This window comes from Colius striatus, chromosome 1 (assembly GCF_028858725.1).
Source record: "Colius striatus isolate bColStr4 chromosome 1, bColStr4.1.hap1, whole genome shotgun sequence".
In the NCBI taxonomy this organism is placed as follows: domain Eukaryota; kingdom Metazoa; phylum Chordata; class Aves; order Coliiformes; family Coliidae; genus Colius; species Colius striatus.
In genome coordinates, this window is record NC_084759.1 from 127,184,578 (window position 1) to 127,328,756 (window position 144,179).

The following is a 144,179-nucleotide window of genomic DNA, read 5'->3' on the forward strand; positions in this document are numbered from 1 at the left end:
CACATCAGATGGTAGCAATATTTCAAGACGATACAAGAAAGCACTCTGGGAAGAATATGGTTTCCAACTCCCATGAATTGGAACAACAACAAAGTGACATAAAGCAGAGATGACTCAATTTATGGTAGAAGTTATTTAGAAATAGTTTTGTAATTTTGTGTAATTGTTTTATTGTACTACAAGGTAATTACAAACCAGGCAAAATGTGTTCATAAATGATTGTTAAAAGCTGACTAGAGACATCAGATGTCTTGTTTTGGGCCAGGACACTATTTCTGTCACTATTCCAGTGCTCGGGGTAAGAGAATTTGGGATCCAGCAAAGGACTTGCACAAAACTATTCCTGAAAATGTAGTCAAAATTACTGATTTAAATGAACAGAAAAATACACATTTATACAACTGTGCCAAAATATCAGCTCTTCTTTTCCAAGTTTACTTCAGCTCCAGTTGATGCTTCAATCTTTAAAAAAAAGTAAAGTCTAACTTTAGCACAGCATAACTTGTTCCCCTGTGACCTATGGTGCAGCCCATGGGGAGGCAGGCCCTGCCTCTGCAGCCCAATAAAGGCCTATGGACGAGCAATGATCCACCTGCAGGGCATAGAGAATCCTACGCCAGAGCAGGAAGGTGCCCAAAGGAGGTTGTGAACCTGTGGAAAACCCACGCTGGAGCAGGCTTCTGGCAGGAGCTGGGAACTTGTGGAGAGAGGAGCCCACACTAGAGCTGGTTTGCTGTCAGGACCCTTGTGACCCTGTGGGGGATCCAGTTCATTCCCAAAGGACTGTTTCCCCCATGGATGAGATCCATGATGCGGTAGTTAATGAAGAACTGTAGCCCCTGGGAAAGACACACGTTGAGTAAGTTCATTGAGAGAGGGACCCCACACTGCAGCAGTGGGAAGTGTGAAGAGGCCTCCCCCTGAGAGGAAGCAGCAGTAAAGACCATTTGTGATGAAATGACCATAACCTCCATTCCCCTGTGCCACTGGTGGGCAGGAGGTAGAGACCTGGGAAGAAGGGAGGGGTGGGGTGAGGTCTTTTAATGTTCAGTTTTTAATTCTCATTTCCCTACTCTGTTTGTACTGTTTATTAATAAACCAAACAGTTTCTCTCAAGTTGAGTCTGTTTTGCCCGTGACAGTAATTTCTAAGTGATCTCTCTGTCCTTATCTTGACTTGTGGACCCTTTGTTATATTTCACTCATCCCTGTCTAGTTTAGGAGGGGGGGTGATAGAATAACTTTGGTGGGCACCTGGCACCAAGCCAGGGATAAACCACCAGTCATTAACCTGTAATTAAAAAGGTCTAATGATGAATATCTAGCAACTTTTCCTTGGTAGCCTGTACTGACTATTTAACTGTTCTTACAGAAATTTGTTACGTCAATTTCTACTAACCCAAGGAAGAACGGGGCTCCTCTGTGTGGCAGGCACTACTCAACAAATACAAACCCTACAAAGCTTTGCAAGAAGTGTGCTTGAGAAATGAGATATAAATGGGATATAAAGCAAAGGAAAAGTGAAAAAGCAAAACAGGTTCATATGGAGGGAGAGGACAAGACAATCAAGAAAAAAAAGTAGTGACTATATGGGAGGGCATGGCACAGGAAAAAGTAAAGGGACAAAAGTTAAAGGAAACTGAGCTGAAGACAATACGAAATAAGGAACAGGGAAGAGACTTCATACGAAGCCTGGACAGAGGAAGCCTAGTTAAAACTGCAGAATTCTGAGAATACCTGAGGCTTTTTGCTTTTATAAACTAGTACTTAGGACAGGATATGAGTACTACAGCTTTGGGGCTACTCTGGCTGCCTTCATTTTTACTGTTACCTTTCTAAGGCAGTACACAATGCAAAAAGGGTTGGAGTCACTGTTTTCAACCAGAAACTATAGCAGAGGCCATCACTTTCTCTCGTAGCCGCCTCACACTAGCACTAATCCCACACACCACTATAACGCAGGGAGAAAAGGCCACGAGGGAAGGAGACACTAAGCAAGCCGAGGCTTTATTGGCCAGTGGCAAGCAACCACCCACCACCCTCCGCCGGCAGGGGGAGCGCGGCCAACCGCGGGCGCCGGCCACGTGACGAAGCATTCGAACAGCCGGCGCGAGACCCGCTGCCTTCCGGAGGGAGCATGCGCGGCCCGACCGGCCGTTGGCAAGACAGACCCTCCCATTGGGCCGCGGCAGACACGTGACCTCCCTCTTAGAGGCCGCCGCCGGTGCCGTGGCTTGCTCTCTCCCCCCCCTTCCCCGGCGCTGGCCGCGGGAGAACAGTGGCGCATGCGCGGTGCCGGCGGCCGGAGGGGACGCAGCCGGACGGTACTGCTGCTTGTTTAAAACAATTTCTTCCCCGTCTTTTGGAAGGGACGAGAGGGCGGCCCCTGACGTCGGGTTGAGCGACGTCGGCGGGCGGCAGACGGACAGAGGACCCGGCCGGGGATGGTGAGCGGGGCTCTGGGCCCGGGAAGCCTGCGAAGAGACTCCGCCTCCTGCCCGCCGCAGCCCCGGCCTTGCAGCCCGGCGCCGCAGGGAAGAGCTGCCCGGACGACCCCGCAGCTCCGCGCCCAGGAGGAGACACCCCGCGAGGGTAAGTGCTGGCTCCCTTCTCTACTCCCCCGCCTCTGCTCCCCCATTCGCTCCCTTTTCTGTGCGCGGCGGCCGGGGGGGGTGGGGACGGGACGAGACGCAGCGCGGGGCAGCGGTGAGGCCGGCAGTCGGCCCCAGTGGGGTGCTTAGCGACGTACCGGCGCCCGCGGAGAGAGATTGTCCGTGTTCCTGGCGAGCTGCTACCTTCCCTAACGCGCCAGGCCGCCTGCGCGTCCCACGAGGGGCGGGCGGGCGCGCGTCTCGCCGCGGGGGTGCCCGCTCGGGCGCGGGCAGGGCGCTGCCGTCGCCTTCCCTCAAGGAAGCGCGTGGATTTCAAACAGGGATGAGGAGAGGCGACGAATCGGCCGCAAATGTCACCCGGGGGGCCTCCAACAGGAGAACCGCGAGCCGGAGGGATGTTGAGGAGGAAGGGAGTTCGCCCTCGGAGGCAACCGGCTCTCTAGGGCCTGGCTCGCAGTGCCGCGGGGCGATGGCATTTTGGCGAGCCGCACTGGGGCGGGGGCAGAAGTGCATCCAGTCGCTTAAGAGGCGCAGAACTGCTCAGTAATATGTGGGGTAGGAGCGAGGAAAGAAAGAACTTGGAATGTAACAGAGGACTGATTGCAGCTAGGCCTTTGGAAAAGGAGGCGAGCGGCACCTCACGTGTTAAGCCGAAAGAGCCAACGCGGAAACCGAAAGTCTCAGGAGAGGAGGAAGGCGGGTGGGCTCCTAGCTCGGCTGTTGCGCACGCCGAAATGCCGCGGGCTTCTTGTGCCCCGCACCAGCGCGGCGCCTCGCGCTTCCCCGCACCGCACACCTTCGGCCTTCCTTGAAAGTGGGAGGAGATAGGAGTGACGGCTTCTGCCCCCTAGTTTTAGGTTGGCCGCTCCAACAGTGCAAGTTTTTTAGCACTCTGATAGGTGATATTGTGGGATGCAGAGTAAAGTGAGTTTTCTTCTCAAAAGTGCTGCATTACGTAGGGCAGCTGTAGTTACTGAAACAGATTTTAATAGTTCAACATTTTTTTTTTAAGAGGCGTTTCTCAAACTACGCTTTTCTCAACCTGTTGAGAACATTTGCTGCTACAACTTTTTGCAGGTTGTGACTATCAGATAGAGGTGGTTTTGTGTTGCTTCTTGTTTTATAGGTTAGAAAAAAATGTCTAGGATTCTCCTGCTAGTCCTATCTTTATATGTTTGGTTTTGTTTTCAGTATTGTTGTAGGGAAATCACAGAAGTGCAGGTAGGTGCTAAGTCAAGGCAGACAAGTTTTCCCCTCTGCTATTAGTGGAGGACAGGGTTGCTAGTGTGTGCTTGTCATGCTTCAGTGGCTGGGTTAAGAGTGGTAGTTTGACCTTTTGTGGAATCCGATGGTTTAATTCTTGGTTTTACTAGTCTTTGAGCTCTGGCTGCTGCCAAAGAGATGCAGTCTTGTCTTTCTCTAGTTGCATGTGTTTGTATTGTAGACCCTTGTGAGAAACTCAACTAGGGAACCAGTTTGACTTTGAAATAAATTGTGGTAGTTTATTTTTGTGTGATGTGTGTGTTTTCTTTTTTTCCCCATGGCTGTATTTTAGAAGTTTCCAAGTCTGCAGAGAATCAAGCAGGGTATGGTAGGACTTCTGCTTTGAGGATTTTATGGATTAGGGCTTTTTAAAGTTTTTACACAAAACAGTCTTTTGTCATGGTACTTCTGAAAGATCCTAATAACCTCGACCTTATTTGTGAAGTGTGTCAGACCAAAATTCCTGACTTTGTGTGATGACTGTAAGACTGCTCTGCAACTGGATTTACTGTTTGGTTTAAAAATATTTAATTGGCTAAACAAGATGTTGTGTAAGCACATATTACTGTCATTTTCAGCTATCAAATTCAACTATTTGTGGAATTTTCTTTTTATCTGCACAGGTCTTAAGAGGGCTTTGTGAAGAATTGTAATGTTTTGCTCTCTTGAGTCTTAAATTGCTGCAAAACTACGTCTTTGTTTTGAAAAGTTTTCATATTTAGTGCCAGACGATATAGTAAATTTTTTTCATCTAAAATGCTTGCCAGGTCTTTCAGTTAAAAAATACCATACCTAGATTATTTTTGTGATTTTGTACACAGCTGATAACTTGTACATTAATAAAATGGAAATCAAAACTATTACAGACCTTCTTCCTCTGAAGCTGATTTTTCTTTACATTGCAGAGATAACTAGCAAAGTGATGATTTGCTGCTTACAGGAATTGCTCTAACTGCTTTATGTGTCCTTTAGGGGAAAAGTAATCCAATTTATTTGTAGTAGAGTTTTTCAAAATTCCAATTAGTAATATTCCACCAATACCAAACTTTGTAGGAAAGTCTTCCACCGTCCAGTTGCTTCAGTAGCTCTTCATCGATGTTTATTTTAGATGCTGTGAAGTAACTTAGTTTTCTCTTGCTGCTTATATGAGTATCCTGAGGCAAGATAGAGGGGAATATGGAATATCTAAACCTGATTTTTTTTTTCCATATTTTTGGATTTTGCAGTTCTTCAGTGTAATTGGTGACCAGGTACATGGGTTATGGGAGTGAAAGGAAATTCTGTAGCCAGCGTTGCTGCTAAAGAAGAGTACAATTGACTTGCATGTTCCTATTGTTTCTTAAATTCAAGAGCAAACATGATTTATTGCCGCAGCTTTAATCTCAAGTGCTGTTGATTGTTGTTGCCACAGCAGTAGTTGGAAACACTTGGTTTTAAACTGTTATTCCAGTTTTGACCTTCTTTTATATTAACTTATTCCCATTATTTGTTCTAAGTATTGAAAATTGAGGATCATTGATACTTAGAATTTAATTTCTTATTTTATTTATGATTTTAAATGTATTTCTTCCACACAGGTGTGGAAAAATGGCAAAGCGAATTGCAGAAAAGGAACTGACCGACAGAAACTGGGATCAGGAGGATGAAGCTGAGGAGGTAAGATAGTTATTCACAGAATCACAGACTGGTAGGGGTTGGAAGGGACCTCTAAAGGTCATCTAGTTGAAGCCCTCTGCTAAAGCAGGTCCACCTAGATCAGGTCACTCAGGAATGCATCCAGACAGGTTTGGAAACCTCCAGAGAAGGAGACTTCACACCCTCGCTGGACATCTTGTGCCAGGGCTCCCTCACAGGAAGGAAGTTTTTCCTTAAGTGGAACTTCTTGGGTTTATGTCTATTACCCCATGTCCCATCACTGAGAAAAGCATCACCCCATCCTCAAATATTTCTCACTTGCCTGCAGGTAATAAGGTAGTTATTTAGATGTGCTATTTGTTTTATGGGTGAAATCTACCTAAAGTTGGTTGGAAGTGTAGTTTTTTTCCCCCTCAAGATCCCAATATAAGCAGGCCATATGGCAAAGCAGCTTTTAACAATTAGAATTACATCAGCAGCTCAAGGGGAAGGAACTTTACATTTCTAAAGGGAATCCCAGGCTTGTTAAAATGCATAATGCTTTTGAACTTCTTAAATGTGTGATGGATGAGTTCACAGGAAAAGAAGTTTTGGTTTTCTGAGAGAAATTTTCTTCACATTTTGTGTCTTTATTTTTTTAAAAAGGTCAATAATAATGAATTTCAGAAATAGGTTAAGTTGGTGTGCTTACCTGAATGTCCCTACACAGCCAGAGGAATTAAGCAAACAGTGAAATGATACATTTAATCTGATTGTACAAAAAGATTTTTTCCGTGTTTGATATCTCACATTTACTCGTGGCTCATATACTATCTCTCAAGAAACTGCTAGCTTCTTTGCTACTGAAAGTATTAAATGTTTAGGCCTATAAAGTGTGAGAAAGAAAACTGAAAGTATCGTTCTGGAAATTTTAATGTAATTTCCTTATGTATTACAGGGTAGTAATTAGCTATTAGCTGCCTTTGCTGATACTTGAGCTACAGCAGACTGGTTGTGATTTACTTACATCATACATCTCTATACCTTCTCCAAACTGAAGATTGCAATAAGCAAAGATATCTTACAGCTGTCTTTAAAAAAACTCTATTAATTATTTGTCATAATAAAATTGAGATTTCACAAAGGGAAATGGAATGCAGAACAAAAATGACAGAGTTTTGAAAGTAGCAACTATTTTCCAAGTAGCTGGCAAGCTGTGCACGCTGCTGTATTTTCTGAGTGTTCATTTACTTCTTCCCTTTTTTATTAGGGAGCAGTGTTAACATTTGGGTTTAAAAACTGATCTCAGACATCTCTTTATACTATGACTTTATGCATTCTAAGAATTTAAATAACTTTTCACTAATGATTCCTTAACCTCCTCTTAAAGGTGGGAACATTCTCAGTAGCCAGTGAAGAAGTCTTGAAGAACAGAGCTATTAAAAAGGCAAAGCGCCGAAATGTTGGATCAGAGGTAACGTAATCACTGAGTATTGGTGTTGGAGTTTGACTCGGTTGCAAAGTATGACATCTGTGACCAGGTTTTTGTGCTTGTAATAAAGCTGCTATTTAGAAGGTACAGGCAACTAGTCAGCTCATACCTGCAAATTCTTTCTTACCGTTCCACAGCAAGAATAAGGCTGGAATAAAAAATGGGTATCACTAGTATTGACTGGGTGAAGAGAGATATGTGTTTTTGGAGTATAAACGTGGAATGTTTCAGACATGTTCTCGGCTCCATTTTTGGCAGGGATGGAAGCTTGAGAAGTTACTAGGTATCCATGCTTGGAGGGCTGGGCAGTATCTCAGGCAGGTGCTCCCTAAAGCCATAATATTAAGGTGATCTGAGAATGGAAAAGATAGCTTTTATTAAGAATGCTGCTACTTTTTTTTTTTTTCTTTTTTCTCCTCTGTGAAGAGCTTTAGTGCCACCTACTCTTTGCAGTAACAAATTGAAAACTGAAAGGAAGGTGGCCTTCATTTTGGGTTTAGTCCCTGTGAAGGGCATTAAACAAGTCCAGTAAAACTAGTCCTTTCAGAAATCTTTGACAGATGCTTTGTTGTATCTGCCTTCTGAGGAAACATTCTTTCAACAGGACATGTGCCCTATCAAAAATAAGACAGAAACTTTACCTGTCACTCAGATTGTGTTTGGACTGGGACTAGGCACGGGCTTCCAATTTTCTTTCTGATACCCAAGCAACATGAATGAGGAAGTTGTCCTATCCCATTTTGGCCTGTAGTAGTTTTTACTACAAATGTGGTAGAGGGTGCGGTTAATGAAAGAATTGTACTGGGAAGAGGTGTTACAAGAAATAAACCACAATTTGAACAGGAGGCATTCAGGGGCAATTGCAATGTGAAAAACAATTGGCTGGGAAAGGGGACCAGATGATTGTAGAATAGTCAGGAGGCTGGGAGATAGCTGTTGGAGATCAAAGGTGGAAAGAGCTAGGATAGACTAGACAAAGTTAAAAAGCAGAAGAGATGGCAGGACAGCTGAGGTTGCATAAGAAACCTGTGAAATATTTACAAAAAGGTAAACTTGAATTTTGATGATGTTCCTAAAAGGAACAAGCAGAATGCTGCAATGACAAAGACTGCAGTTTAACTTGAATGTCCAGAGAGAAAGGTAGGTAGGTCTGACCAAAGAGAGAGAGAATAAAAATGAGAATAGGATAAATAGAAATGAGAAATGGAGGACTACACTGGAAATGGTAAAACATAAAGGGAAACCATTAAAAGGGAGCCCGTACCCAGAAAGCCGGATAGTAGAATGGAACTTAAAATTGATAAATTTTGCCATTTCTTTAGTGGAAAAAGGAGTTGAAATTCTGAAGCAAGTCTCCTTTTCCTCTGGCTGTCCATAAGCATTGAAGTTTCACTTCTAGTAGTAAGTGCTCATTACCCCAAAAGACATTTTATGTAATACCTAAAAGTGGCAGCACCTATTTGCATGTTAATCACATTGTATCTTTTAAAAACATGGAAGGAACCATGTCATAAAATAATATGGTTGTAAAGATAGTGTCCAGAACTAGGGAACAAAAAGGCTGCAGAAAGCAGACATGCTGTGTTATCAAGTACAGCCTACCTTTTTTTTTTTTTTTTCCTATCAGTTGGATTGGAATATTTTTGGTAAATGTTACACAGGTAGCTATAAAGTACGTTGCTTTGGTGAGTGGCCTGAAGTGTTCATCTGTACTTGGTGGCAGTAAAAGTTCAAAGTTGCTGAAAATAAACCTGCATTTGTATATTGCTATGTCATTACTGAAAGAAAACAAGATGCTGTGAATGTCCAAATAGGCAAACACATCCGCTGCTCTGAACGACTTTTATGTATCCACTTCCTAGATCTAGTTTATTTTCAATACCAAACATCTGAGTCCCTTAAAAATAGCAGCAAGATGTGTCATGAGGAAGCTATTAACTTTGTTTACATAGCTATAATGCCTGAAATGACACACTGAACCAGGGCAAAATCAAGTATCAAGTGACAACAGGATTTTTATGGAGATGTATGTAGCTCATTGTCTCTCTTTTTTGTTTTTCCTTCCCTAGTCTGAAAGTGGGGGAGCTTTTAAAGGGTTTAAAGGCTTTATATTGCCTTCTGGAAAAGGAGGAGGTGGTTTCAGCGGATTTGGTAATGGTGCAGCAATAAAGCCTTTAGAAGGGCTGTCTAATGGAAGCAGTAGCATCTCTAGCACTCCTACTTTCAGCAGTTTAACGACCACCTCTGAAACACAATCAGCATTTGGTAAGTTTTAAATAACCATACGTATTTATCAACAAATTTAGACATAAAATTCAAGGCATAAATTATGAAATGCACGCAGTTTTAAGAGGTGGAAACTAAATTGATATTTCATCTAATACTGAAAGTAAAAGCTTTATAGGCAGAAATGAGAATGGAAGACATTGGCGTAAGATACTTGCTGAATAGTACAAAACAGCTGATAACATGTTCCAGTTAAATGTTCCAATTCTCAGAATTTAATTTTTTTTAAAAAAAGATAATTTAAAATGCCCATTTAGTAGGTCTGCAGTTTCCTCGTGTAACTTCTGTTTTTTTAAGGTCTTGTTTCTGTATTTTTTGCATTTCTTTGGTAAATATACACTGCGTAGCTACTCTTGACTTGTTTTTTCCCTGTACATCTTATATTGCAAACAGTCTTGCTAGAATTTTATCTGTTACGTTTATACCTGTGTTTGAAATCACTTGAAATATTTCAAGTCTAACTTTGATAGTCCATGAGGAATTAGAACTATCCCTTCGTGTTGGAGACGTGGAAATGTTAACCACGCCACAGTGTTTCACAGTCAGCATGCCTCAGAACAGTAGTGGGGGAATTTTAAGTTTAGAATAACTTTAGTTTACAGTGAGCTTGACTAAATTAGGAGAAACTTAAATTTAATGAGGAATTTCTGAATTTGTTTGTTACTGTTTTTATATGGAAACTACTCAAAAAACGTGTGAAATCACAGGCTAGTGTGTAAAGCACAAGTAGCAGGAGATAATGCAATACTTCATTTTAATAACTGTTACAACTTTGTAAAGCTTGAATTAAGATTTTGGAGGTTCTGGTAGAATACGAAACTCTTGTTTTAATGTTATTCTATACAACATTTCTTTGAATTTTGGGTTTTATTTGACTGTATGGTTGTGGGGATTTTAACAGTATTGTGCTCTTTGTATTTTTGTCTACCCCTGAACTAATTAATTTTTCTAAACATAGCAAGCTTATATCTGTTTAACAGCACGTTTTCTTGTACCACAGTGTCTGGTACACAGTGTTGTGATACAAGAGAAGGTACATAACTGAGCAAGAATGAATGATTTGATAATGAAATATTGAGAAAATTAGTTAGGCTTTTATGGGAACTCTTGCTTTCCAGGAAAAAAGTGCTAAACCATGTTTTTCTCCTAATAGGATCCACGGTGTCAAATGGTCCTACTACTACTGCATTTACTGAGAAAAAGGCTGCAAGCCCAAAAGCTAATGGGGGAAGTCAACCATCCTCATCTGGCTATGCGCAGAGTAAAGTTTGTAGCTCTAGTGTTTACCACAAACAGTTAGCAGCTTTAAACTGTTCAGTGCGTGACTGGATAGTTAAGCATGTAAACACAAACCCACTATGTGACCTGACACCCATCTTCAGAGACTATGAGAAGTATTTAGCAAATATTGAGCAGCAACACGGAAGCAGTAGCGATAGTGGCTCTGAAAACGATGGCAACAAGACACCAGGCTCTCAATCTGTTTCTGCGTTTGGGAGCTCAAAGCTACAGCAAGGCTCAATGTTTTTGTTTAACACCAAAACTGAGGATACCTCGGACAAGAAATCTGAAACTGCGTTGGAAAAAAAAGACCATTCATTAGGAGCTACATCAACCGTCTCATTTAATTTTGGCAAGAGCGTCGACAGTTCTGTTTTGGGTTCCCTTGGTTCAGGAACACTTAGTAGTTTCTCCTTTTCTCCTGGGAATTCAGGTCTGTTTGGAAAAGACACAAACCAGGCTAAATCTGTCACTGCAGCGTCCACCAATATATTGGAAGCTCAGACAGAAAGCGTCAGTAATGACGATAAAGGTAAACTCTATTTAAAATTATGATTTTAATGGTAAGCTATGAGTGTATGTGAGATTTTAATAGTAAGCTGTGAATATATGTGACTTAATACTGCAGAGATAATAACTAATTTGAACTAGATTGTAATTGGTCTTGAATTTGAAAGTGCAAAACTGTACCACTAATCTGGAAATCATCTCAGTCTTGTATACTGCTCAACACCAGAGGTATATAGAAACATATGTATTTCTGCCAGAATTACACATTCTGCAATAGAATACTATTCTGTACCTGAATACAAGACGTGATGAAATTTAAAGCAATTAGTATGTTCACCTTGGAGCCTTGAGGACACTTCAGAACTGCTCCTTTTCCCAGCAAGTTTATCAAGAGATCCCCTCAGTAAAATGGGTAACATACGGAACAATTTCATACATTTTAATATAACTAAGATGAATAAAGCTACATACTACCCTACATACTCTGCCATTTACCTAAGCTGGGAACGGTAAGCTGATGGAAATCCTAGCAGTTGAGGGACTGGAAAGGTATAATTCTGCTGCTGTCTCTCTGCTTTCCATTCTGCAATGAATTCAGTTCCCCCCTAAATTAAACCTGTCTGTTGGAAGTATTTATTATGCTTTACTAGGACTCCGTTATGGAGACTATTATTTGAAATGGTATAACTGACAGAAAGTTTTGACTTCAGTTTGACTTGTTCAGCTTTATATTTTTTTGTTTTGTTTGTGTGGGAGGGTAGGTATTTTCAGCCCCTTCAAATTGAAGATAAGCATAAAGTTCCTTGAGGGATGTGGCTGGATGACAGGAAAGTAAGACTTTTTCTTTTCTGTTGCTGAAGCTGCTTCAGAGCCCACATTGACATAAACGTAGTTTGTCAATTGTTGACGGGCCACATGTATCAAATAGGGCATGTATAAGCTAGTTCTCATAGAATGCCAAACAGACCTTCCAGATTATGTGTTCACAATGTTAATGTATGACAACTTGTTATTTAAAGGAGGAGAAGAGGAAGATGAAGAGCCACCAAAAGTCATTGTTAATGAAATAAAAGAGGAAGATGCTTTCTACTCAAAGAAGTAAGTGACTTTAACTTGGAGTAGTAAATAGAATTCTAACTTGGAGAATGAAATTTCTACCTGCATGTTGCTATTATTCACCACTGCAGTGCACAACTAATGACGTACGTGTTCTCGGCTTCCTAGTTAATAAAGCTTGTTTGGAAACTGTAAAGAATATGAAGTTCCACTTGTAAAAAAAGTTAATTGCAGCAGAGAATGTGTAAGGCTGTACTGAAATTCTTGCATATCTTAGACACGGCACTGATGGCTAGTTTGTGTTCTACTTCTGAGAATTTTTTTTTACAAATGAAGATGATGCCTCTGCCTTCAGGTTTTGTAAGTTTAAATTTTAGGGCGACATGGTCTTGTCCTGGTTTAGGCCCATCAAGGGACCAAAGACCATGATTAGCCTCAAGTACCAAAGGCTTGAGAATTGCCAAAGGGCTTAATTGCCGCTTATGGTCCAGGACAAAACACACCAGACTACTCAGCTTGGGCAAGAAAACAGAAAATAATTTAATGCAACACCAACTAAACCATAACCATAAAACCCCAAAACATAACCAACACAAAACACAGAGTGGTACAACAATGAAGAGCACAACCAGCCCTTTAAGACCACCTTCTCCCCCACTCTTCCCCTTTGCCTGGGCTCAGAGCCCTGATCCTAGTGTCTTTATCTCCTCCACCGCTGAAGAGCTCAGGGGGCCATGGAGTGGGGGTTTCAGTCAGTCTATTCCTGATGGCTTCTGTTGTTTGTCTCTCCTTAGGGCAGGTGGGCTCTGTGTCAGGCCTCCCTGCTCCTCCGTGAGGTACCTCACACACACAGCAGCCCTGGATGGGCCACTCCAATGTGCATTCATTCCAGAGGCTGCAGCTCCTTTCTGCCTCTCATGGGTCTGCTCTGTGACTCTCAGGCTTTCCAGCACAGTCTGTACCATGGCCACCTCCTCACCCAGTCTCCTGCCCATCTGGACACACTCACACAGAGCTGCTGGTGGCTCTCAGGCCTGCCATGGCCCTCCAATGGGTTGCAGGGGCACAGCCCGTGTTCTCACCGTGGTTTGCAGAGGGGTTTGTGGTCTGGTGCTCCCCCTTCCTTCCTCCTTCTCTGACTGTGGGGTCTGTGTGGTCTCCTCCATCTTGTACCACTCTTAGACCTCCTCCCAAGCACTTCAAATTCCTGTCTCTAAATAGTGATGGCAGAGGCGCCAGATTGGCCCAGCAGGCCAGAGGTGGGTCTGAACCCAGGAGCTGGGGGAAAGTCCAAGAACTCTTTACCGGGTCTTCACTGCAACCCCCTCCTCCTGTTACCAAGCAAAAGTGGCTCCTTGCTAAACCATGACAAGGGCTTGTTCCCACCATATGTGAGAAGAATAGGTCAGGTGCTCAGCTATTTGCACAGCCTAAAATAAGACTCTTCAGTTGGAAAATGCTGATTGTTGTACAAAGGAGTGAACAAGTTGTACTCCTAAGTTCAAAATGAGACTGGCTCTAGTAGAAGCAATTTTTCAAAGCGTGTTCAGTCATCCAGGTAATTGCATTGTGTGCTTAACAGTTACAACAGAACTTGTCCTAAAAAAAGTCATTTGCTTTGTCTGAGAGAAGGTACATGCTAATTTATGAAGAATGCCATTAGGTGCATTAGAGCTTCACTTTAAAAATGTTATAAGTTTTATGTAAAAGTTGTATTATAACTTCAGAATGATACAGCAAGTTTTTATGGTTTGGTAATTAGTGTTTTTAAACAGTAGCTTACAATTATTCCTCCTTATATACCCTAGGTACAGGTAGCTGTGCATTTTACCTTTCCCTGAAAGTAATAAGATTTTCATTTCAATACTGAGGAAATAATTAACTTTCTGAACTGGAAGTTCTATCTGTTAGCACATGAAACAAAGTCACAGAATGTTAAGGACTGGAAGGGACCTCGAAAGATCATCTCCAAACCTCTTGCCAGAGCAGGGGCACCTAGAGTAGGTCATACAGGAACTTGTCCACGTGGGTTTCCCTTAATCAACTTTATGGCCCTGCGCTGAACTCATGCTGCTCCCTGTCATCCTTGACCTGAGGGGCCCAGAACAGGACAAAGTCAGGAAGAAGAAAGATTTATGCTAGTCCCAGCATGTTGACTGCTGATTATTGAACTATTGGCTTAGTGCAAGTCTGGTGTATACATACATGTGTATTTGGGAGATATCTTTATATTCAATCAGATACATCTCATCACAAACAAGGTTATTTTTTTGTTTTGTTTTCCACAGGTGTAAACTGTTCTACAAAAAGGATAATGAATTTAAAGAAAAAGGTGTAGGAACTTTACACTTAAAACCCGCAGGAAATGAAAAAACTCAACTCCTAGTCCGAGCGGATACCAATTTAGGTCAGTAAATTTCTTCTAATAGCAAGACTTGATGTGAAATTCTTTGCTATGCGTTAGGATTTTTTTTTATTACACAGAAGAACAGACAGAATTAGTGAAAGCCTTGTTTTGTTTCGAGTAATTTCCAGTATTGAACAAGGAATTGACTGCCTCTAATGAGTATTACAAAACAGTGCACATGAAGCAGTGCAGGGAAGTAAAAGGTTATGGTGTATGTTTGGGTATTCTTCCCCCATCTCTTTTAACTCGCTTTTCTCTGTCCCATACCTGTTGAGTGGTTTTGAAGCGTGGCTAAAAATCCACAGTGAAGTATACATGTATGAGGTGTGGTGAATAAAGAGGGACAACTTTTACGCTTGAGATTGAGGCCAGCTGTTGTTTGCATGCAGTTCCTTCTGCATCCTAGGGGCAAAGGTGAGCATTCCAAAGGTCAGGCAGGCAGGAGTCTGCTGCATTCAGTGCTCTAGCAGTGTCTGCTGAAGCACAGCTGGGGAACCTGGGTCAAGCTCTTGTCAGTTGGATTGCAAAACAGTAGGATTAGAGTAACGTAGTGTGGTAGTTCTCAGACTATCTTCTGAGATGAACATTAACACATACAGCTAATTTGAGAGGAAAAAAAACAACCGATACTTTGCATTTAGAAGTCAGGAGGACTTGATGTATTACAGTTTTCAAGGTGCAGTGTTCTGACTGAAGTGTTTACACACTCAAATTGTGCAATTCAGTGGTTTGGGTATTCATTCTTGAGAAACTTTGCTACGCTTCGGTACCCAATTTCAACAGACTTGCTTGTGGGTTTCACATGTGCCTGGCAACTTCCCCAAGACACAATAAAGGGTGGTTTTTAGTGATAAAACTGAAGGCAGATGTATGGTCAGTGCTTTCAGCATTTCCTTGGGGATTTTAATGTGTTGAAGAGAGCAGATGAAAACTTGGTTTCTCCAAGTTACCTGTTCTTTAACACAAGTCTCGATCTTCACTCAGCTGATGCTAATTTTTGCGATGTTGATTTATGTTCCCTCTACCTTCATCTGAGGTGATGTATAGAAAATCTTTCCTGTTTCTTCAGCTTATACACTAAGACATTTCGGCTTGATGTTTCCAAGCATTGGTTTCCAGAAGCTGCTGCAGTCATAGTGATGCACACTTTCCTTTTTGCTATCTTCACACAGTGCTATAGTCCTTTTCCTAAAATCTCACTGTGTTGAAAAACTGAACTGGAAAGGAAGGCGAAGACTGACTTTTCCCTAAATACTACTACCGTGTTCTGAACTGTTTACCAGGTTTACAAAATGTGTGCCTCTTCCGTGGAAGCAGATTTGAGTTTGTTTGCAACTGTTTTAATAGACCACTAATTCCGAAGCTGTCGAATCTCACTACACAATAATTTAACAAGCTGATGTAGAGCTGCTGTTAGTAACCCAGTGGTAGACCACATCAGATGTGTTGGACGATGTGAGGATACAAAGAACTTACCCTACAGTAGCTTGTCCAGTTTTAGATTAACGTGTCTGTGTGTGTGTGTGTGTTAAGGCTAACATTTTGCTTCTGCTTACGAACTGTGCCTGCTGGTCAGAATGAGTAATTTGCGTAAGCCTAAACTAAGCACTGTGACTCAAGTCCTCATTTGCTGCCACTCCTTTGCCCCCTTTTTCCTGCCTGTCCTACTGTCATTTGATATTCTTCAGCCTCCTCCCTTTTTAAAAAAAAAAGAGGGGATGTTTTTTCAGAGATTTTCCTCGTTCCTAATGAGGAGTGAAATCTGTGAGAACAGTGCCCATGAGCAGATGCTTAGGGAAGAATAAGAGAAGTATAGATGACATTTGTGAATTGCCTTCCTTCCAAACATAAAATTAAATCCCTCTTTAGTAATTCTACTAACATCTGTATTGCAGTGACAGCTGAAAAATTGCTAATTGTTAATTGTTTTTCCTCCTCCCATGCAGGAAACATACTGTTGAATGTTCTAATTCCACCTAAGATGCCATGCACAAGAACCGGAAAAAACAATGTTCTTATAGTTTGTGTTCCTAACCCACCGATCGATGACAAGAATCCCACTGTTCCTGTCACTATGTTAATAAGGGTGAAAACGAGCGAGGATGCAGATGAGTTGCACAAGATTTTACTGGAGAAAAAGGAGGCTTAAATAAATTGCAGTCGGTGATTTGAGGAATTATTGCCAAACTGCTGCTGCTCTTTTTTTTTCTTCCATAACTTCACTTGAATGCTTAACTCTTTACTCTGTTAAGAACTGTTGTAGGAATTATGGAGAAATTCTGTGAGGCAAAGCTAAAATAGGTAATAAAAGCTTTAACAGAACACAGATGTTGCACCATGCTCCCTCAGTTTTCAATATCCTAAACACGGGACCTCTTCTGGATTAAGCACATTGATTTAAATCAAAGCATATGTTTTTAACGCCAGTCAATGCGACTGAAGGGACTGAAACCAGACAACAAAAATGTGGTGTACCAGAGCTTCCTCACAGACTGCAGTGCAATGCAAGAACCTCTTGTTTCGAGCAAGTGGGATGTTGAAGTTTTAACTATTGGAAATGTTTCTAGATTGCAGATTTTAAATTGGCCTGTCATATTCTGGACAGACTTTAATTTTTCAGACTCGTTGACAACAATCTGCCCCAGCAACAACAATATTCTGTATTGTACTGTGTTTGAACTCTTACAGACTCCTGTGCTTTTGGGACTTGGAGACTACATCTCCTATAAGAAAACTTGCTTGCATAGTCTTGTTGACAATAGTGTTTCTTAAAGAAGAACTATCAGTCCTGTTCTTACTGTAGCATCAAGCTAATGACGTGCAATAGTACAAGCAGACAACTGGAAGACTGTTCATCTTGGACCACAGCCACAGCTGAGTCGCTGACTTGTACCAAGTCAGAGGCAAAGGGTTGAGCTTCCACTATGGTGCCTCTGAGGTATCTTCCCCAAGCCCTTGGGCTAAAACTGAAACTCAGCAGAGGCAGAGTTGTAAATGTTGTACTTGTCTTGCTACTAGTACATTTTTGAAGATGTCTCTCTTCACAAAGAACTGTCGGGATTTTTATAGAACTTCATATTACCATTACCAAGAATCCATGTGTAAGCATGTTGTGTGTGTGTGTGTGAGTAATTATTTTTCCCATGTGCTGAAACTATCATGCTTCACTGCATTACATGAAGTGAAGCAGGAATGTGCAGCCCTAGGACAAGCTTTTTATTGCAAGCAGGGAGCACTGGATTAATCTAGAACTTAGTTTTCAGCTGTGTTAATTTTAACCCTGTGGCAATAATTGGTGGATCAGGATATCATTCTGTTCTCAATTTCTATCTCAACTTTATCAGACCTTCTTTAGTTGTTTAACCCTTTTTTGGATCTTGTTTGCTGGAAATCCTGTATCAGTTGTTCTGCTTTGCTTCCAGCTCTGGAAACTACCCTAGAGCTAGATGCTAATGCTAAACTTGAACGGCTCTGATCTGTCACACGGGCTACTTTTAGGGAGGTGGAAGAAACGTGCCAACCTGCCTCTGACTAATACAGCACAGGCAGAGAAAAAAACCCAGTTGTTTGAAAAAGCAGCATGATCCAAGGGGGCCTGGAAGTCCCCAGTAGTGGCATCCTATGGGTAAGGAAAAAGGAGCAGCACCATTTGATTGGGTGCAGCACATCTTGCCTTCTCCCTGCCTTGAGTCCTCATTCACTGCACAAATCAGGTTATCGCCTTTCTTTTCCCCTCTTAACTAAAAGGAGGAAAAAACTTCACAGGATCTGTAGCCCCCTTGACTAAAAACAGAAGCCTTTACTCACATTTCAGCTACACTGAGGTTACAGGAATCACATTTGTAACGTTCAGGTATAAAGGGAGCTCAGATAAGATTTAAATCTATTTTAAATACAAACTGGTGCCTTTTTTTTTTTCTTTGCATGTGGTTCAGTACTTGACTATAAGGAGTAAGTGACATTACTTTCCTCACAATGCTGTGCTGCTTAAACAAAATCCTGCCGCTGTCTACTGGAGGCCAAAAGCTGCAGGCTTCCATATTAATTTTGTACAAGGGGAAAGCAGAACATGGCCTGAAGCTTTATTACAGGCTCAGGTTTCGTGTCCAAGGGCTCACTGAATTTTGCATTTGTCTTTTGGCTGTAGTGTCTTAAGCAGGTCTCAGCGCAGGAAGGTTTGTTTATAGGTGATAAGTAGCGCTGGGTGCCACAGGCACCTTCCTTATGTGGCCCTTGCCACCAGCAGCTCTCTACAGAGCCTAGGGGTAGTCTGGGGCTGGCATTTGGTTACCTCCAAAAACTCATGGATGAAATATGGACCAATTAACTGAGACACAAACTGAACTCCCTCTGCATCCTTATGATTTGCCTCTGAAATGAGGCAGCCTTAGGGTTTGGCTTGCAAGCACGCATTTGTCCCACGTGTAAAGCTGGGAAACAGAATGGTTCCTGTCATGCTCTCAAGGGTGAGCAGAGAGTAAAGAAAAAAAATAGCAGAATAATAATTAAATGAGCTGGAAAATTAAAACTTAAAATATCCATGGTAGCAAGTCATACCTTCTGTTAGCTGTGGGAAAGATTCACTGAGATGAGACAACTTGATTCTCTAGCAATGTCTGGGTTTATCGGTAAAGCCAGGGGAAGGTATAAGTTTGGAATATCGTGTGAATTAGAACATAAAATGCTTACAACTGTATGTTTATGCATACTTTTAATGTGGGAAAAGTTGCCACTAAAAGAATAAGGAAGATTGTTACTGCAAATTAGAGATTTAAATAATTTATCATTCAGAGTGACCGTGCAAGTATCTGAACTACGAAGCGGGAAAAGTCAGTTATATGCTTTTCACTTGGTGTTCAGTTATAAAGCACAACCCTTCTCTTGGTACTGTTATTAAACTTTTGATGATGTTTCAGTTTCTAGGTAAGAGATACTAAGATACATAAATACTGTAAAAAGATTATGTAGAAACAAAGGCATAAAATGACTTAAAAGTTAGTGGAGAGCTTAGAAATCAAAATAGTAATGCTTTATAACAAAGTGGCACGTGCTGCTACTCAAGGAAGGAATTTTGATCAGAATCCCATTTCTAATGAGGCATTCCTCTATCTTGATAGATACTTAATATACTGAACAGCTGGATATCAGATACCTGATGTTAAAGATGCAAGCTTCTTCCCTAATTAGAGTTAATGCCATCACCGTTTCAGCTGTACATAGGTGTTGGAATGTCTTATGGATCACACATTCTTCCTTCTGCTGTAATTTTGAAGTTTCAGCTGCTTAGAAATTGTTCTCTCTCACTTCCCCAAAATAGAAAATCAAAACTCCTTCTTTAAGTTATCACAATCATCTGTAAAGGGAGATTATTGCAGTTGGTTTGAATTCTGTTTTACAATACTAAACTGCTACATGCAGAGTTTTGCTTTCTATTTGGTAATCAAGTTCTGTATTTGGGAGCATAACAGCATGTTCCTGCAATCCCTTTTGGCTGATGGATGTGAATGTTTTAAGTTTACAGTTTGAATGAACATGTTATAGAAATTAAATCAATTAGAAGGTACACTTTAGTGTTAAGAACTTCAGCTCCCTTTGCAGCACAGTAACATTTAAAATGTCCTTAACGACTTTATTTCTGATGCCTTAACTTATTTGCATTTGCTAAAATTTTGTAGCTGGTGCCTGTGTGCAGAAATTAACTGACATTAAAAGAATTTCAAGTGGCATGAGCTAGTACAATGAAAATGCTGAATGTGATGATTTGTTAATAGATTTCAAACTGTGCTGAATTTTTCAGTGGAAACGGAAGTTTCGCATAATTTGTCATGTAACAATGTTTTCAGTAGTTCTAATACATTGAGGAAGTGTACAAAAATCCATGGAAAATGTGAATAAATTAATGGGGAGAGAAGCATCTCGTCTGTATCCCTTTCACTTTGTGTAACACTGTACTAATAAAATGGATTTTACAATTAGTTGCATTCGGGTGAACTCTGGCCCAGAAAATGCTGCGCATGGCCTTACTGCTGCTAAAAGCAGTCCCGTTCCTCCCCTGCCCCTTCCTCAAAGCAGCTTTGAAACCTGTCTCATTGCTAAGAGCCAGGTCAGCAATAATGCTTCCTTCTTGCAAGGTGAATGAGCTGAATCAGCTCAGAGGGGGAAGCTAGGGCTGCCTTTGCCTAGAGAGGGAAAAACTAATTCTTAACATGTTAAGAGAACGACTACAGTGATTGACCTCTGAACGTCCTTTCACTTGAATATCAAAAGATTTAAGAGCAGAAGTAATCTCTGTTTGCCTGGTGATTTGCCAAACTTATTTTTAGATATAGCCTTAAAACACTATCCTAAAGCCAGGCCAATTCTTCTCTTCATTGGTTGGTGACAGACTAGCAAACAGAAGGGAAAAAAAGGAGAATAAAATCAAGACAGGCTTGTCAAGACAACTGTAGGTCATCTTTCCGATGGACCAGCAACTGCTGAGGCGATGAGGGCACCTGTCATGCAGCTGTGCCTCCTGCTGTTGGCTACTATTGTGCGGCTTAGCTCTACCTAGATTCCATTTATAGTTCTGGAGCTATCCACTTTGTCCCCACACATGGGAAGAACTTCTTGCATGAGGACACAATGATTATCAAACATTATCTTGACATCACCTCTGAAATAAAATGATTGAGAAAAACATGAACCTATGTTCCCATTTTTAAGGATGCAGTTGCTACCACCAGAGTGCCACTTTTCCACCTAAATTGCCCAGGACTACATTTTTTTCTTTTAAACCAACGAACCCACAACTTCATGCACTTAGGATGTTGGCATTATTCCATATTTTGGACGTCTCTCACTTCCTTCTACTTAAAAAGCCAGCACTGCATACAGAATCTCCCTGTCTTTCAGTAGCCATACAGAAAAGAAAATGAAGTAACAGTTCTCAAGAGTATAAAAGAGCTCACTACTAGTTTCAGGCTTTGTCAATCTAGAACATCCAATGCTTAATGCTTTGCTAATCACCAAAGACTGGCACAACAGGAAAGGGTGAAAGTAACAGTGCAGAAGACAGCAAGTTCTGAACATCCAGACTAAGAAAACGCAACAGTCCAAGAACAGTCTATGTTAATCAAAGTCAGCCTCTTTCCTCATCCATCAGGAAAATAACTTGCAGCAACTGAATCATACAGAAGTTAGAACTGATTCATCTGAAATACACATCAAGAATAAGCTACAGGTTCTGTACACACCAACAGCTACATCTGGCAACAGGACTACAATCAGCCATTAGTAGCAAGGGCCTTTGGAACATCCTAAAGACAGGGAGGGCTCACTCTCCACTTACGGTCCCAGGCAAAACAGACCAGGCTACTCAGCTTGGGGAAGAAAACAGAAATTAATTTAATTCCCCACCAACCAAAAATGTAAACCCCAAAACATAGCAAACAGGAAACAACACAGTGGGATGATGATCAAGAGCACAACCAGCCCTTTAAGACCATCTCCCCACCCCTCCCCTCTTGCTGGGCTCCCAGAGCCCTGATCCTGGTATCTTTATCTCCTCCCACCATGAACGGCTCAGGGGGCAGGGAATGGGGGTCAGTCCTTTCTTGGTGGCTTCTGCTGTTTGTCTCTCCTCAGGGCAGATGAGCTCCTCGCCAGTCCTCCCTGCTCCAGCACAGAGTCCCTCACACACCCAGCAGTCCTGCATGGGCCGCTCCTATGTGTGTTCATCTTGAGGGCTGCAGCTCCTCTCCACTCCTGTGTGGGTCTCTAGGGCCTGCAGGCTCTCCAGCACAGCCTGCACCATGGCTGCCTCCTCACAATCTCTCGCCTGTCTGGGCACAATCACCCGGAGCTGCTGGTGGCTCTCAGGCCTGCCATTGCCCTGCAATGGGTTCCAGGGGCACAGCTGTGTTCTCACCACGGGCTGCAGAGGAATCTCAGGTCTGTTGCTCTTTTTCTGAATTCCTTCTCCTCTCCTTCTCTATGGGGTCCACATGATTGCCTTAATTTTGTCCCACTCTTCACCTCCTCTTCTGGCCCAGATTTCTCTTAAATAGTGATGGTGGAGGCACCAGATTGATCCGGCCAAGCTGGAGGTGGGCTTACCTCAGAGCTGGGGGACGTTTTGAGAACTGCTTACTGGGACCAGCACTGCAGCTCCCTCCGTTACCAAGCAAAAAGCGTCTCCACACAAACCCATGACACAAGGAAATGTTAATTGTGATCCAAATGGTGCACTGATAGACAGGTGACCTGCTGTAATCAATCTCCTGCAAGAGACAAAACTGAACACCAGGTGGAGAGCAACAGCCAGCCAAGTAATTTTGAGTAATGCACCCTTACATGTGCGTTACTCAAGACACACATGTATGACATTTGAAGCTGTGTATGAGTTCAGACTCAAAGTTTGGTAAACGCTTCACAGGAAGGTCAGAAAACAGACAAGACAACTGAAGTTTAAGTGGAGAAGAGAAACAAACTGGATTTTCTGTAGATGATCATGGCTGGATGTGTGTAATCTGAACTACTGCAGTAGTCACAGCATGTGTCCGTGTGACCACTGCAGGAAACACAGGAGGAGCAACACACAAGAACCAAAGGCTGAATAAGATGAGGCAGAAGCAGCATTTACCTTGTCTGAAGGAGTCATTGATATGCTTACCCAATTTTCTGTGAGGGTAGTATACTGCTAATATTTTTTAAAGGCACTGTACTCATTTAGAAATTCTTACTTGTATCTGAGCATCCTGAATTAGTACTATGATATAAACAAATTAATCAGTTGAGTGGGTGTTACTATTACAAACATCACAACCTTTACAGAGAGGTAGAACAGAAATGGATCATCTCTGGAAGTCTGCAGAGGCTTCAAAGCCAAGAACAGAATTTGCCTGCTCAGGCAAATTTACTCTTTACTGAGTAAAGAGTCTCTGACTTTCGTTTACTCCTTTGTATCATAGATGAGACAATACAGTACAATTTTTTTGGTCTAAATTACAGTCAATGCTAGTTTTGGAGCCCTATCAGAAATGGTGGGCACTTGAGGCACTCTTCTTCTTACCTGCAAATGACGATTCTGTCAGCTGCAGACACAAGGAAAACTCACATAGAAGCGAAATCACATACCAAAGGGAACTACTTTGTCAGTTTATAAGTGTTTTCTTACCTTTACAATGAAGTCAGAAATGAGTACTGTGAACAACCACCTATGCTTCTCCTTAGGTGCTGGGTAGGTTAACCATAGAGGCACTTACCAAAGAGCACGTAACTCTCCTTGTTCTTTGATGCTACATTTATCAACCTCATGTTCAAAGCAAAATCTAGTCTGACACTTCCAGTCATGAGTACAGATGGAAGAGTGGGTTCTTCCAATTTTCTTGTCCTTCAGAACAATGGGATGCCTCTAGACTTGGAGCAGACTTAAGGCGTTCTCTACTTCTGACTTTGATGAGCACGGTATTTCCACCTGAAAGTTGACTTTGAAGACTCTGTAGACTAGTGAACTGCTTTTGATGGAATTCCCCAGCAATATTGCTCTAGCAGGAAAAGCAGAAACACAAACACCCTTTTGGTAAACAGGGGGAGACAGAAGGCAGAAGAGCACGGATTGAGTAATGACACATTGTGAAACATTAAGTTACGTATGACCAGAATCAACTGAATGTTGGCATAAACCAGTAACAGGGAAAACTTTAAAGCAGTTGGTACTAACACTGAAGACAAAGCTTTTCTAAATATAAGTGGTCTCCACTAATCTGTGCAGGGTAGCTTGGTTTTTCTGAAAATTATCAGCCAGCTCCATTAATTTCAATATAAGGTTTTTAAACCTTATTCCCACCTTCCTTTAACTATTTCTTTGAAGTGAATTCAGCACCATGTGAGTTAACTTCTTGCATACTCACTATTTACAAACTTACGTTACTGCCTGAAGTTCATCCATGTAACAAGCAGCATCATCTCCAGCAGCACACTCACACTTCCACAGGCAGCAGTTGCCCCAGTCTGCTTTGCTTAAAAGGAGGCCTCCTCTTCCACCCTCACATCCATCCTATGCTTCCGACAAGGATGTTTTGCCAAGAGATGGTTCTTTTTGTGTAGGTGCCATACACAGGGTGTATACAAAGTAAAGGCAGAGTGACAGCTATGTGACTGGCCTATTTTATCTTTCTGCAGTGCAAGCGCAATAGATGGAAGAAGTGTGTGCTCCTCACCCAGAAGTAAATCCAATTTGTACACACAAACACTTGTCTCAACTGAACAGGAAAATGGTCATCTACCTTGTTTTTCACACCACCATTTCAATTAACACTAATGTTATTAGGAAAAGCCAACTAGCTTGTCTCAGGGAAGACTTTTCTGGCTTAACCAATCACAAATGACTTAGTTTGCACGATGAGATCACTAGATCCCATCCTTACCCTCGTGAGGAACCAAGCTGGGAGCAGAACTTGTAGAACTGATATTTTCCTTGATGTATTTTAATCTTTTCTTTACTGATTACCTTCTGCTACTCCCAGATTCTGATCTACACTCTTAATGGAAAATCAGACTCGGGTTCTTCCTGCATTTCACTCCTTTGCTTTCTGCAAACTTCTAGTTACAAGTTAGGAATGACGTTTCTGACAGAAATTTGCTAGCAAAGATGCCTATTTTTTGTTCAATCTCCAAATTGTGGTTTCACTTTACAAAATCAGACCTTGATGGTAATCTTTTGTGCCAAGCTATATTACGGTATTTCTCGGGAGCATCTCTCTAGATGAGGACAAGTAAGACACGTAACACTTCAGGACAAAAAGACATCAGTTAATTTGGCTTCCCAAAGCAGGGACTCTATTGAACAAGACACACTGCCACTGTTGAAACAGTATTTTTCTTTTAGCATGCTGAGAAATCATTAAACTTGTGAAAGCTTTTCAAAGACGTATGTGGCAATTTTCCATCCCTCCAGTATTTGGATTAAGAACCAAAACCAAACCAATCACACTTTTTCCTGTTGCTAACCCTTGAAAGACTAAAGAGGTGAGGTTTATTACCATTATTCACAAGCTCCTGCTGCTCTATGCCTTTTGTACTGTTTTAAATAATGCTTTCTACACTGTGGCTGCTTTCAGAAGCTCTCAATTTAAAACATTCAAGGAAAATCACGCTGTTTGTTTCTAAGGCATACCTTAGTATTTCCCAACCAGTTAAGATTCCTGTCCAGTTGCCTGTGCACACACAGAACAACACTGCCAACAATCTGCTCAAATATCCAGTTCTCTTTCCCAAGCTCTGTGTTTTAATTTTGCCTAACACACAACACATCTCCGAGAGGTCATGCATACTTTAGCATAAATGATGTTACACCACACACGGGATTGTAAAACAGTCCCGGTCCGGAATTCTTTGAAATGGAATCATCAGGATGTTAACTCCTGTCCATAGCAGGTAACGTTTGTTTGACAAGTGTTTCATTTTAACTCAGACTAAAAAAAAAATAACTCTCCTGAAGAAGCCTACTGTGAATTGTTAGCTACGAAAACGAGGTGGAGAGGGAAGATGCAGTGCCTCGTAGGTCTTCAAACCAAAACAGATTCAATGTCAGTACACACAATTTAAGGCAGAGTAAGAAGTTAAGAGCTGAAGGGCCATCTCATTTTACAATGTTGCACAAACCCATACTGAGGTTCCTCTTGAATTTATCGGGAAGAAATATTACAGCCATCAGCCTCTCAATATTGTACACTGCACAAATCTAAATATTAATGACTATACAATTAAAACAAGGCACAGATCAGTTCAAGAGGGATGGGTTTTTTGAGGATTTGTTTTTTTAAATGCTAGCATCTAAAGGAAAAAAAAGCTTTTAAAAACAAAGTCAGGAGCACATTGATGTTTACTTTCTTCCCCCTTACACAATGTTAAGTTGCCAGAGGCTGATCACTGAAAGACTCCTCAAGCAGAGTCAGAAGCTGGGCTTCACTCAAAGCAGAACAAGAACAAAGAGTAAAGAGGCTACTTTGTCTTATGAGTGTCTATTGCGCAATGCTTACCATAAGCACCACAGAGCCTTATTCCACCATTTACGTTTGCCACTTGTAAGGAATACATTCAAACTCAAACACCGCTAGGCACAACAGAGAGAAAACACTATTAAACAGAATTCATGGTTGTTTAAGAGGTCTGTTTATTGGCTGCAGGGTCCAACACTTTCTTCACTGCTGCCATATGCAAAGTCAACTCCGTTTCTGGTGCACAAAGGTTCTCCTTGCTCTTTGTTCAAAGGGCTCGGGACAGGATGATTTTTAACCCATCATCTTTTACTCAACACTGATGATCAATGAGGCAAAAAAACAACCCCAAACCATGCAACATGTGTTAGTTTGATAAAATTAGGCTGTATATTTATATATTTACACAGAGAACGTTCAACATTGTAACTTGCATGCAGCCTCGCATTATCTGGACCAAGCATCCAAACAGCTACATTCTGGTGTAAAACACCCTTTCATTTAAGGTTTGGTGTAATGACTACTTATTTCACAATACCTTGAACTGAATTCTACCGTGCCTGTTTTTGACACAGAATTTCTACACACCAGTGCCACACACTTTCCAGTCACACCTCACAAAACAAGATAAGGCATTCACAGATATCTAACTGCCTTAATCACATATCTTTTCTCCAGAGCTTTCAGCCACAACCTTTGGAGACCATGAGAGCCTTTCACACACAATGGGCGAGTCTGTAGGAGATGTCCAGTTCTTCCAAGAACTACAAGCCTGTCATTTCTTGCCACTGATACACACAACACAGATAGAATTTAAGGTTACTTTATCCATTTCTTAAATAAAAAATTGTTCTTAAACCCCACTGGATAGCAACAGGGATTAGGCACTTTGAAAATTTTCTCTTAGATCTGTCTCTAATAAAGGGAAGTTTCAGACTACAAAATACTGGGCAAGCAATCATCTGGAAAGGGAAAAAAACTGACGATTGGCAAAAAGCAGGTCAATAGTCTAAAAGTGTAGACTATCTATGCTGACTCCACATCCATACAGAACTTCAGTAACCAGATGGGATTCTGTACACAAGAGTCTGCTGCAAGAAATCTGCCTGCAGAGTGAAGCACTTCACTGCCCAAATTAAAACTTGGTGTGAGCATACACTTTGGGGAAACTATTTTACTTCAAGACGTCATCTGTGCAGGCCATTCTCTTTTCTGGGAAGCATACCGTGCTCAGAAATGGGAAACACTGAGTAACAGTGATCCAGAGCTCAACATGCTCAATGAAGTTCCAAAGAATAAAAAGAGAAGAAACATGAACTCACACAAACTGGATTACCCAAGACAGCTGAAAGACTTGTGATGTTTCCAAAAACGGCTGCTTTTTTTCAAAGGAGACTTGGAATTCACCCTGTGCTGGCTGGCAATAAGAGAAAGTGATTTCACATGTGCGGTGGTCTCTAAGGCAGAGCAATAATCTCATAATATAAAATAGCTGATTTAAGAGCTTCCTTTAAAAAGACAAAGGCTTTTAACTCATTAAATTGATAGCAGTGAAAAACCCATTAAGGGTGAAATGACTTACATCCTTGCAGTTGACATCTATCGATATCTATGAAGAGTTCAAAGGGTAAGTCTGAATCTCCGAAGAGAGAGAATGGACAGAAGGATGGAAGAAGTTAACTGGGTAATGAGGTACGGTGGGATTCTGTAAATAAATAAAGCTATTCTGCAAAGCTTCACAAATTTGCCAGCCGTACTGCATTCTCAAACATCAGCATAACTAATGAAAACCACTATGCTCCAACAGTTACGATATCGACGGCCACACAGCCTTTATGGCACGTAGAACACGTAAGTTCATTCCTCAGCAATTATTTAAATGGCCAACAGAGGCTTCGTAGGGTCTTACTGCTTAGGAGCTACAACATTAAAACCCCCTCCAAATTTAAAAGGGTGAGAGGTTCCTATTAACATTCCCTTTTCTTTTTTTTGGGTATACTGCGATAGCATGTTAAGGGTCCAGCTGTGCCGTCTTGACCCAAGCAAAACTTTGTTCATCTCCCTTGTCAATATACAGACAATGCATTTTACTTTTCAGGGTTTGTTTAAAAGCAGAACAAAATGCAGAATTTGCTTACCCCCACTTAAAGACAGAAACTTGGAACCAGGAACACATAAGAAGTCTAAGCCAGTTGTTTAGAGAAGGAACAAATGAGAATGTGGCACATCTGCTTGTTTCTGAAAAGCACTTACTGACATTTGGTAGACTTTCTGACCTCTGTTTTCTATGGATGTCCATTTGGGCATACCTGTAGCCCTTCTCTACTAAAAGAAGGTGAGTTTTCAACATACCCATAAGCATTTCCTCTAGAAAGAGACACGAAATAAATTGACTTTAAGGACATTTACATTGCAGCCCTTCAAAAACTAGACATCAAAATCCACCCACGTACATGTAACGAAGCAGACAATACTTTCTGCATAACAGATGTGGGACCTGAACTATACTTTTTGTAATACTGCCTATATACTAATGTACTAGTTCAGAATTATTCCTCATTTCCTCTGAAATCTTAATGCAGCAAGATTTGGTCGGCCTTTCAGATCACAGAAAATTAAGTCACCTAAACGTAATACAGAACACCAAGAAAGCATTACAAAACACTCTTGACTGAGAAGTGTTCAGACATCTACCACTCAGGTTCCAGTTTGGACACGTTTCATTTTCATGTGTGTTATTCTTCTGGCCATTTGACTGAACGGTATCAATTGTCACTAGTCGTACCAATATTAACCCTCTTTTCTTTCCTTCCCCAAGGAATATTTAAAGGAAAACTCAGCATTGATTTGCCCAGCCCGGCAGTATGAAAGTGCAGAATAAACATCATCTTGATTGAGAGGCTTCAGAACAGGACTAGTCTTCTAGCTGAAGAGTGATTTAATTCCCAGCACGGGCACAGGGAAAATATTTGTACTTACTGACATCAGGATCACTACCTAGGGATCCCAGTGAAGCACCTAGGCTGCCTACTAAGTTCCTTTAGAAGACATTTCAGCTGCTGATTTAGGACTCCACCTCTTCCCCCAGCTCAGGAAGAGTGTCTAGGCACCCAAGTTCACGCCTCAGGCTAGACCATGTGAACACCCTCACATAAACATATGCACACCACACGCTCCCACGGAGCAAGGTTCAAAGGCTGCAATGTGAAAAGTGGCTGTGCTGGTAATGGCAAAGTGAACGTTTTTCTAACATTACTGCAACACATTTGAAGCAAACTAAGTGGTGGTGACGCGTCCCCATCATGCACTCATGCTGCCACTGTTGGAGATGCCATTGCTTTGCGCTACAGTGACTGCTTTCAGACCTTAGCCTCAAACAAAACAAAAGGCCTCCTTACCATGCTGGATTGATCATGTTGGGCTGAATGACAGAAGTTAATCTACCTTTATGCTGAAGTGGAGATATTCCCATGGAACCTGGTCTGAGGGGAAAAAAAAAGAGTAGAAAGTCCTGTTTGAGAGGTTAAGTCATCAGATGCCGTTGAGAGAATAACAACAAATCACTCTGAAAAAAGGCTGGGTATGAGGGAGTCAAAGGTCCAGGCTCAGAGCACGTGACATTCGGTAACTGTGGAAACAGTGTTAAGTTTAGGTGCTAAGAGTCTGAAAAGTGACAAAAATGGCCCCTTTGCTCTCCCTCTGTGCGTGTACTGGATTCCTGTGTGCCCTCAGTGACGTGTCATCCCTCCCGCTGCCATGTCAGTTGTGCAGTCGGAAGCAGACTGAAGCGCTGACTGGCTCCCGGATCACGACCGTGAGCCAGGCCGCAGTAGTCTCAGTATCCAAGCACTTAGCTTTCAAATGTCAAAGACAGCAGAGCTTTGCTAGTTAGAGAAAGCTGCATTTTACCTGTAAACATTAGGCTTTTTTTCCTGAGAGCTGCCGACACATCACTTTCAGGTCTCCCACTGTGCAATTTTTAGTCACTTTTCAGAGCAGAATTCCATTTCTGTCTTTAGCCTTTCAAGAAAATTCCCTGTGCTTTGGCATGTAACAGCACAGTGAACACCACCAGGAGATGAAGAACCTGGGGCAAACTGCCCAGCCACGGAATCAGCTTCCATGCCCTTCTGGGCTACAAACGCTACCAGAAGGATGGCTCTGCATACTCTGAGGTCCAGCGCATGCAGGACGATGTTGGTTATTGATAAGGTTCTTAGGTTTTGGACTCTGATTACAGCCTCCTTTTTTTTTCTGCTCTAGACTCAAACTTGTGCCATCTCAGCTAACAGAGTTAAGCAGCATTAGTACTGGATATGAACCTCGTCTTTACTATAGCAGCACATTTTAGCCTTCTTTTCACTGGCTCACTTTCTTAGCCAGCTCTTGAGGATGAAAATGTGTCTGTTCTTTGGTAGATACGGAAATCTGTCAGCAGAGTTCACCTGTCCTAACACTGACACACAAACGACAGGGAACACTTTCAGCCTCTTTTAAGCTGTGATCTGACCCTGCTGCAAGTACCAAAATGGCAATGTATCTTTGTAGCATCTTCTTCCTTTTCCCCTCTTGATAGGAAATTGTTCTCTCATCCCTTCAGTCTACCCTCCCACACATACACACTCTCACACACACATTAAGTCAAACTAACAAGAAGAGTGTATGGGCGAGAGTCTATGGAACGACGTTCATTAGTACATCATTATGAAATTCTCAGGTTGTTTCTCTGAAAGAGTATAAAGTTTAACACATTCTGTACATGTTGTTGGTTTCTTAGTTATAAAGTAAACACAGTAACAAACCGTCCGTAAAGCGTTGACTTGTTTTTAAACATTGCCCCTTCTCGTTTTATCTTGCTGAAAGTCCTCTTCCAATCAGAAACACTCAAGTGATGTATTTCAAGTGGGCATACGGTGTATGACAGCAGAGGAAGGAAGAAAGAGGCACTTTTGATCGGCTGGTATTCTCGGACTTCCCTTTTTCCTGCGGAGGTTTATGTTCCTGACACTAGATGGTAGTGTTAGCACAGAAAACCGCTGTGGTTAGGCACTTGGCAACAAGGCTCCAAGGCAGTGCCCGTTCTCTGCTATGTCATCAGAATTGGTTTCTGCCGCACTTCTAGGATATCTGGGCAAGGGAGAGAAACAGAGAGATACAGCAAAATTAGGAGGCTCCTGAAAGTAGCCACGGTACCAGAAAACATGAAGAACTGTGGGTGCAATTCTGGACTGGAACTGCAGCTCAGTCCACACGAAGAATTTAAAACACAACAAGCACGTGACTTTTCCTGTTAAAGGTCCAATTTAATTCCTCCCCAGCTGCATCCCAGTGGAGAGATGGCAAGCAAATGCACTCCATCACATAGAGACAATGGCTGATCTACTCAGTATCATTTATAGTGGGATGAAGCAATGTGTGTCTGTCAGAGTGGCGTAATCTTTCAGAGAAACAAGTGGAATGCCATTACAGGACCCAGCAAGGGTTCTCCCCTTCTTGAAGGGAGAAACATACCATCCCCAAGACCCTTAAAGAGACTTCTAGCTCTGAAGATGTGGGTACAAATAATTACTGTTTCATTCACTGTACAGACTGAAGCCTATGTTTCCTACACTCAGAAAGCTGCCAGAAAACCCAATCCTTTTGTTGGCTCCTCAGCAAAATGTTGTCCAAATGTGGCAGAATATGAACCTGTAAAATATGTCACAAGCATGGGCATCTTTCCAAACGTAGACAGTAAACCCAGCGTGCTGGCACGGCAGTACGTAGAATATTTAGAAACCGGGCTGCTATGTCCTCTCTAAGGCTACGTGGAGAATATACAACAAGGAAAAAAGGAACACACACTTAATTAAGAGTCTGATCACATAGAGATGATGTGGGTAAAAATTGATCCAAGGCTCCAGAGGACTCCAGTTGCATTTTTAAAGATTGAAACACAGAGGACTGAGTCCAGCAAAGGGCCACAAAGATGATTAAGGGATTGGAGCTTCTGACATATAAGGAGAGGCTGAGAGAACTGGGATTTATTTAGCACGGAAAGAAGGCTCAGAGCAAAGGAAGCCTTATCAATATGTATAAACTCCAGGCATTTTAAAATGTACTTTGATCACTATCACTGGGATTTTAATTTCTTAGTACAGTCTTCCTAAACTGCCCATGGGAGATGACTATCTTTCCCACTTCACCCTGCCCCATGTGTAATGCTCCCACTTGCTGGAAAGCTGCCACTAGCACAATTACAATCCTTACAAAGAGGCACTGGGAACAGGCTGCGCCCCATGTGCAAAGCTAAAGGAAACATGGATGGTGAAAAACTGCAGATCCAAACTCTGTCTTACAGCCCAGACATTTCACATCCTGTTTCTGTGCATCTCAATTTATGCACTGACTTCCGCAATCTTACATTAAACAAATCCAAGCTTCATAAAGGATGTTCAGGCTCAAAGCAAATATTGGAGCAGGGAGGCATTTATGCCACCCACTTGAGCAAGCATTAAATGCCAGAAGGAACAATGCGTCTTCTGTGAACTCCAAAATGTCTGTGGTGAGAGAGAGAGGGAGCTTGATAACTTCAGCTAACTAGTTGTAAGATTATCAACACAACTATCATAAGGAATTATTATGTATTTTGAAACATTGTTCAAAATCCCCCTTAATTTAATTTGATCTGCTTTAGAAGATCAATTTTTACTAGAACCTGTGCTGCTTAGCTGAAATAAATCGTTACATACAGTGAAAGGGCAAATGTAGAAATAGCTCCTTGCCAAGTGTAATTTCCATTTCTGCCTTATCAGCTACATTTTCCTTCTCTGTAGAGTACGAGCCATCTACTTTTGCAATAGGCTCTGAGATCTCAGCCTGCAAATGAGGGTAAGACTGCAGCTATTACTATGACATTAGCATAATACAGCCAACAGCATCAATGCCCATACTATCTTCTCATCTCTTTCAGCAGCAGATGAACCTGTTTAAAAACAGCTTTCCTAACTCCTTTCCTTTCAGCCACTTTTCAGGAACAGTCTGGAAATAATCACTGTGCAATACATTGGGTTTACTTTCAGGTGTGTGCACTTTTTACACCCAGACAAGAAAAAGCAGACACTTATCAAAAGCCTACAAACCAGACAAAGCTATTCAGAAGTCATCTCACCTGCCTGACAGGAAGAGAAGGAAAGAGATTAAGTTCTTAGATCAAGTAACAGTTATCAGAATCTAAGAGACAGGACTCTATATTGCACTGGGATCATAGCTTCATTCTACTCTAGATTTTGGAGTTGGGCAATAGTTTTGCCTAAGATACTGGTGTGCAGCTGCATCAAACTTTTTTTTCTGTCCATGATGGTCAACGAGAAGGCATTTCAGGGCTTCACTTCACAAGAATAAAAAGAAGAGATAGAAACACTAGTAGTAGCTATATGAAAGAAATTGCCACTGCATTTAGACAGAGAAGAAAATCCTTAACCACTGCTGCTTTCTCACTTTCAGACTTATCTCAGGAGTCCCATGGGCACCCTCATACTGCAAGCTGCATTCCTGAAAGGCTATCAGGCTTGCTGATGGATAGAGTTCAAATAGACCAGTTGTTTTCTGTACTCCACCTGTATTTTGTAGGCAGACAAGAGTTACTTTGATAAAAAGCAAAACTTCAGTACTGTCTGCAGATTGTAAAACCCAACTTGTTCTATCCTAGCCCAGCTGAGCAAATACAGTGTTGTCTGTCATCAATGCATCAATGTAGTAATTTGCATACTGAGACCAACAACACGAAGACTCTTGATTGTTCATGGTGGAACACACAAACAACATTATTTTGTAAAGACACTGGACATCTGAAGATTTATGGGCATCAGTGTGGGCACTTTGATCAGCCCAAGCAATTTACATGGAAACTGAGAGGCAAAATTGGCAAAAAAAGTCACTCCAAGTACCAGAGCTGCCTCTCAGTCACAGGTATTTGCTATAACCATTGCTGTCAGTGGACGGGCTCACAATGGGTTGCCTTGCACTCACAAGATGGATGAAGTTCAAATTCCAGTTTAAAGCAAACTCTGCTCTCTTGGAAGTTTGTTAGAACAATCTATCAAGTCGTTTGAGTCATCACCAGCTGGCCCAAAGCCAGAGAACAGGCTGACACCATTCCACTTGTTTGCACTGATTTGCTGCTACAATATTTCCCTTACAGAGAAATACTTGTCTCTGTCTTAACAGTTAAAATCCCCCAACAGAAAAGGCTATCTTGGAATCAAAGGATTCTCTGTTTGTGCATAATGCACGTTAAAATTCACCTGTTAAAATTCGATGCAATGGCAAAGTGATGTAAGTTAAGTGTGCATAGAGTAGAAAGTTTTCATCTGTTCTGTTCAGCTTCAGCCACGAACCCACCAGGGACCGTCCCGTTCCAGATAAGGATCGTGACCTCAGGTTTGTCGCGTTGTGCAGATCTGTAAAGGCAGAAGACAACAAGCTTAAAGTCACTGTACTCTTGCTGTTATTGGAAGACTTCTGAAGGTTAAAATAAAAAAGGAAAGCCTATTATTCATTGTCTATAAGCCACATACAGGACACTATTATTACTATTTTTGTGCTTTTAATGAGTCAGATCTTGCCTAGCATAGAATTCACCATTTAAATTGAAGCTAATAAGTGATATCAGCAGCTGACAGCAGCAGTAAACAATCACCTGCTAAAAGACCGGCCAAGAGTGGGAATGAAGCCTTTGCTACCACACTGCACAAGCAGACTCCTAACCCAGTTTTCCCTCATATACAAAATAATAAAATATCTCTAAAATTAAGTAGTTATTCATGCAGAAATCCACCAGTATAACAGAAGAAAAATTGTTTACTATGAAGAAAACTGGTATCTACCAGACTGGGAGAGAGTCAGCAATAACAAGACAGTTTACTGCAGATCTCCATGCACACCTGCAGCCAAACTTGAGACCTTTCAGCAGTGCCATCCTTCTGACAGTTAGTTTAGAGGTCCACAAATAACTTTTAAAACAAAAGAATACTGAGTCCACTGTAAGCCAGAGAATGTTTCATAGCTGTAGGTCGCTTCCACAACCAGGAATGCATACACTGCATTTTCTGAATGTTTCTAAACTTTCTCTCCTTTCCCCTGCAAAACACAGCCCAGTACCACAGTGCTAAAAGGGGGTGCTGAAGTGAACATAACAATTCTGGCCTAGAGTGATCCAGGCTCTGTGACTCGTTTATTTAAAAACAGGTCCTGATCCAAAAAACGACATCCTAGAAAAGGAAAAATATATAGTGGCAGCTACTCTAGCAAGAGGTGGAGAAAAAAATATATATATGGATCTTGTTTTCCCTCCTTGCTTATAAATGTGTACAGCTAAGCAGTCTGTTCCCTCTCTCCATGCATTACCACTATGCCAAGAGCATTGTGGTAGTCAGGTTAGAAGAACCTGACACCAGCAGCTGTACTAAGTACAATTCTTCTTCTGTGTCACATCTGCACACAGCTAAAGGAAGTGAAGTGGGTCACTCATGGGCCACAAAAGGTATGGTCTTGGTGGCAGGTCTGCAGTAGCACTGGCCAAACCAAGGACACTGTTTATCTTTAAACAAGTAAGCTATCCTTCACTCACGAGGCCAAGATGTCTCTGCAAAACCCCATCACTGGGTGAACTAAAGTCACCTCTGAAATGAGAATTTCACCACTGCAGCTCCTGAGCAAAACACTGGCAGGACACTCAGGTTTCCAAAATTTGTAAAGAAATCTCATTTAGTTACTTCTTGTAAAATATAATCTCTGAATAAATTAAACTTCCTAGCTTAAGCTCTTAAAATATTCCTCTGTTTATTTTTAGGAACAGGAACAATACGGTGAAAACATTTATAACTAGGTGAAGCCACATTTCTTGGTAGTTGATATGCACATTATACAATGTCTGGAAACTCTGGAATTTGTTTACCTCTATATCAGAAAGAAAAGAAAATGAAGATAAGAAGAATGTTCATCATTATGATTAGGTACGCTGAATCAGACCCTGCAAAACAATACTAAGCAGACACTACCACCACCCATTAGGGATGATGGATAAATGCCTTAACTCCAGTCTATCCTGTGCAACCTCCAGGAAGACATCTCGAGCAGGACTTGGAAAACTGCCCTTCTCCCCCCAGTACATAGTAATCGAACCAAGCCCTACCCTTTGCCCAGTAAAACATGCTAAAACCACATCTCATTTGAAATAACAGACATTTTGACCAGGCAAATTAATGAGAAAGAGATGAGGAAAGGCTTCCATTGATGGAATCCTGAATTAGTAACAACCAGCTTAATTTGCACAGAATTTAATTAAATCCTGGCACAGGCTGCCCAGGGAGGGTGTGGAGTCTCCTTCTCTGGAGGGTTTCAAAATCCATCTGGATGCGTTCCTGGGTGACTTGATCTAGGTGGACCTGCTTGAGCATAGTGATTGGACTGGATGATCTTTAGAGATCCCTTCCAACCCCTACCATTCTGTGATTCTGATTCTATGATTCTACACATTATCACTTATACCTTTGTGTTCATCTATTTGCATGCCAACAGATAGATTTTTTGGCTTTTCCACCATATTGTCGTTAAACATTTGCAAAGCAGTTTGAACTTTGACATTTGTGAACTTCCCGCCAAAACTGTGTGATATGGTTGGATTTATACACTACATTCTGAATCAGACTCAATTTTTCATCTTGTTGGTTTTTTTGTTGTGAGTCACTAGAATTCCAAGGGAGGGTTTCACATGGAGTTAAAGCATTATATAAACAAATTCATTAGGTTTTCTCTTTAGAGAGTTCAGAACTGATCCAAAGCCAGTTGAAGTAAATGTCTTTTCACCAACTTTAACCAACTCTGGATCAAAATCGGGGAATTCAGAGACTTGTCCATGAGACCATGCTCTACCCCACTATACTGTGATATCTGGAAGAGGGCCACTTGAAAGTGTGGTATGTGGAAAAAGGGGAGGATCTTTCCTGATCAAGTTTCTCTCAAGTATCTATATAAAAGGAGGAGATAAATTTTAAACATATGCAGGAATTGTTGGTCGCCAGGTTTCAAAAAAGATATTAAACCTGTGAATAACCCATTTTCGGAGAAGCACTGGTGTTGGACTTCCTGTGGAGCCAAGTTTTTCCTGCTGCAAACCTTTTGGAAAATCTAGCATTGGCGTCCCTTTCCAGACAAGCCAGTTTAGCTGATATTGCTCCTCTCACCTCCGCCTTCATCATCTCTGAAGAACTCCTCACTGTCATTTGCAGAGTGGGATTTTTTCATCTCAGCAATTCGATTTCGGGGCACTTTTCTCTTGAGGGATGGGGAGAAAAATGATGGGCGATTGTTGCGTTCCGGGGTTGGCGGTGTGCTGAAAGATGTGACCTGAAAGGGTAACAGAAGAAATGCTAGAGAAAGTTCTGTTTAAAAAGTTCTGTGCTTGACATCTGTAAGAAACAATCAGTCTCAAATACGTCCCACAGAGCACTCACATGTGTAAAAATCAGAATCACAACTAATGTCTACCTGTAGGTTTTATCAGGGTGTTAAGAGAATGTCAACCGAACAGTCATCTCGGCTTCAAAATGCTCATCAAGACAAAGATTTTGGTGTATCATCACCCTCAACTATTATGTGAATAATGAAAAAGCTCTTTCAGATGCTCACTTTTAACAAAAATGTACAGTAATAAAGAAACAAAATTAATAATTTAGGCACCAACAAAGTCAACCTTATTTTTTCATGTTGGAATTCAGAACACTTAACAGGCTAAGAATATACTGTATTGGACACACTAAAAATATGCATCTTCATTACTTTGGCTCAGGAAAATGTCCCATGAGATCACTGTGAAAGGTCACGGTGTCTCTGTGAAGCTGGGTCACAAGGCAATTACTTAACCCAAGATGCTGACACAAAAGTTGAGTCAATGTACAATTATATGTGTATCATATTTCAATACAGGATGGAGAAAACCAAGCTGAGATGGCCCATATGATTTGGTTTCTCTAAGTGATGACAAATACAAGGACGTAATTGTCTATAGTGAAACACAGGTTAGAGTCAGAACTACAGAGACATCTTTCCTTCAGAGTGGTATCTGCTTGAGTAAACCACAATTACAGTCAACCACACCTGTTTCAGACAGAATCAAAATGTAGTGCTTATACACTGGTTTTGATAGTAATATTTTAATAGTTTCATTAAATATCAAAAAAGGTGATAATTATTTTGCTAATAGAAGTAACTTCTCTCTCATCCTTCCTTCTTCACAGAGTTAAATTAAATTAACAATCCCGTAACTGTCCCTGAGATGACACCTGATATTGCTCATATCTGTCTACACAAATAAGAGGGAAGGCAACGTGAATGAGGATGACAGCTAAGCCACGCTGCTGTTGCACTTCAGAAACATTCTATGTTATGCGTCTGTTGCTTATGTTAAAATAACCCCAAAACAGTAGAAGCATTCTACCACTCGACTGATCCTCTCTTTATTGCACTCAATCTCTAATTTGTGCTTGTCTCTATTTTTAATTCTGCAGCCATTTTCTATTATACCTGGAGGTGAAACCAAAACCAGACAAATCACCATTAAAGCCATTAGCTAAAAACAATGATAATACATTATCAAATCTATTTTGACATTTTCCAGTTGACACTGAAAGTGTTGTGAGTCAAAAGTTCAGCAAGTCCCTCTAGGCCTGATTTCTCCAGGCTGTATTTCTACAGCAGAGAGTAAGCATATCCAGTTAACAAGCTCTGCACTGCCATCTCATTTTGCTTTTTCAGAAGACAGAAACAAAACTCACACATTTTACATGCAGACATTTAGAGGCAGTCCTTCAGACCTTTAAACTACACAGGTTAACTATATTACACAGGAAACCAGACTAGAATGCATCAGCAACTACCCAGCCCAGCTCAGGACGCATCTGTGCAGGTACTTTGAAGACACATTGCCTAATCCACATTAACTAGGTAAAATGCCTTAATAGAAAACGAGGCTCAGGACTGAATAAAGGTCAAATCACCATCTGTGGACTGATTCTATTGATATTCTACTGCACTTGCATTAAAATTTAGCATAAATGTGGTACTGCATCTAGATCTGTAATCTTTGCTTTACTATTATACAGGCTTCACACTGGCACCATTCATCAGTGGCAAAACCTTCTAACAGTATCATTTCCTGTGAGGTTTAGCAAGGAATCTACATAACATAAAAATTCCACATTTCTGGGTAAATCCCATCTTGTACAGAAATAGAATCTATTGATTTTCATAGAAAACAGACAGAATCATAATTTTCCCTGGCATCAACATTGCTGTTGTTTCAACAAAAGACTCTGCCAGAAGTATGAATCATCCAGTTATCTCTGTGTTCGGTATTTGCTCAAGGGAAACTGCAAAAAATCCATCTGCATATACTGAGTATGTTCAAAATAGACACAGGCAAACCTAAGTTCAGAACCATGTTGTGAGTTAATCCAAACTTCAGTCTGTTTACTGGCTTCAGAACAAAATACATTTATGTTTAACCTTGAGTCAGTGTTTCTGTCTGCTACTTACTCTCTCATGCACTGGGGAATCTGGATTTGAATCTTCTTCTGTCCCATAAGGTGAAGTGTCACCAGTAGAAACTCTACTCACTGCCATCTCTGCATGTCCTTTCCCTTGTGGTCCCTTCATTCGGACAAATTCCATGTTGTTGTATTTATAAAAGCCAAAAGACATTCTTTGAGCCATCTTAGCTGCAACACTCACCTACAGTGCATCAAGATAGGAGAAAAAAACCATGTAAAATCATCTCCATGCTACAAAAAAAAATTAAAAAGTGTTCTCTGAGAGCAGTTATGTAAGTCAAAAACATTATGGATAATGATTGCTATCTTGATTCTTGAGAAACACTTTAAGCCACAATCTAAAGTGATGTCCAAAAGGGAAGCAAATTTACAGGTTCAAAAACAGAGGTGCAGAGAAAAATCAACCCATTTAGCTATTCAAAAGTGAAGTTACCCAATGCTACACTGAGATAAAGTGAAGAGTTTTTATCTGGACCCACACACTGTGACACACCAGAGCACAAGCAGGCACATGCACAGCCCAACACAGCCTGTGCAGGGACACTCGTTCTACTCCAAAAAGCAATAGACACACACGAGATACTTCCAACTAGCACAGCGCACTGCATAGTTGTGGAAAGTCAACTGGAACATGTGTGTGTCCACACTGTCAAGGTCAAAGCACAAAGAACCAGCCCCCACGCACAATTAACCTGCACCGCATTGCTCACCGCAAAACCCTGACAGCTTTTGAACCCTCTCAACAGACAGAAGGGCTCAATTTCCACTTAACACAACTGGACTGAAAATTGAACTGAGAACTGAAAAAAGGATATGAAAAAGATATGAAAAAAGTCGAGGTTTTGCCAAGTGAAAAAGGTAGGACTTAACCCTAAGTCTTAAGAGGTTTGTCACAACTTTACGCAGTTTATCACCTAAAAGGGCCACAATGCTCATCACATAACACAACTCGTATTGTACTAAGAATGAATACAGATACAACTGACATCTAGTAACCTTCAGAAGCATAGAGAGATCACTCCTATTCTATCAAATTTCAAGTTTTGCCTTTGGCCAAAATGGAGTATTTAAAGAGCCAACAATTTAATTTCATCTAACAAACCAATGTTAAGTAGCTGTGAGGTCAAACAGGATGTTCCTAGGCTACGAGGTGACTTTACCACATCAAATCTTGTCTTTCATCTGCATGGCTTTCTCCTTACGTTGTCTGCAGTGAACCTTCACTCCTATGTATTTTAATAACCCATCTGCTGATTGTGAGGCCATAAGATGATGGTGTGAGAGAGAAAAAAATTTCAGTTTCCTGTACTCTTGAAAAATTGCTGGAAGTGTATAACTGCTCATATGTAAAACAGAGAGAAGGGAAATTATTCAGGATCAATACTGACAAGGGTAGGAACAAATGGAAATTATGTTTACCATCACAGTAGATGTTGTGGGGATTTATTTTGTTCACTTTTTAACATTTCTCAGGACTGTCTTCATAACTAACTGAGAAGTTTGCTGGCACTTGCACACCCCTGACTTCATCACTAAGTACTGAATTTGAAGCTGAAAGTGCTGGCATTTCATGTTTCTGTGGGAAAGCAAATAAAGCTTCTTTCTGTGGCCGTGAAACTACGGTGATCTTTTGAAAATAGCCATAAGTACAAAACACACTAAACACATTTTACATATAGCAAGGTAGTTATCAGAGTTTAAGATTTCCCTGCACAACATGCCTCCTCTGAAGTAACTAGAAAAAACTATGACCTTTCAAGAATATTAAAGGGCTCCCAGAACTTTGTTATTCAGATCCATTTGTGTGTCACATTCTTGACTACTTATCAGTTTCATTCCCTTTGGCAAACACCAGAGTAATATATCCTTATCTGAAAAAATCTCAGTTGTCTGAGATTAGCTTCCAGTTAACTTTCAAAGAAAAAAAAAAGGCAGACTGCGATGCAGATGATCTGATAGGACTAAAAGCTAACAGCCTCAGCAACAAGGAAAAATTGTGGTGAGAGTATCATTGTTGCAATGTATCATTCCTGGCTTTCAGAAGTACCTTACCCTGTTGTCATAGACCTTCTTGAGTGCTTCATAGCGGATGGACCCCTGAAAAATCACGCCTTGGAAAGTGTTGCTTTTGTCACTGGCCACCAGCTCTACACAGACCATTTCCCCTTCTCCCACAGTCATGTCACTGAAAACCTGCCACAGATGCAAGATGAAACACTTCAAGACAAACTGCAGCTGTTAAAGTTCAAATATATTCATATTCCCACAATCCTCCTTAAGCCCAAGGCAGTTCCGGTGTAAATGGTAGCAAGTTAGCTGTATGCTCCACCCTAGCCTTTCAAAAAAACCAGACTTTAGGCAGTGCACACTGCAAAATATCTGTTGAGATAAGCAGTTCTCACATCAGCCTGTCTTGCTTTAGTCCATCGAAAAGACAGATGCCAAAATCCAGCTTTAAGCTCGGATTTCAAACATTAAAGAAAGAGGAAGGTCAAATAAAACAAAACAAAAACTACTGGATGATAATCCTCAATTAGCCAAGAACATTCATTCACAAGGCACAAGAAAACAGCTGATCAGGACGTAAGATGAGAATACAACAAAACTCTGCAGCTGCAAGAAGGAACTCACCTCTTCAAAACTGTCAATCATGAAGAATATGTTGGGGTAGCTGATCTTTGACTCTTCTCCTTTACTGTCCATTGGGTGTTTGCTAGGAGATGCAAACACTTGCTGAGAAAGACATGGAAAAAAAACCCCAACATTTTCTCAGTTAAATGAGCTCAGGAATGGACGCTCTGAATACAAGGCAAACAATACCAAAACACCACAGTCCAACACTGCTCAGTCAGCCAACATTTCCACTTACACTAGAGATGCTGGATATCCTGCAGGCAAAGCTGAGCTGGTTTCTGACTATAGCCCGTTTTACAATAACAACATCATGTGGGAAATCCTTGAATTTTCACATGCAAGTTACAAATTCTAGTTGCTCCATGGTAAATGTCCCTTTGTGTACCTGACCTCTTACCATCCTATCGTACAGCTAAGGTATCCTCCTTTTCATTAACAGAGAAGTCCACCTTGAGCTGCCTTGTTACAGCAATGTGCTGCAAAGCAGAAGCACATACAGTGTGAAAATTAGTGTAGAGTAGCTGACTCAACACTATTTGCTTGTACAGGTAATTTCATCGTTATTGTTTGCTTAGTATCACAATAAGATCAACATCACTCTATGGGAAACATGGCCCTCAGGAGGACAAGCATTTGATTTCGCATTGTCTGTTTCTGCCTCTATTTCTTTCTCTGTCCACTGTTCTTCCTCTTGCATGTTCCTCCCTCTGAAGCAGTTCCTGAACTCCTTTGGTCACTTCACTCCACAAAACAACTTATGTTGAAATAGCTAAAGGCTTTAGATTTTATCATTCCAACAAGATTAACAAGCAGGTAAAGGGGGAGGAGAATTAATACCAAGCAGCTTGCTTTGCTTCTACTTCTGATTACAAACAAAGCTTTGAATTAAAGAAGCCCATTAAATCTTAGCCCACTGCTACAAACCATTCAATACAAAACATGACTAAGGCTAGGATATTAGATATTCAACAGAGGGCTGATTTTCCTTATCTGTACTTATGAAGCCTAGGTGCACATTTAAATACAGATGATCAAAAAGAAAGGTTGCTTCATAACAACAAACAGCATTAGAAAGTAACAAGACTCCTCAAAAATGACACTTGAACCAATGCCTGAAACAAGGACATCTTCCAGGCATCCTTATCATGCCATTCAATGTAAAGCAAAAAGAACCAACCCCAAACTCATCTCTAGTAACACACACCTGAGGAAAATACAGTTTGTAGAGATCCTATTGTCAAGTCAGCAGAGAATCAATGTAGTCTGCAAAATAATTTAGGGGAAAATCAGCCTTTTTTACACTAATTTTGTGCTTTAAGTACTCTACTGGTATGAACACCGTAGCTTTGTAATAGGTTTGGAGTAGCACAGCAAGTCCTATGCCTCAACAGGGTTTCGACTTATTCAACATGTGGATGCACACTGTCAGGACAATAATGCCTTCTAAAGCAAGAACTATCAGGATGGTAATATTAAAAGTTGACTTGTGCTCACTTAAAACTAAGAGCCTTCATGGCGCATGTTACGATGAAATACCTGACTGCAAATATGCCTTCTACAGTTTGTAGAATTGCCTTTTCTCTCTCCATAGATCAACTTCACGATGTTGAAATGTTACTATTATATACTGCTAAGTTTTAATGTGAATTGAATTTCTCCTAGGAAAGGGGAGAGACAGAAATATTTATAAGCAGTTTCACAATATGAGCCTCCAGCAATGAGGAACAGAAAATCCACTCCTTACTCTGAACACTGCTCACATGCAGTGAAGGCAGGTTTCTCATCCTCATCTTCCTCGTTTTCAGATCTGCATGCCACATTTACAAATTTTTCTCAGAAGAATTTAGCAGAAGTTAACTCAGGGTGAAATTCAGACTAGGAAGCAGTGGAAAAAGCAATGAGAAATAAAAGGCTTACATCAGTGTCTTAACTTGGTGTCTCAACAGCACCAGAAGAAGGGAATTATGTGTCTAACCAATGCAAACTACAATAAAATAATGAGCATTGCTATTTTTGTTTGTAGGTAAAGCAACAATTATTTTAAAATGGAAAAAAAAATATAAAGGATTAAAAAGCACTGGTTTATTTTACATAAAGCCACACAAGCAGATGAATGAATAAAAGGAATGGAAATGCCTGGGAAAAAGAGTCTTTTAAAGTTAAACAGGAACCTTTTACAGAATTTCTGCCAACTAGAAGAAGGTGTTGCAAGATCTCCTGGAAACTGAGTGAAGAAGCCGGGGGTTTCTTGTTTCTCTCCCTTCCATTATTTAGTCTCCTCCACTGTGCTAAACTCCTACTTAACTGTGTGCTGCACAGAAGCAATGCTAAAATCCTTTGGTGTGGAGATGGAGGGAACGAGCAGTTTGAGAGAGGAAACAAGAATCTCATAAATCAATAAAAAAGATAAATTGGTAATCAAGTAAATTGTCCATCATTTAATAGTCCTACGTTACAGGGTTACCCTGAAGGCTTCTTGTAACTCAAGTCTCACACAATTTTAGGTTTACCCTCACATTAGTTAACAGCTGGGCATACTCTCCCTCCTGTGCCATCCAGTAGGTGAAGATATAAACCTTGAAAGCATGCAGAGATACTTAAAATATTTTGAGAGGGGCTATAAAGAACATTTAGCTCTCACATTTAGATGATGGGCAGGAAATGTCACCAGAAAAAAACTTGAGGTACTTCACAAGGATGCACCTGTCAAAACACAGCCTGAGAAGCACTGCCCTGGTTTTGATACATTTTTGAGGATTAGATAATACTGGATGCCAGCCTCCTATCGACAGTGGTAAAAGGGTAATCTCACCTGAGATTTCTTTTTGTGAATGTGAATATCTCCTCCATCAGAGCGTGTGCATACAGCACATGTCACCACATAATCCAGCTAAAACAGGGCACCAGAGTGAGAAATAAAGGTTTAGAGTTAGAAAAACAAAGCATTAATGTGCATGATGCAGAATATGTTCTGCCTTAATGTCTATCTTTAGCTATCTGGCAAAAAAGTAAGATGTTTTGATATTGCTGTTTTCTTTATTCTCTTAACTCCTACAATTTTCAAGCCTGTGTTTATCAACCCAGTGATACTGAAATCTTTTTGACAGATGCTTGCTGAGGTGCGCAATCTATGAGTAAATCAATTTCTGTCAATATTGTTTAACATTAGCTTACTGGTCGGCTGGGGGGAATAAACATGATGCATATACATAAGCACACTTTAAGGTTGCAATGGTAAAGAGACCCTCTTTTCAAAAATGGAAAAGCAGAAACACTAATGAACACAAGCAACACATTAGAGAGGTCAGAAACCATTAACATAGCCTGACAAACAACCTGAAAAAAGACTCGTAAGGAGTAAGTACAATAGCTCTGGACAAGCAATGCCCAGCTGTAATGGCACCTCTGAATTCTGACTGTAGCAAATGGATTCTGGTTTTATTCAGCATCAAATAAAGGCAGAAACTGCTCTCTGCAGAGTAGTTCCACAACGAGACTTTTGGGAGGAAGGAGAGAGAATGAAAACAATTTATTTTCTGGTATTTGTGCAATGAGCCAGCACTCTTTCATTCCAAGATCATAATCAACAAAACTTTTAAGGGATCTCAAACGACTATAGTAATGTTCAGCTTCCCTAAGAGCCAATCTAATGTATGCAATAACAGAACAACCTATGAGTTAATTAAAGAAATAATTTGTCCTAGCTTTATGTTTCCACCACCACCAAAACCAATAAAAAATTCTGGTGTCAAGAACAGCAAACTCCCAGTGCAATATGTAACACCTTTACTGCATTGTCACTTAGCAGTTCCCTCTCTTAGGTGCACCAGAACTGTGAACTGTAACAGAAATGTTTGTCAAACAGTTTCCTTCAACTCTCAAAAGCTATTAAACTTGACAAAGCCTTCCATTTTGCAAAATTTTGTTGCAGAGCATAAAATTCAGCCCAGTTCTACTGAACATATTTAAAGTTGTTTGAGGAAGGCCAATAGGACTCTACAGAAAAACAATAAACATCTCAGTTTATGTTAATTTAGATTCTAAAAGGCAAAATTAAAGCCATGTTTTCTTTCAGTCCTCCAGAAGTGTTTGAATTCCCCAAGTTTGGAAGGAACAGAGAGAGATGAAAGGCTACCTTGAAGCCTCTCTAACATAAATAGTCCATGCAAATTAGATGAGCATCACTGTTACCTTCTGTAGGATGAGGTTCAAGTAGACACTCTCTTCCCAGTCAATGTCAGGGTCTCCCAGGCCAGGAAGTTTCTTAGAATCTCTCCGGTACACTTCAACTTCAACCTGCTAAGAAAATAATCACATGTCCTTTAAAAATATTACTATTTTTATTTTTAAAGGTACCTACATACAAACATAAAATTGACACCAGAAACTGCATGTTGCATAGTTTCCTGCTATATTTTTTTCTCTCAGGATAGGATTTTGCAAACCATGGGAGGCTTTGCATGGAAGTGAAGCTAGGCAGACAGGGTATATGAAGGGGGGGACAGGTGAGAAAGGCAGGTCTGTGCAGGGGAATCTCAGTTTTGGAAAACAGCTTCATTTATTCCTTATAACAGGTATATTTTAGCAAAAGTGAAATTAATAAATTTGAGGATACACACACATATTTTCAACATAATCCCTCAGAACCAAACATGTCACTAGACTAATGTTAATATCGTCTAGCATGTAGCTGTTGCTTGTTCCCTGTTGGATGGGACTCTCCTGGATGACAAAATCCACTAAATTAATGCCTCACAGGGGACATTTCAGTAACCCTTCTTCTAAAGGTTTCATACTGGTAGTACTGATTGATCCAACTACATGTGATATTTTCAGCTATACTAAAAAACAAAAGCAAATTATAAAAAATCTTAATCTCAGAAAACAGAAACAGTTCTTCCAGTGCAAACAAATTAAAGCAACTGAGATAAATATAAAACTTGACTTGATGTGTTGCAGATACACAATTATTTAACAACTTATCATCACAATAAGTAGTCAAGCACTTTTTAAGCACTTGTTAATCACCTAGTAATAGTTGAATCAATTAGCTAAGCATTTGTAAATAACTCAAATACCTATTGATTAAGTAAGTATTCATTTGAATCACATAGGGATCAAACTGCAAGAGTTACATACTACACCTGATAGGGACCTTAGCCAGGAGACCCCGGTAAATGTATTTGTTAGGTTACCTTAGCCACAAGACCCTGGTATATGTATTTGTTAGGTTACCTTAGCTGTTACTAAAACAAAGAGACCGATAAGTGCATAAAAGCCCTGAAAATGGTTAACTAACAACGAAGCACATATGGAGGAGCTATCCTCCCGTGTTTTCCCAGCGCTGCATAATAAAGAAGTGCCTGCTTATCTGCATTCCCGTGTAGATAAGTTTTTCCGTGATTGCGGATCTATCAACAGATGCAGTATACAAATTGAACAGTACTTTGACACTTAAAAAAAAAAGACATCTGCAGCACGGTTTAATCTCTAAACTGGTGTGTAATACAAAAATAGGGTGACAAGTAGCACAATTAACAGATATCAAAGATATGCACCATCTTGACAGACTACCTGGAAAAGTGTTTGTTTTTCTTCATCAAGTCTTGTAATATACTCTAATGGATGTTTAGGAAATATCTTGTATATTGTGACCAGTTGACACGGCTGTTAGCATGGCAATCCATCAACCTTTTTTTGCTTTGCTTGGGGTAGAGAGAGAAGGGTATAGCTGATTTGATAGAAAACAGATTGTCATAAAAATCAGAGTATATGAATGAAATAAAATGGAGGAAGATTAAGCCCTATAGTAACTCAAAACAAGATTAAGCCTTATAGTAACTGTGCATTTATTTCAACTCCTCTAGGAAGGATAAAGCTACAAGACTGAAATATAGCGAAGAAAAGCAAAAGAGTACAATATTTCAGGACTGATACAATCATTAGATAGTGTGAAAGCCAAATGCACTGTTATTTATCTTTTTTTTTTTACTTAAAAAGATCTCTTTAAAATGCCTATAGACTCACACATCATCATTCCTCTGTTTCATTTTTATTTCTTCTAAATCTCCATGAATTTTTATATTGGCAATATAATCACAGAAACTAATGAGAGTTACTGTAAAAAACTAAGACATGAGCATCTGAGGTAAACAAACTAATTTAAGTTAATGTCCAAATAAACAAAGGTGATATTTGTACTTTTGTGCCTAAAAGCACAGGAACACCACACTCACAACATTCAGGAAATACCCTGCAAAACAAAAGCCATCCTGTCTCTGAAGGAAAGACACATCGAAATGGGAAAGGACTGGGTGAAGGCAGGACTGAGTAACTGCAGTGTAAAACTCCACCTCTAATTAATGCTAGGTTAAGCAAGACTAAGAGCTCAGCAATCACCTGACAGCTGAGCAGTCACTCAGACTCACCTCAGTCTCTTCTGCCTCCATATCTGTGGAGCCTTAATTTTTATCCAAGCAGAGTTTAACAGCTTCTTAACGACAGAATTTAAACTTCCCTTTGCAGAAGTCAGACACTATTTTTTTTTCTGCTGGTGCAATTAATTCAGGTGGTGAAGTAATCTCCCCAGCAATTACAAAACACTGCTCAACGGGTCTTTCACAGAATGCCCTTCCAACAGATAATGACAGAAAAAGGGCTTTTCTTTAATCACATTTTCCCTGTGCACCAATTTAGGGTAGGATTCCTGGAAAGGCACAACCTGTGGGATAGGGCATGATGGATTACCATGAATCACTGCCACCACTGTTCCCCAAACCACAAGTGCTTAAGCCACATTGTATTTCAAGCAAAACTAGTTTAGGGAATTTAAGGAATAAACTTTTTTTTCTTTTTTTTTCTTTTTTTTTTTTTTTTTGGCCAGGCAATAAACTGCACAGGGCATGGATCTCTATTCAACAAGTCAAACAAGGCAGGACAGGAATGACATCTTCCAAGAGAGAAAGGAGCCATCAGCAGCCAGATGGGACAGAGGCAGCTATACATCTGACCTTAGAAGGATAGAAAATGAGCTTTCAAATGCTTTTTTCACTGGCATCTGCTGGATGTGTTACACAGCTCCTTCCTGCAGCCAGGCAAGTGTCCTTGGCGAGAGTCAGGGGAACAAACCAGCACTACTCTACCCAGCACTACTCTACCCAGCACTAGGGCAGCAGCTACACCACGAAGCCAGCGTTTGCTACAGCAGCCAGGAATTCTGGATGCCTTAATTTCTGTACCACCAAAAGATCTGCTTTATAAGATGCAATGATTCCTGACCAGGATGTGATAACAAGCAGCACCACTGCTCCCCATCTGACTGGTACTAAGCTTCACAGGGCAGGCAACCAAATCACAAGGTAATTTTGAAGAAAAAAAAAATCTCACCCCTTATCTCACAAACACCCTTACCTGCAATGTCTCTTTTACTCTTTTCTAAACAATTCTTCCAGACAACTAAAAAGGCATCACTAAGGCTTTTTAGTATAAAGCAAAGTGCTACATCTGGGATGGCCAAAACAAACAGCGCTTTCCAAGTGCTCAATTTTTCCCATGGAAGTGTTGTAGTTCAAATTAATTTCAGCTACCCACCACTGCCACAGTGCTGGGCAGGTGAAGGTGGCCATGCAGTACTATGTGAAATGAATCAACAGGCTAGTTCCACTTGTAGCAAATGGTCCCGCTGCTGCTGGCACACTGCAGAGTTTCAGGCAGGGCCAAGGATGTAGGAAGGACCGGGGCTGACTCCATTCAGACCGTTTGTTCAGCATTAGGCAACAGAGGAGGCATCTGAAGAAGGAATTTTTTAAATTGAAAATTTAAAACCCCTCATATAAAGAATTTTAAACACAAATTTTCACCGTTCCACACATCTTAACCACTATTGTTTAAAATCAGTCATCTCGGCAGGCTGATGTAATCCATCCATGTCCCAAGGAAGCTTGCTCAGTATGCTTATCTTCCTGGTACTATGTACAAATAACATTTTTGCCAAGAACATAAAATCAAACCCCGAAGCCTCAGAAAGCCCTTTTACTCAGACTCCTTATGTGCAGAAGAACTGCAGCTTTAAGGTCACATAAATCTCATAGAAGTAGCCACCTCAGCTGTTACCATGAGATTTGCTTTATTTAAGTCCCAATCCAAAAATCCAGGGATAAGTACTAACCTTTTATAGTAAGTGAATCATTTCAAGTTAATGTAGGCATTCGGGATTGACATCATGGGAAACAGAAGACTGACATGTTCACTGTTCTGACCTCTAAGAGCATCAACAAATAGGAGTGCTGTCAAAATCAAATTGAGTTCCCAGTAACAGAAACTATTGTGTGTGCTTAGTCAGTATCAGTATTGCTTAATACAGCGCTTCCTAAATGAAGATAAATACCTACCTTACAGAAGTGGTGCCTTACATTTAAGGAATCACATGGCAAATGTGAGCCTAATTTTTAATATAGACTATATATATATATTACTTTTTAATATTAAAAAATCTATAAACCCATAAAAATTATAAAATTCTTTAAAAAATCTTAGTATATCTCATGCTTTTCACCAGAACACCATTTTGTAATTTTCTAGGCTTAATTCATGTTGTCATGGTTGGACTTCCAAAGCTGAGAAATGATATGGACTGGAGAATAGGCTAAATTTCAGAGAGTCTTCCCAAGAAAATAAGTCTGTCTCAGTCAGGGATCCAGGAGACACTGGGTCTTTTTCCAGGTCTGCTGCTGATTTACTTGGCCATGACTCACCTCTGTGCTTGCTTATCTGGCTGTAGATTTAATGTGCCTTCCTGTAAGTGTGAAAAATTATTAATAGAAAATTTATGTAAATACTAATTATTTATTCCCAGTGAAATCCAAAAGCCAAACTGGATATTTCCTCATTCAAGCCAATATGATGACAATCCCACAGTTTCAAGTTTAAGTTTATTATGCCACCTTTACAAAGTTTTCATGGGGTTACTGAGCTAAGGCTGTAAAGAAGAATTACATCAGCTAGACTGACCTCCTACATGTCACTGACATCTTACTCTGTTACTTCTTCACAAAACCCAGTTAATCACATTTGACTAGATAGTGCCTGGGAAAGTACTTATTTTGAGAACTTGTTCCAATGATTAATCATTCTCTTGGCTGAAAGTGTGTAACTTGTTTTAATTCAGCTGCTTTCCTTTTGCTGGCCTCTGTTTCTTGTCATGTCTACTTCCACTACATTATTTAATACTTGGTTTTGGTTTGTTGGGTATTGTTTTATCATTTGTTAATATTTCAGATAAACCAGACAAAGTTCCTTTAGGAGATCTCCGTGCACCTCAGCTGGGCACCTCTGCAGAACTTGTGCTGCTTTTTCCACCCTCTCAGTAAGTATTTCAGCAGTACTGGAGTTTTCTGCTATCAGTACAGCACTGGTGTACACACTCTTACTACTCCCTCACTTTTTCTGCACAGCAACACAACCACATGCTAAATAACCTGCACTCTGTGCCTTGCCTATCCTTTCCAGAGCCTGTTTGCATTCCTGGCACTGAAGTACTGAAGTATACTAACAAAAAGGATCCACATTTCCAAGGGCTCATGCTGCACAGTCTGACGGCTGTGCCCTCGTGATTGACGCAGCACCAATGTGTGGCATCTGCCAATGTCAATCCACTGCAATTTCATTATTCCAGCCAGTGATTCCTGTGGAGCCTCCTTACAAACACCTCCACTGGCCCAGTTCATTTTGAACTCCTGTTACCCAGGATTCCCAACATCACCCGCTTCTCCTCAGCCCATTTATTTTCTGTGTTTGGCAAATGTTCTAGATACCTTCTTGTACAACTCTCATGTACTACTATGATGCATCTCTGGGACATTAAGGGCTTCTGTGCCACAATGATTGTGATAACAGAGTTCCTGGAGAGTCTCCAGCTGCAGCTATTTCCTATAATACATATTATTCATTAGAGAAAGTATTGTCAGGAATTGTCATCTGCCCAAAAAGTGCAAAGGAGCAAAGCATCTATTAACATCAATGTGTTTTTGTCACAGGAATATGCATTTTGGAGATATAGATATTATGGGCTGGTTATAAAAGAACTCAAGACTTTCACAGAATCACAGAATGGTAGGGGTTGGAAGGGACCTTTAGAGATCATCTACTCCAACCCCCCTGCTCAAGCAGGTTCACCTAGATCAGGTCATATAGGAACATGTCCAGGTGGGTCTTGAAGACCTCTAAGGAAGGAGACGCCACAACCCCTCTGGGCAGCCTGTGCCACCGCTCTGTCACCCTCACAGTGAAATAGTTTTTTTCTTACGTTTACGTGGAACTTTTTGTGTTCCAGCTTCATCCCATTACCCCTTGTCCTGTTACTATCTACTATAGAAAAAAGGGATGTCCCAACCTCCTGACACCCACCCTTTAGATATTTATAAATAAGATCTCAGTCTCCTCCAGACTAAACAGCCCCAGTTCCCACAGCCTTTCCTCGTATGAAAGATATTCCAGTCCCCTGATCACCTTGGTGGCCCTGTACTGAACTCTCTGCAGAAGTTCCCTGTCCCTCTTGAGCTGAGGAGCCCAGAACTGGACACAGGACTCCAGATGAGGCCTCACCAGGGCAGAGTAGAGGGGGAGGAGAACCTGCTGGCCACTCTCTTCTTGATGCATCCCAGGATGCCATTGGCCTACTTGGCCACGAGGGCACATTGCTGGCTCATGGTTAGTTTATTATCAATCAGGACTCCCAGGTCTCTCTCTGCAGAGCTGCTCTTCAGCAGTTTGACCCCCAGCCTGTACTGGTGCACGGAGTTGTTCCTTCCCAGGTGCAGGACTCTACACTTGTCCTTGTTGAACCTCATGAGGTTCCTCTCTGCCCAAGTCTCAAGATGGTCGAGATCCCACTGCATGGCAGCACAGCCTTCTGGGGAATCAGACAGTCCTCCCAGTTTGGTGTCATCAGCGAACTGGCTGAGGGTACACTCTGTCTCCTCATCCAGGTCATTGATGAAGATGTTGAACAAGACTGGCCCCAGAACCGACCCCTGTGGAACTTCACTGGCCACAGGCATCCAACTTGATTGTGTGCCATTGATCACCACCCTCTGGGTTCTGTCATTCAGTCAGCTCTCGATCCACCTCACTGTCCACTCATCCAGCCCACATTGCTTGAGCTTTCTGATGAGGATGTTATGGGAGACAATGTCAAAAGCCTTGCTGAAGTCAAGGTAGATGACATCTGCTGCTCTCCCCTTCATCTAGCCAGCCGGTTATACACTCATAGAAGGCTATCAGGTTGGTTAAACAGGATTTCCCCTTGATGAATCCATGTTAACTCCCCCTGATAACCATCTTTTCCTTCATATATTCAGTGATAACATTCAGGATGAGTTGTTCCATCACCTTTCCAGGGATGGAGGTGATCAAGATCATGTACTGGAAGCTAATATTATGAACATGTTAAGTTATACACTTAGAGAGAGCTGGAACACCTTTACCATAAAACACAGAAAAAAACCAATCTAAGACTCCAGTCAAGGTTTAAAATCTTTGTGATAAACTGGATACTTTTTCCACCATGTCTATTTGCTCCTAAAACTTCCAGAATACAATAAATCTTTTAAATTTATATTAATTTGAACACTGAGATACTTAGGCCCTCCCTCACTCAAAAATCCTCACTGAGAAGAGCCTTAACTCTATATAGTTCCCAAGGCATTAGAGCTGTTTGATGAAATCTGTATGAATTGAAAATCACCTTGTTTGCACAGCTTGGCACATAAGCCTTTGAATAACTCCTGAAAAAAATCTACAATCAAAATCAATAGAGGCTGTCAGCTGGGCACCTCAGAAAACATGGGCTAATAAGAACAAGGTTCACAAGATGTACTAAATGTTGGCATTCAGAAATCCTCCAAAAAAAAGGGATCACATATCTATCCAATAGTAGCACCATTTTTCAGTTTATTTTCCAGACCATGTTCACTGAAGAACAGTAAAGGACATGGGGTTGAACATTAAAAGGGAGAGGAAGAAGATATGGTTAACAAAATGCAAGACCTTTTCCATGCTGCAGGTTCAGCAAGGAAATACTCCAATTGTCTCCAGGGCCAGCTGCAATACAGAGACTGAAACTTGGTTTTTAGGATTTTACATTATGGAATCATGGAATCATAGAACCGTTACGGTTGAAAAAGACCTTTAACATCGCCAAGTCCAACCACTTACCTCACAATGCCAAGCCCATCACTAAACTAAACCATACCCCTCAGCACCCCATCTGCACGTCTTTTGAATATCTGTATGGATGGTGACTCCACTACCTCCCTGGGCAGCCGGTTCCAATGCTTAATAACCTTCACGGTGAAAAAGTTCTTCCTAATGTCCAATCTAAACCTCCCCTGGCACAATTTAAATCCATTTCCTCGTGTTCTATCATTTATCATTGGAGAGATCAACCCCCATCTCACTCCAGCTCCCCTTCAGGTAGTCGTAGAGAGTGACCATATCTCAGCCTCAATAGATTTCATTCAAAATTCAGGGAAAAACAGCAAAAGAAGGAATTTTATTTCAAACTGATCCACCTTCTACAAAAGCAGAATTAACCCCCAGCATGTGCTCACCCATACAGTTTTAGAAGTCTTCATCACACAGTACATCCAACTACTGTGAAACCTAGTGGCTTTAAACATTGGAATCATCTTTCTCATATTTATCCAAGTATTTTCTTTTACTAGTCTCCCCTGTAGCAAAAAGACATAATTTCAAAATGGTTTCTTAAATACTTATTATATTAAATGGCCTTTCTAAGTGCACTGACCAAAGGAACTAATGTCCTTCTCTCCCATGCTTCAGATCCACCCCCACAGACCTCGTTTGTGCTGCTCTTTTATTATGTGTTATCTTCCAGCCACCTCTTTTAGTTCCTTCCACTATTTCAGCATTGAGGTACCTTTAATTAAAGGATATAACCCAGACGGACATTAGCAGAGCAAACTGGTACTACCAGCAGCACAGTATGTCTCCATTTTCTAGACAATATTTTACTCTGGGACATCTAATATTTTATACTTCCACAGGCACTCATTTAAGCACCAAATCACATAGGCAGGATTTTTTTTTGTGGCATCCTGTTCCCTTACTCCAGCAACTAAACCTACATCAGTAAGAAAACAGATACCTTTGGTACCAGTACCTATGTAGCTGCAACTGCATAAGCCTGGCACAAGTCAGCAACACAAGATGTCAGGGCTTTCTTGCTCCATTTAAGCAGCTTCACACACAGCAGCAACACAACCAATGTGTGAAGTTGGAAGGAAGGAAGGAGCTGTTTCACAGTCTGCAGTCATAGACACACACATATTACATCCAGATCCTCTCCAAGCAGAAGTGTTGATTCTCTGGGATTCAGGGAACCAGAAGAGCCCCTTCATGCAGATGTGATACTCATCTGCTTTAGTATCAGACTCACATATAATTGATACACACCATGCTTCACACAGCACAAAGCATTTAGTATAAATTTGGACTGTGAAAGAAGATTACATTTTTACCGGTAAAAACAATTCTAACAAAATTTTTAAGAGAATGAAAAAAGTCTTAAAAAATTTAAAGAAAATATTTTAAGTACATCAAAGAAGTGGTGCTAAATGTTAAATGCCACCCATCGAGTAATGTCAGGGCAAAAAAAGATATTACATTTAACTACAACTGCAATGTTAAGATAAGTCTAGTTATGTTCACAAGCTGGACAGAATATGAAAACCACTCTTCTTTCTGGATCCTTTGAAAACACACATACACACACACACACATTACAAGTAATCTGCACAAGTAATCTGAAACACTTCATATAGCATATACATACACACACACACATTACAAGTAACTTGAAACACTTCATACAGCACCAGTAGTGTTATTGAGTACGGCAGCTTTGTTAGGAGAACCAGCTGGTTAGACAACAAGAACAAACTTTGAGGCTTAAGTAGTCATACTTCTCTCCTTCTGCCAAAAAACGAATCTATTTTCCCTAAACTATGCAGAAACATGAATTCTCACTCAGAAAACTCATCTCTCCAGTAACCTAAAAATATAGTACCTTCTGAAGATTTTCAAAACCCAATGTACTTGTGGGCTTCTGCATCACTAAGGTAACCAAAGCTAATACAAATGCATTTTGAGGTAGAAATCAAGATGTCGTAAGTTATTGGAATGCTTAAAAGAGTCTTAAAAAAGGCATTAATGTCACTCCAATCTTCAAAAAAGGCAAAAAGGAGGACCTGAGAAACTACAGGTTGGTCAGCCTCAGCTCCACCCCTGAAAAGGTGATGGAACAACTCACCCTGTATGCCATCTCTAAATATATGAAGGAAAAGATGGTTATCAGAGGGAGTCAATATGGATTCACCAAGAGAAAATCCTGCTTGATCAACCACATAGCCTTCTATGAGACTATAATCAGCTGGCCAGATGCAGGGAGAGCAGCAGATGTCATCTACCTTGACTTCAGCAAGGCTTTTGACATTGTCTCCCATAACATCCTCATCAGAAAGCTCAAGCAGTGTGGCTTGGATGAGTGGACAGTGAGGTGGATCAAGAACTGGCTGAATGACGGAACCCAGAGGGCGGTGATCAATGGCACACAATCGAGTTAGTGTTCCATAAGGATTAGTTCTGGGGCCAGTCTTGTTCAATACCTTCATCAATGACCTGGATGAGGGGACAGAGTGTACCCTCAGCCAGTTTGCTGATGACACCAAACTGGGAGGACTGGCTGATTCACCAGAAAGCTGTGCTGCCATGCAGCAGGATCTGAATCGGCTTGAGAGTTGGGCAGAGGGGAATCTCATAAGGTTCAACAAGGACAAGTGCAGAGTCCTGCATCTGGGAAGGAACAACCTCATGTGCCAGTACAGGCTGGGGTCAAACTGCTGAAGAGCAGCTCTGCAGAGAGAGACCTGGGAGTCCTGGTTGAGAATAAACTAACCATGAGCCAGCAATGTGCCCTCGTGGCCAAGTAGGCCAATGGCATCCTGGGATGCATCAAGAAGAGTGTGGCCAGCAGGTCAAGGGAGGTTCTCCTCCCCCTCTACTCTGCCCTGGTGAGGCCTCATCTGGAGTCCTGTGTCCAGTTCTGGGCTCCCCAGCTCAAGAGGGACAGAGAACTTCTGCGGAGAGTTCAGTACAGGGCCACCAAGGTGATCAGGAAATTGGAGCATCTTTCTCATGAGGAAAGGCTGTTGGATTAGGGACTGTTCAGCCTAGATAAGACAAGAGAGGGGGACCTCGTTAATACTTAGAAGTATTTAAAAGGTGTATGTCAAGAGGATGGGGCAATACTGTTTTCTGTAATGTCCAGTGTTTTGACAAAGGGTAGAGGACATAAGCTGGAACACAAAAAGTTTCACTTAAGGAAAAACTTCGTTTCTGTGAGGGAGCCCTGGCACAGGCTGCCCAGGGAGGGTGTGGAGTCATCTCTGGAGGTTTCCAAATCCACTTGGACACTTTCCCATGTGATCTGATTTAGGCGGACCAGCTTAAGCAGAGGAGTTGGACTAGATGATCTTTAGAGATCCCTTCCAACGTCTACTATTCTGTGATTCTGTGATTAAAATCCAGGTCCTCTGACAGAATTTGACCTCCATTAGAATCCAAATGATAAAGAGCATTCACTTTCTTTGCTATCCCTTCACTGTACTTGTGAAACACTACAAATCTCAGATACCTTGCTGCTAATAGTGTTAACTAAAAAGAAAGAAAAAACCCAAAACACATGCATATCCTCTTATAACTTTCAGAATATTATTTAATTTAAAGATATTAGCAAACCTAAGTTTTGAATTGGCCTCACAAATGTTTGAAGCTAATTTAACACACTGGTAATGGGAAGAGGAAGGACTATATTCATTTCTGCATCCAGAAAAAAAAAAAAAGAAGAAAAAAAAAAATCAATAAGCTCCATGACCCTGCTTTAATGCAGAGCACTCTATACTGGTCTGAATATTTTATGGTGTTTTTACCAGCAAGTGTCAGGTCTGAGATAAGCAGATATTAGAAGGTAGATTCAGTCCGAGACAAGCCTCATCAGTACCAGAACAGGGTTTGTGTGCAGTGATTCCTGTTCATCCTGCTCTTGAAGTGTAAGTTTGTTCATAAAAGCCTCTTTTCATTTAAAAAAAAAAGAGAAAATGAGACTGCTGCCTGAAATCCATCAGATCAGTGCAACAAAAGCTGAAATCTTTGCAAAGTCTCTGGCTTTGGTGCCTCCTCCAGTTCATCTGAGCAAGGCTGGCTGCAGAGACTGACCTGCCAAAAATCTGCCAAAACATATCCAAACTTTCTTTACAGCATGGAGCTGCCATTACAATGACATTTGCTCTTTGGGCAAATGTTCCCTACCTCCAGACCACCAAGACACAGGTCACTCCTGATTTCCTTGCCTATATACTAGAACATGATGTAATTCAGAAGGAAAAAGCAGTATCTCAGGAGTTGCCAGGACTCTCTGGCACAGAAATAGGGCATTTTCTCAGCTGAAGAAATCGCCATGAATAGCAGGGAGGTCACTGCTCTACTCTCCAAAGACTTTAGCCTCACATGTTTTAAGAAGCTGGGAGAAGTTGCAATGACAGACCTGTATACAAAGCAGTGTTTCTGTGTTTTGTAACAGGTTCCAAAGCATCACTGTAGAATATATATCCAATAAGACAACATGAACTGATCTGACCAGGTCACCCATGAAAATCCATCTGCTCATTCATCCGCTCAGCATTGACAGACACGACTCTATTAAATGGAAAGAAAATCAAAGAGGCCTAGTATTTTTGGGAGTATACAGAGAAGCCCTATGGGAAGGGTATATTCCAGTCCTCTCACACACCGAGAAGCTGCAGAAGAGACAATGACACTGATAACAGATGTTATAAGCCTTCCGTAGAATATTCTTATCCAAGACAATATTTAAAAGGTGCCAATTGTATTTAATAATGCAACAACATACTAAAATGAAAAAGAAAGATTTTTTCAGATGTCACATGGAGCTTTCTTCTTAGGATTACAGCTACTGCAATTTTCACTGGCAGTAACTGTAGAAGACAACAAGAAAGCCCTCCAAAGCAAAATTCCAATTCCCTTTTCCTGGATACTATTAATTACTTAGAAGTTACACCTGATACTCCTGGAACACACTCTGGAACACACATAAAGACAGCATAATGCCCAGTAGCCATGACAACTTGACATCTACCTTTGCTATAAAGCTGAAATAAGGCCCACTGCAATAAAGCAACTGTACACTGTTTTGTGCAAGAGACAAAGTTCAGCTACAGACAAAACCATCCATTTTCTAAAAATTTGCTTCAATGTTAATTATTTCTCTCCCCACAGCCACATTTTATATACTCAAAAGCCAAACTAATAGAAAGAGCAGTAAATGATCTAAAAAGCTGACTGATTTCTAGAGTCCCTGAATAAATCAAAACAGCAAGAAGATACCTCAGACTCCAGTGTCTTGCAGAGATACCTTCAAAGGTCCAAATGGGACAAGCTGCCTAACAGCAGTTGCTCATCTTTTCCGTGATGCAGTTACACAGGAGAGTCTATTAATAGCTTTGTACTCCCTCTTCCATTTGTTGGCATGAGAAATGCTGGGCAATTGTAACTTCTGCTACTCATTCATGACTTGCAGGCAAGAAACTCTGCAGTCCAAATTATCTCAAAAGGTAGCATTTGTGCCTTACCTCTGCCAACACCCTGCTGACATGTAGCTTCAACATTCAACTTGGAAGATTTATTGCAAATGCTACGTGCATTTGTAGACAAGAACACAGGAGGGTGTTTGCAGGTGGAATAGTGCCTTGGGGAATGGCACTGAATTATCCTCTTTTATCACTCGAGTTGCAGGATGGCTGATGACACATGTAAGGTGCCCAGTCCATACTAATCAGGAACAGGGGGTTCATGGATGGCTACCTGCAAATATGTTTTTAAAATTGAACCATAAACAAACAATTCACTCTGTTTTGTCACATTTACCTGTAAATGGGATGTCCACTCAAGTCACAATCTTTCAATTAGGTTGCAAGAATAGCTGCAACATTTCCTACCCTGAAGAAGCCATGTTAGTTTAAATAAGCAACTAAATTTAGTGTTAAATGTCTTCTCCCTTCTTGTCCTCTTTCTGACATCTCTTGCACATATTTAGGACTTCACAACAACAATCCCCTCATGTGAATGTGGGATTACCAGACAGATGTCATTTTAGAGCAAACTGTTTATATGCATAAAGAGCTGTGCGGTTACTGATGTAATGGTGCACGTAATAGGCACAAAAATCACCAACGTCTGGCTAAAGAAAATAGGACTTACACCCATTCCCATCCATCTTTCAAATGCATTGGCCAATTTCAGACAAACTTTGTAAAGCTCTCATGGATTGTAACATGGTGACAACTGGCAATTAGAAACCTCCATGTTACTACTACTGGTGAAGAAGGGCCAGGGAAGCTCCTGTGTTTTTCTCAGATGACATTTGTCATGAAATCACCCACAGCACAGGCTACCTTTTGCCTTGGTAACAAATGAAAAGGCAGAAAAGGGCTACAGAAGTTTAGAGGCATGAAAAATTGCTAGACATACACTGGAGACAGAGCAGGGAGGTGAGCTGTACTTTGGAAGGGGCCAGGGAACACTGCAGGAATGGTATCACAGCAGATGAGAAGCAAGATTAGTTGAAGAGGATTACTACAGGAGATCAGACATATCCATGTGCCTGGCTACACTATTCTCCAACTTAGTTTATTTTAATGGGAGTAAAATTTTTGCCCACTGAAGTGAATGGCAAAATTCTCAGCAACTTCGGAAAATCTAGGATTTCACTTCAAAATTGGACAAGTATTTATAACTTACACACAAATATTTCAAGGTAAATTTGACATTCCTGTAGCTACAGCAGTCTATACTGAAATGTTTAAAAAATAGGCAAACCATTGTAACTATAATCAGATTCCAAAGAGGAATAATTGCATATAGTATTCATCAATATGAAGATTCACCACACAGGATCTTTTCTTTTGTACCAAAGTAACTTGCTGGATTTATAGACTTATTTGCAGTCTTATCACTAAAAGCCACAGAGCTGGTAAAGTTCATTAGCCTTCATATAAGAAATATAATCATTACTGTTGCTTTATAAGGTAATGAGTGCTGGGGAAGCTGAAAGGAAAACATGATTGTATAAAGCATTTCTGTTCTGTACAAACCCACAAAGTTCAGTAAAACACTGCAAAAAAAATTATTTCTATGTCATTGCCACTCCACTTGCAAATATGAAACTGGACAGGTAGCTTTGGGAAATACAATCATTATAAGAAGAAACATTAGCACTATATGCACTATTACTTTTTTATTTATATTACTTGAGGAGGTTTAAACAGGCAGTGATTTGGTCATATTTAAGAAGGTTCAGCATGGTTCTCAGTCACTTAAGCTTAGCTTTTATCAAGCAAGAGCCAAAAGCATGCTTTCTTTTTAGTTAACTTGGGATTTTAAACAGTTTAAAATTACTAGGCTGACCGCTCTCCCTTCTAACAACCAAACAGGAATTAAATCCTTAAGGGAATAAGATGATCACGAACTAGATGGCTTAGGAGCCTTTTCTTGTGCTAACCAAGAGAGTTTATGCAGAAGGAAAGGAAAAATTGTGAAGGAAAGGAAAAAATGGCTCTGTTCAAGGAACAAAGCTCTCAGAAAGATATGCCAGAAGCCTAATCTTGCACCTCTTTAAAATACAGCCTTTTTGTACCTTCCACAGGCTAATGTACTGCTGAAAGGCTCAGCCTGGGGACAAGAGAGGTACCTGTACCCACAGGCCAGTTACTCATCTCCTGTTCACTGAACAAGCGTCAGTTGCAGTCTAAGCTTGAAAACAGTGCAATGGACGCACTCTACCCCCCTTAACTAAACTCACAGTAGTTTGGTACATGCTCCAAAGGAGGCAAAGGCCTAAGTCACATCTGGGCCAAGAACTCCTCTAGGAAACCCACAAAGAAACACAGCACAGTGAGCACTGGTACAGAGAAAAGATTCTTGTGCATACCTCTACCACTATATGCATTTTGATTACAGGTCAATCACTTTATCCCATAAATATGACAGTCTGAGTGAGCCTTCTTTGATCTCTCCTTGCTATGCAGAATGGCTGCATGGTAGTGATCCCCCCTTGAGAATGAATGCTCCTCAAGGTTGCTCCTCAAAGCAACGAAGTCTTTTACTCAAAAAGATCATGGAATGAGCCCAATCTGAGTTCTCCTTGGACAGCAACTGAACTGCTTGCCAGGCAACTCTCTCCCTTTGAGCAGGGATGCCTCTCAATTTTAATATATTAGCCGGTTAGCTTAAATAAGTTTTAAATAGAATGAATCACTTAAAGTTATAATGCTGTGTGAATTAGTATGTTGTTTGCTTAGCTTCACTTAGCATGAGTAGCTAGTTTTGCTGAAGCCTTAGGCCACAAGCTGTAAACTTTCAACCTAGATTTACTGAACGTGTGCCTACTTCAGGAAAACATAGCCTTCAGAGCTGACTCAAACCAGAAGACAAGGAGGCTACAACTCTCAACAGCAGCTGCAGCTGACACAAGATAATGGTCTGTCTGAAGGCAGAAAAAGAATTCAGTGAGGAACAAGAAGACCCTAGACCCAAATACTAGTATCAAGTCAAACTGTCACATGAGGGATAGGTAAATTGTAAAGGTATGATTGCCGAGGGATTTTTTTATTTGGTTGGTCCTTCCCCAGCTCAAGCTCATCCTGCTGCTGTACTATTAAATTATTTTTATAGCCTCTGATGCCAGAGACTCTGCCTCAGGAAACCCAAGGTTCAAATTTTGGAGCAAACTAACACAAGACAGAGAGGTAGAGAGAGCCTTTATCATGTCAGATAGTAAGTGAATTGGGAATGAGAGCACTGAAACTTTGAAGTCTTAGCTAACTGATGTAAAGGTTCTAATGCACACATATAATCCTTTAGCTATAAAACCATTGACCAAGTTTGGGACTAAATCTGGATCCAGCTGCACCTAGACTCCTCTCTGAGAAGTTAATATGCAAGTCTGCAAAGCAATTCTCATTCCTCACATAGGTTTCACTACTGCAATAATTCCTTACAACCTCATCTTTCTCCTGTCATTTATTGGTCTGGTTGAAGATAACAGCTCAATGACATAGACTGCCCAAAAGTCAATATTTCACTTTACCTTAGAGGCAGAAGTGCTCTGATTTGTGAAGTCCAGTCCCTGAAATTCAAGTTTAATTATGGTGATCATCATCTCAATCCCTTTAAGAAAAGATAAGGCATCACTGCAAATATCCCCCAACTTCAATCCATTGACATCCTCTCTTTCCACTCAAGTGTACTTCTGGGGGAAGAACAAACTTTTGTCTCTAACTAGGTCTGAACCAAACAGTAAACTTTAAAAAGTCAGATCCTTTTTATCACTAATGAGACAAGAGTAAAAGGCATACAGTGCAATCTATAGCATCATTTGGCATCTAGAAATAGCAACTTCCTCTCTCTTCAAAGACAGAAAACATCACTTTGCAACCTTTGCACTTCACTAATGTGAAGCAGAACATACTGTTTGCCCCTCTCATTTGAGAGCACACACCAAACACAAGTTTTTTAGGTTCTGCACTGCCTTAAGATTATTTTGTCACTGAATTACCATTTTCTTTCTTAATTATTACATAACTTTATCTTTCAATGCTAAATAAGTAATCTTAAAATTCATTATAGCTTTTGCAAAAGTAACTCTTCATCACAGGATTAAGAATTACCAACCTATGGAACAGTTCCTACCAACTGTGTTCTGTTTTCTTCTTCTCAATGAGCAGAAGACACTCTTTTTGGCTTGTCAAGTCGCACTCACAAGAAACAAGGACTTAACCCTACACATCTATCAGTCTTTAGTATCTGCATATTGTATATGAGGAAGCAGAATATGAAGTGTTAATAAGTAAATTATAAGACTGAGAAAAGCTAGAGGGACCTACAGAGTTGAAAGTTGACTTCAGCCAACCGTAACTGAAATTACTGATGTGAAAAGAAACCAAAACGACTAGTTCTGTCTTTGCAATTCTAGCAATAGCAGAAGAGGTAGAAAAGATTTAAAATAAGTATAAGTTGTTCAAATTACTGAGGACAGTCGGCATGCTTGATGATGCTTGTCAAACAAATGAGGGGAAAGCAACAACATGTAAATTGGAAGACACGTAGGGTGTGGAAACTGTTTTTCCCCAGTATAGCTCTTGCACCAAGAAACCCATTGTTACTGTGACTAAGCAAGAAAAGGATGGGAGTTAAAACACACTAATCAGCATCAGCAATGCAAGGAATCATTTGCAAAATCAGCCTTCAAAATTCGAAAGGATAGATACACCTGTGACTATTTAAGCATCATCAAACATGGCCCCAGAAAACAGAGTAACCCTTATTTTCAGATCTAACAGGTTGCTCACTGCTACCTTATTCCTGTAATACTATTTCCCAGCCTTTCTGAAGTCCTTCCTAGAAAAGCACAAGTGCCTGAAGCAACACGTGGCATGCCTCCTGCAGAATACAGTCAACAAAACAAGGGAAGGAATGCTACAGCAGTAACAAAGGCAGTAAACAAAACGTCTGGGAGAAATAAGATATTTCAGAGCTTCAATTTAATCGCATATTAACTTCAACACTGAAAACAGACATTTTCAAATCTCTAACAATCAAGCTGACGCTGACTGTAACCCCCAGATCAAACATGCTAAGTGCTCTGCTTAACTAATAGCCTGATGAGGTTCCAAGCAGACACGCTCACCTTTTCCATGTGCAAAGCCCAGCCTAGCAGTGCTCTTCTGTCTCTCAACCCCCCAGTGACTCCAGATATGCTGTATTTACATTATTGAAATATTCATTACAATTCTATTAGATGGGGAAACCAAGTCTGGGCTTTTTTTTTCCTTCCCAAAGAAGTTTCTCTCTGCTGCAGAGAATGGAGCACCTTCTCAGCCACATGACTCTGGGCTGCCATGTTTCACTGCAATTCATATTAAATTCACTTCTGATCACAGCTTTCTTGTCACCCTATTTGACTGCTTAAGAAGAGTACTTCAGAGACTGAAAGCAATAAAAAAGCGATTCATTAAAAATGCCCCTGCAGCCCAGAGCTACTTCCCGAGTCTGGAGTTTACTGACTATGACACCGTAAGGATATTTCAGCTGCAGGCTCACTTTGCCTCAGACATCAGTTTACTCTGGAAATAGGAAGAATATGAAAGCATTTCCACTCTGAATGCTCATTAGCCTGCCAGGTATGTCACCTGGAATATCCCAGTCACAGACAGACAGATACAGTTCTGTGTGGGAAAGAGATGTTCTTGTCACATCTGTGGCACTATTCTCTTCACTTTTGCCAAGCAGTTTGCCACAGCACACATAGGAAGTAGACATGGGCCTGCAAAAAGATGCAGTATGAGCAGAGGTTATTAAGTAGTAGTTCTTTTATAGCCATGTATTTAGATAACCAAACATCAGAAAAATAGCAAAAGAAAGAATAGGAATTTCTGAGGAGGATAATTGTAAAAAAAAATCATAATCCTTGCATTCAAGATGCTGAGCTCCTTACAGAAAATCATAAAAGTCTGACAATGCCAGTGTTCCTTTTATATGTTTCAAAATGAGAGTAATACGCTGATGCTGTCCTCTTCTGCAGAAGCCACTCTCCTACTCATTGCAACACCTCCATGAACTTTACATAACAGAAGAGCTGAGGCAGAACAACTGTCTCTCTGTACTTACTTGTACATGTTGCAGTCATTGTTTGTTTCTACATACTATCCATGTATAAGGATAGAACATATTTGGCAAAAAATATGTGATTTTGGTGATGTGGAAGTGCCATGAAGTATATCAAACAGCTCTTCTGGAGACATCTTGTTTGCTTACAATGTTAAAAACAAAAACACTGCTATGAAAGGTAAAACAGACAGAGCTATGAAAGTTTTTAAAACTTGCATTTCTGCTAGATGCTGAGCTCAGGTTATCAAATCTTCCAGTCAGACAGATGGTGTCAGTGAATTAGAGATTCAGCTATGCAATTCCTGTGATTTTCAGTGGGAGTCGTGTGCCTAAAGTCAGGCACAGGAAAACTAAATGGTCTGCCATCACAGACAATATTTGTTGTGCCACAGGTCCAGATGTACATAAACATGTAAAACATGGCTCCTGTTCAGTTCTGTTTCTGAAGCTGCAGTCACAACATCAGTAGCTTAACATTCTGAAGACTTAACAGCCTGAATGACTACCCCATGCATTTGGCAGCAACTCTACTCCTCCACATTTATAGGGTGCTAAAGAAAATAAGACCTACTCCAAAATCCAGGCAAGCTCAGAACACATAACAACAGACTCTTTAAATGTATCTTTTTTATTGCTTTGCCCTATAAATACAGTACTATTTTTAGGTGACAAAGCATGATGTAAGGCTGAAGACACTAATACAATCTACTTCTGATTGTCTGTCACTGAGATTTTACCTTAGTTTCCCTACTTGGCAGTTGTCTCTGTTACCACCAAAACAGCATCTTCCCTAGTATCTTGAGAAAGTACAGCTTCTCTCTACAGAAAGATCAGAAGTTTGCAGTTGTAATAAAGGATAATCCTTTATAAATGCCTTTTGCATTGGAAAGAGACAAAGATATTACATCTTGATCTAACACCATTTTAAAATCAGAATACCAAGTCCAGCCACTTTAACCTTTTCAACTGAAGGGTTTGGCAGAGTGCAGGACCCTTTTTAAGTAAGGATCAGGGCTTACATTTTCCAGTAGGTCATATCAGCTGGCACATGAGGCAGCAGCAAAAGGGTTTATTGAGTCTTGACAGTGCGGAGAGTAGTATGTCTAAGAGATTCCATCTTAAAAAAGCCTACTAAAAAGCCCTTAACCTTTACAAGAGTTACGCTGTAGAGTACCCTGCATGCACACATACTGACAAATGGGGTCTGTAATTTTACTGAAACACACTCAGGGAAACAAAGCATCTTCAAAACGTGGCACGAAAGACTGCAAGAGTGTTGTTGTGACATGCCAAGGAACCATTGAATTGGATGCACTTCCCTGGGATCCAAGAGTCTGTATAATAAATATGACTCAGAATTTGATATGCCAGTTCTGCCCTATCACAATACAGTATTAAGAGCTTAATTTGTGTTTCACCCATACATGAGTAGTTTAGAAACTGGTGCAGTAAAAAAGAGAAGCAAACAGAAAGTTGCTTAGATCAGGGGGTTTATGAAGTAGGTCATTTAAAAGGATTTTTAAAATAAAATTTATGGTGGTAGTTTACCATGATCACTACTACATTGAGAGATGTATTCAAGCTATTGTGACAAAGCTGCATCAAAGCCCTTCTCATTCATCCTTAAAATTGAACAGAATTTCTTATCTTGATACTATCATTTTTTTTTCTGCTTATCCTCTGTTACACTTCAACTTAAAATCATATATTACTGTTGACACTCTTCAGCTCCAGTAGGCACAGAAAAAAGTCTCACAAGCAGGAACAACTTTTAATCACATAGGACAGCCATTAAAGCCTGAAAACCATTTGATAAGTCAACAGTTGTTTCTTGCTGACATGAATCATCACACCACTGCATGCAAACGATTCAGCACGCTGCGTGAGCTCATCATCTCAGAAAACAAACATCACCATTGTCAACATTCAGATAAACAGCCCCTCCCCACTCAATCTGTTTTTGTTGTCACTGTCAGCAGCGTTACAGAAGATTGCTGTGCTCAAAGCTGTGCAGATCTTATTTTCAGGAATATAAACTTATGCTCTGAGATGTCATAGGACAACAATTCACTTCACGTGTCTCTGCTGGCATTCTACAGTCAAAACCTAAAATTGCCACTCAAATGCAGAGCACATATATAATGTCTATGGAAGAACTACAGTGAAATTGCTTCACTCTATACCCAAGCTACAAAGAGACACACTTCTACAGTTACCTAATACTCAACTTCTGTGTGACTCGTAATAGAAATCATCACCAGACCATTTGGCACAGACTGGGCACAAGGCAGAAGCCCACAGAGCAGCTCCAGTTCTAGTTCTTCATGGTCCCAAACAACTCAACCTCTCCCTACTATCCACCTTTGCAGTGATACTGAAGTTACATTTGGCTTCTATCAGTCTCTAGCTTCTTCACCTTTCAATGATATGACTTTGGTATTCTGACCTCATCTTTCAAGAAAAAATGGCCAAAGCAACAAAGTAAAATAAAAACCTATCTAGTCATAATTCAAAGAGAAAGGCTAGTTGTTTGCCGAGTCACTGCACAGGACAGGCTCCAAAATTAGATACAAGAGGAGCTGAAACTATGAAGCACTCAGCTAAAATCAAACAGGAAGAGAGCCGTGCAGATAACAAAGAATCACCATCCATTTTACAACACATCTGAAGTACTTCAAAGTCACTGGAAAGGTTAATTTCTCAAAGGCCAAGCCAAACGCAAACAGTCAAGAGGGAGTTATAAAATACGGTGTGTGCCATAAGGCACACTCCTTGTATCAGTTGTTAAGGCAAGTGACTGATTAATGCTGATTTCGTATAACTACCGCTTACAAAACCCCCCACAAATAAAAATTATTTATGATGCTTTTAGGAGGCTTAAATAAAGCTGAGAGCAAACATAAGGGTTTATTCACAGTCTCCTCTCCATGAGAGGTTCAAACACTTTAAACTGATTAATAAGTTAAAACGGAGATCGATCAGGGGTCTGTGAATGAATTTAAAGCAACCAGGCTTCCTCTGAGGCTCACCTTGCTTGTTGGGAAGAACAAGAGGTTAAACAACCCATGCTTTTATTAGGCTGAACAAAGCCACAATATTGTCTGATGTGAAACAGGAATGCTTTTCTAGTAATTTTCCTCCAAACGTCTCAAAGCTCCAGTACGCTGGCCAAAGACCGCTAATCTGACGGAGAAAGAACATTATTTTGCCATCTTCTCCTCGGTGTTTGTCATAGTAGAACTTGGAGGGGTTGGGGAAAGAGACAAGGTAATTCTGCCTGTGTCCTCTATCTCCAACAAAAATGTGGGAAAGTCTTCTGAGATACTTTTCTCAAGGGAGGTGACAACTGCGTTTCTTTAAGCTACCACATTTAAATGCAGAGAATTCCAGTATACCTGGTTAAAAAAACTCTTGCATACACCATGCACATATATCTGTGATTCATCAACAGTGTAAATGATTTATATATGTCAGCACGCTAATCCCAATCTTTCCTTCCTCCATTTCTCTTCCTACTTTTGATCCTCTGAAGCCATCTCCTTAATTCTCAATAAAACCATAATTTCTCTTGCTTCTGTTACCCCCATGTAAGATGAAAACAGCTATGAAATGCTGACACGTTTCTCAGATCTCTAATAGGAAAATATTTGTGCAGCAGCACTAGGCTACTTGATTACGTCTTTGAAGAAACAGCATTTCTATAGGAGGGCACTTTATCTTCTATGTAAACTATGAGAATACAGTCATTTCTTCACTGTTCATCACTACTGTATCTCAGATTGAGGAGGCTGTATGTATTTTTCTATTTAATACCCAAGAGGTATTCATTGTGATACTCTGGTATGTCAGGAATGGTTCTCCTAGAAATACCAGAGTGACCATCCTCTTCCTCTTTTTCTTCTCCCTTTCTACAGATTTAAACTTCCAATTTACAAAGTATCTTCCTTGAAAAGCGAGACAAAAATGGGCATGATGTCCTCCCTTTCCCCCAAAATACAGGCTAACATAAAAGCTTCACCCAAAAGCTTGAAAACACTCTCATTTCCTCAAGTCTATGATAATGAAAATCACTTATATTGTTGCTCATGTTCACAGAGTGAACCAAAGTATTTCTCTATGTGCCAATTTTTCATAACTTCAAGGTGGGCCAAGTTGGAGATTCCTTATCCTTTGTTTGCAGTCCTTTAGATCTGTCAGGTACTCCAGAACATCAAATCCCACATAAACTTCAGTCTCTCAGATTAAAATACATAATTCTCACCTTTTTCCCCTCTGTACTATCACCACTGACGTAGGACAGTTTCCGATGGACATAGAACAGCATATCATCTTGTCGGGGGGCCCATTTCTCCATAAAATATGTTGAAAACATCCAAGTCCAGAATACAATACGGTCATCTTTGAAACACCCTAAGAGGCAATAAAAGAAAGGAGAAATAAGATTTGTGGAATTAGCATTTGGTTGTGTTTAACACAGTATCCAAAGTCTCTGCTACATGTGGTGCACCTGAGCCCAAGTGTAGCAGACATCCTCTTGCACAGCTCAGTTAAAGTTTTTGTACTGTGCACAGCATGAAACATAGTACACAGCCACCATTCAGTACAAGTATACACCTTTGGTCACTATCAACCAAAACCATCTTCTGGCAACCAATCTGCCCCTGTGCACAACAAATACAGAGCAGGGTCCATGAGTACACCCTGGCTATGCCTGTGCCAGGAGGATAGGACCAGTGCACTGAATGAGAATACATCAAAAAAACACTCAAGGAGTAATTTAAAGGGCAGGTAGTGCAAATAGATGCTCCAGTTAACGATGTGAAGCCATCAGCTCCTAATAGGTTTATTATATGCTCTCAGGGAGTTTAGGCAATCCTTTAGAAAACAGCAGCTGATGCTGTCCTTAAATCTATAAAGAATATAAAGAATGTACCAATGCAGAGGTGACTGTGATTCACTCTCCCTCTGACAAGGAACAAACCTCAACTCTTCATCAAGGAAACAAGGAGTTTTGAAGTCCTGAACCCCAATTAAACAAGAAAAAGAAGGGAAGATGGGGGAAAATGGGAGGAGGAAGATGCAACAAGGTCTTGTTCAAGGAGACAAATTATCAGCACCAGCAACAGCATGGCAGTTGGTCTCTCACCAGAAAAAGGAGGCACAGTAGACATGACATCAGATTTTGTGAAACTGTTCAAAGCACTTTACTGTAATAAAACAGCAAAAGGTGCTGCATTTCTTCTGAGCCATAATGCTTGCCCACTGTTAAAGACCAAATTTATGCAGAGAGGAGCCGCTGCTGTGCCTGGTGACAGGGAGCTGACCCTGCCTGGTCAGCAGGGAGCTGAATTTCTCCACTGCTGCTCAGTCCTACTGGAGGCTCTTTGATGAATTAATTGCATTCCCTCTCCAAAGTCCTGCTGAGAGATAACTGCAGTTGTTGGACAGGATCCAGTTATGTTAAAACTTGTAAAGAGAAACACTAACACAAAATTATATTGCTGAGAAACAGCAAAAACCTGAAATGGGTGATGGATGGTAGTTTTATGTACAAGACAGCAAGATAGATGTGTGCATGTACACATGTGCAGCTGACAACCTGTCCCCTAGAACATCTACTCTTTACAGTGGCTTTACATCCCTAAATGCCATACAGTGGCTGCCAGATAGGTACACATGCTGCTTCCCAGCCCTCAGCTAACCATTCAGGTTGGTGTGTTTCCCTGCCAGTGATACACTGCATATATGAAATAGTTCTGCAGAGAGCAGAATCTTGCATGAGACAAAAGTATTTTTTTTACAGCAATACATAGATTAAACTTTAGAAGATTTTCCAGTCAACTTCCAAGAAAGCTGACACATACCACAACAATGAAGCCAATTTTTCTTAGACATTGGTGGCTAACTTCAGAGCTTCAGAAAGCAATCCATCTTTTAATCCACCAGTGTAACCCAGCACATTTTCCTACTTCATTGTATGTGTGATATTTGCAAGACAAATCTTTCTTCCAATCTTTAATTACTGTGTTGGGCAGGAGATTAGACTTTCAAATTTTTCAGAAGATAAATGAGCAATTGAAATCAAAATCTTAGGTCTCTCCAACTAAATCCAAAAGTAATACTGAAAACAAAATGAAATTCTACTGGTGGGCAGTGCACAGAATAGGTTAATCAACATCAAGTAGGCTGGTATTTGAGAATATGTATCTAGTAGATTATATTTTTTAAAGAAAAAAAAAGGCAGGACAGTGCAGGTTAATTCCAGTGCAGGTTAATTCCAGGCCACGCTACAACTGCTTTATTCGGATGGCTGCAGTGAAGTCATTTCAATTACTCATGGCAGCATAGAACATAATATGCAACTGTAAGTAAAATCTGCAGTGCACTTAACTACTACTCAGTTTTTCCAGCAGTGCAAGGGAATCAGGCACTGGAGAGATCAGATATGGGATGGTGGTCATCAGCACCATCTGAACCCCTCCTTGGATCACAAGTGAACAGGACTATATGGCAAACAGCTTACCACATAAGATTGGATTCAAATGTGTTCAGACTCCCAAAACCTGGCTGAGAAAGAATAGCATTACATCAGTCCATGTATTCACAGATAAACACTGAGAAGAACCACCGTTCAAGTTTATGGATATAATGCTACACAAGGACTAAATGGCTCTAAAGTATCCATCAACACACATGTAGGCTGGAAATTCAAACTCGATTCCTAGGCATTCAAGCCATGAAATTCGGGAGAAGCCCCCTCAGTTGGAACACTGAAGGCAAAAAAACCTACAGCTGTAAAGATAGAGCTCAATTTGGTTAAGAAGGTTTATATGATACCAGAGACAGACAAGGACACCATGACCCAATCCTGCCTCTATATTTAGCAAAGAGTAGAAAACAGGGCATGCATCGTGATTCATTAATGGTCTCAAAGAAACTTATTCAGTCTCATGGGTTTTGAATATCTGAATTCCAAACCTTAACTAAACAGGGAGAGGAAAGGGGGAAAGAGGGTTGCCTTGGGTTCATCTAGAGTTCTAGGAAAACCAAACAAAGATAAAAAAGTCTAGATTCTCTAAGAATAATCTCTGACAAAGTTCCAGTGTTCACAAGTACAGCACTTTGCTTTTGTTTCATAAAGGAGTAAACCAAATAACCCTAGCCAAACCAATTCTAAATTTATATAAGAATGTTTTCTACCAGGAGAAATATTTTTCCTTTATAAAGCAAAAATTATCAAGTTATCTAAACCCACATTATAAACAAGGGTTAAACAACTTTTAGGTTCTGTCAATACCTGCAAAGATCTGTCATATGAACTGCTTACACCATCAGATATGTTTTATACAACAGAGCACAAGAGTTAATATGCTCTTCTAAACTATTTATGGGTGGTTGTTAATAGAGCATTAGTACATGCAGGAGAACAGCAGAATGGGGTAAGGTACTAGGATTTGGTGTATGCCTTTATCCTTGCTGGGGAATCCAGGACAAACTGATTCAACAATAGTCTAAACAGAAAATCTGAAGACTTGAAGAGCTGCAGCAGTGAAGCTGCTTCAGCATTGCAGCACAATGCAGGAGAAAAAAAAAAAAAACAACCTGAAAACCCTTATAACAAGGTTGGACGGCTGTCAATTCAGAAACCCACCTGCAACACATTAGATATAAAATTGTCCTCCAGTCTTCAGGGATACTTGCAGACATTGCTGTAATTAAAGCCAGCCTGAGGATGTTCTAACTATTCTGACTATAGTAGCTAAAGGGACTTTTCTTGAAGCAAAAAAGAGCCAAATCACTGCAACACAGCTGCTTTTATTAAATTTTAGTAGAAGCAGGAAGGATGGGGAACAGCACACAAGAAGAATTAGCCTTTAAATCTACTATTAAATAGCACCAACTTGGAAAGGAGACAAGAAAATTTGTAACTGTGATCCAGACTTCTTAAAACTTGAGAAGAGGAAAAATCTATTCCAATTTCAAGTCAGTTTCAATATCTCCACTCCAGTTTACCCTCAACTATTAGATCCCCAAAAGCATGGTGTATCCTTGCAGTTATTTTGGTGGTTTACAGCAACACACTGGAAGCCTTTAAGCTTTGCTGGGAAGAAAGTTGGAAACTGCTTTTGAAATTGGTTTTGGGTAATGGTTTTTAAAGTGTCAGGCTAACAGCCCAGCAGACAACGTTATTCTTTTCAATATACAGAAGAAAGCACAAAGCCTTAATTTCTCAGCCTCTGCCCCAGCACCCTGTTGCAGGGCCTCAGCTGCGCTCAGGATCATAGGGCTCAAAGAGTTCTGTCCTCATTATACACCAAACACATGGACAGACTCGGCTCACAGTCAGATTGCTGATGACCTTAACCCTCTGCTATTATACTCACTGCTTCTATCCACCTGACAAGGAATGAGATCAAAACTAAAAGCCATTTTTTTCACTGCCTGGATGATTGTGAGCTGGCAGCAGCTTTCTGTCCATCGCCATTAGCGCAACACTCACGAGAGGTGCACACACACATACATGCTACTGTTAAGTTGTAACGCCCTTAATTGAACAACCTGGCACTTAAAAGCCCTTGAAGCTTTGACTTTGGTATTTGGGAAGACCTTTTAAAATGCCATCAGTTTTATATTTGCAAGAAGAGAATCTGAGTCTTCTGCAGCACCAGAATTAGATATTTGCCAGAGAATCAAATTCCATCTATAGTTGAGAGCATGTAGCAAGACAGCTTCCTGAAAACACTCCTCCCCTAGGAAATTTTGCTTCTAAACGAATAAAACGGAATTAAGAATTCAGACTATAAATCTTAATACATTAAAAGTTGATTATATAATTATGAGACCTTTGTCATGAATAAATCCTAATTACAACAATTTACTGTAATGATTCATTTACATTGATTTTATCCTCATTAGAAGCAAGACTTGTACCAGCTGCTAATAAACGTCTTTCTTTTTACCTATTAGATTTCTATACTGAGCATTCATTCTAGGGAACTGACTCCAGATCCACATAAGAAGTTGTGATTTTTTTTTTCTTTAATTAATGCTTTCCAAAAAGTCAGTGGATAAAGAGAAGTGCCATCATATTATTTTGCTTCAAAGGAAAAGAAGAAAAGATTTCTCATTTGGTGGATAATCATTTTTTCAGCAAGTACCACTCAGAGCTTAGAGGAACAATAATTTCAACTAGACAGGGCTTCTTCCTATGCTTTTATTCCTCTAGCCTGCTATGAGCTAACTGTGAAACATCATAAACCTCATTTCATTCAATTCCCCCACAGGGCTATATTCTGTAAAATGAGCATCCTGAAATGTTTAGGGGTTAATTAAATGTGTATGAAGATCCTTACAGCCCCAATGTGGAAAGCAAAGCAGACTTCTAAGTGACTCACACTATATTTAATTTTTGTTCAGAGTTTAGCCAAGTATGATTCTATGATTCTGCAAGGACAGTATGAGCAGAACTTCACAGATTAAAGCTTCTATTGATACTACAAAGTTATAATTATGACCACAAAAAGTCAGAATGGACTTTCCCTGTCCAATGATGGTTGCCAGCTAGCCAGGTCATTAGAAATCTAAAGTTCAGCCTTCTTCCCACATATACCTAAAAGGACACCATTTAATCTCTTCAGTTTGACCTTACACAAACATAGGACTTCACCAGATTTTCAGAAATTCACTGGCAATTCACCAACAATTTGAGAGGAGGTAATGCAGAAAGAATGCATTACTAAATGAGAGGCCTCCAGAGAACATCCTTGCAGCACGTTCCTCTCATAAATACAGGGGCTGGGAAAGGAGCAACAGCACTGATGCCAGCTGTAATGACATAGCACAGTGAGAAGTGAGCTTTTGCAAGCATGCAAGTCCTAAATCTGTCAGAAAAGACAACATATACTTTCAACACAAGATTTTCTAGTTAGAAAGGAAAGGTGTCATAGTAACAGCAGTGACAAGGACAAGACAGATGCCACAGATGAAATGTCCTACTCTGCCACAGATACAACCCTCCACTTCTTCTCACCCTAAAATGGACATAACCATTCTCCTACCCTATCAAGTGTTGGACGCACATAGAATCATTTCAGCTGGAAGAGACCCTTAAGATCATTGAGTCCAGCCTTTGTCCCAGCCCTATCAACCACTAGACCATTTCCCTAAGTACAACATCCAACTGTCTATCAAACACCTCCAGGGATGGTGACTCCAGCACCTCCCTGGGCAGCCCGTTCCAATGCCTGACAACCCTTTCAGTAAAGAAATTCCTCCTCATATCCAGCCTGAACCTCTCCTGGCACAACTTGAGGCCATCTCGTCATGTTCTATTGCTTATCACTAAGGAGAACAGACTGACCCCCATCTTGTTTCAACTTCCTTTCAGGTAGTTGTAGAGAGCGATAAGGTCTCCCCTTGAGCCTTCTTTTATCCCAGCTAAACAGTCCCAGATCCCTCAGCCATTTCTCATATGAAACATGCTCCAAATCCTTTACTAGCTTGGTAGCCACCTCTGTATCCTCTCCAGCACCTCAATGTCCTTCTAATAGAGAAGTGCCAAAAACTGGACATAGTATTTGAGGTGTGGCCTCACCAAAGCAAAGAATAGGGGAATGATCACCTCCCTACTCCTATTCTTTGCTTTGGTGAGGCCACACCTCAAATACTATGTCCAGTTTTTGGCACTTCTCTATTAGAAGGACATTGAGGTGCTGGAGAGGATACAGAGGTGGCTACCAAGCTAGTAAAGGATTTGGAGCATGTTTCATATGAGTGATCACCTCCCTACTCCTGCTGACAACACTGTTCCTGATCCAGGCTAGGATGCCATTGGCCTTCCTGGCCACCTGGGCACACTGCTGGCTCATGTTCAGCTGCTGTCAATCAACACTCCCAGGTCTCTCTCTGCCTGGCAGCTTTACAGCCAGCCCTCCCCAGGCCTGTAGCTGCTGGGGGTTGTCATGGGCCAAGTGCAGGACCCAGCACTTGGCCTTATTAAAACTCATGGAATTGGCCTTGGCCCAGTGATCCAGCCTATTAGAATAATATGAGGGAATAAGAAGAATATAATTAAAGATAAGATAGTAATTTTCTAACAGTACACATTTCTGTTGTGGTTAAACCTCAGCAAGCAGCTAAGCACCACATAGCTGCTTGCTCACTGCTTCCACCCTCAGTGGGCTAAGAACAGTTTAATAACTAAAATTAAATTAAAAATAAATAATAATAAATATATCATAATTATAGTAATGAAGAGGAATGTAACAAAAAGAGATAAACAAAACCCAAGACAAACCAACCAAAGAAGTGATGCCCCAGTGCAACTGCTCACCACCCGCTGACTGATGCCCAAGTATCTCAAGATCCATGTCTCTCCTCCAGCTCCCCTCAATTTATGTATTGGGCATAACATTCTATAGCATGGAATAGCCCTTTGGCTAGTTCAGGTCAGCTGTCCTGGCCATGCCTCCTCCCAGCAACTTGTGCACCTTCTCGCTGGTTGAGTATGGAAAGTTGAAAAATCTTTAAGTGCTACTTAGCAACAGCTAAACCATCGGTCTCTTATCCGTGTTGTTCTCACACAAGACACAGCCCTGTACCAGCTACTAGGGAGAAAAATTAAGTCTGCTGCAGCCAAAATCAGGACAGCTTTTACAAGGACAATGGATGGAAGCTCATTTGAAGCTGACTGAAGAAGAACAGACTAAATCAAACTGAAAAGCTGCTGTTTCTTCCCTTTTTTTCCATGGGCATTTTAAGAATATATCCTCTACCATGCCTTCAAATTTGCACATGTGTACTAAGACTTCTTTAACGCAATATTTAAACATATCTATAAGGGAATTGACAAAATTTGAGCTTTGAGTATTAACTTATCAATGCTAAAAGACTCAGAAAAACATTAGGCCAATTACTCTTACAGTTGCTGTGCCACGTTTATTCATTTGCCAACAGATGATATCACCTCTTTCATATTTATCACCTTCTCTAAGAACGACTGAATGGTAGGCATCACTAAAAACCTCAGCATCAATATGCTGTTTCAGTACACGCTTTAAAGCCTGTTCTTGACAGATAATTGACTCAAAAGCCCAAATTAACATGAGCCAGAAGCTGCCACTTGGATCAAAGACAAATGTGGTCCTCCGCGTGGAAAGGGAAAGATAAACATGTTTCTGCATTCAGATAGATTATAAAGACTGCTTACGAAAGCCTATGAACAATTCCATGAAACAATAGGTGCAAAACACTTGAGATTCAGAGAGACTGAGCTCATGTATCAACTGAAAACTTCAATTTCCCAAAACACCGAAACGACTCAGAGATGACTAAACAGAAGTTGTGGTTAAGTCTTATGCCGAACAATACAATAGCAGATAAAATGTAATTTTGTTCTAAAGGACACAGTTTACCCTACCCAGTAATAGCGTCTCTCATATATACTATAGAGCTTTACCTTTGAAACTCTCTATAAAAGTCAAGCCACAGTTGTTAGCAGTGCAACACTGCAGTAGATACTTGTTCAGCACTTGTCACTTGCATCACACACCTTTCCTCTATTTTCAAAGTGGTGGAAATAGATAAGGAAATATATATTAGGAATATATATAGATATAGGTATATATATAAAAGGAGAATGACACAAATGTAAAAATTTCTGTTTCTGAGGACCAAAGTATAATCTTCAAGCATATTTAACATTCACTAACGATGGCTCTCCACTGCCCCATGCTCCTCCTGACTCCTCAGACTGACCCCTAGGTTCTGAAGTTTTCTCCTTTATCCACAGAAGGTATACAATTAGGGTAAAGGCTGATGCATCAAGGGATATCTGTTGCAGAGAAAGCATTTAGGAGGTATAGATTCACTGTGCCATAACCATACCCCTCCCTAGCCACTGGGAGAGATCTATGCCACAAATGTTAAGAGGGAAGGCTTTAATTTCAATATATCACAATTTCCAAACATTCAAGAAGCAGACACTTCACAGTTTATCTTTGTCACTATGACTTACTACCTTCTTCAACATAGCATGCATATTGACTACAACTACTTTCCTGCCTCTGTTGAAAATAGTTCATTTATACTGCAGCATCACTTTGGGTATCATAAGCAAGCTCTTCCTTTCTGTCAAGGAGAGAAAATAATTTATGCAAATTAATCTTTCTTAATATTTCACAAGGTTGTTAGGAGTGCAAATTCCTCTCAACTAAGAATCATCCATAAATAACTTTGATGTTACAAAATGTACCTTAATAAAATATCCAGTAGAATAGAGAGAGAGGAGAATCAGACAAAAAAATTTACATCCATCTATCACTTAGTTCAAAATTCCCTCTTTTGTGAAGGGCCTGCAGATAATAGTACAAGGTGTATTATACATAGAGGACATTTGTAACATTGACTGTATTTGCTTGTGTTCCAACAGCAAGAAGAAACAAGGACAATATTGAGAGAAATAATCTGTCCCAAGAATGACACATATATTTGGCCTAAAATGTAGAGCAACATCTCTCATGCAACACAACAAAATAAGGTTTGTTCCTTTTCCTAAATTAGGGAGCATTTTAGGAAAAGACAGCAGTTCCACCATCATCATGTTTCTAGAAAGGGCCTTGAGAAACATGCTTTGTAATAGCTATATAATGAAGGCCAAATCTTGAATTGACACTGTCTCCTATAACATCCTCCTCAGAAAGCTCAGGCAGTGTGGCTTGGATGAGTGGACAGTGAGGTGGATCAAGAACTGGCTGATTGACAGAACCCATAGGGTAGTGATCAATGGCATGGAACAACATCTTTCGACACCTACCATTCTATGATTCTGTGAATGCATTGAACTTAACCACTAAGCCTTTAATGGTGCAAACTTCGACCAGACAGACTACTGGCCATCCACTGTTTTGGCTCTGAACTGTACCAGTAAGATGGGGAGGAAATTCTGCATGTTCTCGCTGCTCTAATGCTAATTACCATAATTGTAAAAAGGAACAATTAACATGAAATACATCAACAATTAGCAGATGTTCCATATTGTTTGGCAAGAAACACTACTGAAATCAGGCTTCAAGGTGGTACTTTCTAAGCTTTTAAGGTCAAACATTACAGTGATGAATTTAGCAGCATAGACAGGATAAAAATATTGAAATTACATGATGAAGAGTGATCACTTTATGGATGAAGACCTACAAGTCTAATGAAATCATTTGATCAACTTCTCTTATATTACAAAAAATTCTAAAGACGTTCAAACGTTTCAAGACCACAGGAGTGCTTGTTCCTGAGCACTGCTCAGGGGGGTTGTGGAGTCTTCTTTTCTGGAGGTCTTCAAAACTCACCTGGACATGTTCCTGTGCGACCTGATCTAGGTGGACCTGCTTCTGCATGGGGAGTTGGACTAGATGATCTCTAAAGGTCCTTTCCAACCCCTATCATTCTATGATTCTATGAATAATGCACTTTGATTTCCTTTCAGTGAAATCAAAGATACTGCCTTTTCGTACTAGCATCAAAAAGTGTTTGCTCCCTTTCCTACAGTAAAAAATAGTATCTGTTAACATAAACAATAACATAAACCATCAGCTCTCCATTTGGAGCATTTAGTTACTGAAGATCAAAACCACTTGCCAATGAACATATAGAAAAAACGTTATCTTCAGCCTGAAGAGATCATAGGGAAATACTGTTAAGCAAACATGTGAAGGACAAAAGATGGGAACTGCCATTCCAGCTAATGCCTGGCAGACTATAAAGCACCACATCTTATATGTAACAGGGACCAGAACCCTCAGAAAAAATTAATTTTACAACAGGTAAATATGGCGTAACCTACTGCACAACTAAGTCTCACCCTATCAGCAGCCGGAGTTGAAGATTTTTGTCCTTTCCAGAACCCTGGAACTACCCTAATCCACCTCAGTAAATTAGAAACAAATAATCATAGAATATATTAATTTCTCGCTGAAACTCAGCAAGTTATAAGACTCAATTAATTAATTTTGATATAAAAGAGTGGTGCAGGTGTTTTGTTTTTTTTTTTTTTTGGGGGGGGTGCATTGTTTCATTAGGGTTTGGGGTTTTTTTCAATATTTTATAACATGCAGAACTAATTTAGATGAAGAGAATAATAGAAAAATTGATACTGCTCATGTTACTTTGCCACTTCTAGAAAAAGACACAATGCAAAACACATAGCTAGATTGTTCATAGAGGAGGTTAAAATTCTTGCAGCTTAGAGGAAAAAAGTTCATTGTCATAGAACTGGATTAACAATATTAGACCCTGATTACTAGTAGCAGGTGATAAATGTGTAATTTCCATGGCAACAACCATAGATAAACACAAAAAAAATTAGTGTACAGCCAAAACATTTTCCAGATGCTCTTGTTATAGGTAGTCTTTTCCATACTGACTCAAGCAAGTACAATCAGAGCACATACTAGTCTTCTGAAACACAACAAAATGCACTTATCACAAGAAATGGTAATATTTTAAAAACACATCTAACTTAGAAATCTGTATTCACTTTTCAAGCAACTGCAAGCACTTGAAGCACAGCTTTCATAGAATCATAGAATGGTAGGGATTAGAAGGGACCAGTCCAAATCCTCTGCTCAACCAGGTCCATCTAGATCAGGTCCGAGCAGGTTTTGAAGACCTCGAGAGAAGGTGACTCCACACCCTCCCTGGGCAGCCTATGCCAGGGCTCCCTCACCTTCACAGGAAAGAAGCTTTTCTTTAAGTGGAGCTTTTTGTGTGCCAGCTTATGTCCATTACCCCTAGTCCTAACACTGGGCACTACAGAAAAAAGTCTCACCCCATCCTCTTGACATACATCTTTCAAATACTTGTAAGCATTAATGAGGTTCCACCTCAGTCCTCTTTTCTTCAGGCTCAAGAGCCCCAGATTCCGCAGTCTTTCCTCATAAGAAAGATGCTCCAGTCCCCTGATCACCTTGGTGGCCCTATGCTGGACTCTCTCCAGAAGTTCTCTGTCCCTCTTGAGCTGGGAAGCCCAGAACTCCAGATAAGGCCTCACCAGGGCAGAGTAGACAGGAAGGAGAACCTCCCTGGACCTGCTGGCCACACTCTTCTTGATGCATCCCAGGATGCCATTGTCCTTCTTGGCCACGAGGGCACATTGCTGCCTCATGGTTAGTTTATTGTCAGCCAAGACTCCCAGGTCTCTCTCCGCAGAGCTGCTCTCCAGTAGGTCACCCCCAGCCTGTACTGGTGCATGGGGTTGTTCCTCCCCAGGTGCAGGACTCTGCACTTGTCCTTGTTGAACCTCTGCCCAACTCTCAAGGTGGTTGATATCTCGCTGAATGGTCACCTCCCAATTTGGTGCCATCAGAGAACTTGCTGAGGGTACACTCTGTCCCCTCATCCAGGTTGCTGATGAAGATATTTACCAAGACTAGCCCCACAACTGATCCCTGTGGAACCCCACTGGCCACAGGCCTCCAATTCAATTCTGTGCCATTGATCACCACTCCCTGGTTTTATGGCAAATCAAAAGACTTGGGTTTCTAATGCCACTTTGTTATGTGACAGTATTACTGTTATTAATAAAATACACTTCCCCTTCTATCCTTTTACCTTATTTCACAAATCCATTTCTATGTCTCCATTTCCCTGAACACAAAACAATAGACTAAAATAAGGAGACAGCAGACAAATTCAAAATCTGAATTTATTAATGTATGGAATCTGGAAATTAGTATTTTCTTCCTTTCCAAAGCCTTGAATTTCTCCACTAAATGCAATTTATTTTAAGCTTTTTTTCCAGGAAAAGAAACGAACAGATTCTTTCTTTTATTCAAATGCAAACAAAAGAATCTGGGATGAAAATGAAGGACTAAAAAAAGAGATGGGAAAGGTTACTGGAAACACGAACCGAACTACTGAGCCAAGAGAAAGACTACCACCAATTATTCCAGATTTTGCAAGCTGCTATCATTACCAGAATAGGTGTAAATTCTAGCCCCGCTCTAGTAGCTACACACTTATATGTCAGTTAAGAACACAAGAAAATCATACAGAACTATTAGTAAAATAGCAAAAAAATAACCTTTTGAATATATTACACTTAATATACCTCCTCTATGTACAAACCAGGAATTTCAAATGGACTGTAATTTGTTGCAAGTGCACAGGGAGACTGGGAGTGATGACTGAATAGTAAATACCTACATTAAACTAGAGTTAAGAACTCTTGAATGTTTTATAAAATGTAATGCAAATATATAAATATCCTGGTAGAATAGGATTATGTCTTAAAAATCCTTACAGTCATACACTGCAGGAGAGAAAAAAAAAGGCTCATTTTAAAGCAAACAGATAACTGAAGGCAGCAATTATCATTTTGCTCTCCAATGCTAACAAAAGACCACATTGAGCTACTTTCAGATGCTAACCTTCAAATCTCACTTTCCTGTTAAAGTCAACCATGCAGAAGGAAATAAGCAAGAGCACTTCAAAGCAATAGGTGGCACAAAGAAGGACTGCCTTCACAGCCAGCACTGTGTCACTCACTGACACTTGGCTTTTGCTTTGGCTTCTGTTGCAGGCTATTTTGGCTACCCTGGGAAGCTGTCCAGTTTCCTCTTAGGAACACGGTAAGGGACATTTTCTCTCTTGGTTGGCTTTGCTTCTTCAAATTGCAAAAATGCATATTTTTTTTTCTTTTTAAGGATTATATATATTTCTCTCTATTTGCCTCTGAATTCTTCACTAGCATAACCACACATGCAATGAATGCTACATGTTGACTAAAAAACGAAGAAAATTAAAGGCACCCCATCCCTACTTCAGTCCCATTCTGTAAGCTTTTAATACAGTACTTCAGATGTACAGCAGCCACACAGCATCCCCATGTATGCACCCCTTAACTTGGCATGCTTGCATGTCTGCCACTGCTTGCTGGGACACAGCAATAGTGTTTCCTATTCCTAACAGTGACACTGGAATTACATGACAGCTCTTCACAGGTTGAGTATCTAAAATTCCTTACACTCAGGCTGCAAAGGATAGGTAAGGATATCCTTCCTGCCTTTCTTTCCTTTTTTAGTTTAGTTTTCCAGTTGTGAGACTGAGTCAGAACAAAGCTTCCTTTCCAAACTTAGTATGCAAAACTGCTCCAATATCTAAAGCATGTCGAGATTTTACTGAACATTGTTTTAATGGACACATGTGAAGCAAGGTATGAATAAACTACAAAATGTGATGACACCATCAACAAGCGGGGAACTGACAGAGGAGACCCCTCAACAAAAGCTTGTTTGGCAAGTAGCCAAACAAACCAGACTACACAGAGCATAGATTCTTGATAATTCACCCTACAGCCAGTGTAACTTACTCTCAGTGAAAGAGGTAAGACAGGGTACAACAGAAACAACAAAACAGAGGGGCAACACAATCTTACACCTTCTAACCTAATTTTGTTGGTTTTCTCCCTATAAAGCCCAGATTTATGACACCACTGCAACGCAAAAACTGCATTCTTTTACCCCCCTTACAAATCAACATCCAGCTTCCTCTGATATTTGCATTACCTTGGACCATGGACCAAACCACAGATGTTCCTACATGTTTAGAGGAAAATAGGCAACCTACCATCAGGCTTTGAATGCAACTTTGACACAAATGCTTCTGTCTGCATGGAATGAATTAATTTCTTGGGCTAGTTATTCTTAGCCAAACATAAAGATTCAGAAATCTGAAAGATCAAAGCAAGAAAAATAATGCAAGGAAGTTATTATATATAGTATTAGAAGTCATAAATACATAATGATTACCCTATAGCCTTTCAACATAGCTTAGAAATGTCACGTTATTTCTCTGACAGGTATGTGCTGAGCAGAAAAATTACATATTTCTGGTTTTACCAACAATGATCCCAACCTTTCTTGCTTCAGGTGAAACAAGAACTTTGTTCCATTGCAGAATACACCTAAGCAAATGTCGCTGAGTAAGGGGAGATTGTTTTGAGCATCCAGGGCAACTGGAAAAAAGAAGAGTATGACAGAGTAGGGATTTGCTAAAGGGGGAAGAAAGAGAAAAAAACTGTTATCACTGAGACCCAACACTTGTTTTTCACAAATTAAAAACTTTAGTTCATATCTGCTCCCCTATCCAGCTCTCTTTTGTGTAGGAAATCTGACATCTTGATACATTTGACATATGCATTTCTTTCTGCAGGAAAAAAATGAGCTTTCTACACAGTGTATCAGTTGCCAAGTTGTCAAGATGACTAATGCTCACATCACTGCCACATCACTATTGTACTGTTTAAGCACTAAAAGCATGTCAGAAATTTTCTGTCAAATTAAAATAGTAACAAGAAAATAGAAGAAATCATTGTGAAAGAGGATTCCCAGACAGAGAAAGAAAAAATAAAAATATATCACAAGCTAGGTATAAAATTATCTCTCCTCCAAATATTAGCAAGGGTAATTGTATAATACCAAGAATAAAAAAGTTATTCCTGAACCTGATGTATCAGGACAATAAATTGCCATGAGGAAGACATTTCCATATGTTATAATTTTGTAGAGTTAGATGAATCTCGTGACTGAAATGTGTAATAAAGTGAAAGAAAAAACATAGCCTTCCTCTAGGACAGCATTTACTGAAAATAGCTTAGTGTGCTACTTCAATCACGAATTTTCTCCTGGGATGAACTAAAGTTCAAATCCTGAACACTAGCACAAGTAGTCTGGGGATAAGAGGGAACACATGGGATTTCAAATAAGCTTACAGGAAAAATTCAAAAGTTATCTGTGGCCAATAGTCCCTTCTTCCACCATAAATTACTGCACTTGGAGCAGGGACAGCAGAACAGGTGCTGAGATTGTACCTCAACAGCTGTAGTTCAGATTATTAACATGAGCTAACATTGATTTTTTTTTTTTTTCAGTATGACAGGTTGTGAGCACCTGAGGAACAGACTCAGTGACCATTCTGCAACCTCTCCTATGGAGACAATCTCTCCAGCAGACAGTAGGGTGGACACAGCTGGGGCTGGCAGCCTCTCAAATCCTCTCAGCATGAGTCTGCTGATCATCTACTACATGTCTTTTAACATTAATTCCAGGTATTTGTTCTCTAGAAGCCCAAGCCAGTAATGTCACAGATAAGCAGTGCTTACACAGGAGAACAGCCTTCTAAAGCTCCCAGAAATGACATCAAATTAAAGGCACTAAGCTAATAAAATAATTAGACCCAGTATTATGCCACAAAGAAAACCTGAGATCTCTATCTTTATGCTTATCTAGAAAACAGCTGTAGATGAGCCAAGAAGTTGATAAAAAGGTGTGTAACCTGGCTGCAGTCACACAAGTATTGATTTCAAAGAAATCCATACCTACATACTGTGCTATAAAACTGTGAAGTTACAAATTCAGGAAGTCACCTCACAGCATCAGTAATCTCTTTCTTTGTGTCTTGATACCAACCAAATTATCTGGAGATAATTAGAATGGGAAGTAGTTGTCCCCTGTCTCCAAACAGAGGTGAGAATGCAACCAGTCCCCATTTCTCCACTTGAGTTTGGGAAGGTGAGCTGCTTCTCTCCTTTTCATTAGCTTCAAAGACTAAAGAACCACATAGAAGTAAACAGAAAGGAGACTGGCAGAAAATGTAACTACAGAGAAGAATATTAACAAAGAATTCAAAAGGTCTTCTTCTGTTGCTCCACCCAGTACCACAATTAAGCATCTGAAAAGCTAGAAATTGTCAATTAGAAAAAGCCAATTGTCTTTTCTTTAGCCTTCAGGTAATTTTCAATGCCCACCAATCTCTTCCTCTTTGAGATCAGATTCTTTCACTCATCTCCTAGACACCGCATCAGAATCCTCAAAGAACGGTCATGAACTGAGACATTTGAGCACACAGGCTCCTCTCACATCTATGCATCCAACTGTCACCAGAGTCTTTCCAGTCCTCTGCCCCACCAGACAGGAATGATATAGCGTCATATGATGCCACCTATGTCTTTTCCTGCTCAGGCTGGCAATCTTCTCTATCCTGGTGTTCAAGGTATTATACAAGCTTATGTTCTTAAAAATACTGGTAAAACTGTTTCAAAGCCTGAGATATGTCACATTAAAAGGCCTATAAACAATTGAACTAAATCACTGTAGTGAATACAGATGACATAGCGATAAGGCAAGCTCTACAAAAGAGTTTCAATTTACCATTATCATTTGCACTAAACAAAACACTTCGGAAAAATGCATCACCTCCGCTTTGCCACTCAATTCTCACTGAACACTTTATCCTCGGGTAGGAGAAGGAGTAGGAAGACCATGGACTAAAACGTCCGCTGGAAACCTGCTCGGGTACCCCCGGAGCACCGACGGCAGGGCGGGGCAGCGCGGCCCAGCCGCTTCAGCACTACGGACAGCGGCGCCCGCCAGAACCTCCGGTGACTGGGGAAACGGTTTCAATTCACATGTGTTGATTTTAACCCATACACATTAGCTTCAATCAATAGCTGCGTAGGAAAACTGGGTTATCAAGGATACTGAATTTAAGTTGCAATAATCTAGAGACCTTTTGAAGTAGAAATGCATATCAGAAAGACTTTTAGTCCCGATTGAAATGCAGCACCAAGCAGGCTGCTATGAAGTTCACCTGAGCCAGACCCAGTACACAGGTCTATCCCATCAGACAACTCATGGGACATCTAGGCCAGAGACCTCAAATATAAACAAAAGCTGGGGCAAGACAGGCTGGGGGAAGGTCCTATAAAGACACCAGAGGAGAACCACTGGTTGAACAAAGGGTGTAGCAGAGAGGGAGTTTCAGGAGATATCCACCCTCACAGATTGGCTGACACAGATGACTTGTGTGTGAGGCAAACTCTTGTCCAGAGCCCATTCACAGTCCCACTTGCCCACTTCAATAGAGACAGGACCTCCTCTGGACACCAGCAGGACTGAGCAAGGCAGTACTCAGCTCCTCTTTCCTGCCCCTGCAGCACAGGCCATGCCCAAGAGCAGGAAGCACATTAACCACATTAGTGGCCCCTACTTGGGCTGTAATCCTTCTGTCCATCACCATCAACTTATTGCTCCTTGTTTTTACCAGTTAATCATTAGTCATTTCTCCCTGTTCTGGATGGAGTGACACATTTCACTCATAAAAGAGCAGTAGCTCTATGCTTATTGATAGAAAATATTGATTTAACAAAGTTCTGTAGTAAATGTGACAGTGATGTGACAAGGTTGGCTGTCATGGTTCACTTGATATTTAGTGCATAGAGGTCAATGTGAGAAAAAGCTGTCAGGGAGACCCTTCCAGCGAGTCATGAGGTTCAGAAAGGAACTCCTTGTTTTCTAAGCTCCTTGGAGAGGAGCTTGGATGCAGCCGGATTCAGACTTAGTCTCAGACTTGGTCAGCTGTTTACATCTGAAGGATTATATGTGCACACTTGATCCCTTACATCATTTAGCTAAGACTTCAAAGTTCCAGCACACTTATTCCCAACTCACTGAGTGACACAATAAGGATTCTCTGCCTTGAGGAGTAACCTTGAGAGGTGTCCCTGCTTAGGGGACATCCTGGTATGCAGCCTACTGCCATGCAGGAGAGCTACACAGGCTGTCCCTGGGCTATAGTGAGGTGACTGACTTCTAGTCATATCAGCATGCCAGCCCTGTTTGAGTTAGTGCACACTCAACTTAGCCCACAACCGTCGAGCAAGATTTTTTGCCATTTTGTTCTCCCTCTCTCTCTCCAATTTAAATGAGATGCAGCCACCATGACCACACTGGTGGCTATTGCTTTAGCAGAGAAGGGCTAGGGGAGCACAACGCCACACTCCACTGCTGTGGCAGGAGTATCAGTTCAAAACCATCGCTGAAAATAATCAGTGGCCCACAGTGTTGCCCAAAGGCAGGTCTGCAAACTAGTTAAAAACAACAAGAGTGCTGCTCTAAAATTCTTTATTTGAATACAACAGTGACTGAATTTTAACAAATAAGACCAGACTCTCCTGAAGACTGATATTCACAAAATAACTTCCTTCAAAATCAAACAAGGGTTAGTCCCACCACTCGGTTCTTAGAGCTCCTCTCTAACAGTGCATCTGAAATAGCCCTGCTCTGAGTAGATGCACTGCCACTTGTCTCCACCATGCTCATTTAAAGGATTTATTTGGTCATGCTTTTGGCTAAGATATTTCTTTTATTGGTTATTTTTGATTTAACAGATGAGTACAACAGGTATCACAGGAAAACCTTTCACAGTGGGCAGAGAAGGGCTCCTCTATTCACATCACATAAGAAACAAAATGCACCTTTCTCTCTTTTTTTAAGAAGGTGAAATTAGATGCATTCAAAAGTCAGACACAAAGTAAAACTGAAGTTAGCATAAACAGGCTCTCCAAAAGGTGTTTCTTTCACTGGGGAGGCTGCCTTTGCCATGGAGGTACATGCCCCAGGTGAGTGCATTCACTCTGTGAGGGTCGCTCTACGCACACAGCTGAATGAGAATCCTCCTTCAACTCTGCCTGAGGGGTGGATAGCCATCCTGGACGACCTGTCTATGCTCCACCAAGAAACACAGGGAACCAGCCAATGGATCCACTGGGGCTCAGAGCTCTGCAACAGTGGCCTCCCTCCTCTTGCGCTCCTCCCGTCAGCCCCTGGTGTGGAGCTGGAACTGTCCTTACTTGAGGCAGCTTCTGCCCTTCCTAACACAATATGGCTGCTGAGGCTGCCCAGCTAGGCGGGTGCCATGCTGCAATGCCACAGCACACATGGAAGGCTCCCCAGGGGAATTGCCAATGCATTGCTCCTGGACAGCCAACCTGCTTTTCTTCATCGTCTTCCTGAAACAGCTACAGGCAAGGAGGCAAGAACATCAGAATCCTCATTCCTGGTTGCCTTCCCATACTCAAGCATTACACCAGAGTTTTGTGTAAATATGCCTTGATTAACAAGAAGCTTGGCTGCAGAACTGAACTACCAAAATCAAATAATTAAAGACAAGGATAGCCGGTGCTAATCTAACAGATTTGCTAATAAATGTAATTATGGTATTTCTGTAATGCATTTTGTGTCTTTCTTTTACCTCCTAATTAGCCACTGGCAAGCAGGAAGAGGAGTGCAGAAACAATCAGTGCAGAGAGATTGGAGTACAATTCCACTGTGACGCTGCTTTTATCTGACTTGGTACTGCATTAACATAAAGAAGGCATCTAGGTTGTTGATCTGTCAGTTATTTTTGATTTATTAATAGTATCAGTAATGATCTACAAATACTGAGAAAGCACTGACCTTCTCCTTTGTGCAGACTCTCACAAAATAAAAGCTTTGTACAAAGAATGGAACAAATGGTAGTATCATAGAATCACAGAATGTTAGGGGTTGGAAGGGACCTTTAGAGATTATCTAGTCCAATCCCTCTGCTCAAGCAGGTTCACCTACATCAGGTCGCATAGGAACATGTCCAGGCGGGTCTTGAAGATCTCCAAGGAGGGAGATTCCACAACCCCTCCGGGCAGCCTGTTCCAGTGCTCAGTCACACTCATGTACATTTATTCCACCACTTTCTGATGATGAGTATAAATGTGCTTCAATATAGTTTAGATGCCTAATTATACATGACTACTACCAGGTATAACTATTATCTTGACTTCTAGAGTAAGGGTGGTTTTTTTACAGGTTGTTGTAATTATACTGTTTAAACATTTATCAATAGAAAATGTTTCACCTCATAAGTCAGGTGTTGTCTTTTGAGTTACATTGCTTTTTATTTTTAAGGAATGCTTTTAAAGCTAGCCTTGCTATCCTACAAACCTCTCTAAAACCTACAATCTGTTTAGCTACCTTTTCCTGCAGCTCCTACTGTTTTAATCTCTTCTCTTTTTCCTCATAGAAACTACCTTTTTTCATCTAGATAGAAATAACGCCAGACCACAGCTTGTAGGGGCATTAATATAATACAGCACAGTTTTAATGAATGCTGTACATTAATACTTTGCATATGAACATCATGATAGCACTTGTAGTCAAAGACACAAATGGTTAATGCATGTCTAATGCATTTAAAGACATAATTCAGCCCCAATGTTACTATTAGTCTCATAGGCTCCTGGAAAAGGAAGAATACGACACAGATTAAAGAAAATTCTCAGACACAAGTACCAATTGTACCATTTGCAGCACTCAGTTTGGGAAAGGAAATGCTATTACAGGTCATTCCTGATAGGAAATCCCTTGGAGATTTCCTTTCAACTCCAAGGAATACAAAATCAGCAGGTAAGAACTGAGTCAAGACCCAAGGTTCTTTATCCCAGTATCATGCCTTAAACAGTTAAGGCAATGTAGATGGACAGGGAGGAGTAAGTAGGTGACACAGACCGGAGCACATTGCCCTTCTATTACCCCCAGAAGCCCCAGTGATTGGCAGGTCAGTGACCTGCTGTGTCAGAGACCTGCACGTGTGACAGCTCTCACTGGATCTCTCTTCTACTCACCTGTTCACGCTCTCCTTTGACCCATGTAAGCTTGTACAAGCTGTAACTGTTCATGACCATGAACCCCACAGCTTTTACCATACATTCCATGTTTTAGTGTGGGTTTTCTTGGTTTGTTTTTTTTTAAATCTACCAATTTCATGCACCATATTTCTTCAAGGGAAGACAGAGTGAGCAATTGCTGCTTATACACTGTATTCACATCACCCACTTTACAGGTCTCCAATCACATGCAAGACTCAAAGCACCCTTTTTCCAGGTTGAGAAGTTCTAGCCTATCAGATAAACATCTCCTGTATAGAAGCCACCTCCAAAGCACCTCTGCTGCCCTTCTTTGAACTTTTTCAAATCTATAGTATTAAAGACAAGCACATGTCATGGAACCATTCTGTGGCAAAATAGTGATTTCTAACCCTTCCCTCGTAACTTCTAACATCTGACTTTCTCTTTTGACTGCATTGAACAGATGAACTATCATGGAAGTACTACAGCTCCAAAAGCTGGTAATGCCAGCTTCACAGAATCATAGATTGGACAAAATGTTTGTAAAAACAGCTAAACCCAGTGGCAGTTTCTAATGCAACCAATTTTAGGGCATGTACACGTCTTTCACAAAACTATCACTTCTTCTTCCCTGCTCTTTGCATCTTCTTGTTGCAGACCTTTACCATGACTAGAACAACAACAACAAAAATCTATCCCCACACATAGCCAGGAATGATGATCAAGACCTCAAATGCACTCTCATACAAGAGGAAACAATAACAGGCCTAGAAGAGGGTATATCAGAGCCCTCACAAACAACACTTAAAATGTAACCATAGCATCAAATTGCACAGCTTTGTATTACAGAAATTCATCCCAGAGCTCTCTGGTTTGAATGCCTCTATCTTGTATGTAACACAGGAAAAGAGCCTTAACAAAAAGGAAAGCTTAATATTTAATACACTTTAATTTTCCAAGATTAAATTCATAAAAGTCCCCTGCATCAGCAATGGAAACAATTGTACCCATCTGAGGAACACCCTTGGAATCAATGAACATGGCATGTTTCTCAGTCACCTTCTTACTCTTAAGATCTTGTACAATTGTTTCTGAATTCAAACCTATTTTTTTCCACTATTTTGTGTTTTATTGAATTTTACCCAAGAGAAAAGTGATTCAAAGATGTTATCCTGAGTGTGCCTTTAGGCACATCTGTAATGTGCAATGAAAGAAGAACAATACACAACATAAAGAGAAGTTCTTTCACAGACTCAGATTGCTTTTTCCAGGTCAAATTGCGCACTTTCTTATACAAAAAACAGCTAAAAAACAGTAGAACAATCTCTCACAAAAGCTATTATATTGTGAGAGAAAGGACACCATGGTTCAAATATTAGATTTGGTAGGCATCCTCTTGCAGTTTTAGGTTGTTTTTTTCTTCCCATATTCTTACAAAACTAAGATTTTTTACCAAGAAAACTCATCTCACCATTCTAGATACCAACAACAATCATCACCTATCTCCTCAAAACTTCAGTTTACAAAACACTTTGATTTCTGCTTTCTAAATTTCACATACCACCCAGCACTTTGATCACCTTTATCATATTTGTTTTCACTTTGTTTTTTCCCACTTAGGAGCACAGAATGACCTTTGTAGAGGTCTAACACAAGTTCCAACTCCTCAAAAATGTTTCTGTTTAAGTTATGTGAAAACAACTTGGCATGAGCCGCAGGATCAAAGTATACTCTTAAGCATATCCATATCTGTAGTTAGCAACACAAACATTAAGGATACAGTTATCTTCTATAGAACTTTACTCACAGAAATAACAAACTCACTTTCATCCAAAAGTCATCAGCTACTTTGCTGTACTTCCACATCTCATAGCATGTGGTAGTTCAGTTCCCCAGAAACTGCATCCAAGCCTCTCAAACTCCTGTGGAATTCCATGAGGGACTAAGCCTCTCTTCCACAGATTTAATTTATTCATTAAGATAACACCAGAGGAACAGAACACCTAGTTATGCCTTTAAGAAACTAATGCAGAAAACATCTTTGTTTCCTAATTGACACAATTGTGGGAATTTAGTGCAGATGTAACCACTCACCCTTAAGAGACTCAACCTTTAATCTACTGGATGCAAACACTCCAAACCCAGAGGAAGAGATATAAATGGTTACACATTTCCTACTGCTGCTCCCAGGATCTACCAGCAACAGATACAAACTCTCTAAAACCTAAATCTAATCTGGGAAGGTCACCTGGTAATTCAGGAAGCATGCTAGCACTGCCAGAGTGCAGAAACTTGTCTTTAACATGATAAACATTCATTTTCAATGCTATATACACGTTATTTTCGTTCTCTGCCAAAGCTATCACTCTAATCAAAGACTGCTAGTCCTGTAAATTGATGACATCCAGTGACCCTATTTTCATAAATACCACTGTCAAAGCACTACCTGAGAGATTATTGTGGTAGATCAGGAGGTAAAAATAGCAAATTGCATTTGGAAGAACTCTAGCCTTACAGAACTACCTAAAGTGTGGTTGTCATTGATGTTTTCACATATATACCTTCCTTAATACCTTATCTTTGCTGTAGAGTGCTAGTTAGCATCATGCAGCCAAGGCAGAAGAAAGCAGTAAATATTACAACAGCAGTTTGCAGGGAAGCAGAGCTTTTTCCTACACATGCCCACTATCACACATTGGTATTTTCCAAATTCAGGTTCTTTGCTCTAAGTAGAAACGTTGGCAGCAGCCTTCCAAGTGAGCACTTAGTAACTTTGCACTGGAAGCTGTAATTCTCACTTACCTTCTAGACCACAAACCCACTCACTTTTTAGAAGCTGACAATCAACATTTTCAACCATCTTGTGGCCAACATTTTTAAAAAAACTGTTTGACACTGCATCTCTCGACTGGGTGTCCAACTTGACATGAATACGTAAGAAGAGCATTCTACAGAAGGAGGAACTTCTTAAAGAAACAAGGCCTTTAAAAATCCTACTTTGGGTTGCTTTCTAAAGTCTTCTAGCTAAGCAAAGTAGTATTTAACATTATTGCCCAATAAACTGGATGTCTTTGCCAGTGCTTAGATATTTCAGTTAATTAGGCAGTACTCCTTTTAGTATTCCCATCATTAATAACGTGGTCTTCTAAGATAACAAATACAGTTGTTTAGCTAAAATGATGAGTGTCCACTCATAAACAACTCAGTGAAACCTCCTCTTACTGCAAAAGCATGCTTCTCTCTTTAAACCAACAACATTCATACAAGGAGCAAAAATATTTCTTCCAACAGCTTATCATTTCCCTGTAAAACTTTAACAGGGGCAAGAAACCAAACCAAGGCCAGCCTGAGGACACTGTATGTAGTTTGCAGAACTACAGATCTGAAGACCAGTAATCCCCTTGACAACACACCAGTCTTTTGTGCTGCAGACATCTCGTACACATGAGGAAAAGTACTGTTCCTTGACAGCCCCAAGTACAGCACAATATTTTAATTTAGTCCACAACATAACTGGAAACAAGAAACATTGGCTCTCTGGGGAAACGGTCATTATAGGTTAAAAAAGACAAAGGAGATTAAAAGGAGGAATTTTAGTAACCTCCAGGACATAATACTTCAGTCAGAAAGAACCCAAAACAACTGCCCTAAGCCAGATGCATCCCACTTCTTAAGACAGAAAGCACTACTCCAAAGCTACTATTCAGTTAAACAAACGGAGGTTTAGCCTACCATTAACAAGTTAGTTGCTGAAATCATGCTACTACTTTCCATTTGTAATCAACATCACCACTCTAACTTCTCCTCCAAAGACGAGATGTGCACAGCTATGAATCCCTACAGATCTGGAAGTCTTGCACATGTGTGTACTGCAGTGAAGTGGCCCAAGGAGTAAGATATTGGACTAAACATTTGAGATACTCCCCTGTTCCCTCCCTGGGTCTCTCCCATACACCACATCACCCTCAACCCGCCACTCTCTCCAGACTAAAAAATCATTACAAAATTTATAAAATCATTTATAAATAAATGGTTTATAAAACCAGAAACAGTCACAATCTGTTGAGAAATCACCACCTCTACCTCATGACAGTTACAAGGTCTTATGTAGCAACATGTGAGCTAAGTAATAAAGGTCTTATTTAGAAAATTCATCAGCAAAATCACAAGAAGGCAATGTCTTTTACTGCTTTTCCCCACTACTGGGCTTATGAACACTGTCCCCTGTGATTTTGATTACGTAATTTACTACTTTTTGATGTTGCCATGAGAGTTTTGAAGTGAAGAATGCAAATCTTTTTCCCATTTGTTCATCAAAGCACTGAAGCATGTATCTTACATTTGAAGACACACATAAAGGCTTCAGATATAGTCACAAAACCTCCGATTTTCCTCCTGTCCTTTTGTTTTCTGTAAATTTTAGAAAACACTCTCAACCTTAAGTTTAAGAGACAGTGACAAACAAATACAATGAAAGCATTACATTTTCAGCTGATAACAGTTGTGATTACTTTTAAAGTTTCCTGCCAGGAAAGTTGAAAGAGGAAGGACATGCTTATATTTGATTCCTCCCTTTTGCCCCATTAAAAACAATACAGGATTAAAAATTTGAGCCTGAAGTTTTCTTCATCTCTGGCAGGTATATAGAATAATTTAGTCTGTAAAGGACCTTAGAGTTCAAGTTTTCACCAAGAACCCTACAGACAGCTCTGTGTTTATGTTTTTTTTTGTTAATAAAGCAAAATTTCTGTTGTTTGCAGGCATTGTTTTTGTTCAGACAGGGAAGAAAGACATTAAATCATTTAGCACTGCAATATATGACCTGTCAGTGTTCCATTTTCCTTGCTATTCTTAATTGCTCCATCATTCTGCCAAACCAACGAGCTCAGGACTGAAGAGAATAGTCCACGCTGGCCAGACCCATGTTTCCCTGGTGCAATCCACTGTAGCTATGCTGTTACGCTCCTCTGGGATGTTCCTTATGGAAGGAGTTCTCAGCTCCCACTCACCTTTTGTCTCTAGGGTATTAGCAGTCAATAATAGGAAAGTTTTCCTTCTGAGGTAATGGCTTATTATTTCCCAATACCAGATGGGAAACACTGGTGCAAAGAGTGTCAGCAACTTGCCCAAAAATCACAAGAAATCCACAGAGGAGCAGACATTAAATCCAGATCTCTGAAGTTCAGCATTAATGGTGGGTACATCCCTCTTCAGTGCAGGGTGCTCAACTGTGTCTAATTTAGAGTGACTCACTCATCCCTCTCCTTCTGTAGTGCCAGAAATGATTGGTAAAAACAATGATGAACGGTAAAGCCTCAGGTTGACTAAGGACTCAGTCTCAAGCAAGCATCAGAGGGATTAGTCTTCTATCCTCTGGTAACACCTGAAAAAAGCTTAAAGACAGTAAAATATCACTAGCTGAAGGTGGTGCCTACACTCTTACTTTTTCACGTTAGGCTCACAACCAATTTTCACTTCTAGGAAAAGCTTCTATGAGCAACTAGGAACACAGACATGGAACAAGTACTGAAGGCATCATTCTTCCATAAAAAAATTACTTTTATCTTGTCATAGGATCAAGGCATTGAATTGAATATATACAACTGTAGGTGTGTGTCTATATATATATATATATATAAACAAATGAGTTAGTCTGACAGTTGTTGAACAGAACAAAGGAAAAAAAAAAAAATCACTGTAATTATTCTGATCCTGGAACATTTTTAAAGCATCTGCAACCCCACAGCACCTCATGGACACTTTTACATCTTTGCTCCTTTTTTAACTCAAAGGTAAAAAAGCTGCTCATGAAAAACAATCCAGTATGAATCTGGTGAGTCAAACCAAAGAATACAGCATAACATAATATATGCTTGTAACATCAAAGATTAAAGAGGATGAAATTAGTTTCCCTTTACTTACGTACAACTTGGCCTACTAACAATTCACATGACACTTTTGACTAGAGTTCAGTCACCCTTGTTATGAAAAACATAGGTTATCATTCAGATCTTCTTTATTTAGGCAGAATTAAACTTTCCACTAAAACCAAGAGAAAAAAAGTAGTAAAACATTCCTACAAAGTATATAAAAAGCTGTATCATGATTATTGAGGAAACCACTGGACTTATACAGACCTTTATCTCCAAGCCATGAGCTTTCTGCTGTTTCTGAAAAGATGAGCTCAAGCAAAAACTAAGTAGAAGAGACTCTTATAAGGCAATAAATTCATCCCCTCAAGACTGATTACTTGAATTACACTGAACACCTCCATTACTATGAAGTGCTGAGTTTTATGGAAATTTAAAATCCACCTCTCAATGTCTTTAAGGCAAGCAAGTAAACATACTCCTTACTAAAAACATAACATTGCTAGACATTCAAGAACTCACTGTATTTGCTCTCTGAAAAAGTAGACAAACACATTTTTGGTGAAATCTTTCACAGCTCTTAGTAGAATATCATAAATCCATTTCAAAATACTTCCCTCACCTTGATGACATTTCAGCATCTCCAGGCAATTAAATCAATTTCTTCATAGTGCAAAGATAGCTCAATCATCACTGGCATTTTAATACATTTCTCAAATTCCCATTGATCACATGGTGCCCTGTGAAACAGGAACAAGAACTCCCCACTCACTTTTTATTCAGGCTTGGTAGTTAAGGTGTACAAACAGATTGGAGCTAAAACTACCTGCACTGCTTCTAGATATAGATAATCAGAAGCAATACATCTTCCACATCCATTTGACCAAGGGAAGCACCATCCGAGCGTTCAAAGGCTAAGTCCTGCCAATCTTTCTACAGGAGTCCCTACATGCTGCAGTCCCAATGGATTGATACAGTGGTAGCAATGTCTAATGCATACTTCGTGAAACTGAGAATCCGGGCATGGAGGCAGTCTCTGGCAATTAACAATATAGGGCCTCTCTGTGTAGTGGCTTACAAAAACCTAGGCTGCTATTGAGCCATAAAGATTTTCATTATTCCAACACTAACATCAAAACCAGGGGCAGCTTTAGCCTGACTTGCTGACCACATTCAGGGTAAAGGGAAGAGACTACGCAACTGCCCACCTTGGTGTCATCTGCAAACTTACTGAGGGTACACTTGATTCCCTCATCCAGACCACCGATAAAGACATTGAACAGAACAGGCCCCAGCACCGAGCCCCGGGGAAAAGCACTGGTGACCGACTGCCAGCTGGATTTAACTCCATTCACCAACACTCTCTGGACCCAGCCATCCAGACACAATACAACAGATTAGGTGGCCTCAAATGCACTTCTGAACGTCCAGTACACTGTTGTTGCCTTGAAGCACTCTGGAATGCTTTGAAATAGGCCCTAACATAAAGGACAACTGCCATGTGCTATGATTTCTGACAGATCCAGTTGTAAGAAAGAAAATTATGCAAAGAATATTTTGAAAGACCAGATACAGCCTAAATAACAGCATCAGCAGCCATTGCCTCATTCTGCTGTGGCAGGAAGGACATGGCCCCAGAAGGAATCACTCTTCATGTCACAACATCTTATCTGCCTACATTCACCTCGAAAGGATGTAACTTTGAGACCACTATTGAAACATGCTTAAGGAACTCTGCTCTGGCAGGAGGGCTGGAATAGATGATCTTTCAAGGTCCCTTCCAATCCTTAAGTTTCTGTGATTCTGTAAACTCCCAGAGAGAGAAGATAAAGAATATTACTGTTTTCAGAGTTTAGCTTCTGCATGGTACTAGCACATAGTCAGTACTACAGTACTGGAGATGACGCAAAACAAACTGATGAGAACATCAGTTTTAATGCCTTGTTTCTAAAATATAGTTGCAGAAAATCCTACAAATTCTTACATGTAGTATTCGTGCCTTAAACAGTAGGGAAAAAAATAAAGTTACTTGAGTGTTCCTGTATCTAATTAAAAGTCGGTCAACAGAACTGCTGCTGAAGTGTGCCCAGGTTACCACAATGTCTCTACAGCAAGCAGTATGATGCTGTATTTGGTGTTTCTGTATCCTGACTGTATCTTATTTCCTGCATCAAAAAAAGTAATCAATACATTCTTTGGGATCATGCACACAAAAAGAGCTCAACTTTGATTCTCTGATGGTAGCCCTGATTAGCCCAAGGGTTCTGCAGTAAGAACAAGAACAGCTTGCTCCCACATCCTTCTGAATACCAACAGGAAGTGGCTTCGCTATTCAGTGGGATCCTGAGACCATGAATTATTTTGTACAAACTTTCTCCTTACACCTTATCCTTATACCTTCATAGTAATGCTTTCAATGTCAGTGAGCTACTACTCTGATCCTACTTAGCCCATTTACAAAGATAAGCAGATGCAACAATCATTATTAACTATTTAACTGCAGGGCTTTGGTTGTCCCCGAAATATAGATGGAACATAAGAAATGCTGCTTTCAGCCGTTGAAAAGTTTGTATCATCTGAGCTTTTTTTTTTTTTTGATCAGAATCCTGAAGACAGAGAGAGTACACCAGTGTGCTTCATCCTTCAGGAAACTGAATTTTTCATTTATTTGGAAACAATCCAACCACATGTACTATTAAATCCTTAGAAGATCCATTCTGAACTGTAAAGGTAAGCTGTATTTTAATCCCCAAGACAAATCTCCCATCAATCTTAAAGTTCAAGACAGAACCCAGGCTTCAAAATGGATTTGCAACTAGTACCCCGTTAAAGATTTAGAGAGCATACAGCTAGAATCACAAAACTAAATGGTTAAAATATCAACTAGAACTACAATATGACATACATAAGAGATGAGTGTTTTAAAATGCCATGACTATTCCCATTGTAAAGCTTACAGATTCACAATACAGCCCTGAGAGACACTCATTCTCAAAAAATTGGGAACCCAGCAACTTCTGCTAGCATCCAAAAATGAACACCAGTACACCTTGTTTCAAAAACTAAACTGCTTGTTGAGGCAACAATGTTCTGAAGAATATTTTGGGTTTTTTTCATTGAGATGGGGCTTTATGGAGGTTTTTTTTGTTATTTAAAAAAATCTTGCCTCTTTATTTCAGTATCTCAAGTCTGACTCTTATAATCTGAACATGTATATTGTTGACATGAAAAACCCACAAAGCTTAATCTCCATTAAAAAGAAAGAATAAACTAATGATTCAACTGCTCAAAAAGTACATAAACCTGTAGCAAAGACCACATTATATTATTGATCTGTGATGATGTCTGTCAAGCTCCTGACAGGAGCTAACCTTCATAGCCAAATTACAAATCCCTGAAAACACTGCTGTAACGGAGAGTCTGACAGGCCATTAGTGACATCAGCATGAACAATGTTCTAATAAGCAATGAAAATGGAATTTTAAATTAACCATCATATTGGGGGGGGGGGGGGGGGGAAGTACTCTGGAGGGCTTCATCTCTGGTTTACACCAGATTGCCATTCTCCATTACTTGATCCTACAGGGATATTCCAAAATATCCCATGTGTGACTGCAGAAGTGGTAGGATTGGATCCTAAGGCGCACGGTCTCAAGACTCCTTCTGACACCAGTTATCTTCTCTTCAGCTTTTAATATTAAGATCATTATTTTCTCTGTCTGTAATCCTACACAATCCTATCCCAACATCACAAGCTGAGTCCCAGTAGGAGTTTCTCATTTGTCCCCCCTCTCAGTCCCCACCACCACAGCATGAACACACTACAGCAAAATCACAGCCTCTCTTCTGCTCTGTGATACCAAGAGAGAAACTGATTCAACAAAAAGCATGCCACCTAGCACAGTCCTACCTGAACAGAAAATTCCCAGCAGCCGTCTTCAACTACTCTGTTCTCACTAATGCTTTACAGCAAGAGACATTACCTTCAAAATTGATGCTGCACCCTGGTTTTAAAACTAGCCACTGTAGTCCTAATACAAGCATTCAAAACAACCCTTCATTGGGCTTGCTCAAATTTCATGTCTTTGGAGCACAAACAGCTGTCCTCACATGAGTATGATCGGCTGAGGCCCATCCCAGACAAGCACCGCAAGCTCCTCACTCACTCCCTGCCCTCTCTTCTCTAGCTTGGCTGCCTTGCTCCTTGCCTCTGGGCCTTGTTGGGACAAGAAAGCAAGATAGATCCCTTGTAGGACCAGGGGAACACATCCCTCACTCCATGAGTCCTGCAAATGGGGCTGCTGGACAAGCAGAAATGTGTTCCCATCCCATGACCAAATGCAGTGGGTCTCAGAATTGCCTCCAGTTACGGTTTACCCTACATCAATCACCCTATCCAATCATGCAACTATACGCATGTGTACACGCATGCTCAACTTCAGAAGTTTCTCCCAGTCAGTTTTGTATGCCAAGCAAAAAAAAACATCTTTAAAATCATCTTCCCCTTCTACCTCTTAAAAAAATTCTTTTCAATGTCATATTACACCTATTTTCACACTGGGATTTCTTTGCTCATCTTTCTCCAAAACAAATCTGAGCTTTGATATCCAGGGTGAGCTGGTTAGAATTGCAGAATGGTGGGGACTGGAAGATCTCTAAAGATCATCCAGTCCAACTCGCCTACTAAAGTAGGTCTGCCTAGATCAGGTCAGTCAGGAACGCCTCCAGGCAGGTTTAGAAAACCTTCAGAGAAGGAGACTCCACACCCTCCCTGGGAAGCCTGTGCCACGGCTCCCTCACCCTCACACAAAAGAAGTTTTTCCTTAAGTGGAATTTTTTTGTGTTCCAGCTGTTATCCATTACCCCTTACCCTACCACTGGACACTACAGAGAACAGCATTGCTTTGACATAGATCTTTCAAATACCTGTAAATATTAATGAGGTCCCCCCAGTGTCCTCCAGGCTGAAGAGTCCCTAATCCAACAGCCTTTCCTCGTAAGGAAGATGTTTCAGTCCCCTGATCATCTTGGTGGTTCTGCACTGGATTCTCTCCAGAATTTCCCTGTCCTTCTTGAGCTGGGGAGCCCAGAAGTGGACACAGGACTCCAGATGAGGCCTCACCAGGGCAAGGTGAGGAGGAGAACCTCTCAACCTGCTGGACACACTTTTCTTAATGCATCCCAGAAGAGTGACTTGGAAGTATCTACTTCAACTCTGATTTAAATCACCTGTTCCAATCTTGCCTTGCATTTGTCCTTTTTAGAACTTTTCCTGTAAAGCAACACACATCCTTCCCATCTTGAAGGCTATGATTAAAAAAAAAAAAAAGATACAATTTTAAAAAATTTACTATTTATAAGTTACTTACATTACTATATCTTTTTCTTCTCTTTGGTATTTTACTATTAATTTTTTATTGAACATTTCATATTAATTAAATGGAATAGGTTTTATAAATAACAAAATAATTTGTACAAACATTAAGGTAAACATAATAAAATCTATATTTTAAACTCACATTAAGTCCTCTGAATGTGCTGAATGGAAAGAAAGTCAATTTGTCAACATATTTGTATATTAAACTAAGTCATGACAGAGCACATTACCTATAATTAGTGAATTTGATTGTATATGTCCTTCAAGTTTTTGTTAGGACAGATGTGATTTTCATACCCTCTTGTTGTTCATAGATAAAAAGAAAACAAAGCTTCCCAGCCTTTGTAGTTGCTCACCTTTGACTGGACCGCTCACTGGATTAACTCCAGGAGGAACCATGAATGAAGAATACACTTTGTCTCTTCATGAAACCTGCTCCTGTCAAACCAGTTCTGTACTGCAGTAAGTTCTCAGCTGATACTTCCACCTACTTAGTGGCTACACTTTCTTCAAAGTTTCAGAAGCAAGTATTATCATCCATGAATATTATAATTTAATTAAAAGTTATTACACTATGATAGAGTGTTAGGCCAGAATCTAGTACTTTCAAATCCAAATTATTCCTTCTTCTTTTTCATTCTTCATTTTAACCTCTTTTGCATTCCAAACATTTCTTCCCATGTTCTTCATCTTTCTACTCATATTTTCCCACTTGGGTCTTCATATGTTTCCATCGTATTTTCACAACATTCACGTGCACAAGCACTTACTGTGTGCCAGCTCACCTTTCTGTCTCTCAAGAAGGCTGGAGACCTATTTATTTCCAAGATTTATTCATCAAGATAATTTGGTATGTGAATCATCCCACCGTCTTTACTCACATGACAAGCCTTCAGGTGCGCTGCTTCACAAACAAGTCCAAGCAATCCTCAGGCTTTGAGGAAAAACGTTCCTCATTCTGCTGTCCTTATGCCAAGTACACCCTCATCTTCCCTCCTCTTAACAACAGGCAGTCAAATACAACAACCTCTCCTCTACCACCAAGAAATCAAACAGTAAAAACTTCATTAGTGATAAGACTATCAGGCCCTCTGCAGGGTCCAGCCTCTCCAGCGGTACCTGTGACCACCACTGTTACAGACTTTGAGTGTATGGTGACAGCAGTTCTCAACTGCTTGTTTACTCTTGATTTCCTGCAGCCAATGGGGCAGCCACCTTTCACCTAGCTACATATCTCCATTACCCATCAGCCACGGTTCAAGATATTATTGAGACCTACCTATTAATTTTTGCTTACTTACTATAAGTTCCAGCATGCATAAAGTCACACCTCCACCTAAGTACACTGTGCTTCACTAAAGGTAGAGCAATCTGTCACCGCAGGAAAGAAGGACACAGAGAAATTAAGCATCTGACAACATTACACAGTTCTTTCAGAAACAACCAAAAATAAAAGTCTCCCAGCTTGGCTTTGGCCAAAAAGCTTACTTCAGAGTCTTACACACAGCCTGGCTCATGAGACACACAGCAAGTTTGTCATTCCCACAAGCACGAACTATTTTGCCAGATAAATGTCCTAACAGTATTTCAGAGCAAGTTTATGGTGCAAGACTAGTGTAATACTCAGTGTAACTGGATGACACTAACGTCCAGCTGAGACGACTTCTCAGAGAGGCATCATCCTTCCCCTTATGCAGCTTGGTAAGGAGTCACTCATGACTCACTATTTTGAAGCACGATGTCAGATTTGCTGTATTTTTTACATTACACAAAAAGGACAACATGGAAAATCCCCTGAAAGAAGATTAACATTTTGGGACAATAGTGAACGCTGAAATAAAGCAATTTCTCTCACCAAAACCCACTGTCAGCAAAAGTAGGTATTTCCTCCTTAGGCTGGGGAGTAGAGGCTCGCTTAAATACACAAAAGGAGATAAGTCATGAAAATTATGACCCAGTGAGTCCCATTTTATTTTTCAAGGTCAACAGCACTTCATGAAAAGCCAGAATTTAACACAGTTAAAATCTCTGCCAGCTGATTTCAAGAGAACTCAGAAAAACTCAGACAGGTTTTACCTACTGACACAGTGGAAAAGGATTTCACCATTACAAAAAAGAAACACCACTAATATAATATCTGCTGGGGGTATGTTCCCACCGAAGTTCAATAGGTGATAAGCCACAGGTCAGATCACTACCACTGTTTTAAATAACAGCACCCTGGCACAAAAACACAGGTAAAACTTTCATCTTAGCCATACAGGACTGTGACTACTTTTTCATGACTGTAGAATTCAAGGAAAAGCCTTTACATCTGCTGTGTTACTACTGCCCGGTATATTCTGGAATAGCCCAGGTTGTTCCAATTATGTTGCATGCCCTTCAACAACATTTGCTAGTGCCATCCAATCATACATAACTTTAAATCATAGGATTACACCTGCTAACCCTCGGTTCATCTACAGTTTCTATTGACCATCATTCCAAAAACTCTTGTGTTTTTCCTAAAAGAAGTACTTAAACTATTTACTTCCCTTGTTATAAATCACAGAATAGGGGAAAAGAGTACTCATCCCCTGGGAGCATATGTGGTAATACACAGCACAGAAGGAAATGAAGATCTTGGAAAATCCTTCAATATACAAAACTGGAAATTCATAGCACTGAGAGAATCTGAGTTTCCTAGGCCTTAAGGAAACTTCACAAGATGTTCCTCCCAAACCTTAAACAGCAATACGTACAGATTTTAAAAAGCTGATGAGATATTGTGACCATTTAAATGTCCCTATAGCAACCTCTAAACCCGAGAGGGGTCCCACTTTGTGACTCTGCAGTGTTTGTGGACCAGGTGACAGTGGTAACTGGTACTCTGCAACTTTGCTAAGAAATTGGCACGGTAGGACAGATTCTCCCTGCAATAAAATCACCACTCTGTTCCACAACCACTACAGCTGAAGGTCCATCACAGCCATAGCTGCCCAGCACTGGGACATCTATGGCACTTCTCCACCTGCAGGACACTGCACTCGTGGGAAAGCACTGCCTGGATATGAAAACTGAACATCTGAGGCACTCCTGTGATGACATATAACCTATTTCCACATGGGTGTAGATATACACAGGCAGATCTCCAGTCAGGATCAGTCCCCTCAGTGCAATAAGCTAAACGGTTCTGAGGTTTTCCTTTTGAGTCTTCATCTGGCAGAAGCGAGGTGCAATACTATTCTACTACTTGTATGATCATCCTAAAGTTACACAGTAGGACTTCTCACCATAAGTTCCTGTGGATGTGCGGTGCAACACAAGTGGAGAAGCAGCATTTCCGTATTCTTACCAGCCACCACAATTCCTCCCACTTTTCCACTTCAGTAAAAGAAAACCAGTGGTGATATTTCTATTCCTGTGAGTTCTTATTTTCATTCAAACATGATATGACCAAATATGAGCTGACAATGGCTTTTCAAAAAATGTAATCTCATAGGCACTTAGATTTTGTGGGTTTTTTTCACCCTGTTTTGTTTTGTTCACAGTTTATTTGGCCCTGTAATGTTTTACACTGCAGTAAAGGTTGGAGATGTAGTTCTGTTAGAAAAAGAAAGCATAAAAAACCCCATGAAAGACTCATCATTCCTCTTTCTTTGCACAAGCTTTCATTATATGGGAGGAAAACAAGGAGAGTCCATTCCTTCCTGGGCACTAGCATATGAACCAATGCATAAAGGTCAGAGGGACAACCAAGGAGATTTCTCATGCCAATCCACATCACAAAAACAGTAGAATAAGAAGGAAGACTCAGAAAATGATTTTTTTGAGACCTTATAAACAAGCTGAGGAAGGAGGAGCCATTAATAAAGGCCCCATGGAAGAATCAAGATAAGTATTGCACACCAGTGTTCATAATTTAAGGCCCTGGCCCTACAAAGACCTCTGGATATTGAACTCCTTAGAGCACAGGTTCAGCCCAGGATATACCAAAGTTTTCAGAAACCATTCCTCACATTAATAACTCCTGTCCATTATGTCTGTTGTTGCACGTAAAAATGAATGCTTTTTATTCATTAGTCCAGCCAGAAGTTTCCTAATGGAAGGGATTTTTGTTAAGGGAGCTGTCATACCACTGCTGTCTAAAGTCAATCGAATTTCTACTTCAAACTTTTACTTTGCAATGTGTAAGCTTCGCCAAAAGCTAAATAAAGATGTGTCACGGACAATATGCATCGATGGAGGTGTAAACAAACAAGAGAGCCAGAAAGCTAAAGGAAACGCCTACAATTCAAAAAATTAACTGACCACCATCAGCCACAACACTATGTGCTTACTAGACCATGGCAAGTGGTGTTAAGTCGTTTACTCAGAGAAGGGAGGTGTCTGACTCAGAAGAGGAAAAAGTCTACAGAGATCATTTGAGAGCCATGCGATCATATGCATTGGCAAGAGTAACAAAAAAAATGTTCCCTTTTATTCCAAAACACATGATACATAGTCTATACTTCAAAAACGAGATAAAATATCCTCTGATGTGCGTAGTGCCTCCTAACCATTTTTCCTCCAAGGGCATTTCAAGACAATGGAGCAGCCAGCTGCTCTCTCCGCTTCTCGGGGACTTCGGAAAGAAAAAGGGCCCATCCCCGCGACAGCAGCACGGCACGGTTTAGCAGCACACAACAGGTTTCCAGTCAAGGCGAACCGGCAGACGGATCCAGCCCACAGCCGCGTAGAGCCGCGGGATCCCCTCTGTCGCCGGGGCCGCCCGACCCGGGGCGCCTCGCTCGACCCTCCGCTCCCACTCCCCGCCCTGCCCGGCGGAGAGGCCCCGGTCGCCGACTCACCGAGGCCGCTGATCTCCTGGCGGAGGCCGGCGCGACTCCGCTCCTCCGCTATCGCCCGCAGCATCTGCTGCAGGGAGCGGTCCAGGTCGCCGTTGGCCTCCTCGTCCCTCGGCCCGGCGCGGCCGCCGCTCCTGGCAGAGGCCATGCTGCCGCTGCCGCCGCCGGCGATGATCTCATGTCAGGCCGCCCCGCGGAGGCGGCCGCGGCGCCCGGCGCTGCCGCCCCCGCCGCCCGCACGGTTCTCCCGGCAGCGGCGGGCGGAGCCGGGGAAGGGCCGCCCGGTGGCAACGACGAGAAACCGTCTCGGGCCCCGCTTGCCTGTGGGTTTGGCGACGGGCACAATCCTCGGCGTCTCCCCCTCAGAAAGTTTCCCGGGTGTCGCCGTCAGCTGGCCCCCACCAAGACTCCCCAATCGTTTCCAAATGCGCTGCCCAGCTCCCCTCCGACGCTTCCTGGGCCGCCGGCCGCTCCGCACTGCACCGCCCCCGCACCGCCCCCGCACCGCCCTTGGGGCGGGACGAGGGCGGAGCGGAGCGGCTGGAGGGTAGACGCCCCATTCTCTGTAGTGGACGCGTCGTGGTTCTCCGTCAGGGGTTTCCTGGCGATAATCGAGTATAAACTCGGCACAATTACGTGGGCATGTTGCGACGCTAAAGCTGCTGGAGGTCTGCACAAACGCACCTTCAGCTGTGTGGGTTAGGAAGGAAGAATTGCCTGGAGAAGTTATAAAGGGAGTAAAGAAAAAACAGAATGATGCCATCAATGAGTTGGTTTTCTGAGGACATCAGCCACAACCCTCTTACCCAGGGTAAACCTCTTGCTCGTTCTCCTGTCTTCCCACCTACAAGTGTTGCTTTTTATATACTACATTGGTGAAAAATAGCTTTTCCTGTAGGAAGTACCAAACATGTCCAAGTAGAAAAGATAGAACAGTATTTCAGGTGCTCTTGGAACCTCCCAAGGCCAAGGAAAAAAATATAAGAAAATCTACCTGCACGCAGACTATGGGAGGATAGCAGAGCCACATGCTTGACCATCACCCGCTGCAGCCCAGGCGGTCTTGTGCCACTCCCATCTAAAGATCTTTTGTTCTCAACTAGACTTTCTTGATACCTTCTTCCCCACTCTTCCCTTACTGTCCCCTGCATATTTGCCACTGGAGGCTGAGCTCTCTTGCCTGCCCCACTGACATCAAATCTCTGACCTGCTGCTTCCTTCTTGCTCACCTCTGTCAGCTGTAGCTATATACATGTGCAATTTTATGGGGACAAAGCCCAACCTAAGGCATCCCCTGAAGTGTCCCCAAACAGTGAGCTGGGTCACTTTTTCCTTAGTATGTCTTGCTAGTAAGGTGTAATGTAAACCAGGAACAGGTGATCCGATGGAATAAACCATCTTGTGCTGCAGAGATCAGACCAAGCCTGGCTGCTGCAGCTGGTTGTACCCAGCAGGTACCAACAACAGTCAAACCCTCCTCAGCTGGCAAGTTAAGGGTTTGCTAAACCACAGCTAGAGGACAATACGATTACCTGCCTGGTTCTTCTGCAAACAATTTGCACAACATTTTGTTTGTTTGTTTGTTTATAATATTACTTTATGCTCTCCCCAGTTCCTAAGCATATTATAAGGCTTATGAGGCCTTTTCTTCTCTCTGAAGTCCTATTTGAAACGTAGCAGACCTTGGAGGCAGTGGTGGGAAGGCGAGAAGGGGACAGAACTCTTAAGACTTGAGTTGCCATCATTTGAGACCTGGACTATTTTGCTACAGCTTAGTAAGAAAGAAAAGTTTTAAGTGCTGTGCGATCATTTATGTGGTGTTCCCAATTTCAGTTTTCTATCAATGTCTAACACCAACAAACTAACAATCAGGTGCCTACTGAATGTGATTTACAACCATTTATTGATTTCCCATTGCAGAGGTATAGACGAGCATTTTATATGGAAGGCCCTTATGCCGAATTGGGCACATGAGAGAAATTTGAGGCTGACATAGTATTTTGTTAGTAAAATATCTGCATTTTTTATGAAGCAATGGAAAGTGTAGACATAGAATCATGGAATTTAACCACCTCTTCCATTATGAAATCTCTTTCTTGGAGAGAATGGAGGTTTGCAGTCACTCATGGGCCCTGTAAAGGCACGCTTTAGAGTTTTCTATACCACAGGCTTACAAAGGGTGAGGGCTTACCCTTAGTAAGAGATAGGATGAGAGAAAATAGCCTCAATTTGTTACAGGGGAGGCTTAGATTGGGTATTGAGAAAACTTCTTCACTGAAAGGATTGTCAAGCATTGAAACAGGCTGCCCAGGAAAGTGGTTGAGTCATCATTCCTGGATGTGTTTAAAAGACATGTAGATGTGGCCCTTGAGGACATGGTTTAGCAGTGGACATGGAAGTGTTAGGTTTACTGTTGTACTCAGTGACCTTATAGGTCTTTTCCAACCTAAAATGATTCTATAATATAAAGGAGAAGAGCAGCAGAAGACTGTTCTATACTGTTAGCCTCCAAATCATTCCTGATGTTGCCAGGATATGACACTTGAGACAGGAGGAAGGAAACTTGCTGTTACCAGAAGAGCTCATGGTCTTATTTACCTCCCATCATGCTGTATTTTCTAGGGATTGGGCATCTTTCCCCAGTAGATTACTGCTTGATCCCAACACCACTATGATATTAGGGGCACCTGGAAAGAGTTGACACTTGTTCTGTCACCAGCCAGTAGACAACCCTGCAGCATTTTCTCCAGAGCCTCCAATAGTTTGTCCGCTTTGCTGAGCCCTTAAAACTTACTCTAAAGTTCCAGCAATCCTGCTTAACAAGAGCAATTAAGAAACCAGCTCCTGCCCCATCCAGGGCTTTTGTATAATGAAATGGTATTCCTGCTCCTATTCAGTTCCTAGCTCTACCTTCAACATTGTCTGGCTTCTACCAAAACAGGCCCAGAGACAAAATTTTCTGTTTTTTTTCTTCTTCCAGGTCCCGATAACCAAGTGTTTCTCCTAGCAGACCACAGTTCTGGATCAAAAGATGAAAGGATAAAGCCTGTTTTCTTAAAGTGTCTATTAGTTAAGCACTCTTAGGATTGGTTAAAAATCTGAAATGCTAATTGATTTTCGTTTTTAAAGATCCCACAGTATATTTTAAAACAACCAAACCCTCTATTTAGCCAAAGTCCTGATGGAGAGGGGGAATTGTAGTCTATCTTTACATATTACTCTTCAAGGTCTTCTTTACCAACATTTAGCACCATGTTATCACCATAACGGGTGCCAGGAGCCCTATTCTACCATACATGCTCTCACTGAACTCAGATACATATAAAATAATAAATTCTCTGTCTTGTAAAGGTGTAATGGATGTTGGGCCCAAGACACTAATAAACCTTAATGGTTCTGACCAGCTTCACCTGGGGCCTCCACACACACTAACAGGCTGGGGATTATAATCTCAGTCCAGAGGCTCTGCCTGAACTATGGTGAAGGAGTGATTGTTTTTGGTTCTGCTGCAGCTGTGGCTATGTTTGGCTAGGAGTATTGTTGATATGCTCCTGAATCTGCAGACTGAATTTTCAGCTTAGTGATAGGCCTACCACATTACCATGGAGGTACCTTTTGACCTAAGCTCTGATTTACCCTGTTCCCTTGCTTAGGTTCTCTAGTGCTGTAGTTTTCCTGCAGTTCTCTGCCTCACCCTTTCAGGTGAGCTTCCATCCTGTGTTGTGTTCTGACAATAGATCCCTGTGCTTTCTTATGTAGTAACACACTTTGAGAGGTAAATAACATGTATATTCACCAACAAGATGGGAAGGCTAGGGATTAGAGGATAGGATGGATACATCTTTTTAACTTAAAGCATATGTTTTCTACACCAGAAACCTAAAACAATACAAAAACTCAAGTTCAATGTAACTAATCAACTAACTTAACGTTGTTATGTCTTTTAATTTAGTCAATAATTGTTGAGCTTTGCTACACTTACACAAAAGTAAAGGAAGTTCTTTATACAAGGTTATATTTTCCTTACTATATTTATTTTAGTAGCAGCTAATAGTGATAGCAAGCAGAACATATTAATAAAACCACGTGATATGTGAATATCTAACAACTAAAATAAGTTTGTGAGTTAGTAGATATGTGCTTATTTAATGCATTTAAAGATATTTCCAATGGATGGATTCTATACTATGTATGCCTTACAGTACTGACATTGTCAAAAGTTGTGTAGCTAATTACAGCCTGTGAAAGAGATCCACATTACTTATGTACTTCAAGCTCTGTATATGCATAAACTTTTGCAGGAATAGACTTAAAAATTCTGAAGCTTCAAAAGCCATCTTCAATGCATTATAAACATGCAAAGTACCTTAATTTTTAAAAACGTCTTTACTGATAATAAGGAATTCAAATTTATAACAGCTACATGTGGCAACGAATGTTTGAGCCACTTTGAAGATACAGAGTATGAAATGCAGGTTTGTGCTGCAGATATTAAGCTTAAATTTGCTTAAAACTAACAATATTTTAATCATAAATTGCGATATCTCCAACAACCTGCTACTTGCTACTGAAGGCATGCTCATGGGTCTGTGGGCCATCTAGTGAGTTTATGTACAAAAATTAATTCTGCAGTCTTTATTTAATTGCCTCCCTAACCACATCAAGGCATTTTAACTTAGGACATAGCAGTTTAATTTGTGTTAAATTGGTCAGCTTGAAAGATAATTCAAAGTTACTTCTGGAACTTTCCAGTGTTCGGTGTGGGACTAACACTCTTCCCAGGATTAAACCTACAATTAAGTCTTCTGAAAGTTCTATCTATAGAATGTTACAAGATTTTTTTTCCACCTGAAACTATCCTTTGTAGCTACTTCTCTGAATGCACAGCAAAGTACTTAAGGTTATGTATTTCCAAAGTTAGAGGTGTTCTACCTATTTAGCTTTCTCTTGTTCTTTGCCCTTTCTTTGTACTACTCTTGTCATCCCTGTCACTACTTTCATCAGTTAATTTCCACAGGATATGCTGAATGGAAGCCAGAGGTGCTCAGTCTTGTATTGTGGGAGTACAAACATATGTCTGAACTTGAATAGCTTTCAGTCCAGTCTTGAACTGTTTCTTCTGCACCCAAAACCACTGAGCCTTCTGCATCTGAACCTTTTATGCTAAGTTGCTTCTGTGCTGTTTCTGAGAGTGTAATTATTTTAATAAGCTCCTCGGTTTTATAAGCTGCTTACAAAGACACCGTGTTTCACTGTTTTCCTTGAACTGTGCCTGTGTTGTATCTAGAAACACCTCACCACGTATAAACCCATCCCAAACCCTTCATCAGACCAAATAGGAATTCATTACTTTTTTTTAATTATATACCTAAGCTCTTGCCTAAGAGGAAACGGGGCAGTCTTGTAAAGACAAGCCTTTTGCAGGAAGGAAGCCCCTGCCAGTCTAGGTATGGCTTTGCATTCAAGGTACAGGATTTTTTCTGAATAAACTGAACTGGCTAGGGAGGTCTTGCTCTGGCAGGGGAATTGGCTTAGATGATGTTTCAAGGTTCCTTCCAACCCTCAAGATTTTGTGATTCTCTCAGTTGACAGAGGTAACATGAAGCTTGGACAAGCCAAGCATTTGCTAAGAAGTCTGTCCAAAGTAGTGACAAACTTAGTGCTTTCTTTCACACATGCTTCCAAGTCCTCAAACCCAAGATCTACCACTGCATCGTTTCTTTCTTTCTTTCCAAGACACTGTTCTTTTCTTACTCCCTTCTCTTGAACATGACTGTCTTGGGTCACCTTTGCCATAAAGCACCTGCTCTGCATATACTTACTCTGATGTGTAACTTTAGCCTGGTCTTTGTTTAGTACCTGATAATTTAAGTGACAAATTTTGAGTAGCATTTCCTTATTTCCTCTACTTACGGTAGACAAGAGCATTGTAACTTGATTGGTAAATGTGTTCACCACGACATACTTTGATGGGAAGGACAAAGGCTAAAACTGGAGATAATTGGTATCTGCTGAACAAGCAGAGAACTTGCTCCTCTTATTTGTTCACCTTACTGTTCTATAGTTATACATTTTGCAACATACAGAGGTTTAAGGATGAATTGGGCCAATAGCTCATCTCATTTAATTGTCTATATGTTCCAGGCCATTATGCTTCATGCAATCAACCCTGCACTAAGCTCAATAAAACCCAAGAAGAATGTTAATCATTTTGGTATATTTTTTTAAAAAATAAAGTTGATAAAAACATAAGTCTGGCATTTGTAATGCCTTATCCAAGGGCTCACCAATCATAAGTGCAGAAAAATTAGTTCAGCTTTCAGTTTTACCTATAGGCACATTGGTAGTTTATATAAACCAGAAGTTATTTGAAACACACAGTAGAGCTTCCTGTGGCTGGACACTATGTTGGGTTTGGTTTTTTTTTGAAGTATCTATGTGTGGTTTTTAATATTATTTAGATGTTGTCTCTGGTTAAAGGCCATTTATGTCTGCATAAATCTCAACTGGGCTTGTAGCCTCCATTGGTAATACATAAAGAATTTATTAAATCATATTTTGGAGGGATTGTGTAAAAGTAAAAGCTTCTTTAGTGTTTGTAGACAAGCTTACTCTCTGCTGTAAGATATTCGTAGGGAATGCTGGGCTTGAATGAGTTACATTATTCTAGGAATTATGTGTTAAGATTATTTTACTAGGGTTAACGTAAAGAGCAAGTAAGTTAATTATCAGAGATGAGATGCCCTGCTGTCCCAAAGCTGTGACTGCTGTGAAACTTTTAACAGTTTGTGCCTGTCACTGCTTGCTATTTATGTTAAGGAGCAAGACTGATGTCAGACTGAAGATGTCACAACAGGAAGAAATATTTTGTCATCAGCAGAGCCCATGGTCATTCACGGTTTCTGGGTTTCCCCCAACCCAGTAGTCCTACATGTAGTAGTGTTATTCCTTAGCCAAGTATTTTAGATTAAAGCGCCTCTCAGATCAGCTTAAAAGTTAGAGACATCTGTTAAATTTAGGGAGTTTGTTATGTGCTTATCTCAAGCAGAAGGCTACAGGATTTCTTTCCTTGATGCAGTGTAAGGGAAAACCAGGCAGCTAAAGAGCTTCAGGAGGCAAGATGTCTCTTTCCACTGAAAAAAAGGCTTCCTTTAGTGTATTTAACATAAATAATCTGAGGGACATAAATTTGAATGTCACAGTTCTAATTACTTGTAGAGCACTGAGCGATTGCCTGAATTCATGACGTCAAGTAGAAACTTTTCACTCTTGAACCATGAATTTGATTCCTAAGGCCAAAAGCAACAGTGTATTGCAAACATCAATTAATCTTTCACAGATGTCTTTTTCAATCCATCCAAAGTGCAATTGTCAGCTTCTCTCTTGGAAAATCCTTGATCTAATAAGTTTTGCATGTCAGGAGTGCCAAGCAGTGTTGCTATTACTGTTTCGAGTTGAAAGCCTGACTTTGCATGCCAACTTTATGTCTAGTCCTAGTTGCCTACAAGGACTGCTGAAATTTTATGAACATCAGATGACAAATACACAGAAGTATTTCCTGTGTCTTTCTAGCTCTTTGAGGAAACATTAATGGAAAAAAGCAATTTCCTGTCAGGAAGAGCTAATGTCTCTGAGTGCAAGCACTAAATCCCTACAGAATGGTGGCTCCACGTGCTGTATCTACTTGCCAGACCCAATCAAGTAAATGGAAGGACTTGGTAGGTAATTAGCTAGTGCTTCATTGTCTGTTCATGAATGCCTGACTGTATATTAGCTCTGTCAAATGCTTTCATTCAACAGTGTAATTGATGACTGCCAGACTTTCTCTTAATGAGCTGGTTTGATGTCATGCTTTATTATAGTGGCTTGCTTGCACCTTTGTAGATAAGCTTGGGTCAGGACTTCCATTGTAAGGCTCATATGTTCAGAGATGTAAACACAGCTGCAAGTGTTTGAAATAGGTAGAAAGGGACAATTCCACTTAGGAAGACCGTATTCATTTGTTGGGCAGTATTAAAAGAATAAGGGTAATATTTTAAAATTAAACTAAAGGAGAAATGCCATGCATATGGCTTTGAATGCTTCAGTCTCCCATACAACATCTAGAGGCTCTAAATTATGCTGAGTCTAGTCATTATGCATGCACAAAGGAAGAGACAGTCCCTGTCCTGAAGAGATTAAATAGTCTAGTTATTTTGTGTGCATAAAGCTTTAGAAACATGTTAGAAGTCTTAAAGATCAGACATGGCAGCAACTAGGGTAGAGAAATTGTCTAACAAAAGCATTCCAAAGTGATAGGTTTTTGCTATAACTTCAGTGTTACCTGACATTTAGCCTATAAAAATCTGCCTTCCACATATCTGGCTGCAAGCCTCACTCCCAGTTCTTCCTTCGTTGTTTTTTTCCCCAATCTCCAACCTTTTTGTCAAATCCAGACAAATCCTGCAACCCATAAGAGAAAGGAAACCTATTTATGAATCAATCTGCTCCCTCTTGAAATGTTTCACAACGTCTTTACTAGTAAACCAAGCAGAGAAGAGACTGTCCCTGAACCATGGCACACAACTCTTCCATACAGTTAAGAGTCACCAGCACAGATTTGATCCCATTTGATCCCTGGGAATTGGGTCCCAGCTATGGTTTGAGGGCTTGTACAAACCAGTGACTTGTGGGGGTGACACCTTATTCTGGAGTCTAAGGGAGTTTAGCTGTCTCAATGTCAGTTGTGACAGTTCGTCTAGGTGATCTGTACTGTTTTATATGCTAGCCTCTGAAGCTGCAGAAGAGTTCATAAAAAGAATTCAGGGTAAAAATAAGTTCAGCAGAGAACGTTCAAACCAGTGAGCAATAAAGTCTACTTACCATGTCTCTTCCCTGGTATTTTCCCAAGTACATTTTGGTAGATCACATCTTCAGGCTGGGACATCTCTTTTTTCTGTTGTAGCTCGCAACAGGACAAGAAGTAATGGAATGAGATTGGAACACAAAAAGTTCCATTTAAACATAAGAAAAACTATTTCACTGTGAGGGTGAGGGAGCCCTGGCACAGGCTGCCCAGGGAGGGTGTGGAGTCTCCTTCCTTGGAGGTCTTCAAGACCCACCTGGACGCGTTCCTGTGTGACCTGATCTAGGTGAACCTGCTTCTGCAGGGGGGTTGGACTAGATGATCTCTAAAGGTCCCTTCCAACCCCCCCACCATTCTGTGATTCTACGATTCTATGAATTTATTGCAGTTGAATTCAAGCACCATGTACCACATCCTCAAATGTTAAGGAGGTATAATAAAAATGTAAACAGACTTAACAGTGCACAAAGAAACAGAATATGACCAAGCAGAGCCTTTAGAAAAGGCCAAGAGCTAACATAGCATAAAAATGTTGAAAAGCTGCTTGAGAGCGCTGTCAGAGCTCTGAGGCTATGAGTGCCTGGGCTCAAGGCCAGCCGTAGTTGATGTAGCTGGTAGCCTTGAAAGAAAGATAAGGATCCTCAGCAGAAGTTCCTCCTGAAGATCTCTGACTCAGTGAGGGCTCCTCACTACTTTTGGGAGCTGCTTTCAAGTTCAGACTTATACTTGTAATAACTTGAGCTTTGCTGCAGCCATCCGTGTGCCTGACAATGTACCATGTTCATCTGGACATTGGTCTTGTTCTGTGGTGTTGACTTTGCATCCTGTTGCCATGAACTTGCCTGATGCTCTGGGTTAGGGACTGCCCCTGAGCACCTACCAGATCTGTTCTGCTCCCTGGCTGGGAGTGGTAGGATAAGCTATATCTGGTGAAGATCCTGTACTGATAGCCCCATGAGGAACCCTAGCAGCCCATGGTTCTCTTCTTGCAGAGTAGCCAGCTGCCTCAGCACCCTGAAAAGAGCTACTTTTGGTAGCTGTTATTCCACTAATTTCTCAGGAGGAGGGAGAATCAACAAAACAACTTTCTGAGGGAGAGCCATTCAATATTTTTCTGCCACGGTGATAGCTACATCACATGGCTCTTGATGCATCCTGAATGTGTACCAGGAATTAAGGAACACTGAAAACAGGTGTCTTCATTTCATAGATTATCTTCTCACAGATTGAGACAATACCTGAAAAAAATTAGGTGAGACAATCTGAATTCTCTTAAAAGGAACTAAAATGTGTGACTATGTAATGAAAAAAAAGGAGGGAAAGGAAAAAGAGCAAAAAAAGGTGGGTTTGTGAGCAACACCAGACATTTTCTTGGCTGTAATGGAAAAAAGCTGTCATTTTTACAACAATAATAATAATTATTACTCCCAGATACTCTTTTTTTCTTTTGGACAAACAGAACAGATATACAAACTCGTCCTCAAAGAATGTATGAGCCAGCCATAAACCAAGAGAAAATAAACAGATACAGGTGAAAAGAGCACAGCAAAATACAAAACAGTAGCATGGATGGTACAGAAACATTTCCAGTGCTTTCAAGTGTCTATGCTAGAGTTTGTATTTGCTGTCAGGTAGCCTCTGGTCATTAGCACAGACTGAAAAACAAACATTCAGGGCAGATGAATTCACAGATTAGAGCATTTTCAGATTTAAAGAGGAACACTTTCCACATAGCCATACCAGATGCTGACACTTATTGCAGCAATAGAGAATTTTGTAGTCCTAAAAGGTATTACTGGCTAGCCTGCAGCATGTTCTGTTCTGGATGTCTTATGATTACCACTTTTCATTACAGCAAGGTAATAAGGCTCTGCAATCCATATATGGCAAAAACTAGAAATACCTTTCCGATCCAGGAATGTGGGAAATCCAGATTCAGCTCCTGGCTGTGCTACTGACATGTTGGTCGATCCTGAATGAGTCAGTTTAGACCAGTGTGCTCCTGTTCCTTGTCTGACCTCTTCTGTGTCAAACTTGTAAAGCAAATAGTGATTTATGTCCCACTCCCCTTCAGGAAACTCGTAAGTGTATGGAGTCTCTCATAGAATCATAAAATCATAGAATGGTAGGGTTGGAAGGGACTTTTAGAGATCATCTAGTCCAACCCTTCTATAGAAGCAGGTCCACCTAGACTAAGTCATTGATTTAGTATGATGGATCCTTTAGGCAGCGGCATAATAGTAATCCTAAAACAGAGAAAGATCCCTATTTAAGCAGTAAATTATATCTATATATATGTATAGGGAACTTCAATACAATCTCTCCCACAATTCTCCTGATACAGATATATCTTGAACTGGAAGGATAGATCTAGTTACCGAAAATAATCTAGCTTGTCAGCCCAGTACTAGAGTCGAACCTGGGTCCTTCCATTGCCAATAAGACTATCCAGATCCCCCGTGTTGGCCCACTGCTCAGAACGATGGTATCTGAGAGTAAAGAAAGTACCAATAATTCTAGTGTGGTTATGTTTAGGAAATTGTATGGTAATGGAATTAATGCTAGATGTGCCCTAACAGGCCAGTGAAGATAGTGCATCTTTAACCTGTAGTATCTACTATATTTAACAAACCAAGCCAGTCATAGGACCACTTTAAAGGTGAGATTGAACAACAGAATTTCATGTGGCTCCTGAGCACATGAAGATCTGTGGATAACAGAAATGGTCTTCAGCCCAAACCTTGTCAAAGGTACATTGCTATAATCAACTGGGTCTAAGTAGAATGATGCTAGAGGTAGACCTCTTAACAGATATCACAGTGTTTTCAATTACGTGCATCAGTGTTTTAAAAGAGTGATTGAACCTGTTGCAAATTCTGAAAGTTCAAGGGATAGAAAGAGGCTAAGAGCAGGAGAGCTTGTTGAGTATGTAAATATGAAATCTGAAAAGATGACAGAAATTACAAAAAAGTGCCAGGAAAAAATACTGAAGCATTTCCCTCATACAAGAAAATGCATCAAGGACTAGAGTTCACCTGGTTCTAACCAAAGAAAAGTGAAACAGCTCTTTTTGTGTGCTTTGAAGATCCAATCTAAAGTCTCTTGTTTAGTGATAGTGATAGTCTGAATAGACCCTCTAATGTGCTACCACACAAAATTACCTTTCAAATACCTGTGAATTTAGTGGTTTTTGAGGATGTTGGTTATATGATTTCCTCATTGAAAATGTCAGAATGTATGCAATGCCAAAACATGACTCCTGAAAATGAGAAAAATCCTCCTATGCTTCTAACTTCAAAAGCGTGGTTTGTATCAGGACAAGAAAAACATATTGTGGAATAATTGTCTATACTCAATGGAGTACTTTTGTGAAGTTCTGCAGTCTGTGTTTCCGAGTTTTATTTTCTGATTTTAATTCGGATCAAAAAAATTTGTGCAAAGCTACACCAGGAAAAAAACAAACTTGATGGTTCAACAGCCAAGAGAAACATCCAAAATTTTGAAGCTAGGCTATGACAACATAGGGATTATTCTCACCTTAATTTCTTTGTGCAGAAAGACTTACAGAGTCAGGGGCTTACTGGCTATGTATATACTAGTAAACAACACAGACCAGAGTCTATTTTTTTGGAGGATAATTGTTATGACACAGTCTGCACTCAAAGCTAACTACTCTTGCCATTCAAACAGGGCACTTGCAAATTTCCCTACTAGGAATGGTCTCTGAGCTGCATTAACTTGCTTGTGATGCATGAGATAGTGCTGTTGATCTAGACTGAAAGCATGCAAATGGCTGTACTAACAATTTAATTATATGGACAATTGTGTGCCAGTGCTCAGGGCTATATCCTCACCCTATATACTTACTGTCTGTCCAAATGTTACTTCTGTTCCTAAGCAGTCCGGGATATGGACTTCTGTATCTGTTCAGTAGATTTCTGTGGCAATGTGAAGTGTAGAAGAACGAAGTAGGACATTCAACATCCTAAACTTGCATGGTTGTGATTTGTACATGACTGGTAGTGATTTGTACCTGAAGTTCACACTAGTGCAGACAGCCATGTCACAGAACACTGCTTAAGCCATTGTCTGTCCAGGATGCTCAAAATGACTCAGTGCCAGCAGCTAAGGGTGGTTTTCAAAAGTATTCCATACATCTGGCAGTGATTTCTTTTGAAAAAAATTATGACAAATATCAGAAGTGTTAGTTGTGGCTGCTGAACTCTGAAAAATGTAAGGAATTGCTGATGGCGGTCAGATAAAAATCTGATCTTCAGCATTCTCTAAAATCTGGTTAAATTTTGAAGGGCTTACTGAGGCTTCTGATTAATAGACATAAAAACTTTTCTGCAGTGAAGAAAATATCTTGTCTGCAAAAATATGAACTAATTAAGTTTTTGTTCTTCAGTGAAATGGTACAGTAAATATGTTATCTCTTCATCTCTATACTCATGTATTTTGTTATGATAACTAAATAAATTAAAAAGATGCAACTAGCTGCAACTAGGTGAATCTGATGCAAAGATCACAGAAACCCAATCAAATGGATATACTAAGAGGCAAAAGGAAAAAAAAATTCCCTTCCACAGTTGCATACTGTGGAAGGTCTGCTGAAGACAGTGTTGTGTGGATTGTAGAAAATGTTAAGATATTTTATAGTCAACTGTATATAAAATAGGCTACAAAAGTCAACAAAAAGCTTGGGAAAGTATTGATAAGAGTGTGAGAAAACATGGAGAAGAACATTTGATATTCTTCCTGATTAGAAAAAAAATAGTTAACTATTGTTTCAGAGACTTCTAGATTAATTTTTATGAATCAGCAAATTTCCTCAAAATATATTCTTTATGAGATTAGTATTTGATTGAAATGGAAATAAATCTGCAACTCTGAATTTTAGCTATTTGCGAAATGGTAGTTTTCTGTATGTTGAGACACAAATGCATGATGGTTTGTGGTTTTCAAACAATGGAAAGAAACCATGACAACTTATCTCTGTACATGTGTTTTCATTATGGAATGTTGACAGAAAATAGCAACGAATCAAAATGGCTGCATTATTTATTCTGCTCTGGCTAAGTAACCATATGAGAACATTGCTGAATGTGGCTTATAATGGTAGCTTCAAGAATGCCATAGGTCTGCAGTGTATAATGTGTAGAAATACCATAAGTAGCTTGAAATAAGCTAGTTCAGACTTGATGGTATTAGCAGGAAATTCTGCCTAGGCAAGTTCATCCAAACTTTATGCTAGACTGGAAGCTGCTCTGTCATGTGTTTCACTGAAAAAATGTAGTCAGACCTGTACAACTGAGAACTGTTCAGACTTGGACAGCATTTATTTTGCTAAAAGGGGCAATGGCTCAGCATGTTTTCTCATATTAGCTGCTTATAAAACCGGAACTCACCACCTGACAAGATGACCAAGAACTGAGATCAGAACTTGATCAAACTTATTTTCTGGATGGGTAAATTTTAAGGGGATCATTTTCATCTTTTCCTACTCTGTATCAGTCAAAAACTCCCTGAAGTTAAATGTACTCTCCTGAGATTGAATTTGGAACGTTAACTCTTCCACCATCATCTGTATCCAGCTTCAACATGTGGCTGCCTTTCAGTGATGGGTCAGCATTTGTCTTCCATCTTAACAGGATATTATATGCTTAGCCTGTGGGCAGCACAGGAAGTGCTTTCTTCCTGCTCTGATATCACCGGTATGATAAGCAGCCCAAAGCAGTATATAATTGCCTAATGACATGCATTCTGCACTCTAAACATGACTTTAAAGGAATTGCAGTACATAGCTCTGCAGCAGTTCAGCTATCACTAGCCTGACATAATAAAGGCAGAAAATTAGTCATACTGGGCTTTGAGTTTGTGTTGTTTTTTTATTTGTCTGTGCAACACAATGAACCTTTAAAAAAGCCAGAGCTTTTCATTTTAGAGTTATTAAAATTGTTTAGGGCCAAAATGACATATGTATTCATGTGCCTTCTCTTAACTGATACCAGTGTTAATTTTAGAACAGCCAATAAAGAACAATGAAAAATAAAATCATGACAGAAAAAAGAAATAAATTATTTAATTCAATGCACAATGTCTTTGAAATCATAGAATCATAGAATGGTAGAGGTTGGAAGAGACTTTTAGAGATCATCTAGTCCAACCCCCCTGCAGAAGCAGGTCTACCTAGATCAGGTTGCACAGGAACGCTTCCAACTGGGTCTTGAAGACCTCCAATGAAGGAGACTCCACATCCTCCCTGCGCAGCCTGTTCCACTGCTCCGTATCCTCACAGTAAATTAGTTTTTCTTATGTTGAAATGACTGCTTTAAAGTTATAATGTAAATTACGGAATAACTGATTTCTAGGAAAAGTCAATGAAATATACTAAAATCTTTTAAACACACATTCAAATATACATGTGTACTCATTCTTTCTTGTCTTTGTTGTTACCAAAATTAAGATTTTTCTTCTGCTTTGTTTCCTGGTTATATATGCGTTTAGTAATAGTAAATGACTCTCAAAAACTTTAGTTGTTCTGTTTGGGTAATAAGCCTAAAGGCAAAATGATGCTTTTATTTAAAGTCTACATCGATTTTCCTAAACCTTGGAAACTGGGCTGCAGTTTGAGTACTGACAGACCTTAGTCTGACTGGGATTCTACTTAAGTACCAAAGTGGACTGGAAGGTACAGAAATCACACAGATGTAGTGATTGCCTTTATCTTTGCCTGATAGAAAATCATAAAGAATGTCTTTCTACCAATGTGGGCCAACGAGAGGAGTAAAATGAGAAATACCAGGATTGCTGAATGAAGATGACCAGAAGGACTGTCTGATTGCTAAACAAATATTGCATTCCATGTGTGTTCCACTCCTTTCAGCACTGTCTGCCCACAAATACTGTTGAACCTACTGTCAAAGAAAGTATTATCCTGCCAACTACAGGTCTGTAGGAGTGGTGGCCACTTACTTCCAGGTGAAGTGGTAGAGCAAGTTGCAGCATATTGTGATGTCCTAGTGTGATGATGACTTGTGAATATAAAAACTGTGGAGTTACATTGATGAATTTTGGTCACAATTTAAAAATATTTTGGTCAACATGTAAAAAAACGTTGGGGATGTCACAAAAAAGGCATGCCAAAAAACCCACAACTCAATACAGAAGTTTTGCAATACCTGTGTTAATGTAATTTGTGCAACCAGAAAGCTATCTTCTTCACTTTACACATCTAATTCTAACACTGGACCTCCATCCTGGAGCTGGTTTTGGGTAAAATTAAAATTGGGTAGAAAACTAGCTGGCTGTTTCTATTATCTCTGCTTCATATGTTGCAGAAACTAGGTATGCATCTAGTAAATATGGTCTCATCAATAACTGAGATCAACTCGATTAAAAAGTAAGGATTTCCTTTTCGTGCCTACAACAAGCGATGTGAAATATATTAGACCTGAAAAATATATAAGTTTCTCTTTCTGACATGGAGTATTCCAGCTGACTGTAATTTTTTTTCACGATTCTTTTTGTGCCTCAGCCTTCCAATGGTAAAATGAACATTTTTGGTTATTGGTTTTGAAATAATCATAGTTATGATGAAAACTGTAAGAATGTATGTAACAATATTGATTATTCTGTGGTAGAATGAGTTCAAATTTATCATAGTAAGACAGTCAGTTTAGACTTGGGAGTGCTGGTTGATAATAAACTAACCATGAGGCAGCAATGTGCCCTTATGACCAAGAAGGCCAATGGCATCCTGGGGTGCATCAAGAGTGTGGCCAGCAGGTCGAGGGAGGTTCTGCTCCCCTTCTACTCTGCCCTGGTAAGGCCTCATCTGGAATCCTGTGTCCAGTTCTGGGCTTCCCAGCTCAACGGGGACAGGGAACTTCTGGAGAGGGTCCAGCACAGGGCCACTATTATGATCAGGTGAGTAGAACACTTATCTGATGATGAAGGGCTATGGGAACTGAGGCTGTTTAGTATTTGAAAGGTGTAGGGAAAGGATATGGGGCAACACTTTTTTTCTGTTGTATCTGTTGACATGACAAGGGGTAATGGACATAAGCTGGAACACAAAAAGTTCCACTTAAGGAAAAACTATTTCACTGTGAGGGTGAAGGAGCCCTGGCACAGGCTGCCCAGGGAGTTTGTGGAGTCTCCTTCTCTGGAGGTCTTCAAAACCTGCCTGGATATATTCCTGAGTGACCTGATCTAGGTGAACTTCCTTGAGCAGGGGTTGAACTGGATGATTTCTAGAGGTGCCTTCCAGCCCCTACCGTTCTGTGAATCTGTGAATCTGTCAGGCAATGATTATTGAGAATGAAATAAGATATCGGTAATCATTCTGTTTACTGATCATAATCCATCTTGCTCTAGGAATGAAAAACACATACAATGAAAGACTTAGAAATCTGAACATTTCCCTTCCAACCCTACCATTCTATGATTCTATGTTTTCTGTATATTTTTGCCATTAGAATACTCTCCTGCTATATAATTTGAGAATGGAATACAGTAAACAAATCAAATGCGACAACATCACATACATCCATTGTTCCATACAAAAATACATAAAATGAGGGCTTTCCCTTTTTCTAAAGTAGGTAAAAGATGAGTGAGGAAATGAAACCTCCTTTTAATTGCTAATGACTGTTTTATGACTGTTCTTGGGATAAAATTTTTGAAGGTTGCCTTCTCGGCTGGGAGGTATTGGCTATATACCAATGTAGCTGTGTCAGTGCTAAGGATATGGTCATGTGTTAGTAAACATCATAAACCTTCCATATGACTTTCTTGGAAATGCTGTTTGCTCTTTGCAATGTACTTGGGTTTTGGTTGTTAATGAAGGTGGAGTGAAATTTCATAGCTGATTTCCTAAGAGTCTTATAGTCATGGTTTGACATGGAGCCATTTCTGGTCATGGGGAAGGGGCTGTAACGATGACTTCTGTAAGAAGTTGCTCAAAACTCTCCCCACCTCTAAGCTAGACTCACTTCTGGAGCTGAGTCAATTGCACACCTCCACAATCACTTTTTAAGAAGAAGAAGCTGGAAGAGGAGGCTTCTTCCTGTTCCTTCTTGTTCTGCCCTTCTTTCTTTTCTGACTGGTGGTGGTCCAAGGAGTATAGTGAGAGAGAGAAGTGACCATTCAGGCCCCAAGATCAGTGAGAGAAGAGAGGAGGAGGTGTGCTGGAGCAGAGACTCCCCTGCATCCTGTGGAAAGGACTGCTGAAGCAGAGATTTGTTTGCATTTCGTTAAAGACTCCATGCCAGGGGCAGTGACTATGCCCAGAGGAGGCTGTGTCCTGTGTGAGGGACCCCATATTTACAGAAGCTGTACCTGTGGGGAAGAACCCATACCAGAGATGTTCATTAAGGACTGCGTCCTGTGGGAGGAACCCAGTATCAGAGCAAGGAAATATGCAAAGAGTCCTCCTCCTCTGAGAAGAGAGAAGCTGCAGAGACCATCTGTGAGAGACTGACCACATCCCCCATTCCCTGCCCCCTTGAGCTGTTGAGGAGGGAGGAGGTAGAGATATCTGGATCAGTGAGCTGGGTCCGGGAAGAAAGGAGGGATGGGGGAGGGAGATCTTAAAGTGCTGGTTGTAATTTTCTCATCATCCTACTCCCTTTTTGCTTTTATTCCATTCTGTTTCTTGTAGAATAAACTTTCCTACTTTCCTCTCTAAGTCGAGTACTGGAGTCTGTTTTGCCTGGAACCGTAATTGGCAGCGAGCCCTCCCTGCCCTTGTCTCAATCCACAACAACCTTGCTCATCTTTTTCCTCCCATTTCACTGGGACCTCTGCCATCCTAAAGAGGATGGGGGTGGATGGGCGGCAGTGAGCAAGAGACTGTTGTGGTGCTTCATTGCTGGCTAGGCAAAACCAAAACACTTATGAAAGTAAAAACTGAAAGGACAGATATAAAGAAATACACTATTACAGAAATGAAGCTCACATTCTATTGTAATTGCCTTTTTCATTTTGTATTTTTCTGATCTGTGTAAGACCCACTACACTGTAATACTGCACTGCAATGCACTGCATTGGTCTGCCTGTACCATAATAAAACCGAACAAATATAAATCAAAGTAACTTCTACTGGGATGTACACACGTACACACATACATACACATTGGGTTTGAAAACTAGGTCCAATCATTTCTCTCAGTCAGTCCCTTGCTCTATATTTCCCCAAGAAGGTCACTTAGGACTTGGCTTTTGAAGTGCTTTCCAAGCAGCAAAGTGGTTTGTGTAATTCTGCCTTTGCACAGGCTGATGCACTCCATGTGGGAAGTCTTCCTCTCCCTGCTGCCTCAGAACCAGCACTGCTGCAGGATGGCTAAGGACAGACAGGTCTTCTGGTGCAGCTTGTCTCAATGCTTATTCCTTCACAGGTCACAGAAGAACAGATATTCTAAGCGGTAGAACAGTTTGAGATTGTCTGAAGTGAATGTGGCCAGGATGCTTCATAAGTTCCCTCTGGTCTGTATGAAAAACCAGCAGCCCAGTGTATGTCCTTGTACTGTGGGATTCTTTTTGTTGTCAAAGTCTAGACTCATTAATGACCAATAGAAATGCTACCTTGTAGTTGTAACCCTACAGGGTCACTTCGTTTCCTTTGTGCCTCAGGGAACCTGTGAGTGAGAGAAGTGGGACACAAGCCTTGGAACACCAGAGCAGCACTTCATCTCCTCATCCCTTTACTGCTAGTAAAGACCTTGATAGACTTTCAACACGTGTCACTCACCACCCCTTCCAGTCACACTTACAACAAGTGTTAAAACCCTGTTTGAACTCTCCCCTCTGAATTGGCATGAGGAAGCATCGGGGTCCAGTGAATGAAACACCAGGCTGCCAGTCTGTGGAGCTAGACTTGACTTCTGGCCGCCACTGATGCAGTATGTGCCGCTGGTCAGATAACTTTACTTCTCTGTGAGCTTTCACAAAGCTTTAAGGATTGTTTCTCCTCTGCCAGGCGGATCTGCAGTATAATGAAACAAGTCAATGACAAACCTCACAACATATTCAGTTCTTGTATGCAAGATTCTGTTCTTGTATGCAAGTACTAAACCTTTGCTAAAATCAGGAACCACAAGAAAAGCTGATTCTAGCATGACTTATGCTAAGCAATGCAAAGTAAAGGATAGTTAGGAAGAAGTGTCATCACTCTGCTTTCACAATGTGTAGTTACATATAGGCATTGCTTTCATTTACAGATGCACCTGTAGTACTCTAATTTTAGAATACATTCCTCAGGTTTTAGTAGAGGGCAAGTCATAACTGTAAACATACTCTGTGACGTTATCATCACTATTGCAGGAATCTCAGTTCTGGATTCTGCCTGGCTGTGCTTGACCCACTGATGACTCAGACTGTAAGAGCTTTTCTGTGTGTCTCCATGTGAGTTTTTGTGTGTGTTTGCATGGGGACCAAGGTCCCTTTTGTGAGAAATATTCACTCTTTTTCTTGTGTGCCTATCTCATAAAAAACAGTATTAGAGTGGGATACTTTTCTATGTGGGTTTCATTGTTTTTTCTTGATGACTAGTAATAGCTTCATAACTGCAGCAGAGTTTTCCTTTCTGAGATGAGATTCAAAGTGTTATAATGATTTCTCAGTCATATGCAGTGGAAAAAGACAGGCCTGATTTTCCCTTTCATGACTGCAAGCATGGAATTAAATGGCTGGAGAAGCAGTAAAACAAAACCAGACAAACTCTCAGTTCTCTCCAATAAATAAAAACAGTGTCTAAGAGTCATATTTCAAGATAAGATCTGGCTGGGTATGTGCTCCCTTTTCATTTGGAAAGGAATTCCCAGATAACACTCTTTCCATGCACCTTGAGAAATACGCTTAGCCTGCTGCTGTGCAGCTTTTAGATGATTTCAGTTTCTATAAAAAGAAGATGATCTCATCTTCAGTACTTAAAGATGTATCACCCTATCTCTTACCCTTGCTCAGAAAAAAGGGGAATTTCAATTTATGAAGCCCAATGTGACAATGAAAGCACTGATCTGAACATAGAAAGTCTTTAACCCCTTCCCCACTTCCAGCCTGTACAGTGTGCTTTTGTCCTGGCAGGAAGAACAGTCACTTAAAGCAGCCAGGAACCGATTCCTCTATGCTTTGTACAGTAGGCTGCAGAGACGCTGCAATGCTCTTTTGCAGAAAGCATTGCTCCCTCTGAGCTACAGTATCACTCATATGTGTCAATACCTGGATATGAACAGTGCATAGCATGCTCAGCTCTAGAAAAAGAGATCAGGATAGACTACTCAGTGTATTCCCTGAATGGGCTGTGAGAGCACTTGAAGCTTCTCCAAAGAGCTATATTCTATGTTAGAGGTATTTATTAACATTTTCAAAATCAAGAAACTTTGGTTTGAACCCTGAAATTGTATTTTGGCATGCCTACTAGAATTTGACTTTCAAGAGGCTTATGACACGTGTTTAAGTTTATGAGGAATTCTTAAGGTGCTTTGGGCTTCAAGGACCAAGTTCTCCATTTAAAGGACAGATACTATTAGGCCTTTAGGCTACAGAACCTTTTTGGTGCTGAACTTAAACTGAGGATTTAATGACTGAACTTAAAACATTTTGGGCTGAAGGTGTTTTTTTGGCCTATGTGTATGCAACAACGCTGATTGCAGAGTAGTCATTTCACTTTAGCTGCCTGTTATTTTGAGGAGTCACTTAGTAAACTTAATCAAATTCCAAAGAGAAATTTTAAAATCCTATGGAAGGGGTGTATATATATATATATATGTATATATATATATATATATATAATGTTGAGAAAAAAATAATGCATAGAATACCTCTTGCATCCAATGTTCAGACCTTTGTGTATTCAACAGCAGTTTCTCATAAAGACAATGCCCAGGAGGAGGTGGGCTGTAATGTAGAAATGGTCAACAGTACTGTACTTGTTGCATTTCCTAGATAAACATTGTATCTTATCACTACTTTGTTCCTGGCGGCCACTGAAAGCTCATACCTCAAACTGCAATCCAGTCCTATGTTTACATTTCAATTCCTTCTATTGTGTTGCTTCTTATGAAACTTCTTAATAACTTCTTCCAGTAGTTTTAAATAGGCCAAAACAGATGATGGACTGTCATGAACACAGTAGGTGTACTAACAAGAAATAACATTTCTGAAATCCCAAAGTGTCTTTATTTCCTTTATTTTTCCCCTGAAAAGCATGACTCTTTCAGATGCTTCTGGTCAATACAGTTTAGTCCTCTCAATTTACCTTCAACCAGCCCCACGCTCAGAAATGCTGCTGTATATAAAAATTCGTTTTCTACTGCCCTCAAGCCAGGGCTCAGATCTCGCTGCCACGTGCAGCACTTCTCATTAGTGATATCACTGTTAAATCACTGCAGGAGAAGAGACAGCTTGTATGGAAGCACGGTAGAAAAGGGTGGTTTCAAAGAAACTATTTCATACTGTGAGCAGAAGATGCTGATGCTATGATTTTGTTTGGAGGGGAAAGAGAGAGGCTGTGGATCACTCTTGTGCAAAGCCTGTTTTCCCTTAGGCTTCTCACTGCTTATTACTCAGTCCTGTCACAAACACAGTTCAGCAGCTTTCCAGGCACTCTATAAATTATTGAATTTCACATACTAGAGAAATACATAGAGCAATAAAAAGGCACTCAAATAATAACAATTACTAATAAAAATATTTCACATTTGTATAATATTTTTCACCAAGACTTTTCAAAAAACATTTTTTAGCATTAATGAAGACTTGAATATCTCTTAAAGGAAGATGAAAATTGTATTGCCAATATGTAGTTTGCTGGTAAAATACAGCTGCTGTCATGGTGTAAAAAACAGCTAAGTAATACCTTACTGTAACATTACAATTCAGAAAGGAAGACATAAAGATTCTGCAACTTGAAAACTTAAGCTGAATTACTGGAAGTATAATGTAGAATGATCTCAGCTGAAACTTGACCAGAGCTCCAAAAATTAGTTTTGTGAAGGATTCAGTAACTGCCAACAGTGAGCATGCTGAAGTCTTGTTCTATGTTACAGCCTAACACTAACACTACAATAAAATGATAGATCCTTTCAGATTCTGTGTAAGGGGATCATGCTGAACCTTTTCTAACTACAGTATCAACTATAAATGGGAACAGATACTTTAATAAAACATAGCAAAACATTTCATTTTCTGACCCCTCCCAAAAAAAAAAGTCTGGAAGTTTGGATTTTTAAATGAGTTTTGCTACAAACACCAAAATTTAAACTACACATATCCTAGGTAGTTTTCTTTTGGGGTATCTAGCAAAAAAAAAAAAGTACTAAGGAATAAACTTTGAAGCAGCAAACTTTGTTCAAGTTTGAAAAAAAGATATAGAAATGGAAAAAAACTGAAGAATAGTCAAAAGTTAAATTTGCAGTAAGCTGTCTGTGTTAGAATGCTGTATTACTTAAATATCACTAATCAAATGTTATTTTGTCAAGAGATACTTGGACCTATGAAAAGTTGAGACATCATTTGCAAATGGATCTTCTTTTATACTAAACCCAAAACCTCTGTTCAAAGCTCTTCTTATTTATGGATTGCTAGAAATTTAGATGCAGATACCTTGAAAAACTAAAACTGACAGCTCAGTTTACTGTGCAAATGTGGTTCCCCCAAAATGTCAGTAAACCAGGAGGTGCCAGAAACTGCTACACAATAAAAAAGCACTACATTCATCATGTGATTTGTAAAATATATTAGAGTAGTCTAAGACTTCTTAAAAGAAAAGATAACCCTGAGAAGAGGAATCAGCTTCCAGAATTATCCCTCTACCCTTCAAAGGCAGTCATTCTCAGGTAAGTTTAAGAGCATTCCAGCAGGAATATCTCAGATGCCTCAGGCAAGTCCTCTGAAAATAGGATATTTTTGTGACGGACTTTGAAGCATCATTGACATTCAAGAGCAATCAGAAAACCTGGGGTATAAATGCAGATGGGTGGGTAGCCTTGGGCAGCAGCCTTGAGGCTGAGTTCTGGGAGTCAAGCCTGCTGACTGCAGCTAAGAGGTACCTTGGATAACCTCAGACCAAAGCCTAAGGCTATGCATACTCAAAGTCCCTGTTCTTTGCTTTTATTTCAATCTTTAAAATGTCAGTTTAACTCTGTCTTGTTTGAATAAACCTTATTGGTTTAAGTTTCTTTGCAATTTAAAATGAATTCTACTGAGTGCGACAAATCAGGGATACTTTCAATTTCTCTATAGGTACATAGTCAAATGAAGCCAAAGCAGTGCTGCAGATAAACCAGGTGGGCATTTGAGGAACTGAGGGATATCTTCACCAAAGCTGAAATGCCAATATGAAGCAGGTATTGTCAAGGGCTAGAGGGGAGAAGTCATGCCCATGATCTAGGAGAAAGACAATCAACAGCTTCAGAAAATCTGAAACGTAGTTTGCAGTTTGCAGACCCTGAATAGGCAGTATTTGTTTGCCATGAACACAAGAAAAAAAACCCCATGCTCCTTTTCTCCCATGTTGCCAGCTTTTTCTTCTTTATTATAAAGAAAGAATGACGTGAATGACATTTTTTGAAATTCATTATTAGCTCGTGATCTAGAATCCCCAGATGAGACTGCTGGAAGTATGCAGCCTAGGGATCAATGGCCTATTGTAAAAGACACTAATGCAGAGCTGATCAAGTGACATTTCTGTGGTAGCAGTTTTCTGTAATTGCAGAATCTCTAGAATACATTATGTTACATTATCTGAATAATGATTTTTAAAAATAATTGTGAGTCACACCACAATATTGCCAATTAAATAGAAAGCATGAAATGATCTGGATGATGGGGCAGAGTGAACCCTTACCAAGTTTGCAGACAACACCAAATGAGAAGGAGTGACTGATACACCAGACAGTCGTGCTGCAATGCAGAGGAATCTCAGCAGGCTGGAGAAATGAGTCAATAGGAACCTCATGAACTTCAAGAAATGCAAAACTCTGCACCTTCAAAGGAACAACCACAGGCACCCGTGGATGTTGAGGGCTACACAGCTGAAAAGCAGCTTGGCAGAAAAGGATCTTCTGTGTGTCCTGGTGGACACCAGATTGTACACGAACCAGCAGTGTGCACTTGCTGCAGAGAAGGTGAGTGGCACCCAGGTTGCATTAGACAAAGTATTGCCAGAAGGTAGAGGGAGGTGATCCTCCTTAGTACAAGAGAAGCATGGACATACTGGAGACAGTTCAATGAAGGACCACAAGGATGATGGACTGGAGCACTTCACATGTGTGGAAAGGTTGAGAGAGCTGGAACTGTTTAACCTAGAGAAGACTTGTGGGGATTTTATCAATGTATATAAATACCTGAATGGAAAATGTGAAGACGAGGGAGTCAGAGTCTTTTCAGGGGTGCTGAGTGCCTGGACCAGAGTCAGTAGGCACAAACTCTTCAGTCGGTAGGCACAAACTGAAGCATAGGAGGTTCACTCTGAACATCAGGAAATGCTATTTTTCCTCATGAGGGTGACTGAGTACTAGCACAGGCTGTGGAGTCTCCATCCTTGGAAATACTAAAAAAAATATTCGGGCATGGTCCTAGGTAACCAGCTTTAGGTGATCCTGCTTGAGCAGGGGGATTGGACAAGATGATCTCCAGAGGTCCTTGCTAACCTCAACCGTTCTGTGACTCTGTGTTAATATTGGGCAGAAAGTTTTAAAAACACTTTTTTTTTTTTTCAAGCCCACAGACTGGTAGTGATTAGTGCCACAGAACTGATTTGTAAGCTGTCTGAATTCATCTTGTAGCCAGTAGAATTAGAAGCCATTCTGAATTTGTCCTCTAGGGAGAAACTACAGGGCAACCCTTTCTTGAAAGATGGAAGTCAGGTCTTCAGCTTACTTTCTACCACTACAAAATTAATATCTACACTCATCATGTAGCAATGTTGACCTAGAAAAAAATACTACTTTGCTTTCATTTCATGCTCAAGTCTTAATTTCTCTTCTGATAATATCTGAAGCAGTAAGGAGTACCATGACTACACTAGTCTGACACTTCAGCTTGAGGACCAAGGTTGTTCTTAGTCCAACTCTTCAATTACTCACACTGTTTTTATGGAGGAGTTCAAGCAAGTTTAGCACTTACTGGAAGCCTAACCTTTTCTTCATGTAGTCTCTACAGTTGTGTTCACATGTTCAGATGTGTAAATGTCAAGGGAACAGCTGATGTTTTCTTTTTGAAGTGCATTGTAGACCTAGCTATAGCAATGTGTATGTAATGCATTATTAAACAAATAAGTAATTATTTGCTCATCAACTTAAGGGGTATTCCTAAGACAATCAGATGCAAAAGTATTTTGCCTCCTAGGTTTTCCTCTCTACCCCTTAATTTCATTTAGTTCAGATTACTTAGGAAGTCAATGTGTGACAATTAGTATGGAATATATTTCTCAAACTTGTAGTTATATTATTTTTCTGTAATGAATATGAAATACAAGTTCATCATTCAGTGTACAATGTAGGTATCAGGTACTACGCAGGGATGAATAGGTTGTATTGAGCAGATAGAGCTGTGAATGGATACTGCTTTTGATATGCCTGCAAGTCCAAGCAGTGCTAAGCTATAAGTTTTTAAGATTGGGAAAGCTGTTGTCTTGCCTAATTAAACTTCTTCTGGTATCATGTTTATCACTGTTGATGATATCTTTTAGAAAATTTGAACTGAAAGTTGGTGAGTTCTCCCTAGATTTGTCTCATTGCTAATTATTAAGCCAATTCTCATAATGAAACAAGCAATTCTATAAAGGTGAAATGAGAAAAAACACTGTCATTTGACACTGAATCCTATGTTATAGTGTTTGCTGAAGCTATATCTACTTAAAATAGAAAGCTAAGCCTTGCTATAAAATTTTTATTTTTATTATTTTCATTGGATATCATAACATTTCAAGATGTCCCAGAATGACATTGATGCTGAAGCCTGTCAAAAGCTTTCTTAAAATATATGAAATTTGAATGGCTTTTGCTGTTCAGTTCTCTCTTTGATGACTATTCTTAGAGTAAAATTCTGGTGGGAACATGGTTTTCTGGAAATAAATGTGTCTTGCTCTTTCTTTGCTTCTGCTTTAGTCACTTGATTCTGTTCAGTACTGTCAGTAGTGTCTTGGTCTGTGGAAGACTGAAGGGACCCTAAGCCTGCATAGCTGTTGCATATACATAGGTAATCTTTGGCATATTAAATGAAATACTCTTTTTGGGTTCATGTACGAGCTTCTGATCTCATAGGGATTTTTTAACAGTTTGGTGATTTTACCAAGAACCATATCAATTACATCTGTCAATGATTGGCTTATTTTAAAGCTTTTCTTCTTCATCTGAAATGGGATTGGTTTCACAATTCATATAGCTTTTTCACAGCTTGCTTTGTGATGTTAAATGATTTGGGATTTGGCTCTGATTGTTTAATCTCTTTGTCAACATCATTGTTTTTTTTGCGCTGCTTGCCAGTGTTCCAACTCTTAAGTATGAATTGTCCATAGGCTTGTTTTTTGTTTTTTTTTTTTGTTCTGTTTCTATTCCTGTTTTTTTCTAACAGGTCTTATAGTTGATATAAATTTGACACTCAGAACTCTGCTTTCCTTAATTGATGTGCATTGCTGACTTTCATTTTCTTCAGATTTTGTGATAACTTTTATTCACACATTTTCTCCTAGCACTGCTTTTCTCCAATGTATATTACACGCGGTTTTCTTGATGCTTGTTTTTCCAGAGACATTTTTGAGATATAGTTGCTACCTTCAGCTTGCAGTTCTTCTTTCACACAGCTTTACACATCTTCCCTCATCAAACTTCAGATTTGCTTGTCTAGAAAACAATCACAATTGTTAAGGCTTTCTCCCTATTGGCACAGCAAAGCTGTCATACTGATTTCTGGTACTAGTCTAACCTTCTCAAAAATTATCTCATTCTTGGGTTCAATTTTAAATTCTTTTTGGTTTGCTCCCATGACAACTTTTTGCCTTCTGATAAGTGTTCAAGCTTTGAGGCTTTATGTATTTTTAAAATTTCATCTCAGTTTTTACCATACATGAACTTCCGCTTTCTATGTCAGCACCTATATATTCTCAGATATTCCTGGAAAGTTTCTGCAATTGACCTTTTCAGTGAAGTTCTCTGGATTAATTACAGGGTCTTGATTTTAACAAGATCCAATTCACTGTTCACCTTCACAAATGTTTGTGCAATCACAAGAGACAACAGGCATACAGTGATAGGAACAGATAGCGTGTAGGGTGGGAACACCTCTTTAAACTACAGCACTGGTTTATGCCAGCTTGAACTGTTGGTGTGAGATGATTGTCATCGGCATTGTTGGTCAGGATCTGAAGGCAAATCAGCCACCGAGCTCTTACCTGAGCTGCACCTTCTGGACTGTTCACCACTGCACAATTTGTCTTGCATGTGTCTTAGCTGCTGTTTCATGCAGGTCTAATAGGCTGTTAGCTGGCTTCTGGACTGGAAACACTTCTCTGTTCTGGAAGTCATAATTAATGCTAGTCCTACTGAGGATTACTTCCTCTAAAATTCACAACTTCGTTGTCACCTTCCAACAACATTTATCAGCTTTCTCCAACAGTCTTGAAATGACATTTTGTGCAATTTTTGCCACCTCACAACGTTTGCTGTTCCACCCAGTTTTCTAAATGCCTCAAACATGCTTTATTTTGTCTTTAAAATGGATTCTAAACACTGCAGTTACCTGGTGGTTTGTGCAGGCTTATCAAGCCCGTTTTACTTTAGCAGGGTACTTGTTACAATGGCTGTCTTATAGAGTTCCCACATCTTATTTGTTTCTACTGGGATAGTCTTCGAGCTTATGATTGAGATTATGACCTTGACAACCACTGCATTTGTAGTCTCTTTTCTCAAATGATACAGTTGATATGACTCTATCCAAGCTAAAGATCATGCTAATACAGAAACCAGTAAGCATTTTCACCATGACAGCACGTACTCCAAAGAAGGAATAGTATGTCTTGAGCAGCATGACTCTCTCATCCTAGAAGGAAATTAGAAAATTACAACTCTTTTTTAGCACTCTATCCCATCTATTTGGAGTAGAAGAACAAAAAAATTATAATTTACTTTTTTTTTAATTAACAGAGACAGTTTGGGAAATCTTAGAAAAAACACTTGTGAGGCTTGAAAATTCAGATCTAGATTTTTTGAGAGGTGCTGCATGTATTAAATATATTTTTGTAGATTAGTCCATCTCCAGTTACATCCCACTTTCCTTTCCCAGAGTTAGTAATATAGTCTACAGTTTCCAACTTCTAACATGATACAAACTCTTCCACATTTTGTGTTCTAGAAAATGTATATATTTGATTCACACAGCAAGTTTAGTCAAATTCTTTATCAAGTATGAAAACTAGAGCTGCTCATAAAAATAGCTCAGGAAGTCTTTAGAGGAAAGATAACTAGCTGTCATCCCTGACAATCTAAGAAGCTCTGTAGCTTGTTATAGTGGGCTTGTGTGGCCCGATTTTGGTAACAGAGGTAGCTACAGGAGTAATTTCTATGAAAAGCTACTAGAAGAATCCTCTGTACCTGACAGGGCCAGGACTCTAAGATGGACTCAGCATTGACCAAGGCCAAGCCAATTAGCGATGGAAATAATGCTTTTGTGATTAACATAGTGGAGAATGGAAAGAAGTTGCTGCACAGGTGCTAAAACTGCAGCAGAAGAAAGAAGTGAGAATGTGAGAGCAACATCTTCACAAACACCAAGGTCAGTGGAGAAGGAGGGGAGGAGGTTCCCAGGTGCTGGAGCAGAAGGTTCCCCTGCAGCCCATAGTGAGGCCCTGACCCTGCAGCCATGGTGGCCACATGGGAGCAGAAATCCACTCACAGCCCATGGAGGACACAATGCCAGAACAAGTGGATGCCCGAAGAAGGCTTTGACCCTGTGGCAAGCCCATGCTGCAGCAGGATTCTGTCAGGACCTGTGAACTCATGGAGAGAGCAGACCTCACAGGACTAGTTTTGCTGTGAGGACTTGTGACCCATGAGGAACCCATGTTGAAGCAGTTTGTTTCTGAAGGACTTCTTTTCATTGTGGATGAAACCTACTTTGGGGCAGTTCATGAAGAACTATAGTCTGTGGGAAGGATCCATGTTGGAGAAGTTCATAGTGGACTATCTCCTATAGGAGAGACCCTACACTGTAGCAAAGGAAATGTGAGGAGTCCTACCCGAGTGTGATGAACTGACCGTAACTCCTATTCCTCGTCCCCCTGCATCACTGGGAAGGAGATAGAGACCCAGGAAGAATGGAGGAGTGGGGACAGGTGTTTTAAGATTCAGTTTTTATTTCTCATTTTCCCTACCCAGTTTTGAATGTTAATGAATCAAGCTAATTCTCCTCAAGTTGAGTCTGTTTTGCCCATAACAGTAGTTGCTGAGTGATCTCCCTGTCCTTAACTCAACTTCTAAGTTTTTCATTACATTTCTCTCTCCTCTGTACAGCTAAGGAGGGGGAAATGAAGTCTAACAGAGCTTTCTTGTCCAGTGTATTTCAAAACAGGAAAAAACTGTGGGCAAAATAGAGGATAGATTTATATGGAATCAGTGGGAGTGTATTCAAATGTTGTCATGTGGTACTTTCCTAACTTAGTTTTAATTCCTCCTTTTCTACAATTAATCTAGCCATAATTCATATTTCCAGCTTTCTCCCTGTCTTTTGCCTTCCCATATTTTCCTGTTTCTATGGGAAAAAAACTGAAGAAAAAAAAATCAAATTTAGTCAGAAGGATATACAAAATATAAAAGAACTATATAATCAGGGTAGATTTTATGAAGGTGAAAGTAGAACCTCTGTTAATATTTTCTTTCCCATGGCTAATATGTTTGAATAACCTGAGTGACAATGAAAGGCTGAGGAGCTGGGGCTCTTTGAGAAGACTGAGGGGTGATCTCATTAATGTTTACAAATACATAAAGAGTGGGTGTCAGGAGGATGGAGCCAGGCTCTTTTCAGTGATGTCCAATGATAAGACAAAGGACAACGGGTACAAGCTGGAACATAAGAGTTTTCAAAGAGACTTAGGGGAAAACTTCTTCACTGTGAAGGTGATGGAGCACTGGAATGGCCTGCAGAGATGGGTTGTTGAGTCTCCTTCCCTGGGAACATTCAAAACCCACCTGTATGAGTCCCTGTGTGACTTACTCTAGGAGGTCCTGCTCTGGCAGGTCCCTTCCAACCCTTAAGATTCTGTGATTCTGTAAAAGGATTTGGTGGGCACCTGGCACCCAGCCAGGGGTAAATCACCACATTTGTCAACAACAACAAAAAAGTACCTTATCTTAAACAAAAGGTACACCAAACAAATTCCTCTCCACAAAAGCCAGTTTTGAGAAGAAATGTTTATCAACCTTTGTGTAGGCAAGTGACTCTCTTGTTACAACTCCAACCTCCTGCCCACTGCCTCATCTGCTGCCTGCTTGCATGAGAGCTTGCTACTATCCTGTTCAGAGAACAGAATGCAAAGAAAAGGTAGCAGAGGACAAGGGAGTAGCACAGGACCTATCCTCCTTGGGAGAAGCTGTACTTTGCCTTACAATCATATTGCTTCAGAGTGTAGAAAGGAGGTCCCATGGTTTAGCCCCAGCCAGCAGCAAAGTACCAGACAGCTGCTCTTTCACCCCTCCGTGCCCAGTGAGGTTGGAAGGAGAACTGGGGAAAAAAAAGTACAAATTGCAGCTTGGGATAAGAACAGTTTACTAACTGAATTAAATAAAATATAAACCCAATAATAAAATATTATAAGAATAACAGTCATGAAAAAAAAAAAAAAACAACAGAGAGAGAGAAATAAAACCCAAAGGAAAAACCCCCAAAATAAGTGATGCCCAATGTAATTGCTTACCACCTGCTGCCTGATGCCCGAGCAGTGATCTGCCTGCCAAGTTCCCCCTGTTTATATATGGGCATGACATTCTGTGGTATGGAATAACCCTTTGGGTAGCTCAGGTCAGCTGTCCTAGCCGTGTTCTCTTCCTGCTTCTTGAGCACTCCGAGCCTACCTGCTGGCAGGGCAGGGGGAGAACTAGAAAAGGCCTTGATGCTGTGAAAGCACTCTTGGCAATAATCAAAACATTCCTGTGTTATCAAGATTCCTTTTAGTGTAAAGCCAAAACGCAGCCCTGTACCAGCTACTAGGAAAAAAATTCTATCCCAGCTGTAACCAGGGCAGGAAGCAGTGGGGCTTAGTTTAGAAGACCGTATAAATCCTCTTATCCCTTTTTCTTCTGACACTAAAGAGTCTGATTTTACACACAAATTGCAGGAACGTGCTAGATGGAGTTAGTCTGGAGTTACAATACACCGAAAAACTTCAATACAGAGCTATTTATGGAAGCTTTTGAAACTGAGGTACCCTGATTTTCACAATAAATCTTTATATGCTGCATAAAACAAGAAGCTATTTTATAGCTTTGTAACTGCTTGAGATGAGAATATCCCTAAAGAGCAATCTGTTCAAACGCCTCTTTCCCTAGGCCTTTTCTGAGGAATTTGTTTGCAAATAGGTATGGGCAAAGTATTAAGCAAGCTCAGCAAAACACTAACTAGGAACAGGTGTGTAGTAGTAGTATCAGTGGCTGAAACCTCCTTACAAATCAAACTCAGTCACTACTCTTGACACTGTGGTATGTCAAGTAAGTGAAGAGGGCAGCCTCTGTGGCAAATACACCTCTCTGTTATGATAATACATTTCATCAGCCACTTCAGAGACTAGAGAACAAAACAGTCTGGTAAGGCACATACACAGAATAACTACCAAATGCTGACTCAGGCATGAAAAAAAGACAAAAAAACCCCTTACTTAATTTTTTTGTGAGAAGCTGACAGAAATATCTTAATGGCTGTTTTGAGCAACAGTTCAGCCATCCAGCTGTGCCAGAAATATGTGTCTCCATAACAAGACGTGAAAAGGCTGGGATGTTCCATTACTGAAATGCCAATTAGCTAAAATGGGGATAAAATTGGTTAACACTCAAGGCAATTCAATCAGTTGTCTTTAAATTTAAAGCCAGAATAGTAATCATTTCAAGCATGTCCTCAGCCACACAACCATGACAGCCTGAGGATCAGCCAATTCAGAAGATACATCCAATGAAGCTTATCAAGAGCTGACTGGAACACATAATTTGATTTGTATTTTGCCTTCTCATTTCTCTGTTGAGAATTTACAGTGATATACCCGTCAAAGCACCAACTGCCATTTAACATGCATAAATATATACAAATTTCTTACATACCAATAACAAAACCTTTTCCTTTTTGTTTTGCTAGGACACTAGAAAACTAAGCATGTGGCCTCTTTTCTAGGTTTTCTAGCTAGTTCACTAGGATTATGAACACATACAGCTCTGTGGCTTTTAACATCTTCTCCAAGTCACCCAGAAGGTGAGCCAGCTCTCATCCGGCAGCCAATTCACAGTATTGACATACACAGTGCCTGAGCTAATCTGCCTGGTATCTGCAAAACCTCTGCTTAAACTTAGCACTGCATTAGCAGAAACTTCTCTGGATATTTTTCTTTTGTTGATCACAGGCAATATCCTTGTTCTGAACATAAACTGGAAATATTTGCCACTCTTTACATTTGTATGTGAAGCACTTGGAGCACCTCAGACACGCACACATTAGGAATTGTCCACTCAGTTCACACTTCTGGTCTCCTTAGCCATTTTTTCTAGCTTTACAGGATGAGTCTGAACAAACTAGGAAAAAGTCCATTGAGAAAAATTACAAGTAACCTGTCCATCAGAAGACTTTGTCTCTGAACCGACTGGTTAGTGATTGCTTTGTGTCTTTTACCTCCTAGTTCAGTTGCTACAGTTTCATGGTGTAGTTTATAACTGTGAGAGGGGAAAAGAAAGAACAAAATTTTCAGGCTGACAAACAACATGCCAAAAACAACAGAAATCCTTCTTTTCAAAATATTCTTTAGCTGCTTACTACAGATGGTTTGTACATTAAGAAAATGTGTATTTTGATCTCAGTAATATATTTGATATCTTCCTATGGTTAGCATCTGTATTTACTTTTTGAACCAATTGATGTTTTAGAGAATAGCACTGAATCTTTTGAATGTGCCATTACCATTGAGAAATATTTCATATTTATTGGTATACAGCCCATTAAGCTTTGAGAAATGATTAAAAGTGCCATACGTCAGCTTAATTTTTCAATTCTTCACAACTATTGTTCGCTCATCTGAAATCACAGCATGCTGTGGCACATGTCTACCTATTCTAGAAGCTGTTAGAGCTATTTTTAAAAGTATATGTGGAATTTAAAAAAAAAAAACCCAAAACATGAAAAGCACTAGCTGTTTTGTTTCCACTGATATTTTCAATTATGTATTCTTTCTGAGGTTTCAAATCCATGAGTAATAACCCTGTGATATTGCACAATACTATCAAACATAGATCAAGTACCTTTCATTCTACATTATCTGATTTTCTCCAATGTGTTTTCCTAAATTCTCTTTAGATTAGAAGGTGTCAGGTACAATATGGAAGAAAAAACTTCTCTCTGTCTGCTAGAGTACAGTTCCCTAGGGCAAATAATTTTTCAAAAGCTACTTTCTGTTTTTTTTTTTTTTTCCATGTAATCACATTTGCTTTGTCTATTAAGGATAAAGTGTCTCATTTTAAAGAGATATCCACTGCAGTGTAGTGCAGAGAATACTTTGCTGGAGGGCTTACAGTCCTGAAATCAGTGTTTGACTCTTCTACCACCTTCCTTTGTGTGTAGGGATTTTTTTTAAATTATTTTTTATGTCTTACTGAGTCACTTTGTTCTCTCACCTTGTGTCTGTGATCACAGGTCAGACTGTATGTTATAAGACTCAGTCTGTGCCTCTATTACAATTAAAAATAGGTTCTTGAGAAGTGCTAAGCAAAAAAGACTTTTGCATGCTTTACAAGCACTGAAAGACAGGAGAACCCAACCAGTACTACACACTATCATCACAAAAGTCTGACGATTCTGTTCCTTCTTCACTTCTCCCATGATCCTGTGGCATAATTTACTTTTATTTCCCAAAGCAACCAAGTTTGACTTTAATTAATAAATTTTGCTTGTCCTTTGGAAAATCTGTTCACCATATTCAACTTCTGTTAGTTTCTTCTGTGTTATGCTATTAAAAGATCTCTACATGGCAAAGATCAAACTACTACTCTTCAGAGTTCTATTCCAGAGTCCTTTTGCATTTCCCTTAAACACTCCTCATACTTTTAATAGGCCAAATTACAGTAAACTCTATGATTTGTCCTAACCAGATGCTTCACATTATCGTGTGACTTCTGGGAGCAACAGCTTGGGAACTGTCAGAGGTGAGTAAGATCATGTGAAAACAAAGGGATAAAAATCATTCAGGACAGGAAGAAAACCAGAAAAAAAGAAAATACTTCTGGGGTTTTTTAATCACAAAGAAATAAAAAGGTAATAAAGTGATGACTACAAACTCACTATTTTCAATATGATTTCCCTTATAACCACAACTCATTCATAATATACACAATTTTAAAGTGTAAAAGTTGTCAATATAGAAATATCACCTTAAGTACCAGTTAAAAACTGCAACTGCTTATGCTATATAAGATAATTTTTTTTGAAGTTATTATAATGGGCAAAGCATCTATGTCCATAGCTAAATATCCAGGAGTAACTGAGCTGTGTCTGGCTATTTGCAAAAACAATATAGCCATTATAAATTTCCTTTTGCATTGTCAGTTGTGGAAATGATTCGAGATACGGTTGGAGGCAATATGGACTACTATAGGAAGCTCTAGAGAAGAAAGCTTTCAAAAGAACTTTGAAGCTGAATCTAAATGGTCATAGTTTTCCTCAAACTATGTCACCTCCAGTCATTTCTATTGGAAATAATTTCTCCAGATAATATCTTCTTAATTCAAAATTTAAAAAAAAAAAACCTACAGAGAGCTCAACTTGTTGAGATATGGTCAGTGAAACTAGAAAGATACTTTGAGTTCACTTCTGTTCAGACTGATGAAAATTGTTGAGGTCATGAAAAAGGTTTTTTCACCTTTTTTAATGCTGGACTATGCTTTACCCATTTTCTAAATTAAAATCAATACAGTTTCCCTTCCTTAGTATTGTATAGTAGAGGGATTCTTTCGATATTCTTTTGATTGACCTCTTCCCTTTTAT

General features: G+C 40.3%; 2 protein-coding genes across 8 annotated transcripts; one reads left to right on the forward strand and one right to left on the reverse strand.

Moving 5' to 3' along the window:
* Nucleotides 1-2,224: 2,224 nt before the first annotated feature.
* Nucleotides 2,225-20,495, forward strand: NUP50 (nucleoporin 50). Its single transcript, XM_062006963.1, has 8 exons — nt 2,225-2,591; nt 5,452-5,530; nt 6,879-6,962; nt 9,050-9,245; nt 10,420-11,079; nt 12,077-12,155; nt 14,402-14,520; nt 16,467-20,495. Exons 2-8 carry the CDS (start codon nt 5,462-5,464, stop codon nt 16,667-16,669), a joined length of 1,410 nt encoding a protein of 469 aa, XP_061862947.1. The 5' UTR covers nt 2,225-2,591; nt 5,452-5,461; the 3' UTR covers nt 16,670-20,495.
* A 186-nt stretch (nt 20,496-20,681) lies between these two features.
* On the reverse strand, nt 20,682-108,568 carry KIAA0930 (KIAA0930 ortholog). 7 transcript variants are annotated; one of them, XR_009819693.1, is made up of 12 exons: nt 108,110-108,568; nt 70,806-70,954; nt 46,916-47,023; nt 45,537-45,614; nt 42,722-42,823; nt 42,143-42,283; nt 40,077-40,271; nt 37,727-37,889; nt 34,787-34,942; nt 29,900-31,628; nt 22,430-24,047; nt 20,682-22,343 (listed from the first exon to the last, which is right to left on the reverse strand). XR_009819693.1 is itself a non-coding variant. In XM_062006993.1 (10 exons), the coding sequence occupies exons 1-10, from the start codon at nt 108,252-108,254 to the stop codon at nt 31,588-31,590; spliced, it is 1,275 nt and encodes a 424-aa protein (XP_061862977.1). In that variant the 5' UTR covers nt 108,255-108,568; the 3' UTR covers nt 26,654-31,587. The 7 variants fall into 7 exon arrangements, 3 of the variants coding, with proteins under 3 accessions (XP_061862977.1, XP_061862956.1, XP_061862984.1); XR_009819692.1 differs by having other exon boundaries at nt 20,682-24,047; XR_009819695.1 differs by lacking the exons at nt 20,682-22,343; nt 22,430-24,047 and having other exon boundaries at nt 26,654-29,983; nt 31,304-31,628.
* Between the last annotated feature and the right edge of the window lie 35,611 nt (nt 108,569-144,179).

Excerpts from the sequence above, each read along its gene's own strand:
- KIAA0930 (XM_062006972.1), bottom strand. The coding sequence starts at position 108,254 with ATGGCCTCTGCCAGGAGCGGCGGCCGCGCCGGGCCGAGGGACGAGGAG. Across the intron at positions 45,615-46,915 it reads TGAACCTCATCCTACAGAAG|CTGGATTATGTGGTGACATG; the intron begins GTAACAGTGATG and ends GCCCTGTTTTAG. Across the intron at positions 40,272-42,142 it reads AGAAGGTCTATGACAACAGG|GTGAGTGTTGCAGCTAAGAT; the intron begins GTAAGGTACTTC and ends GATGCACTGTAG.
- NUP50 (XM_062006963.1), top strand. The coding sequence starts at position 5,462 with ATGGCAAAGCGAATTGCAGAAAAGGAACTGACCGACAGAAACTGGGAT. Across the intron at positions 9,246-10,419 it reads TGAAACACAATCAGCATTTG|GATCCACGGTGTCAAATGGT; the intron begins GTAAGTTTTAAA and ends TTCTCCTAATAG. Across the intron at positions 12,156-14,401 it reads GATGCTTTCTACTCAAAGAA|GTGTAAACTGTTCTACAAAA; the intron begins GTAAGTGACTTT and ends TGTTTTCCACAG.